This window comes from Dipteris shenzhenensis, chromosome 28 (assembly GCF_047967505.1).
Source record: "Dipteris shenzhenensis isolate YYH24624 ecotype China chromosome 28, Dip_SZ_1.0, whole genome shotgun sequence".
In the NCBI taxonomy this organism is placed as follows: Eukaryota; Viridiplantae; Streptophyta; class Polypodiopsida; order Gleicheniales; family Dipteridaceae; genus Dipteris; species Dipteris shenzhenensis.
This window is the reverse complement of record NC_141623.1, coordinates 7390347-7534525: the sequence shown is the minus strand read 5'-3', so window position 1 is coordinate 7534525 and position 144179 is coordinate 7390347. Positions and strand designations below refer to the sequence as shown.

General features: G+C 41.1%; 2 protein-coding genes across 3 annotated transcripts; both read right to left on the bottom strand.

Annotated features, from left to right (window-relative positions):
- Positions 1–55877: 55877 nt before the first annotated feature.
- Positions 55878–86014, bottom strand: LOC147883123 (tubby-like F-box protein 6). 2 transcript variants are annotated; one of them, XM_087400139.1, is made up of 5 exons: positions 85846–86014; positions 84457–85411; positions 79729–79816; positions 57193–57322; positions 55878–56996 (listed from the first exon to the last, which is right to left on the bottom strand). In XM_087400139.1, the coding sequence occupies exons 2-5, from the start codon at positions 84823–84825 to the stop codon at positions 56324–56326; spliced, it is 1260 nt and encodes a 419-aa protein (XP_087256265.1). In that variant the 5' UTR covers positions 84826–85411; positions 85846–86014; the 3' UTR covers positions 55878–56323. The 2 variants fall into 2 exon arrangements, with proteins under 2 accessions (XP_087256265.1, XP_087256266.1); XM_087400140.1 differs by lacking the exon at positions 85846–86014 and having other exon boundaries at positions 84457–85803.
- Positions 86015–116036: 30022 nt separating this feature from the next.
- Positions 116037–120060, bottom strand: LOC147883122 (pentatricopeptide repeat-containing protein At5g27110-like). Its single transcript, XM_087399250.1, has 2 exons — positions 116483–120060; positions 116037–116303 (listed from the first exon to the last, which is right to left on the bottom strand). The coding sequence occupies exon 1, from the start codon at positions 120058–120060 to the stop codon at positions 117469–117471; it is 2592 nt and encodes an 863-aa protein (XP_087255376.1). The 3' UTR covers positions 116037–116303; positions 116483–117468.
- Between the last annotated feature and the right edge of the window lie 24119 nt (positions 120061–144179).

The window sequence follows — 144179 nt, the reverse complement described above, 5'->3', positions numbered from 1 at the left end:
GAACATTTTTAACTAGAAATGGGGTAGGTATTGTACTTGTAGACTCATTAAAACTTGTTAGTTTGTAGGTTTGGTACTTGTAGACTCATTAAACCTTGTTAATTTACATTTTAAGAACTTTAGAGAACCAACTAAACAATGCATTAAAATCTATATGTATGTGTCCAACCATGATTAAGGAAAAAAATGCAAATATGTATCTTTTCTTATCCTCAAATCCATAAATTTCTAGTGAAAGCATCAACGCATTCAAAAAGTAATTAAAGGTTGGAATTTTTGGACTCATATCCTACAAGTTGTTAGCATCATCACCTTGTATATGAAGAGGCATAGTTGAAGTCGCATATTGGCTACACCACACAGTATCACTTTCTAATTCACATGCATTGCTATATGGACTTGTTTGTTGTACTTGATGTCTACTCTATAGGATATTGATATGTGCATTTCTAGATCATGTTCACTACACTTGACATTCTTATAATGACTCTTTAGATATTGATTTCCTTCTTGTTTGATCCTCTCTTCATGACCTAGCTATTGCATTCATTGTTATCTCTCTTATGTCAATAAAGGCCCCCAAAAAACCTAGCTGTTGCCACAACCTAGTTGTCATCCTTGCCTCAAGTAATGACCTGCATCAATAAAAGAATAAATTCCTTGAAAACATATATGTTTCCTTGAGCTAGTTGCCACCTTTTCATCACCTCATGACCATATGAATGAAGTCATTGCTTACTACCACTCCTACATCAAGGAAAGATCTTGAAGCCATACTTGCTACCATGACTTAGCTATCACCTTTGTATTGAGCTAGCTCTCATGTCTACTATTTCCTTTTCCTTGAGTTTTGACACCTTACCCACCTAAGGATATGTAGTCTCAAATCATACATATTTACCAAGTTCTGCAAACAAGCAAAGAAGCAAAAAAATAATTTTGGACATCTAGATTGGATTTTAGAGCATTACTGATATTAAATTTTCTAGAGAGTATGTGGTTAAGTCCCTTCAAACATTATCATGTGAAACGTTTTAACTATGACCAGTTTCCCCATTCTCTTTGGAATATATCTCTAAAATTATCATAGATATGGCCCAAAAGTTTCATTTCCGTCTTATACTAACAATTGGACTATATTCGGGCTATACTTGATGGGTATTGGGACTTAAAGAGAAGAGGTTATTTACCCATTTGAATGATTGGATAATGTTAAAAAGATAAATCGCCCTTGACCCCTAATAGGTCACATATGAATGTAGTGTCTCATGGGTATTGTATATCAATGTATGATTAGGTCTATTGAAGTCTACATTAGTTCAAGGTTTTTCATCACTCTTAATAATTTTCTTCATTGCTCTAGGATTTTCCATTTATCATTCATCCAAAATATAAAATGCCATACTATTATAAAAGAGATTATTTCATAAGAATAATTTCTATGCTGGGTCAAGGATCATATGTGACAAGATGGACCTTCTCATTCCTTTCGTCTACCAAGGTTTATTCATGAAAGACCACAAGAAAGGAACAAATATATAAACTCCCATCTAATGTGTTTTTACTACTCTATTATATCACTTTATGCGTGCGTGTGTGCATGTGTGCATGTGTATGTGTGTGTGTGTGTGTGTGTGTGTGTGTGTGCACGTGCATGTGTGCACATGCGTCTGTGTATGTGTGTGTGCATGCGTGCATGCGTGTGCGGGTGCGTGCATGCATATGTGTGTTCATACATGTCCATGCTGTGTGCATGTGTATGTGTGCACATGTGCACATGTCTGTGCATGTGTGCATGCATGGTGTGTGTGCATGTGTGCTTGTGTGCAAGCACATAAGAATATGTGCATGTATGTGCACACACACATTTTATTTAGATACTCAACATAAGGTAAGGACTAAATCGGTAAGGATCAATTTGCTTACACACCTAGTAAAGGCTTCCCTTCATTATCAAAAATGATACTCATTAAGTCCAGTTGGATGTCAAGAGAATAAATGTTATTCATGGATGCTGTAAAAATCTTTTGTAGTTGATCTTGAAAACAAGATGTAGTACCTCAAGTAGATCATGTTACTCATCGAATCCATTGCCTTGGTAATGAAATTTGACAACATCAATGATAGATAAACATATAGCAAATATAATAAGAATGCTTAAATTAAATCCAAATGGGCTTAAAAGATTATTAGCACTTGATCCTTTGATAAAAAATGCATAAATTAAATCCAAATAGGCTCAAAAGATTATTATCACTTGATCCTTTCATTTTTAAATCTTGAGTGAGCACACATGAGTATTAGATGCATGTCCCTAGATGTATCTTTGCTTGTGGTCTCATGTATGATAGAATAAGAAGAGAAGCTATATAGGGACTGCCCTAACAAACTTAACATGTAGCATTTAGGATAGAATATGAAGAGACTCTATATAGACACAACGTGTTATGCAAAGTATCTTCATTCTACTTCCACAAAATGTCTATCAGTTCTAATAGGGAGTCATAAAAAACAACAACAAAATCATGCAAACAAAAACACAACCCCATTTTTAGAAAAAAAAAGTACCATTATGGAGACAAAATACACAAAATTATATCAAACATTCTTTTAAAATAACTACTCTTATGGGAAAAAATTTACTTACATCTTACTTAAAAACCCCAATGTGTCCAACATTATGAATTGGAAAAATCGTTCTTAACCTATAATTTAGAAAACATGACAAATTATGAAGGAGAGAAAGCTCTTTTGCTCAAATATGAAAGTCCTTGGACCTTTTGCTTTAAAATATCAATTGTTTTTCTCAATGCTTAATTGCCCAATTTTTTTTAACTCAAATCCATACACAAGAATTTCTACAAATCGTAGTTTAAACATTTCTAAACATTGATGAATCCACTTTTCCCTGCAGCATGACTAGGCTGCTTTTCTCACTTTTGGCATGCGCATCTTTGAATCCTACTTTCCCTTGAGCACTTTTTTTGAAAGATTTTGTACCAATGTAAGTAACAATAGTTTTGTACTAATACATGTTTCCAAACTGCGTACTGTTGTACATAATATGCTATCCATAAACCTATAAGAAGGAATATCTTTAAAAAAGCCTTTCTTTTTATACAATGTTAATCCAATACTTTAATTTAAGCATATTTTAATACTAACATAGATAGTTATATGGAGTTCATGTCCCATAGAAGAGATTTGTTGAATGTAAAGATGCTTTTAGACTTAAATATTAACTAAATATATTAATAATTTTATATTATTTGGATCAAATGGCTTACTTTCAATCAAATGTCCAATGATCTTTTAGAAAGTAGTAAGTTTTTAAGTTTATCAATTTGCTTTATTTCAATCTAGGCAATTGTGATGATAACTTGGATGTGATATTATTTAGATCAAATGGCTTACTTTCAATCTAATGTCCAACGATCTTTTAGAAAATAGTAAGTTTTTAAGTTTATCAATTTTCTTTATTTCAATCTAGGCAATTGTGATGTTAACTTGGATTTTGGAATCCGAAATTTTGTGACGGATTGATATTTTCTTCAATGGAGGAAATCTCCATCCCAAATAAGAGGAAAAATAAGTAGTCCAAAATGAGTGAAATATCAATTTTGTACAATGAAATTTCTACTGCCGAAAATTCCCACAGATGGAAAAAAGATTTGTTAAAAATTTTCATTGACGGAAAAATTTCCATCAACAAAATTTTTTCCCATCATCAAAATTGGGATCCTAGAATCCCAACTTTCATCAACGGGAAAAAAAATCCATTGACAAACTGAGATTTTCATCTCGATAGATTGAAATTTCTGTCGATAAAAATTTTAATTCGTCGATGATTTTTTTTTTGTCATTGAATTGGGGATTCCAGGGTATTATGGGTACTTTCAAATTCATATTTGGGAGGAAGATCAAAAGAAAACATCACTTGTCACACCTTATTGGGTTCTTGAATCCTAATTTTGATTATGAAAAAGATTTTTGACAACTTTTTTTCATTGGTAGGAAGTCTCGGCACTGGAAATTTCATTGTATTAAAAAAATTTTGACTCATTTGACCGCTTGTTTTAACCCTTTCTTGGGATGGAAATTTTATCCATCAATGGAAAGATCAATCCACCACGAAATTTTGGATTCAAGAATCCAAGTTCATATCATTAGAGTGTGGTCAAAATATTTTGTTATACAACATGTACCATAAGTGACATTATGCACAGTTGTCTTGGCTTCTATGAGATCACATGCAAGGCCTTTTTCTAAATACTATGCTCACTAGTATTGTATTTCAAATATGGATGAATTAGCCATTATTTTGTAGTGTACAAAATGTAGCATAGCTCATGATAATAAGTAATCAAAGGACACTGATACTTGTAGTCCCATGGTGTAAACATTTTAAGTTCTATTATATGAATGAAGACTGTATATCTTTGTACATGATTGAAGATGCAATGTATTTAGGAGAACTGCTAGTAGGATGCAAGTTCTTTAATTTCTTACCTTCCCTATCAACTACACCTTTTAAACCAAGAAACTTACTATAAAACTCCACTGAAATTTCACCAATTTCTTTTAGGCATATACCTATAATATGATTTCTTATAGCATAAGCTAATGTAAAACTCTATTGTAATTAGAATCTTTTATAAGAAAATTTCCATTTCCTTTAGAGCTTTTATAAGCTATCTATTTGCCAAAAGGTTTCCTTCCTCAAACAAGCTCCCATGTAATACCAATAGCTAAGACCACTAGCTCTATGCGAAAATGAATGTCTATGGACTAAAACACACACATGTGTGTGCATGCATGCATCCCCACACATGCATGTATGCATTCACATTTTTTCCATCTCTTGCATCATAGAAAATAGAATGGCATGAACAATCTAAGATGCACAAAGCACTCATACACGCACACGCACACACACATGCATGTGTATGTGTATGTGTGGACATGCACATGTATGATACACACGCGTGTGTTTTCCATACACATATATCAAGCATACATCTACGCATGCACGTGCGTGCGCGTACACACATGTGTGTTCACGTATGAACACTGCATTCACGTACACCTACGCATATAGGTGCATGTGCGGTTGGGATTATGCAAGTCCAAATGTATTTTAACTGTAGTATGGTTCAAACATTTAAACTTTAGTATGGTTTAAAAAGTAAACTATGCTTAACAAAAGAGTACTATTGCTCGGGGGGTTCACTATGTGTAAACCCTCTATATCACGTGCATTCAAGGCCTATATTCAAAATCCCTTATCTGTAAATTTTTTCATTAATAAAATGTACCCCTTTTCTATACAAATCTGTAAATTTTTTCCAAAACTATTTTAAATAGTCCCTTATGTATATTTATTTCTGTAAATTTTAGGAATAAAAAACATCCTTCTGTTAAACTCACATGATAGGGTTACATATGATGAGTGACCCCCCCGAGTACTATTGTCAATATTATTGTACCTCTAAAGACCTTGACTCATGAAAGAAACGATCGTAATGTGATCTTTCTTATACTAATTATTAATGTATTCTCGCTAATCCACACATGATATGTTTATAGTGAACTTATATTTTCATTTGGTTTTCTTTATGTACTTGTAAATCTAATGAAGGATCTTCTCTATATCTTTTTTGTTTTAATCATTGTTACTTTAATATTGGTGAGTCATGCTAGATGTACTTGTGGATAAAGTAGGAAGTGTGTTCATTCAATTTCCATTCTTTGCACTAAGGTACTTCAGGACAATCAAAGAAGAAAATCAATGCAAGACCTATACTTTGACACAATGATTTATACTAATATATTGCGTCTCCACCATAGATTCATGATGTTACTAGTATGGTCATAGTGTTTTGTCCCTTGTTTTTCTATTGGGTGGTCATGAGGATAAGTTGAAATGTAAAAGGGACGAGTCGCTCATAGGACTTGGACACTTAGTTTATTGGCCTTGAAAAACGTGAGTAATATGAGTTCTTTTTCACTCTAGTAGGGTCATCTTCCATAAACCCTTTTCCTTGTGTACGAGGTCACCTGGGTGACCTTGAGACGAATATCTATGCTCCTTTATTGACATTGTTTCCTTTAGCAGTAAAGCACCACTACATATGCATTCATTGCCTAAATGTAGGGCCCTCATGAGCTATTTAGACCCATCCTTTCTTTATTGACACGAAGCTCAACTTCCTTTTCACTTTTTAGTGTTACTCGGGATACACTCAACCACACCGCCCAAGCACCCACTCTATGAGAGTGTGGGCCACACTTGGCTAAAGCCTTGGATCCTACGAAAAGTTCTCTAGCCTTCATGATATCTCCTTAAAAGGAGAGGTGCTTACTGAGGAGCCTCTTCTGCGGTTGATGATTTCAAAAGAAAAGCTACAAGTCGTGGTGTTTGGGGAACTTTGATTTTCGTTCACGGGCGCAGATATCGACCTTCGAAACAGTGAGTAATGGTTGCAACTTGCGCTGTCGGCATTGCATTTGAGCAGAAAAATCATCTGTACACGACAGGAATTCCTTCGCTGTCCTTGGCGTATCGTGATAAAGCCATAGGTTCCGGGTGATTGATTTACGGCTGCACTCAACAGGTTACCTACACCGAGCATATCCTGCAAATCCAAGGCATATCCACTGCCGAAGCTGGTGCTTTTCCACTGTCAAAACTATTTGAAGATTCACGAAACTTGCAAGCACATGATTGAAGTTGTGTTGCTATATTATATGCTCATGGGCAGGCGGGCTGCACTTCGTCTACAGTCTTAAACAATCCTTCGAGTTGCAGCGTCTCTATCCTCAAACGTAACGTTTTCTTCTACAGAATCCCAAAGGTATAGCGTATCTGTCCCTCTTATACAAAGGAAAACATTTGGCATCCAAAGAAACGTTGCAGAAAATCGTTCCAGGTTATGGGATCTTATCGTATTTCATCACCTCGCTGGGACGGAGATACGCAAGTCTGATGGCATATTGTACCACCTTGTCTCCGACGCATATTTCAACGTGCATTGCGTATATAATCTGTCATAAGGTTGGTTTCTGTTAGCCGCGTCCCGAATAGGATCCTGACAGATCCCTGATGATGGGCTGCGTCCAAAAGAGTTGAGTCCGCTCTCACATCAATGAATTCTCGTTTACTCACATTCAGTCTGAAAAGATATCCAGTCTTGCAATCACAAGAAATTTTGCAGATCTGGCCTGGTAGCTCTGTGTTATTACATGCCAAGTAGGAAAATTTGTTAACATCACAAAATATATATCAAAATTTGTATAGATCACAAAATTTGTAAAGATCACAAAATGTATATATTAAGATGTAGGAATTATTTTCAAGATAGGATCTTATATTTCCTCTTTTTGTATTTCACTCGCATTTTCAAGGTGGGCATAGCCCAAGAAGTGGGACCCCTATGGGCATTTAAGCACATGTAGCTCATGAGGGCCAATGCCCAAACCACTAGAGCTGCCTTGCTCAGGAAGGATCTTATTCCTCACTCAATTCGAAACACTATGCAAGTCTCAAGACTCACTCGAGATTACTCGAAATTAGCTAATCGAGTCAATTCCCTCACCTTTTGAAATGTCCTCCAATTTTTAAACTTCTCAAGCATGATAACTGTAGGATATGAACAAGTACCGTAGCATTCCTATCCGAATGCCTGAAGACAAAGGCCATCATTTAAAGTATATTGTGTTATCTTTTAGCAATTGATGTTGACAAGATAAGCATGGAGGCATGTCAACTAAGTTGATGCTAGAATAACATAGTAAAGTGCTAAACCAACCACTACTATAGCTATAATATGATTAAAGCTTGATTGTCATAATACTAGCATCGCCTCAAACAAGGGTTTTAGGCAAGTTCCATGGCCGTTGGGCAATATGAACGATGCGATGGTCTGATTCTCCTTAAAACCCTCAATCTACCTTACTTTTCACATGATAGAATGGCCTCCTAATGCCAAGTGTGAAACAGTTGCCTAATGCCATGAGTTCTTTCTAAATAAAAGAGCATCAAACTTGTTTTATTTTGCATACATGCTAATTTACTCATTACAAATATGCATGATATATACCATACACAAACACATGCACCATGTATGCAAGGGCACATTACATGTCATAGGATAAATTAAAAAACACATTACAAATACATATAGATATACATATACATATAGACCTAGATACATGCAAAAAGAGTAGTCTCACATGCACATACACTAACCATTCAAAGATATGTTAATGATGTAGTGATAAACTTTATATAAGCCTATGACTAAAGTATTATGGACTAGACTTATGAATGTCTTGTCAAGGCCACTTTCTTACAATATATTATGGCATGTTTGAGGGAGATAATGAAAGAATTGAAAGATAATTTTCTTCAACTTATAATAGAAATATTAACAGTTCAAGAGCATTTCAAGCTTTGTAAATTTCTTGTCAAGGCCACTTTCTTACAATTTATTATGTCATGTTTTTCATGAGGGAGATAAAGAAAGAATTAACATGAATACAAACATTAACATTTCAAGATTTCAAGCTTTGTAAATTTCTTTTATTGAGGGAGACCATACTAGCCTAAATTAGCTATTCCACCATCCTCTCTCAAGTTTTAATATATCAAAGCTACTTCTAGGCAATGATGACTGAATAGAAGTCTGTGTATCTCTACATTTATGTACTAATATTTTATAAATTACTTTTTTGAATACTTCCATATAATGTGGCATACCCTTGGGAATGAATGAAGAATGAAGACCTCTCTCTCTCTCTCTCTCTCTCTCTCTCTCTCTCTCTCTCTCTCTCTCTTTTATTTAGGGAGACCATACTAGCCTAAATTAGCTATTCCACCATCCTCTCTCAAGTTTTAATTTATCAAAGCTACTTCCAGGCAATGATGACTGAACAGAAGTCTGTGTATCTCTACATTTATGTACTAATATTTTATAAATTACTTTTTTGAATACTTCCATATAATGTGGCAATGGGCATACCCTTAATGGGAATGAATGAAGAATGAAAACCTCTCTCTCTCTCTCTCTCTCTCTCTCTCTCTAGCGTGCATCCTCCGTGCATGCATGCCAATAGTTGGGCAAATAGTCCCCCTAACCTGAAGAGTGATGGCACAAAAAAAACCAAAGAGAAAGCACTAGGTTGTGCTTTGGCCGAGGCTTGGGAATGAAGCTTGCCAGTGCCCCAAGCAATACTATTGGTACCTCTGGTTTGGGTACTTTTTCCATGTGGGAGTACATGAACTATGAAGACCTTGCTACTATTGCTACTGCTGTCTATGATGTGATGCTGGTTTTCACTTGTTAGCTCAAGATTTCTATTTTTTTGTATCTCTTGCTATGGAAAGATTTTCCAAAAAAGACATTGTATAAATCCTTTGATATAGTATAAAATCAACCTTTCCTGCCCAAAAATAGAAATTAGTGTGCACCGTATATTGGGGAGGGGGGAACATGTTATGTGTACTTTATGTGGGAAAGCAAAGACCTAATTAATTATTTATTAATTTCTTGACTAACTGCAAATTAATTTCTTTAGGAATTATTAATCTACTTCTATTGCTAGCTAATTTTTGGGGTAATTACTACTAAATTTCTTAACTATTTATTGATTAATTATTAATTGAGTAGTGAATAAATTATTGACATAAATATGATAATTTAAGGGTTGTTGATATTAACATAGAGGTTGTGTAAAACTACATCATTTGTTGAAAATAATGCATAGTATATCTTCTCAGTATGCTTCCCTCAAGCCCTATTTATTTGGAACCCATGCAAGTTTCTTTTAAGGCATAAAATAGTAGTATATTCCATTCAAAACAACCAAAAGGGGATCCCATCAAAGATGGGAGAGTATCTCCATCCTACAAACTCCACAAAGAAACCCAAAAACGAGCATAGGTGAGGAGAAATAAGCAACCTGCAGCCTATCAAGAACAACACAACCCCCCTAAAGCCTACTATAGAAGAATCTAGAGCATGCCCCAAACCCCTACAAAACCTACCTATCTCTTTCTAATGTATTACAGGAGCTCTCTAACGTCGTAGCAAGGGTTGGTCAAAAAAAGGGGGAAAGAAGGCACTTCACACCATTCCAAAACAGTGTTGATGGGAATAGGAAGTGGGGGGGAAACAACAAACAATTCAAGTAGAGGGATTTGTTGGCCCCAAACCTAAAACAAAACACCCCAACATATCATCTTAGCCATGTCTAGATCTACAGATGAGGCAAGTCAGCCTACTGCAAGAGTGACGATGGCGAAGAGGACTAATAACAACGTTCGAATATAAAGATGAAGTAGCTTGACCAGTGCAAAAGGGAGATGACCAATCTAGGACCAAGAGCTCACCCAGATGGGAAAGACAAATAGGTCGACCAGCCACCACAACGAATGATAGTAGTCAGGACCAAGGCTAAGAGGGTCAAGGACGGCGGGCTAAGGAGAGGAAGGGATTATGTGAGAGACAATGGGAGTAATGTGGCAAAAGAAAAGAAATTATACAAGTGGTGGGAGAGTAAGAACTCTATCCCTGACCTCTACAATATGGTAGAAAAGCCAAGGGGATGGTCTATACTGCCATGACATCCCAAGTTGTGTCAAATGAAAAAAGAGGGAACAATCCCAAGTACTTTTGAATGAGATCAATCTCTTGTGTCAATTTAGAGGACTCAGTACATCTCTTTCACTAACTCTTGATGGTGAAAATAAGGTCCACCCAAATAGGAGTAAATCAAAACATTGAGTGACTGCATCATTCAAAGCGAGAGTAGCATTTGAGCGGTACATTCTACAATTTTGGGATATCATGTCCTTTCTTGGATGAATCTCTAGATAGATAGAGAGATGAAAATAAGCACTCACTTTGTCATAATCATTAAGAAGGATAGTTGATAAATTAACAAATTACTCTTACATAAAGTCATATAAATTAGATACACATAAAGTCATTATTATTTAGAAGATTCATTGTTGTTCTACATGCTAGAAGACAATAAACATGAAAAATATTCTCTTTCTTAAATGAATTTTTTCATGAGTACAACATCCCAATGCACGACAACATGAAATACCATCTAGGACACCCCTAAAAGGTAAATTCTTTAAGAATGTCATGCTCGGATAGAAGCCAATGTTATTATTATGCGACCATTTGTTTCATTGTACAATTTTATCTTTCTCCAATTTCTTGTACAATGATAGCTCAAATTTGTTTTGTAGTATCTCCTCTAATGGCATCAATGGTGAGATATTCAAAGTGAATATTAATAAGTTTTCATTCTTCAATCCTCTACCAAACTCTACCAAATCCAAGATAAACTTATCCTGCCATCCATATTAAGTAGTACCTCGCACAACTAGAAGCTCTTCAAAATTAATGCTTTGTACTTTTTATGAATGAAAAGACAGGGGTTGATAGAAATGGTCATTTCCATAAGCTCTTACTCCAATTCATCACACACTTTAGCCTCATATAAGTGTAAGATCCTATAGGATAGAATAGATGCATCTTGCAAGAGGTGTGAGAACACAATGAAGTCTCTATTATGATTGAGAGAGAAAAGACTCTCTTTTATAGAAAGGGGGAGAAGGAAATACCTTCCCTACATAGTGGCTATCAGTCCCTACATCAGTGGGAATCAATCCCTACATCAGTGGGATTCTCTTTGTCTTACATCATCACTTAGGTCACACACTAGATATATCATAGCACTTGATGTGCCTTTACAACACACACAAACACACATGTGACTCCCCTAGATGCACATATGCACCATAGAGCAAGCCCTTGATCATACTTACCCCAACAAACCCCCCTCAAGGGATTGCCTCTTGCAGTGTCAAGGATTCATCTAGTCTCATAGTTTCTCATGCCATCTCATGGTGGTCAAGGATTAATCTATGGCTAGGATCTCATGCTAGCAAGGGTTCCCAAGGGTGTGAGTTTTACAGAAATGGATGTGGAGACTCTTCAAATGAAAGTAGATTGGCAGTTTCTAACTTTGTAGCTTCTTCCTTTTTGGCTCTACAATACTTTTCATGGTGATTGTTTTTTCCATAATGTTTGCATGGATTGATCTTGAAGCAATCTTTTGAGAGGTGATTTGTCTTCCGACAATGTTTGCAAGGTGAAAACTTGCCCTTTTGAATTTTTATGGCATAGGCTGTGTCATTGCCTCTCTGGTAGGTTGTGTCATTGCCTCTCTAGAGTTCCATGTGCCTTTCTTCTTCTTGAAGAGCATAAATAAGACCTTCAAGATTAGGATTAGGAAGATTTTTCAAAGTGGTAACAACATGATCATAATCTTCAGGCATACTTTTGAGCAATAGTGCCATTGCATCATCTGTAGTGATTGGAGAGTTGATAGAAGCAAGTTGAGTCATAAGACTCCGCATAAGATTGACATGGGTAGTCAGAGGAGTGCCACTAACCATCTTCAATTCAAAGAAAGCAATCTTAAGTGACAATTTTGAGATGTGAGAGCTAGCACCAAAAATAATGTCAAGCTTCTGCCAAGCTTCTGAAGGAGACTCTAAGTCAGAGATGTGATGAATACAGTCATCTCCTAAGGCAAGAGCAATGATGCCATAGGCTTTCTCCTCTCTAGCAGGATCTCTTGTCAGGCGTGTCGGAGCTAAGGATTCTCCATCATTAGAGGCTGTTGAAGAAGAAGTTGAAGCCGGTTTGACAAGCCCCCAGAGGTTTTCCCTCATCAATGCAAACTTAACCTTCATCTACCATGTGTGAAAGCCTTTACCATTGAACTTATCCATATTCAAGATGGTAGCCATGAGAGGGTCTAACCCAGAATGGGCAGCGTCTACTCTCTTACAAGGCTAGAAAGAGTTGAAGAGCTTTAAAATACAAGCATTTAGAATAGCAAAGGCTTGCAACCAAATTCCATACTACAAAACATAATGGAAATGATGTTTTCACTTGCATGCTTCATAGAGGTGGCTAAATGAAGCATTCCAAGAAAATCCAGGTGTAGCAACTTAAAGCAAAGTTGTAGCCATAGTTGTCCTAAAGCTGTTCATCACTTTAAAACATCCGAAATGCTAAAGTAGCATCAAACTCACAACATTGTCAAAACTATAGAGGCCTAAACTTAGAGGGTGCAATTCTCATAGCTCATAGCTCTATTCAAGGGGATTTTTATGCAAGAAGAAGGGCCTTATACCAGAGAAGGGCTACTAGCAAGGAGAGGTGCAATGTTGCGTTAGGTTGCCATAGCCAATAGCTTGAAAGTCGACTGGTTTTTTGTCATTTTCTCCTCCATCTATTGTCCAAATGAGCTCATATTTCAGCAACAGCTTGCCCTCAGTGTCATCCAGCATGGGCTTAGAGGAATTTGACATCATCACTTAGGTCACACACTAGACACATCATAGCACTTGATGTGCCTTTACAACACACACAAACACACATGTGACTCCCCTAGATGCACATATGCACCATAGAGCAAGCCCTTGATCATACTTACCCCAATAATAAGAGGTGCCCTTATAAAGACCCCGAGCTTTACAATAGCATCTCTTGTATCAAGCCACACCTTCATGACGAATTGCAAAAAGAGCCCATGGAAACAACCATTTTTACCTACCTCTATGTTTTCATATAGTACAATTTCGCAAAAAAATACAAAAGAGTTAACTTTGGACAACTCCATTGGTTAGAAAGATGAGGCTTAGGGTAGATTTGATAGAATTGTACAAAGGGACAAATGATAAGTTAATAATATTTGGGCAAAATATCCCACCATTTATTTCCTTGAGGAGATACTACAAAACAATTTTGAATTTGCCAAAGAGCAAAAAAACCAAAAAATGAAAACAGTGTACAATGAAGTTGATGGAAACATAAAAATAGTATCAGATTCCATTGGAGTTAGTGCTAAAGAGAATTATCTTTTGTGGATTTCTAGAATAGAAGCTCATTTTGATATGCAGTGGAATATTACACTCATGAAACAAGTAGTTGCAAAAAAGAGGATTGTATATGTTTATTGTCTTCCCATCATGTGCAATGGTGGTAAATCTCTAGGAATAATAATAATACCATGGATACATAATTTATCTGAATTCATTCATTGGATGACTAATTTATCAACTATGGTAAGCGCTCTACTAAATCATTAAGAAGAGTTGACTTTCTGCACTCATCTCTAACATGGACTGGCATGATAAGGTTTGCTATGGTTCCCTAAGAACTGACATAAAGAGAATACTAATAGAACCACAAATAAAGACATGCTATAAAATTAATGCCAACACAAAATGGATGTTAACTCAAGCTTGAACGAGAAAGAAAAAGCCACCATCTGAAGTGCTAACTTTGTAATAACAGTTTGATCTCAGACATAACGTACATGCATCTAGCAAAATGTATTATTTTACTGAAAAGCCTACTATTTCCTCTTTTACCAATCCTGAATTCCCCCAAAAAGCTTCACACATTCCTCTTCAAATATATAAAAATTGACTTTATGCATTTTATGGGTCCTATCTGTGAATACAATTACTCCTAACAAACCAAGCCCAAAGCTTATAATGGTTTTAATGAAACCTCCTCTACCATTGTTTCAGTTAATTATGGGCACCTTCATAGACCCATGATACACACACAAAAAGACAAAGAAGTCTCATTTCTCCATAATTTTGACTTTCATGTCCTCCTTCAAAGCCTTCATATGCATGGACATAATCCATGTTTTTGCATGGCTTTAGGAACTTCAATGTCCAAAACACAATGCCTACAATGGGGATTGATATAGGTCCTCTTTCTCACTTTAGTAACCTCAATAGTTTCTTTGCTTCGAGTTCCATACAAATAGATTCTTTGCTTCAAGTTCCATACAAATAGAATTGAAGGCTTATTACTTTTTATCATAGCAACCTAAGCTCACTTGAATGCCATCAGCTAAAGTCATTGGCCTTTGAGGCCTTTAAATAGATACCAATCTGGCTAGCTAAAACACGTCAAGACACGACCACAAACACATTATGATGCTACTAATCCCACATAGAACCCTCATTAACATTTAACAAACCAAAAAACTCCACTCAACTCTATACTATGATATTTAAGAACATAATTAGTGCTTTTAAATCAAGACCAAACCCTATAAGATCATATAAGCCAAACTTGATAGAACTAATCACATACGTCATTGTATCTTATGTGCATGTGTGGGAATGACCATATGCATTGAATTTTGGTATTTACATTTCCTACAACCTCTTCATCATGCATTAATATTTTACAACTCTTCCTTACACACTTCTAAGAGTAGATAGTGGGGACCTCTCGTGGCTTTGATAGAGCGGCTTAATATGTGCCACATAATGCATTGAATGTGTTGTAAAAGATTATGTTGTAGTTTCTTTTATGATTTTATTTATTTTGAAATTATTTAGTGGATGGGAATGGGAAGTCTTCACTCCTCATGATAAGGTAAGAAGGGATCACAGATTTATAATTGACCATCCATGGGGCAGCTATCACTATGAACCATGGAGTAGCTATGCCATAACTGGTCCTTTTGATTGCCAGTCAACCACTAAAGATCATAGAACATCTTCATGAAAAATTTTGGAGTCTAGTTCACATTGTTAGTAAATAGTAGAGTCTAGCCAGTAATAGTTATTATACACTAATTCACATCACTTGTAATTGTTAGCCATTGTTTGCAGGTTAGAGGTAGTTTTTTTAGAATAGTTAGAAGTACTTAGTAGCATCTATTAGTTTTCATTTAGTATTTACTAATTATCTCTAGCCCATCTCACAGTAGTTCAGTTGCTACTCTTCCTCATAGTAGTTTTTTTAGAATAGTTAGAAGTAGTTAGTAGCATCTAGCTAGTCAATAATAGTAGTAAGCTCTTAGCAGTAGCTAGTCTTTGTTTACTACCTAGGAACTAGTTAGTAAGTTACTAGTCACAAGTTTATTAGTTAGTCTTAGTTTAGTATTAATTACTTACCTCCAGCCTCCCTCCAGCCCAACTCATGGGAGTTTAGTTGTAGCTCTTCCTAATACTAGTTTGGCTTGAGCTCCTCCACATAGTACCTACATGATCCTTTCTTTGTTTTCCCTTTGTGTGGATAGCCAGAAATTTAACGAAAGTGTCTCCTAGGATGCCGCGATATCTCGATCTAAGACACCATCTATTCCTTTTTTTAGTGTGCGTGAGGCTCAACTTTTCATAGATTTGAGCCTAGTATTAGGTGCAAGATGCTAGTATACATGCCCTATGAATGGGGGGGAAATGAGCAAAGGGGGCTTCTTGGAGGAAGTGATATCACGGTCTCCAAGTAGCCCCATTTGATCATTTTTTTTCCATTTTGTTCCCCTTCAAAAGGAATTTATATGGGGCTAAAATGGCATTGGTATGGCCCTTCATTTGCTTTGTCCCTATGAAGGGAATGTGAGCGTGCATGAAGGAATACAGGCACTCATAGCACCACAATAGGATTGATGATCTAGATGGGTACTGGGATTTTCCTCTCTTATGAAAATTTTTGGAGGGAAAAAGAAATGAGTGGAGCAAGGCCGTGATATCACCGGCTTTGCAAAGCCCTCTCTACTCATTTTTTTCATGGAATAAAATAGATCAAATGCAACAAACTTTTGGCCTTTGGTCTAGATGAGGCACTCACAAATCTCTCGAGTTGGGACATGGATGAAGTTTAAGTCCCTCAAACCATCTCCTTTCCAAGTACATATGGCAGATCAACAGCCAGTTGACCCAAAAGGTGTGCTACAACATGTTGTTATATTTGTAGGTTGTATTTATTATATAGTTAGTCTTATTGTGATTTCCATGGAGCAACATGCCTATCCAATACTGTTGGGATGACCTTGGCTTAAAAGTGCAAAAGTACTCCATGATTTGGGTTCATAAGAGATCATTATAAAAATAAACAACCAAAATGTGTGCATGCCTACAAATCCTCAAAAGATTCCGCAGCCTAAGGATTTGGAAGTCATAGATCCGTTCCCTTAGGATGTCGAGTCATGACTAATGGAATTACAAATATTTCTTGTGGGTGAAATTGATATTTTCCAAGTGGCTACAAATATCAAGCAAAAATTAAAGGCCGTGTAGATTGCTAAGCAAAAATATATCTACTCGAGTCGTTTCACTGAAGACATTGAAGGGGAACAAGACCTATCTGAGACACTAGTAACCATTATATGATTTGGTACTGAACAATCAGTACGAGAGCCAATACAAGAACTCAATCTAGGAACAAAAGACAAACCTACAATGGTGGTGTTATGTGCCAATCTTTTTTCCGAAGAGCTAAGGGTCATGAAAGAGCTATTGATCATGTATAAGGATGTTGCTTGGAATTACATTGGCCTATGAGGAGTTCCTCCCAAGTTATGTAAACATAGAATACCTAAACTGCTAGGTGCTAAACCAAATTGACAACAAAGGTATAAAATGAATCCCAACAGTGCTAAATAGGTAAAAGCCGGGTTGCATCAACTTTTGCTTGCTAGCTTTTCCTATGCTATTGATCGTTGTAATTGGTTGTTTCCCATTATGTTTGTACCTAAAAAGAATGGTAAATTTGAGTGTGCATGGATTATCGGAAGTGAAATGCATAGACTATCCCTAACCCATTTCCAATACCTTTCACTGATGGAATCTTGGATCAAGTTGCAAGACATGAGCATTATGGGAGAATTGGGGTCTCCAAAGGGCCCCCAATTATTGTTTCCTAATTTCAAGGGATTAGTGAGTTATTTGAGGTGTACCAATGGGAGTGCTCCTTTTTGTGGGGCAATGCCATGTTGAGGTGGAAGGTGGGAAGACCTGCAAACCCCTATTGGCTACTCCTCTTACACTGGAGATCACCACTTAAACCACCCCCTCAACCCTTAACCCTCCTCCCATATGCACCTCCCCCAAAACAACTACAAGTCATTCAAGAGGCAGTGGGCCCTTCTGGGTGAAAATTTCCCCCCTCTCAGCTTGTTGCAGGCCTCCCTCCTCTTCTCTAGTCCATCTCCTTTCTCCCTCCATTTTTCAATTGTGGGAACTCATTTGGCAGCTTCTCTACCCCCTCTTGCTCTGGTCCACTCTCTTTCTCCCTCTCGAGCACCTCCTGTAGTAGATGCTCATTCTCTCTCCATTCCTAGCTATAGCACCTCCTACAACAGTTGCTCATCCCCCTCTACTCTTTCTCCCTCCATTCCTAGCTATAGTACCTCTTGTAGTGGTGGCTGCTCATCCCCCTTTGCTCTTTCTCCCTCCATTCCTAGATACAATACATCCTAGAGTAGATGCTCATCCCCCTCTGCCCTTTCTCCCTCCGTTCCTAGCTACAACACCTCTTGGAGATACTCTCCACCTTCAACTGCACGCTCTATACCTAAGAGTGCTCTCAACGGAAGTAAGAACGGAAGAGGGAGAGAGAGAAACAGAGAGCCACACAAGTTTTGGTGGGTGCCGAACACCCTAATCTTATTTTTCATTCATTTATATATGTGTTTGAGTATTGTACATAACCGGGGTAAAGGCACAGTGACCTTTAACCCCCACAACCTCCCACTTAAAGGATAATGTGCCTTTAAGGGAGAGCAACCAGTGAGCATACTATCCAATGCCCATCAATACATGACAATACTCAAACCATTGACTAGGTAGACTCTTCATCAGCATATCTGTAGGGTTATCATCTGTATGAACCTTGACAAGCTCTATGCGCTTGTCCTCAAATACCTCCCTGCTGATGAAATGGTACCTGACCTCAATGTGTTTGGTCTTTTCATGAAAGACTGGATTCCGTGCTAGTTGAATAGCACTTATGGAATCACTATGCAATGTCAGTACACCTGTATGAATCCCCAAATCTCCCACTAGCCGATCAAGCCATATAGCCTCCTTGCAACCCTCTGTGGCTGCAACATACTCAGCCTCTATGGTAGACAAAGCAACGCACTTCTGTGCATGAGACATCCACGACACTGCACCACCTGCAAAGGTGAACACATAACCAAAAGTGGATCTCCTACTATCCACATGCCCTGCATAGTCTAAATCTATGTACCCAAGTACGTGCATGTCTCCTTTACCAAAGCAGATGCACATCTCCTTGGTACCCTTCATGTACCTCATGATGCACTTAATTGCCTCCCAATGCCTCTTTCCTGGATTAGCCATATACCGGCTAACAATTCCCATTGCAAATGCAATGTCTGGTCTAGTAGCTATCATAGCATACATAAGACTCCCAACCGAAATAGCATCCATGTGCAAAGCGTCCATAAAAATAGCATCTCACAAGGTAATATGGGCCTATCATTGCATCCAATAAGGACCGCAATGCATCCAAATGGCCTATAAATCATCCACTAAAACCCAATGCACACCATGCATGAGCACACACTGCTCAAACTGCAACCAGAGTGATCTGCATAAGGTATGCTCAAGAAATCATAGTCCCACGATAATGACTGCTACTGAAAATAGAACCTAAGATGCCTCAAAACATGGGTGCCATTGCATAATCGGAATCAGCAAGAAAATCTGTAAATATCTCTCTTCTGCCAAAACTCCAAAATCCCAACCGATGAGAGAAATGGGAGTCAACACTTATCCACTACCATGTGGCATAAATCTAAGGTTTCAAAACCTTAGAATGAAAAATGCATAATAGAGAGACGAAATCGAATACACAGAGATCTATAACTCTGGAAATACTCCTCCAAATCGCGTAAGAGCTAACAGGTAGGGGTTTTTGGGCATCCAGAATGCAATGGGACAGACGGTTTTGGAAACCGTGGTCTCAATCACTGGGTCCAACACACAGACTGAAAAACGTTTTTGGAAACAGAGCTGTTTGTAAACTCCACCGGAGTGCGAATGATGAGCAATATAGAAGTTTTAGGACCTCCTAAGTCCACCAAAACTGACAGATCTGCAAATGGTTACTCCAAACTTCCAACTCCTAGCCGAAACTGACACAGTGAGTCAGAAATCCAATGAAATGATCCCAGATTCAAGAATGAAGGTGTTTCCAAGCTCTTGAAGTGATGTGGACACCAAAAGCAAGCAATAGTTGCCTCTACAAGTTAATACAGAGTCTCTGTCATCGAACGGAACAAGGAAAAGCTCAAAAAACGACTTTTTCTTTGAAAACACTTAATAGGCTCTCAAAGCCACTTCGAAAAACCAAAGTGACTTTTCCAAAGGTTCCTCCAAGGTCTCTACACACTCGGATGCAAGTAAAGTCACCCACAAAGCTTCCCACAGAGCTTCTCCTTCCTCCCACAGAGCTGTTGAGCTTCAAGCATTCATGCACGCTTAGCTAGATCACCTGGGCTCTGATACCAGTTGAGAGTACTCTCAACAGAAGTAAGAACAGAAGAGGGAGAGAGAGAAACAGAGAGCCACACAAGTTTTGGTGGGTGCAGAACACCCTAATCTTCTTTTTCATTCATTTATATATGTGTTTGAGTATTGTACATAACCAGGGTAAAGCCACAGTGACCTTTAACCCCCACAATACCTTCCCCCCCTCTCCCTCTCTCTCTCCCTCTATCGGCAAAGCTGCTCTCGCCCTCTAAGCTGCACTTTTAGGTCTACTCTTGCTGTTGTGACCTCTGTACAAGGATAGTCACACATAATCTTTCCAAGAGCAAGAGAGGTGATCTTTTGCATGAATGGAAGGGCCACATCATGAAGTTCAATCTTGGGAAGAAAGGATGACTTGCAAAGGTGCAACACATCGACATGGGGAAGGACATGTGCCTTCCTCCATCAAGCAATCAATCGACAATACCATTGCATTGTAAGTCTGCAGTTTGTATAAGATTTCTAAGTGTAATGAGTCAATTTGAAATTGCATTTTGAAATAGCATTTGTGCATAGCAGATGTATTTCCTTCAAACTTTGAGGAGTGGGAACTAGTCGAGTGCTTCTTATATAAGTTTACTGCCATTCATGAGGATTTAGAAAGGCAAATTCATCTTAGAGAGAAGTCCTCTACTTTGAAACATAGAAATATCTATTGGTATAATGCCAAGTACATTACTCCAAGGATGGCATCAGGCTATGGACATCTTTAATGCATTGCAACACCACAAGTTGAAGACATGGATTGTAGCATGGTGGACACAAGAACAATGCAATCATACAAGGAAAAGATTACAAAGCATGTGGGCATGGCCATGAAGTTTACATTTGGCTCTAAATGGGTAAGCTTGTCTTGGTTTATGTCTCTTCACATTTTTGCTTCTTGTTTTCAAAATATCCATATGCACAGAACAAAAACCATGTGGTCATCCAATTTCCTACATGAGAATGCCCTTGAGGAATTGCTTAGGGTGAATTGGGGAAGCAGGTTAGGTGAACAAAAGGGTGATCTGTTTCAATGCCATGTATGTAAGGACAATGTGGTTGTACCACATCTCCCACCAAATGTTATATTTCTCTTTCCAATATAGGCATTGGAAAAAAATAGGTGGCAATTGGCTCCCCCTTGACTCTAACGATGATGATAATACAAGGGTAAGTTTATGTATTGATTCTGATTTAGGAGATGTCAAGCCTTGTGATCATCACACAATGCACTCTCAGGGATGTGCGGGAACACCTATTGGTAATGGAGGATGGCATGTTTGAGTCCTTTCACTTTACCTTAAATGGTGAAAAGGTAGGAAAGCGTGCAAAGAAGCACATGCATAGTGCCACTTTTATCCCTCCTGCAATATTAAAGATGGTAAACAATGTGGGGTGGAACGATTGTAGATTTTGACATTTTCCAACTCATAGTGGTGCAATTAATTTTGATGTTTTGAATGGTGTTGTTTCATGTCAATGTTAATTTTTGGCCAAAAAAAGTATAATTCATTTTATTATTTATATTTAGAACATTTGGGTATATATAGGTTATAAAGGTACTTTAGTTTCAAAGTTTCACTATCATAGCCATAGTTCTCCTAGCTACCAAACTACCATGGATTCTACTAGGTCTACCTTCCACAATTTCATCTGCCATAATCCATTAGTTGATAGAGAGGAGGAGCTATTTTTAGTCTTTGATAAGAGCATAGATGTCCTAGGCACCTACTTGGGAGCCAGAGACAATTTTGAAGACCTTATCAACAAGTATATGCAAGACCACATCACGAGATTTGCATATCAACTTGATGAGTCTACAAAAAGATGGGTCCCAATTGATTATTTAAAGTATGTGTTCAATCAACAACCCACATTCGTGAATCATTTAAATCACTTTCGAGCACATTTCACACCCCTAGGGCTTCAGGAGATAGACACTGATGACTTCCTAGCATGTGGAGTCATCAAAAACACAAGAAATGGGTTCCTATCTTGGGAAATGACCTTTATTTTCCTTCTCCAGGAGGGACAAATGGAAGAGGGGGCCTCAACCTCAAGCCCTGACCCTTCCTCTGCCCTTGCTGATCCTCTTATTTCTATAGATGAGCCTAACATCTATAATGAAGAGCCCATTGATAAAGAAGCTGAGGAGCGGGAAGTTGTGTTGGCCCTAGAAGTGCTCCAAAGACCTCCTAAACCCCATTCTACTTCTCAAATTCCATCTACCTCGGGCACCACCTCTATTAATCCCACAACAGTGAAATCGTTTCTTGCTCCACTTCTTGTCGATGGAGAACAATACCTCTTTCTCCATGACATCGAGGTTATGTTTGGTCTGCGAGAGGATGAAGCTCTTGGTGTCCTATGTGGATACGAGGTGGACACAACTATGTAAGAACCTCGGTTTTCGGGAGTAGATGATTCAATAGAAGAGGTTCTTGCTTTCACACTGGCCAAAATCAAAGATGTAGAAAAATAGATCTACTCTAACCTACCTGATGTTCTAGAAAAGCCTCCACATCTCACTCCAAATAGTAGGAGGCCTCTGGATCCATCCTCATTAACAAATAGGAAGGGATTGATCTTGACGACTCCATAGTGGTAAGAAACTATGAGCTTTGAATTTCTTCTCTCTTGGTATAATTTTGCTTTATCGGCATTCTAATGTAATGTTGGACTATTGTAGGAGGCATTTGAGGTCGATTTCTTCTCATCTCGGCAACACCTTGTTCACAGTAGCTTCGACTAAGATCACTCATTGATACATTGCCTTGGTCAAGAAAAAGGGCGCTTTGTGGTTATCCACAAAAACTTTTTGCCACAAGGCACTGATGATGACTGATTGGTCATGCTGACATCAATCCAAATGCTGACAAGGTCATTTTGGTGAACCGCATGGCTGCCCTCAATGCTTGTGGAACCAATTTTCAAGGTATGGCATTGATAGTAGCAGCCATGTCCCTGGCCAGAAATGACAATAGCGTTGATGCTCTATTGACTAGGTTTAGAGATAGGAGTCTATTTGGAAATTTAAAGCCCGATATTCTCATTGTTTTAGAGAAGAGAGAAAGGTTGTGAAGCCTTATTGTACAAAACTTTTATTTTATATGAATAGAGATATACTTGTTCTATAGTATCCTATTTATAAAATTTATTTTGTACTGTCATTGTATTTTGTAACTTTAATTGTTGTTGGCATTAATATTTTCATTCAGTATTCTATTCAAAAGCATGCTATCAAATAACTTTTTGCACTATAATGGTCATTTCTGAGCAATCTTGCAAGAATCTCACCCTAGCGTAGAAGAGGACAATGTTCAGCATCGCACAAGGAGCCCAAAAAGGTCAAAACCCTCTATGGCACGTATGGAGTGTATTTGACCAAGTCAAATAGGCTCCATACGTGCCATAGAGGGTTTTGACCTTTTTGGGCTCCCCGGGTGATGCTGAACACTTTTCCCTTCTGCACCATGTTGAAAACACATCATTTGACCACTCAAATTCACACTGAACTTGCATAATTGATGGAAAGCATCACAAAACATGTATAATAACATGGAGATAGTAATATAACATAAAAATATCTTTTATTCATTGGCCTCAAAGGTCAGATATTTACAAAATGATTCAAATTACACCAAATCAACCTAAACAACATCTAGAATGCTTAGTAGTGCTTTGTGATTGCTTTACCACTGCTTTCTCTTTTAAAATTGCTTTCCATGTAAACAGACATTACTTTGGCACTACTTTGTGACTGCTTGCTTTTGTGAGTGCTTTTGCATTGCTTGTGAGTGGTTTGGTAGTGCTTTGGCACTGCTTAGTCACTACTTTGCATTTTTAGACTACTTTACATGGAATGTGCAAAGTACTCTACATGTGTTTTGTGGGTCTCACTGCTTTAGCAGTGCTTTGTATGTGTGCTTGTCAATGCTTAGCAGTGCTTTGTGACTAGGCTTTCTCTTTTAAAACTGCTTTCCATGTAAACAATCATTGCTTTGGTAGTACTTTGTGACTGCTTGCCTTTGTGACTGCTTGCTTTTGTGAGTGCTTTTGCAGTCCTTTAGCATTGCTTGTGAGTTGTTTAGTAGTTCCTTGGCACTGCTTTCTGACTGCTTGGTCACTACTTTGCATTTTTAGACTGCTTTACATTAATGTATATACAATGCATATTTGGTACAGTCAATCATACTTGGCTTCTTTTTTGGGGGGAGACAAATAAACAATCATAGAAAATTAAAGCAAGCGTGGGAAATAAATTAATTAGAATGTGGTTTAGAGATCATAAGGCATGCTATTGTAGACAGCCTCGTACTCTTCAAGTGATAGCAAGTACAAGTTTCTCTCTCCCTCAATGGCTTCCAGTGGAAACTTGGTTGACCTTACAAGATGGGAATGTAATATGACCTCATGTTTATGATCAAGAAGCTTGTAGCAGTGGTCACCTTGATGACCATAAATGAGACCCTTCACAATAAAGGATCTTGCAACAATTATGTTGCCCCAAGCATCCTTCACAGCCTTTTGGCTCTTCTCCTTAGCTTTGGTACACTTTAAGATGTAGAATTTAGTACCCTCTTCATTGTCTACCTCTACATTCACTGTGAAGTTGTCCCCCACATATAGAGCATTGCTAGGCAACAGCCCCATTGTGCTCGCCATTTCCTTGTCCAGATCCAAAGAAATTCCATGTCATCTTCAAATCCACCAGCTGTTCAAATCTAGAAATGAAATAGAAAGGTATTCTAGCCTTGATTTGAGAGGCTACTCCATCTGACCAAACCCAATGCCTGGTTAGCACCAACCCTTGATCTGACAACCACCTATGATGTAGCATAAAACAATGTTGGACAAAGAGGGTGTCATGCACCTTGTCATCTAAAATGAAAAAATGAAATGTCTTCTTCACCTCGGATCCAATACGGACATATGTGGATAAAAATTGTAACCTGGCTAGAGTGCTAGTGCATGGATTGTTGAATCTCATTTTGCTCCTTGAAAGAATAGTTCTCTATGAAGTCCACCTATGAAGTCCACCATTGGAACCACAACATCTTCAGGAAACCTTAGTAGACACTCTTTGAACTGTTCAGCCTGCCACCTAAAAGTGTAATTGTGCTTGATGAATATTTTGAGGTGAGCCTTCATTAATTGTATAAGTTCATTGCAATACATCTCCTTGTTTCCAACAAGGTCTTTCCTTTGCTTCACTTTCCCCTACACCATGGTTCATGTCCACATTCTGGAAGACCTTCACCATCACCTTTTTGGAAACAAAATTCATCTCGCATGGGTAGCATAACATTTTGCGTGGGCCACATTTTTTGTAGTCACCCAAAAGACACCCACGATGGTGATAGCAGGCTTCAAGAGGTTTGGGGCACAACACAGAATTCCAAAGACTAGTGACACCCATGTTAGCATGTTGAACAGCTTTGCAACCGCACTCCCCTTTGCTATTTCCACATACCTTATAGTCAAATGCCTTTAGTATCTCTCCAGCATACTTTAGCTGTGAGATGAAGATGTGTTTTGGCACTTGCCAAACTTCAATCCCCAAACAGAAATGCATCAGTCCGAGGTCTATCATTTCAAACTCTCTTCCTAGCAACTGCTTTGTCTGCGAGATCTTTTTTTCATGGTTTCTTGGTATGACAAGGTCGTCCACATAAAGGACCACGATCATACATCTGCCTCCTTCTCTGTAGATATACAAATTTGCATCAGATGGGCTCCTCCTGATCCCGTTTTGTAGAAAGTAGGCATCAATCTACTGGTAGCATGCTTGTGGGGCCTATTTCAGCCCGTAAAGTGCCTTCTTCAGTTTACAGACTTTACCTTCTGAATCGGGGATCACAAAACTTGGTGGTTGTTCCACGTATACCTCCTCCTTGAGATCTCCATTTAGAAAGGCAGATTTTACATCCATCTGAAACACGGGCCAACTTTCCTATGTTGCTAAGGCCAAAACACTGCAAATTGTGGTTAGTTGAACTATGGGAGCAAAAGTATCCTAATAATCAAAACCAAGTACCTGTGCGAATCCTTTTGCCACGAGCTGAGCCTTGTACTTATCCAACGTGTCGTTGGACTTGTACTTGGTCTTGTACACCCACTTGGTGCCAATTACCTTGCATTTTGGTGGTCAATCCACAAGGTCCCAAGTGTTGTTCTTCATTATGGAGCCATACTCCACTGACCACATAGCCTCCATCCACCTATCATCACCTTGTGCCTCTTCAAGACACTTGGGTTCGTTAGCACGGATCACATCTATCATCAAAGGATAGTTGCCCTTCTTTGCTCCTCTAATCTCTTGGACCGGTGGTGTTCGGATGGTTTCTCTGTTGAGAGTTCACGCTCAACATCAAGTGACCATGTGTGCATAGCACCATCACGTGATCATATGTGCATAGCAATAACCTTATAGAGTGCTATAAAGGAAAGGGTTAGATTCCCTAACCCTAACCCTAAAAGGGTTTGTATATATTCTATTTTTTCAACTAAATCTAGTGTACAGTTAGTCATTTGTGGTGTGCTCTCTAGCTGTGCCCTCTCTCCTCATCTCCACTCTTCTCCTCTCCCCTCTTCATATTTTGTCATGGTATCAGAGCTCCCTTGTCTTCCGCTGAGACATTGCAATTTCTGAGAGTGTGAGAGAGATTGTGAGATTGAGAGTTCTCTTGAGTGTTCTCCGTGAGAGTCCACTTCCGGTGAGAGATCTTCATCCGTCCATTTGAGAGGAATTTCCGTTCATCTCTTTTGATAGTTTGTGAGAGATCTATTGAAAGAGAGAGAGATTTAGAATGAAAGAGATAGGGAGAATCCTTTGAGTGTTCATTCTTTTGAGAGTGAAAGAAATCCATTGTGAGAATCCATTTTCTGTTTAGTTCTTTGTATTGATTAGAGAGAGAGAGAGACTATTCTCTGTTCTTGGTGAGAGGAGATCTTTGAGTGCAACACCAAAGCAAAGAGGATTCTATGACCTTTATCAACTCGGTCTTCTTCAGTGCCAATAGACAGCTTCAAGTATCCACATCGATCTGCGACAAAGACGACCTACGACCTTCAAGCAAAGCCCTTGACTCGGCTAGCCCAAAGATGGGACTCACAGATGACCTCTACAATGACTCGACTCCAAAGCTTGGCTCATGACCAAGAGCTCCTGAGGACGAGCCAAGACAAAGTCTCAGCGGCTCTCTCGACCGATGAGTATGCACAGCTAAGTGACAGACGAGCTCCATTCGGCACTCCAAACGGCTGCTGGAGACCACTGTGCATATGGGCTCCCTCGCTAGCCCAACCTTCAACAACAATAGCACAGGTAAGAAAAGCTGACGGCACCTCCACGAACTCCTTCTCGGACTGCAACGACCGCCGGCAAACAGGCTCCTTCAACAAAGCTCTCCCATCAGCGAACTCTACTAGACTGCACCTCCAACAAGCGATCTATGAAGTGTTGAGACATGACCATCTTGTGGATCTCGGCTTGTTTCATAGCAGACTGAATAGCACTGTTCGGCCCAAGATCTGCAGCGTAGCTGCTCCTTCAAATGCACCGCTGTGTGCCACAGCCCGACTCCAAGGTAAGAAGCTCTAACGACTGTCGCCTCCTACAATGGCCCTTTGCAATGCTCCAAAGTTAGCAAATAGCACTGATGGATGGTCAATAGCATACAGCGCATAGTGCCATAGCGCCAGCGAACCTGCCAGCTCGGATGGCCACTCCGCTAGCAACGAACTCTGTAGCAGCTCCCGTGAGCTCCTAGCCGCCGCCAAAACAAGCCGCGACTCCCGATGGATCTCCTTCACAAACACCGGCCAACGGCTCCTATTCATCGACCATCATCGGCGAAGACGACAGAATCTCGAGATTCCGTCGACATCTTAGAGATTCCGACAAGACACTTCCGGTCGCCCTCCTAGCGCCACGTGGTAGTGAGGGAGGATATCTTATCCTCAACCTCACCACATTGAGGTGTGGTCAGCCAAGTGACACGTGGCCTGTCTGCCACATCATCATCTTATCCTGCCTGCCACATCATCCAATTGACATGTGGCAGTCGATTGCCACATCAACAGCCCACATCAGCATTGCCATGTAGACAGACACGTCACAGGCCACCTCATCTCATCTGCCACATCACCCTACCAGCTCAGCTGCCATGTCACTTGTGCCACATCAGCATAGACACGTCATCATCGATTACCACATCATCATGATTGCCACATCATCAGCCACATCATTAGTGCCATGTCATCAGTGCCACGTCATCACCCACATCATCAGCCATGTCATCAACAACATCATCAGCCACGTCATCAGTGACATGTCATCATCGACTGCCACCTCAGTAGTGCCACCTCAGCTATCCAGTCAGCATTGACCCCTGCTAGGCACACATAGTGCTCCACAGGCACTTCATGTGAACACTCCTGCCACCTCAGCATAGAGCTTCACTGGCACACCTCTTGCTAAGCCCAGTGCCACATCATCACTGCATGTGACTCACAGTGACACATCATCATTGAGCACCATTTGCACTCCTTTTGCCCCTCCACCTAGATCAAGTCATACCTCTTGATCCAGGAAGAATTTGAGGGCATTCCAAAAAGGAAAGTCGCTCGTTTTTTCGTGCTCTACACGCTCATCACATCGCGCACACATTTCGGTGCAAGTTACACTCACATTTGAGCCTCGCCAACAAAACCACTTCCTTCACGCACATTTGCCTCTCCATCGACACATCTGACCCAACAACTAAAAAGAACAAAAGAAAAGGAATTATTTGCTGTTCTTTCATCGATCGACGGTTGGTTTAGATCTAGATCAGAGTAGAATAGATTGCCACCCCAAGTTGCCAATCTAAGCCATGCTCAAAATTCTCAACTAGTACCTACTCGGAGTCAATCCATATGCTCACATCCGATTTCACATCATTACATTACCTGAAACCTTATGTTCATCAATTCAGTGAGCAGACTTCAGAGTTCAAAGGCATTGTAGATTGATTCAGTGGGCAGATAGCATTTGATTTCACACACACATGCCACCATTGTAAAGCTTATTCGGCTATCTCACGGCATCGTGCACATCATTTTCAGCCTTGTAAAGCCTCTTGGCTATTCCCGACATCATTGCCACAAGCCTTGTAACACAGATCAGATTTTATATACTGTAGTTCTATCTTCACTGACGATACAGAGATTTCACTTGGCATCTTCAGTGTATTTGCAGTTGATTCATATGAAGATTTTCACAACACTTTTGAGTACATTTCTTGCAACATGTCGACTAGCAACCTCAATTTGGAGGCATCTGCTAAGTTAGACAACTCCAATTACGGTACATGGAAATACCGAATGGAGACCATTCTTATGCTTCAGGACAAATGGGAGTATGTCGATGGATCTACACCTAGACCATTGGCCGATCCAGCCACCAGTAGCTCTACTCCATCTGTTGTCATAGCACTAGCAACGGGATCTACTTTGGGATCTACATCTACACAAATAGTTTCCGCACCAGTAGCAGATCCTGCCATTGCCTGAGCTCAAGCAGAATGGGATAAGAAAGACAAGTATGCCTATCACCTGATCAAGCAGAATGTGCAAGATGTCATGCTAGGACAACTCAACACAGTCAAGACATCAAAAGAAGCATGGGATATGTTCGCAACTCTCTATGAGTCCAAGAACACATCCAGAATTCTCACCCTGAGAAACCAGATCAACCAAAGTTTTCACAATAGCAGTGAAACCGGTCATGCTTATGTACTCTGCATCAAAGACTACAACAATCAACTTGCAACAGCAGGAGAGACTACGAATCCCACAGAAATGGTTCAAGTAATCTTGAATGGACTAGGAGAAGGATATGAGAATCTAGTCTAGAGTATTGCCATCCAACGGCAAACTCCAACACTGGAAGAACTTCAGTCAGTTCTACTTGGTGAAGAACTCAGGACTCAAGCCATTCAAGCACATAAAGGTCATTCTAATGATCAGGCATTCACAGCTTTAGATAGAAGCAGAGGCAAAGGCAGAAACACAAGTAGATCATCATACCAGAAAAGTGGTCATCATCAACAAAATCAAAGTCAGAATCAGCATCAACATCAGCATCATCCTCAGCAACATCAGAATCAGCAAAGAGGAAATCATTCCAATCGAGGAATATTCCAAGGATGAGGGAATGCATCCACCAATGTGTTAAACATTTAGTGCAACTACTATCACAAGTTTGGACACTATGAAAGAGATTGCCGCAAGAAGCAGTACGACCAAGGCGGTCAATCCAGCAGTAATCGAGGGAATTTTCGAGGAAGAAGAAATCATCGTGGTGGACATTCTAGTCACAGTCATTTTGCAAATGAACATGGAAATATGTTTCTTGCAAGTGAGGAATTGCATCAAACTGATACAATGCACCTAGACACTGATTTTAATCCCAAAGAGGATTTCAGCTATCAACTCGGCCAAGTGGAACAGGATCCTTGGTACATAGACAGTGGTGCATCATCTCATATGACAAATCATCAGGAATGGTTCACAGAAATGAAGCCATTAGAAGGTTAAAAGAATGTCATCTACACAGTAGACAATACACCGAATCCAGTTCAAGGGACAGGTGTTATCCCTATGAACAACTTCACTAGTACAAAAGGATTAGTCAAAGATGTGCTCTATGTTCCGAAGCTCAACAAGAACCTTTTGTCAGTAGGTCAAATGATGGAACACAACTACAAAGTCATCTTCGACAGTGATGAATGCACTATTAGAGACAAATCCAAAAGAGGTCACCTGGTAGCAAAAGGTGTCAAGGAAGGACGCTTATACAGGATGCTAGCTATAGTACCAGATAAGCATGCCATGTCAGCTCAAATGCAACAGATGCCACTATCTGCAAAATGGCACAAGAGATATGGTCATGTCAATTTCAAGTATTTGTTAGATCTCAAGAATCAGAATATGGCAATTGGGATTCCGAAGCTACAGTTTCTTGGAAAGTTTTGTGAAGCATGCTGCTTCGGCAAACAAAAGCGAACCAACTTTGTCAGAAGTACCTCTCGTGCATAAGGTATTCTTGATTTGATTCATACAGATGTATGGTGTTATGCCCAGACCCGCACAGACCCGCAGCATCAATGGTTCACTTTATTACTTGACCTTCATCGATGACTACAACAGATATTGTTGGGTCTACTTTCTGAAAGAGAAATCTGAAGTGTTTTCCACATTTCAAGAATTCAAAGCCATGGTAGAAAACCAGACAGGCAGAAAGATCAAGGTCATGAGATCAGATAGAGGAGGTGAATACATGTCTCCAGCATTCATGAACTTTTGCAAAAATCACGGCATACGAAGACAATTCACATGTGCAGAGACTCCTCAGTAGAATGCAAGAGCTGAAAGGAAGAATGGGACTTTAGCAGACAGTGCTAGAGCAATGCTTAGTGAAAAGCATCTTCCGAATCAGTATTGGGTAGAAGCAATAGCTATAGCTAACTATTTGCTTAATCCGAACCGATACAAGGTATGATGACTCCTTATGAAGCATTCACTGGACACAAGCCACGCATTGGGCATCTCTGCATATTTGGTTGCATAGCATATGCCCATATACATGATGATCATCATAGGAAATTGGATGCAAAGTCATGCAAATGTATCATGGTTGGCTACAGTGAAGAAAGCAAAGCATACAAATTGTATGATCCCATCAACCGCAAGGTCATTATCTCTAGAGATGTAATCTTTGATGAGGAATCAGAATGGATAACCTCACCTACACAGGAGATAGGCGTATCGACTTCACAATCATCTACAGAACAGGTTGATGAAGAAGAGCAAAAATTGCTAGCAACACCCCAAGCAGCACCACGGCAGCTCAAACGGTCTACTAGGGAAAGCAGACCACCAGCCAGATTGACATATGCTCAAAAAGGCAAAGCAATTCAGGTGGAAACCACCAACTATGCTCTTATGACTACCATCATGGCTACAGAAGAGCCAGTGTACTTTGAAGATGCAATAGACAAGCCAGAATGGCAAACTGCTATGAATGAAGAAATGGATGCTTTGTATAAAAATAACACTTGGGAATTATGTGACCTTCCACCAAGAAAGAAGGCCATAGCCAACAAATGGGTATACAAAGTGAAGTACAATCCAGATGGCAGTATTCAGAGATACAAAACCAGATTAGTTGCAAAAGGATTTGCACAACAATATGGTCAAGATTATGATGAGACTTATGCTCCAGTAGCAAAGATGGATTCCATACGGTTCTTGATATCACTAGCGACACTCAGTAATGGAATGTGTATCAGCTTGATGTCAAGAATGCATTTCTCAATGGTTATCTAGACAAGGAAGTCTACATGCAACAACTAGCAGGTTATGTTGAACCAGGAAAGGAGAAAAAGTTTTGCCATCACCAATGTTAAGGGGTTTTTAACCCTTACGAGACCTCGTGGCTTTGTGTGCATGGTTGGATCACATCTAATCCAATGGTGGTAGATGGTTGAGGCCCACATGGGAGAGGTACCATTAATGGTGGTTGATGGTGGTTGGAATATCGCATGACCATTGGATCTAGAGAAGATATCACGACATCTAATAAATGGCACTACATGATGGTTGTGTGATGAATATTTCAATCCAATGGTGGAAAGTAGGCATGGAACGTACACTGTTGGATCAAATCTAGATGGCACATGCCCATTCAATGCCCTCAATCCATGCATGCAGATATCGCTAGACCATTGGATCTATACTAGAACTAATGGTTACCAATAGGCACTTAATGTGAGCCATTAAATGTTGAGCTAGATCTATGGTTCCAAGCATGCACTACTCGTGAGCCTTTTGATAAAGATCATGATCAAATAGTGATGCATTTGAGATTTTTCCACAAGCCCATCTACATGTTTATAATTTCAACAAGGCATTTAATATGACTTACTAGATGAGATTTCTACTAGATTAGGCTCAAGCTTAATGAGATTACCCATCTCTTAATCACGGCCTTATGAGGCCCTTTTTGAGCCCAAATTTTCAAGCTCAAATATATTTTTTCATTCTAATATATATTTTGGCTCATATTCAAATAGATGAAAATAAGATTTGACTCTTGCAAACTTCATCATGAACTCCATAGATGGTGGCAAGTTTTCCTTTCAGGGAGGGGAGGGAAGAAGGCCAAGCAAGGGCCAAGCATGGAGGGAGGAGGAGTTGAGAATGGAGAACAGTAGAAGGATTGTCCAAATATTTTTTCCAATTTTCAAAAGTTTTTGGAGGGAGAGATTGTGAGAGTGGAGTGATGACAGTGGAAGGTTTATATAAAATTTAGGGTTAGTTTTAGTTTTTTTAATTTTCCTTAAAAGCTTAACAATATCTATATGTCAAGAGCTAATTCTTCTCTTCCTCCTCATTCTTCCATGGTAGTCTCTCTCCAAGGCTTCCAACATAGGGCTTGATTTTTTAAAAAACCTGAAATAAAGGTACAATTGTGGATAAGAAGGCATATGCCACATCCTATCTTTATTTTTCACATGTAGCTCATTTTGAGTAAAATTGCAAAATAAAGCAAGATACAAATTCCTCTCCATTATATAGTGCACACCACACCTTCACATAGGGGATTTCTTATTTTTGTATGTATAGTTATAATTCTGTGGAAAATTTCAAATTTTTTATTTAAAAACAAATGGTCTATACCTTCACATATATTCATATGTAGCTGATTTCTAACAAAAACCAAGACAAAGTAATATGTTAGTTGCTCTCTAGCATATGATGTACACCACATCTAAATTTTCATGAATGTAGCTAGTTTCTTAGAAAAAACAAATAGAAGCAACAAGTTAATTATTCTCAACATATGGCGTATGCCATACCTTGAGTTTTCTAAGCCTGTCATTACATTTTGATTTTTAAATTAGACTAATACCAAAAAATAATGGTTTCTCAAATAATAGCTATTTCTTTTTTTCTAGATTTGGAAAATTTTATCAATTTTAAATCAAAAAATGGGAGCTTTTCAAAAACATGTCTTCACTTTTTGAAATTTGTAACCAAATCAATACAAAAAAATAAGGGTTTTTGAACTAGATTCTAAACATTTTCCAATTTTATACCATAGAATTAGGGTTTACGGTTTAGGATTTAGATCTTAACCAAGTTAATTAATTTAGAAGCGATTAAATTCTATTTTCTATTTCCATTTCTAATATTTCTTTCCAATACAAGATTTTGGTCTACAAGAAGGTCCAGATGTGGTGTTGTATGGGAGAAATGAAGTGGTTGCGTTTGGCCAAATACTTGATCTTAATCCCATGAGATTGTGTCATTTTCAACATTGTGGTGAGAGAAGATATGTGGTGATAAACATCATTTTCCCTAAACTAGAATTAAAATATCCACATGGAGAGTTTGAAACACTTGGTGATATGTTACAATGTGATATTATTGACATGCAAGCATGGAGGATTCTTTGGGATCATGATGAGATCATTCCAAGGAATTTTCTTCATGATATGACACAAAATCGTCTTGAGGAAGAAAAGCTAGATGTTCCTAGCTTGAAGAAGTATTAGGAGTCATCAAATCTAACTCCTATGTTCATAATATACTTTGTATGATTGAGATAATTAAGTTGACATACGAAGGCATCATTCAAAGCGAACTGGATCATACAAGTGCATACCACTATCGATTCGGGAGGTAGCTTTCTTGAAATCACATTTCCTCTAAAAAGTATATTTCAATGTGATGGATGATACAAGATTGTCTTACAAAAATAATGGTTTAAAAATTCTAGATCACAAAGGCAAGGGGTTACTAGAATAAGTGATGCACTAAAAGGGATAGATGATAAATTTAGTGATACTAGCCATGAAGTACTTGTTAGAATTGAGGTTATCAATGTTGTTTGTGGGATAAACGATGCAGTAAGAGGGATAGATGATAAATTTAGTGATATTGGCCATGAAGTACTCTCTAGAATTGAGGTTATCAATGTTTTTTGTGGGATAAGCAATGTAGTAAAAAAGATCATAAATTTAGTGATATTGGCCATGAAATACTTATTGGAAATGAGAATATCATTGTTGTTTATGGGATAAGAGTTGTAGTAACAGGGATCGATGAAACTTTTAGTGATATTGTCCATGAAGTACTTATTGGAATTGAGGATATTGATGTTGTTTATGGGATGAGCGATGCAATAACTGGGATCAATGATAATAATGAAATTGTCCATGAAGTTGTTACTAGAGTGGAGGGCATAGATGCCATTTGTGGGAGGTTGATGACATTAGTGACATTGGTCATGAGAGTATAAATGGCCCAACATCTATTTGTGATGTTGATCTTGACTTTATGCTCACAATGAAATGGAACCAATTCAATGGCATACTCAATCAAATGCTTTTGGAAAACTATTGAATTCAATGGACTTCTCTAAGCGATTGTCAATTCTAAGATATTACAAAGCACCAAATAGTTCTCAAGGCCACTCAACATTTGACTTTATAGCTGAAGATTCAAGAGACACACATTCAATGGAAAATGGTGTCACCAAAAGGGAAAATAATACTACTATGAGAAAAAATAATTTAGCTGCTAAGAAAAAATAAGACTTAACAGTCAACAAATAATGGCACCAATTCCAAATTCCAAGAGGCATGTAATGTAATGCTATCCAAACAAAATATACAAGAAACTATAATGAAAATTTGTCGTAAGAAAATTTGCATCAGAAGAGTTACAAAAGAAAATTGTGAGGCTATGTGGAGCATTTTGTAATGTGAAAGCCCTATCAAAGCAAAGGATGTCAAAGTGCAAGACATGTGATGAATTGAAAATGCCACTAAACATAGTACATCCAAGCAACATCAAGGAAGATATATAAAAATGGTGAGCAATCCATTTACATCATGTACAAGATGCTAGAATATTGTATGCTTATTGAAGGGAGGAAGATATTTCAAATATCAATAATTCTATGTGCATTACCATTGACAATATGGATTAGAATACAACAACAAACATATGCACCCCACCTCCATTAGAGGGTTAAGTGGACTAAAGACACACTTGTGTGAAGTATTAGTACATGGATGCCCACTCTTTTGTGGCATATGGATTGATATCTTGCATGAATATGATAGTAACCAAGTGGCAACATCTATCATGAAAGAAATACAAAAGATCAAGGATACATGTGGATGTTTACCTCCAATCTTGCACATACAAAGTTGATAAATGCTAAAGAGAAGATAAGAATAGAAGGTTTCTTTTTTGGCTCTATGCTACTTGGTTTGAAATATTTGAAGAAGTGGAAGTTAGTGTTGACGCTTCCATCTAACTTCAAACTGTTTGGTGCTAGTCCTTAGTGCGGTGTGTTGGCTTGATAGAACATATGCCAACATTAAACACTCAGAGTTCAAGGATAATTCTTTAAAAGGAAAACGTATGGTGATGGGAGAACTGAGTTCACATTACTTAGAAAATAACAATACAGAGTGCACAACAACATATGAACAAGAAGTCAACTTGTGTTGATAAAACTTTGAACAACCAAGCTGCCTCGGCTTGCAATGAACACTCCATTGATAGCTTCCCAACCTAGCAAGCCCAGGTGAGAGGGAGATTGCTCGTAACAACTATGAGTGGTGCTTGATCCAAAGTTTCACTACCTCTGAGCAAGGTAGCACTAGACAGCTTGGTGGTCCATTCAAACTTAGCATCTTTCTCTATCAACTCATATAATGGAGCTGCAATCTTGGAAAAATATTTAACAAAGCATCTATAGAAGCTAGTAAATACACATAAGAATGCAATTGAGTTAGATTCTCAGAATCAGGCACTTGTTGTATAGCACGAATCTTACCTAGCTCAGTATGTATACCATCTTAAGACATAACATGACTGAGCAATATTCCCACTTGGACATAGAATACACTTTTAGATAGGTTGAGTGAAATACTTGCTTGCCTACATCTCTAAAATACCTTTTCTAGATAACCAAGATGATCTTCATCTAAGGAGTAAATACAAAAATCATCCAAGTAAACACAAAAATGATCTGAGGAGTAAACACAAAAATCATCCAAGTAAATGGCGATAAATTCGGTGATGCATGGAAATTTTCTACCACAAACTTCAGGAAGGTTGATGGAGCATTTCTTAACCCAAAAGGCATCATGCGGGTTGCATAGGCACTCCATTTTGTAATAAAGGTAGTTTTAGACAAATGCCCTAGAGGTATAGTAATATGATTATAACCATTGTAACCATCCATAAATGAGTACATCATAAGGAGAGAATTGGGGTCTCAAAAGGGCCTCATAAGGAATGGATTAGGGAATGCTTAGTGGGCTAATGCAAGGGGCTTGGAGGGTCCCAAAGAGGCCTAGCTAGCCCCCAACCTAGGTGGGTTAAGCCCACAATTGAGCCCACCTCTCCCCCCATCAATGAGGGGAGGGGCCCACTTTTTAAAATTAAATTTTCAAATTTTGAATCTCCCTCCCCCTCCCCTTTCGTCCTCTCTCCACCTCCCTCCCTCTCCCTCTCCCTCTCCCTCTCCCTCTCCCTCTCTCCGTCTTGCTCCTCCTCTTCCCTCCTTCCTCTCCCCTCCTCCTCCTCCTTTTGGTTCCTCCTCCTCCCTCCTCCCTCTCCCCTCCTTCTCCAGCAGCCCTACTCCCTCTCCTCTACTCCTCCCTCCTGTAGCAGCTCTCCCCTCCTCCTCCCTTGTGTAGCAGCTCTCCCCTCCCTTTTGCAATAGCTCCTTCCCTCCCTTCTACACCAATCGCCCTCCTCTCCTCCTCCTCTTCCTCTTGCCCTGAATTGCTTCTCCTCCTCCCTCTTCCTTGCTACTCTCTCCCTCTCACTGCTCCATCTTTGCCAGCTCTCTCTACATTTCAGCCTACATCACTGATACCTCTCCTTGAGTACTCATGGTACCATTCAAGGACATATCCAACAAGATGTGAACTTACAAAATTGGAGGCTGAATATGCAAGCACATGCCGTTTGGGATATAGTGGAACTCCTCATAAAGTGCTCCACAGTCTTCAATTACAAAGGAAGAAGCATCTTGACCTTTGGGTGGATGGAGCCTTGTATCCTTTAGACCCTGCCATCCAAAACAATCCTCCTTTTCATACAGTGCATGATGTTGTTCGGTGTGTTGGCAATGGACATGCTGGATTGTTTGATTATTGTAATTGATTAAACCAGTCTCAAACATTGGCTATGCAAGCAAGCGAGGTGTAGAGAGCCCAAGCAGAAGAACTAGCACATTTAGGAAATATTACTATTATGGCAATGCATAGTAGTATGTAGGATCTCCAAGTGCAAAACAAGGAACTCAGTGACAAGGACTTGGAGCGATTGGAATTGGAAGAATCAATCCATGAGCTCATTGAAAGCAAACAAGATTTGGAAAGGTCTATCTATGGCCAAGGTCAATGTGTTGTGGAGAAGGAATGAGAGAAGTTGATAGAACGAGTACAAAAGTTGAAGGGTGTTCACCTTTAGCACTGAAGGAGAGGAAAAGACAACTACAATCTATGGATGCATTATCAGCCAATAGTGGTGCTTGAAGAGGAGAGTATGGGCTGCAAGGTTAGTTCCCCAAATTTTCAATGAAATCTACTCCAAAATATTCATGGTGTTGCATTGTTTCCACTAAGGCTCATTTGTACTCTACTTTAGGAATTTCATAGACGATGTGATGGGAACAATGGAAATGGATGATAGTGATCATTCATATGTTCTAAGAAGTTTAATAAAGCCAAGTGATGTCATTGAAGTGTTGAAGTACCCTAGATGAAAAGGGCTATGTGAACAAGTTGCTAGAGAGGTAATGAAGGACTTCAAGGGACTCATGCAAGGAAAGGAAGTAATTGGAGCTTGTGATGCTACTACTGGTGTAAGTCGTGAAGCTCACAACTCTATTTTCAAAATTTTCAAGTTTGCTATGGAGGAAAAGTATAAGATATCTACAATGCCATTCAACACCTTGGTTTGTAAGGCTTGCACATCAAGAAACAAAACAATGTGCTAGAGAAAAGCTTGGAGGATACCATTGTGTAAGTGGCACAATGACTTGGAAGAGTAAAAAGAATTTGGCATCCAAATGTTTGAGATGAATGCTTTCAATAATGTTTACGTGGATGTAGAGAATTTGCAGAGAACCATGGTCAAATTCTATGGGATGAGAGAAGAAGGTAAGAGAAATTCCCTCTTTGCATTCAACTTTACTTCTTCTCATTTCTATATCCTTACTGTATTTCTCTTTCATTGTATAGATGGCAAGCTAGTATTTGTTATAAAAATGGATGAAGCTCAGTTGGTAAATGAGCACAAAATAGAGAGGGTGAGAATTTGTATTATGAACGACGCCTTGCGTTTTTTGATGAACAACCTCATGCAGCGCTATGTCTCTAACCCTCGGTTGTAAAGATGGATGCAATGTCATGCCTCATCCAATAAGGATTGGTCCTTTCAAGGTTGTTTATGAGCTATTCTATGCTAGAGATTCTTCTCGTACAGTATTTCACAATACACCAGTCACACCCTACCCTGCCTATGTGTGCTTTGTGGATGTATCTTCACCTGATTTTCAGTTCAAGCTTCCTCTTTCTATTGTTTATCAGTAGATAAGCCTCATTTTGCCTCTCTCTTTTCCATTTTCCAAGCATGGCTGACATTCCCGTGTTCTGTGGTCGGGTTGAAGAAAATCTCTCTCAGAAATAGCCTTAGAGTAGCAGTACTTCAAATAGATGGTGGAAGAGGTGAGATCCTAAGTGGAGTGGAGTCTGCGAATTCCACTACTAGTGAGGAACAAATCAACTTGAGACCAGAGCAAAGTAGCATAACTTCAAACCAATGAAATATTTGCAAACACTTCTACTGAATTAACAACGTCCCCTAGACCATCAAAGTTCATACTCATATTTTTTATCCAAAAATGGTACGTGCCTTTGTAGGAAATGCATTTTCTTCTCTATTTCTTAAATGACATTGCAAATGAATTCAGGTGGCAATTCTTTATGCTACTTTTTATAGGTGTATCTAGTTTATTTGTCTCTGGGACCTAAGGATGTCAATGCAGAGACATTGACGCAACTGACCCATCAAGAAAAAGAGGTAGATGCTGTCAATCATGTACGAGGCTGCAACGATAGAAAGCAAGGGCAAAGCGAGATATGGCAGATCAGGAAAATGTTGTATCTAACATGAACAAGAGACGAAAGATAGCAAAAGAGGTTGTTTCATTCTTTGAAGAACAAAAAAGAGGAATGAACTTAGAAACCAAAAAGGATATCTTCATGCAAATCTTGTTTCATCCCAATATCCAGCATTTGCATAGTGCCAACAAAGAAGTTCACTTGTTGCAGGAAACAATCGTAATCAATATATGCAAAACCTTAACCCATGTCAAACAACCACAGAGCCATGATGAATTTTTCTTCAAAAGGTCTACTATGATAATGTTTATGAATTTTTGATGGGCAAGAATGCCAAGATTTCAACATTGCAAAGGCTTTCATGCTTTTGGGTGTCCACAAGAGAAAGTTCTATTCTGCAAAATCTCGCTTGCCCATCCAAGAACAGGGAATGTTGTTGCTTTATTCCTATCAAAGACAACAATAATGATGCAACCAAATTATACAGGAGGTTCAAGATATTGTGTCTGCATTTTGGACTCAGGAAACACGGGTGTCCCCCAATACCAAAGATGTTTATAGAAAGAGGATAAGCAGAAAAACCTATGTGAAGCACCCTATCCATCTTCTTGAGGAACCTCAAGTCTAGATTCCCCTCCCCATTTTTTCTCATCTGAGTCATAATCAACTATTCTAGATTGGCTTTTGCCATGATGAACCGCTTTTAGACTAGTTTTTGCCACGATGAACTGCTTCTAGGCTAGTTTTTACCATAATGAACTGCTTCTAGACTTGTTTTTGCCATAATGAACTGCTTCTAGACTCGTTTTTACCATAATGAATTGCTTCTAGATTGGTTTTTGCCATGATGAATTGATTTGAGGTTGCATTCTCACGACTATGTGACTGTTTGGAGACATGTAAACTCCAAGTTAAGGAATCACACATTCAAGTGGATCGTTTGTTGGACTACTTTGTCAATGCTGCTTAGTCCTCTTGCATGGCCGTGCCACTCATAGCTTCTCGTGTAACTACTTTGAGAATGGTTTGTGACTAGTTTTTGCTTGTGCTTTATAGTGTGCTTTGCATGTGCTTTAACAATGTTAGAAGTGTTTTCACATGTGCCTAGTGTAAGAAAATAATACAACGTTGGAAACATGGACACATGGACCTAGTTTTAAGATGTACTCACATGTTTGCACGTACAAATATGAACACATATATTATTTAACATGGACACATGCACCTAAGGCATACTCATGTTCTTGCACATGCACAATTCTGTACTAACAATCCTTTGTTCTTTGGTTTTTGCATCTTGAAGAGATGTAAGAACTTCTTACCTCCTTAAATTGCTTGTGTATGCATGTTTCTTTGTGCAGTAGAGTCTAGATCCCTACAACAGAGCCTACAAGTGGCACAACCATGGAAGGGAGCAGCAACACCTGGGTCATCCATTGGCTAAGGCTAGTTGGGTTGATTGCAGCCAGCCAACCAGGCCTGGAGATGGGTTGACCAGGGGGGCAGAACAAAGGCATAAGACAAGTTCAGTGTTCGATTAAGTTCAATAAATACCATCACATTCCATGAGATGTAGAACAAGATCTGTAAGACTACATAAAGGAGCTCCTCTAAAACAAAATAGAAGAATGTGTCCTTTTTGTTAGATTTTTCACCATCCTCAGTTGGATCAATTTCCATTTCATGGTGTACCATCAGTGTTCAAAAGATGCCACGTGGGTAGAGAAAGGAACTGTCAGGAGGGAAGATCTGTGATGGCATGTAGTATTGTCACATGGGCAGCATACAAGCTGCCATGTGAGCAACATGGACAGCTAAGGATACAGTTGGAAAACTATCATGGCTAGAGCAGAAGTCTTTGCAGAAGATAGTAGCAGATAGGCTCCTATAGGTGCATGTTAGAGCAGTCAAGTCAGCAAAACCACCACATGGCAATCAAGTGCTAGAGTGTGGGGTCATTTTGTGTCTGTAGACACGCTAAGCTACTATAGACAAGTCAATAGATTATTGTGGGTAGTTGGGTACTACTGCACCAAGTCTTGGGAGGGAGGCAAAAGGAGGCGGTCTAGTAGGCATGACTAGGGAGGCAAAAGGAGGCGGTCTAGTAGGGCCTTTTATAGGCTAAACAAGTACAAATTGGATGTCAAGAAAGGGATAGGAAATTAATTGGGCAAAAAATTTACAGAGTGGTTGGCGAGTCCATAGGGCATTCCAAGCCCTATCATTCATTCAATATATGACTTGCCCACCATGCTCAAGGCATTTTATAGGCTAAACACAAGAAAGGGACAGCAGATTGACTGGTCGACAAGTTTACAAATTGGTTGGCTATTCCAAGACCTATTAAAAGGATTGCAAGGGGGAAAGTCATTCATTCAATGTTGGAGACTCTGGTGCCTCACATTGGGCTGTGCAAACAAGAGCAAGGAGGGCGAGTCATTGAAAGATTACAACACTATTATGATTATGAGATGACATGATATTCAACAAGATGTCAAATATTGCCTACTCAAACCTTGAATGAGAATTAAGTGAATTAGATTGAATCATTTTTTAGTTCACTTAGAAGATTGCATTGATTTGTTTAGGCATGTATATAGCCCTGTCTAGCATCTCATCTAACATTTGCTAGGTCTCTCAAGCCTCAACCTTGACCCATCAATCACCACATGTGGACCATCAAAGGGAGAGAATACCGACAAATTGGTTCTAACACCGTAAATCCTCTCATTTAATGAATCTTACCAATGGAATTTTCCAAAAATCAAGAAGATTACCCATTCCTTAATTTTGATTACCCCTTTCGTAATCCTCTCCTTATGAGGCCCTTTTTTGAGTCCAATGTTCCCCTAATGATCAACTCATAAGGAGATATATGCTAGTATCATCTATTGAAGCAAAATTCCTATTAACTCAAGGCAGCCTATAGAAGGTTTTGGGTTTTCTGAATTGTCATAAAGCCACTTGTCAAAATCATAGACATTGATTTTGTAAAATCTAACGGTGTCAATTTTGCTTTATTTTAAGATTGAAAAGCATAGATGAAGTTACATAACCATAATCATGACCAATCCATCCATCTCGTAGTTGAACGATCGATTGTGGCTCTAGCCTTTGAGGCTTTTGCTACGTTTATCCTTCATCGACAGCCCGTTCACCTCTCGCTCGTTGCCTTCATTCTTGGCCATTCTGGCATACCTTTCAAGCACAACAGCACTCAAGCTCATCCTACTTCAAGGGGTTGTTTACCGATCTGCAAGCATATTTGCTTGCTCTGTTAATTCTTCTTCCTAGCCGCTGTTATCACGGACGCAATAACTGCATTGGTCAATCCATTTTTTGAGTTGCAAACGATCCAAATTCTAGATTAAAGACCACGACACGATTGAAAAATCTTAATAAGGCTGCATGGCTGACTGACGCACGGATGTTCAACGTATTGCTTTGATTTGTTAGCATTGGCTAAACGTCTGGCAGAGGTAAAGCGCAAGCGTCACCGTTGAAATATACAAAACCCAAGCTTCTTTGAAAGAGGAATTGGAATCCTTTTGGAACAAGATTTCAAACTGCACATTACCCTCTTCTCTCCTGCTGGCATTAGCAAATTGTTCTAATACTTGATGCCGCAAAACATTGCAGTATCATCTGGCAAAACATAATATGCATTCAACCAGTAATCATTGGCGGGATTGTAGTAGCAAGGAAGCAGCAGCTAAGGGACAAGTACTGTATCAGACGACAGATTAAATACTCACTGAGCGATAGTGTTCCACTGGAAATAATTCCAAGCATAGTTGTGATTGCTGATGGTCGACTTCACTGGCCAGTAGGACTGATAGTTCTGCTTCAATGCGAGTGTATTTGAACGGGGACATGTCAACAATACAATGAATAGCCAGAGCTACATCCGAAGACTAGGATCTGCAAGGGCGCAGGAGAGCACACAGGGGAGCAGCACTAGGACGAAGCCATTGATCAAGGTAGTGGTTTGCAAAGACGCGGTGGGACTATAATGAGGCCTGACTCCCCCATGAGTACCATAGCCAAACAGATCAACGTTCTTTGTGCCGATATCAAACCTCCACGGCATAGCAACAATTTGCTATTTGCCTCCTACAAAGATTCATTCCTCGAGCACGACACTGCCAAGTATTACTTCCTCGGGCGTCTCATATCTCTTGGTGCTCGTACACAAGATACCGAGTAATTAGGGACTTGTTCAAGCTCCTAATCTAGAGCGTTGCGCCGTGTAGCAACACACAACGCCTTGGTACCCTGCAAGAATGCACGAGAACATCACCTGGTTAGCTTCAAGGTCCTCCTTCATGATATGCCTTGGCTACCAGAGTGTAGCTCAACAGTAAGAACTCCAACCTGCTTCTCGATGTCGGTTAAAGGCATTCACTCATTGCCATGCTACAAATATCTCTTCCAACGTCTCCAAAGAAGTCGTGCACTACACGTGACTGACAGACACTAGGAAGGACGAGACATCACTACAAATTTGTGTTGGCAAAACAGGGCGTAAAGTATTCATCAAGAGACGCATCCCGCCACATGACAAGATCTAGCTGGACATCATCGGCCTTGTCTCACAACGTTTTGTTACAGACCCTTGCCACCTGAAAGACATTCGAAACGGTAATTTTGATCTATGTCTCACAACATTTCGTTGCCACTTCACAAACATTCGAAAAGGTAATTTTATTTCGTCAACTCTTCCTCTACTCAAAACCAATGGACCAAAGCCGATGGACCCATGGATCATTAGCCGATGGACTGATGGATCATTACACCACGAGGGAAGGGCCCGTTCCTGATTTTGATAGCGCTCTGAGAGAAAGCACTTGGCCTCTCCAACCACACTCTGTGGGTATACTTACTTTACACACACACACACATATTCATTGCTTGCAATATGAAAAAGTATATCTTTTAAATCAATTAAATTTTTATATTGAAGATGTCTCTCTTTTCATTCATGTTCTCGATGCAAGTGAACATTCTGAGTCAGCAAAGAAGATAACCAAGTTGGATGCAAGATCGAAGGACGATAACACCATTAATAAATTATAAGCTCTTGTGACTCGCGAGCATATCCTTACTCATGTTTTGTTGGGCTTCGATGACCAAAAGGCACAAATCTTTTGGCATCATCAAATCAATAACAAAGCACCACCCCTGACATTTGGAGGGAGGACCGGGTGCTAATGGACCCTCTGTTGTGTCTCATGCCTATAATTTTACTCATTCTTTAAGAATTAATAAAATCGTGGGAAACGATCATGAATAAAGGATACGACGACCTTTGGGTGATCATGAATGAAGGATACAACTACATCGTTTTTTATTGTGGGAACATTAAAATAGTCTTGTTAGATCAGAGAATTTTACAATCGCATGAATGTGAATGAATTCAATGAGTCTCAAGTACTAATTCAAATGAAGAGTCTCAAGTACTAATTCAAACGGACACATAATAGCCACCTACTAGTTCAAACCACGCCTTGAGCGATACTAGTTCTGAAATATCTTAGTCCAACCATATACTCCAGCTGCATTATCGATGGCTTTGCAAGACAATGTAAAACCATTTTCCCTGGTAGTCTCTCTCATTTTTCAAGTGAAAATCATGGAAACAAGTTGCCATGCAAAGACGGCCTAAATGGGCAATCCATACTCCCTTTTACCTTCCCAGACCAAGTGTGTATGTTGTTCGACAAGACTATAAAACCGTCGACAATGAGAAGGGCTAGCGAGCACTTTCCGGAGATCACTGTACTATCTACAGGTAATTGATAATCTCTATTGAAATCAGAGATGTGTCGATCCTGGAGAACTCACAGCGTGGCCCTAAATCAAAGCGTGGCCGTCAATCTTTTAACATCTAATCTCTTCTATACGGAAGTACCCTATGTAATAGAAGCAATACGTAATAGAATGCAGCTGCTTAGAAATTATAAAACATGAATGAATCAAAGTCCATGAAGAGATTATGAGAGGGGATCATGCAAGTTATTATTCCTCGCGTCTTGCACCCCCCCATATATGCAGTATAAATACTGGTATAAACACCATATACTTATGCATCATGACAGTGGTGGCTGCTCTTCAAGTGTGAAGTAAAGACCAACTGTAAAGTGGAAGTCAGGTGGCAACGCCAGTGCAACATAACACACACACACAACATAGACATGACATGCACACACAACATAGCCACAAACAAACACCCATACACAGGCGTGGGGCTCTGAAATATCGGAGCAAAGAATATCCAAGTAAATCAAGTATGGTTCTGCATTATTCTTTTGCAAATCTCATGTAATGGGTGTCCCAACCTTTGTATGTCTATTAAGCCTTCAATTCCAACGTTGGATACAATGATTCCAACAAGAAAATGGCAAAATTATTCCAGTATAACTCGAAGGACATTATCCCACAGTTATTGAATAGTCATGTCACCAAGCTTCAGCGTGATGTTATTTCTACGTCGCTTAGATTTGTTGTACGCAGGAGCAGCAGGCCCCAGCTTGCCAGAGTGAATTTTTCACTGACAAAGGTGCAAAAGCGCACATTCTTTCACATATGTGCGCAGAGTATAAATTAGTGTGCACGAGCGCTTAATACTGTAGTGGTAGGACTGATAACACACATAAGTGAGGTTGCACGTTCGATCACATCGATGCAGCAACCTTTTGCACACTAGTGCGATGAACTTTCCGGGAGTGTTTCCGGCAAGCACAGCATTCCACTAAAGACAAATATTCAAATATAAATAAATATCTTATAAATTCTCTCTCTCTCAAAATTAACCTCCTCTAAAAATTAAGGCACGTGATCTCCCATCAACTTACTCATGATTGCTGGGTAACTTCCCAACATGATAGGATCTAGAGACTTGCAGAGAATTCAAAGATAATGATTAGAGGCTATTTCCAAGACATCCAAACCATGTATCACAGGGCTTTACATTCAAGTTCCAACCTTATGTTGTAGCTAGGTCACCCAACATAAAAATACAGGCTTCGTTTGACATCTTTTCATCTTGTGATTTAAAATTTGATAGAGGAACAAAGAAACTGTAAACCCATTACCCAATCAAGTGGGGAACACTTGTCCAACTACATATTGTACCTAAGTTATTTCAAATCTTGCCTTATGAATCTCATGATGCTTGATGACACCAATTCTTCTTCTGTTATCACAATCAATGACCATAACAATGTTTCCAATGTTGAACATTCCAAACTCCACCACTTTCCCAGTTTTAATCATATATGTGTGTGTGTGTGTGTGTGTGTGTGTGTGTGTGTGTGTGTGTGTGTGTGTGTGTGTGTGTGTGTGTGTGTGTGTGTGTGTGTGTGTGTGTGTGTGTGTGTGTGTGTGTGTGTGTGTGTGTGTGTATGTGTGTGTGTGTGTGTGTGTGTGTGTGCGCGTGCGCGCGCACGTGTGTGTGCAATTTCAAGACAAACATTATCCATCTTAGCCCTATCAATCAAGACAATTTGTGATAAGATAATCTATACAAAGAAAGTTTATGAAAAAATCATATAATTTTGCTCAATTATAAATACCGAATGATATTTAAGGACCTCCACTCACATGCATCCATCCACAACAAGGACAAGTTAGAACAAGAATCCTTACTTGTGGGACTACAGGCTTCCAAGCACAACTGCACTTGTTATCAATGTCACAACATCATAAGCCATTTATATTGGTAAATCATATTCACCTTGGATGGTGGTGCATTGTGTGGCACCTCAACATTTGAGTCACAAGTATCCAGATGCTCCATGTATATTGTGTAGGTAGTATACTCTCTCTAAACTGCCAATTTTCAAAAATCCCTCTCTGTAAGGGGTCATAACAGACTTCACATCATATTTTAAGGAGTAACCTCTTCCAAGTGAATTGGCTAACTTGCCAATATTTGAAAAGAAAATTATGATAATCACAATATGAGATTATATTCTTACATGGAAATCCTAGTTGTCTTTCCTAAAATGCCTCTTTTTCTAGGGTAGATGTTCCCTTAACTTTATATACAACAAAGTCAACAAGACAAAGACTTGTCCAAGTTATTCATACATCATGTCACATACATATACCATCTGAAATTAAAACCATGATAGTACAAGTTTCCTCTATCCGTGGTGTTCCATAGTCTATCCTTTAATTGTGTTCATCTTTGTCTGATAATATGTGGTAGGTTGTGTGCCCACTCTTTTTTTATCACACGTAGTCTGTTAGGTTGCATTCTAATACGAGCCCCTTGATTTGACTATAGAGATCATCCCTCTATTACCAAGTATCCTCTGTAGATAGAAGAGCTATGTATATCCATAAGGTGTTAGAAAAAATGAGCCCTGTGCTTTTTAGTCATGAAAATTTGTGAACGCTAACGGATCTTCTCATTTTGATTTTGTTTTGGCTCCTGAGCAAACAGAAGACATAGAGTGGAATATAGAACATTATATCAGACCAGATATTCTCGTTCATCTATTGCAATTTCTTGGTGCGACGATCAGCACATATGCAGCATACCTTAGTCCTAGTGGCAGATCGTCGACCACCTTACTATGTTCGATAGGACATTTCATCCATGTGCAACCCACTAGACTAATAGCCAGCACATAAACCCACGTGTAGCGAGTGATTCCAGTAGGAGAATAATTGTTTGTGAACCTTGAAAGTAGTCATTTGTAAGATACTAATGGCTTGGAGGATGATTGATAGCCGAACTTAGTCTTTCACGCCTTTTGTAGGCTTCGCTCGTGTGCAATACTGGCCTATGAAGCAAAGTTATTGGTAGCAATCTTTGTTTATAACTATCATTCCGTTAATATGTCGTGTGAGAGTGTGAGCTACCTCAATTAGCAAAGAGCTATGCATACACAAGGTATATCAAAAAGCTACGTAGATAACTCTTGACCTCAAAATCTTACCACAATATTTCATGGTGCTGACCAACAACTATTAGCTTGCCTCAAGCGTGATAACAGGTAGTCACTCCTTGTTTTGTGTGCAACAACACCCCACAATCACATGCAGTTCTCCATATCGTCAATCCGCCAAGGCTTGTATATTCACCCATGATATAAAAGTGTATGCTAAAGAATTCATCGCTCAGTCCAATATCTTACCAAAGCAGTAGCTGCCACTATACTTACCAAATACGGGAGGCAGTAATGGTGAGGGAGGCTTATATGCAGTGTGCCAGTAGCTAAGCCAATCACGTAAGGGAGGCAATAGTGGTGATGGAGGTTGCACCATACACGGGAGGCAGCAAATGGCAAGGGAGGCTGCGCAGGCCAACGATGTAGCTCAAAGTGAAAGCTAGAGGCACACAAACCTTCCGAGAAGCTACAAAGCTACGGAAGCCATTTTATAACAATAATAGGAGCTCAGCTAATGTAGTCGGTTCATCATCCATGACCTTTCATTCTTTCACGAGCACTTTCATGTAAGTCACGTTATTTTTGGGCTTTGCAATTTCAAGACTTTGTGATTTTTGGGATTCCCATAAAACCTTTATAATGGCATATGATCCCATAGGCTCCTACCAAGATTTAATCATTCTAGACAAGTATACACATATGATCCCATAGGCTTCGATAGCATTGGTAAGTCCAAGTTTAATATTTCAAGATTTTAGATACCATATCAGATGTATATCAAGAGGAAAAGTAAACCTGCATTCCACTGTGGAAAAACCATCGTTATCCAAGCCACGATGACATTTGCTTATACATACAATATACATGGTGGATGCATATTCCCATGCGATAGGTTATCCATAATATACATACAATATACATGGTGGTCCAAACAACGCCTTAGGTTATCCATAATCCCAATCACTAAGGTGCAAACCACCTCTTCTCAATCACTACAGTGCAAAAAATTACAGTATAAGTGGGAGAAGTTATCCTCTATAAAAGTATCACAAGGTGCAAGATAATAGTTCATATACATTGCCACATTCTCTCACTTGGTTTCCATATTTTGTACGAGGTATACACCATCAGTAAGGCCTCATACCATAGGATACATGGAAGGCCCTTCACAATCTAAAGTATGTTAAACTATACGCACACCCAATGATCACAAGGATCCCAAGGCTGTGCGTGCGTGCGTGCATGCGTGCGTGCGTGCATGCGTGCGTGCGTGCGTGCGCGCGCGTGTGTGTGTGTGTGTGTGTGTGTGTGTGTGAAGAGAGGAGGGTGAGGGAGGGGTGGCAAGGTGAAGTACGGTAAATGTGATGGGGGGTGGTTTGTTGTCACTAGAGAAGCGAGGTGGAAATTTTAAGGGGAGGGTTGAAGGATGGGGTGCAAAACACGAGGGGAGAGGGGGGAATCGGGTGAGGGAGGAGGGGTGGGCATGGCGACATTGAAATGAGTGGAGGGGGTGGGGTGTTTGAGGGGAGAGGGGGGTGGGCAGCTAGAGTGCTACCGAGAGGCACGAAGATCAAGGGGAGAAGGGGGGTGATCATGGATGATTTTTTCAAGTTAGTTTCGTTAAGAAGCTAAACTTTTATGTTGGCATCGAAAGTTATATGCCCTAATCAAAACTAATGTTTGGAATATTCACTAGGATTTGAAACTTTTACATTAAAAAATTTAAAGTTTCACCAACATTTACATTTTTCCCTTCAAAATTCAAAAGAAAATATATAAAAAAGTACTAGATTCTACCAATATTGTGAAACATAAAAAATTAGCTTGAAAAATTTCGCCAAGATTTATAAGCATAGCTTCAATAAAAACATCCATGGGGGTGATGCAAGGGGAGGGTTTTCTTAGGCTAGAGCACCATGATGGGTGTGATAGCTAAGGGGATAAGGGGAGTTGCAATGAGGGGAGGGAATTAGAGAGATGGGGTGTTGCTAAGGTGCACAATGCACAAGGGTAAGGAGGGTGGAATGGGATAGGGTTCCACCACTGTACAATGCACAAGGAGAGAAGGGGGAGGGGTGAGGGGGGGGGGAGGGGGTTTGAGAGGGAAAGGGGGGCATCCAAGGGGAAGAGAAAGGGAAGGGGAGGGAAACAAGAGGAAAGGAGAGGAAAAGTGTGAGGCAAGAGGGGAAGAAGCAAAATGAGAAGGGAGGGGGGGAGAATAAGAATACCTTTAGGAGAGTGGATGTGGTAGAAATAGGTGGGGGTGGAGGTGTAAGAGGGAGGGGAGGTGGAGGTGGCAAAAAGATGTGGAAGGAGGAGGAGATGGAACAACAAAATTGGTCTAGGAAAAGTGGCTGGGGGGATGGGTGAGGAGAAGTGGATGTGGAAAGAACATGAGAAGTGGTAAAGATGTGAAAGAGCGGACGCGCAATGTGGGAGAGAGAAGGAGGGTGCAAAAAGCTAATGGGGAGGGATTGAGGATTAGGGGGATGGTTCTATAGAATTTTTGGGATAGTATCACAAATCCTCTTCAAGGGGTTTCAAAATGATACTCCCACATAAACAAGGAGAGTCAAAAAGGTACAAATGTCCTACATCATAAGAAAAGTAACTGCAATAGCCCCATAAAATCATGAGGTCAATCCAATTACGAGATACGAATTGGGAGCTTTATGCCAAAGCTAGCTCAAATGTCCACCTCTCATGTAAGTTACATGCCGTTTCAAGTGTTCTCAGAGCACATGTGTGAACGGCAATAGCCATTAGGTGTATCAACAATTTTGGTATATTATAATTTTCTCGTTCTTTCTAGTTTTCTACTTTGTACTTTAGTCTGGCTATTATCTTTTGCTATGTCCTATTTTCTTTCATGGTATCAAAGCACAAGTGCTTTGAGTAAGAACATAAGTGCAAGTTCAACCAGCTTTTTGTGGTAGAAAACATTTGGAGTGATTGCTAGCAAGAAGCTAGTGGCTCTACTGCAAACCCTGTGAAGTCGTTCACCTAATTTCCACAAAGGCAACATTGATGCAACCAACTTCACACTCTGGAAGTTCAGCATCATTGCCATATCGGATTCATACAAGCTCTTGGATATAGTTCTAGGATTATATCCAAAACTAAATTGCAACAAAGGACCCAAGCAACCCTAAGAACAAGATGCCTCCTGTCTACACATTTGGAGACATAGAAATGTAGATCCACTCTGCGCTATTGTTACTTGTATAACTGATTCTATCTAATGTTGTCTCAGCATACATCTAAGGAAAGTGAGGCTTGGAACACATTTAAAGGTCAGTATGAGATGCAAAATCAAACCAAGATTCAAACCTAGAAAATCAACTTGTAGCAATAGAGTTCTCAAAGGAGATTATGTGGATTAAGAATCTATGTTATCAAATGGAAGTAGTAGGCATAGTAAAGATCAACAATTAGGAGTTAGCCAAGAGATGTGTCTCAGTTCTTTCCCAAAAATATGATGCACTAGTTACAACACAACACACACAAGTACACAAGTGAGAACCACTTTTGAAGAGTTTAGTTCCATGCTTCTAGAGGAGGAGATGCAATTGAGGACCCGCAATGGTGGAAGCGATGCAACATTCTTAGCCACCACCAAAAGAAAGGGTAGTTAGAATAAGAAGGATGTGAAGGAGAGGACATTCAAAGGTACATGCCACTATTGCAAGAAGAGCGATCACATGGTCAAGGCCTGCAGAAAGAAGCAACAGGATGAGAAGAATGGTACTACGACATCTTCTTCAAAAGGCGATGAATCTGCTAACATTGTTGAAGTTAAGTAGGAGCTATGGGTTGTGATTGAAGAAGTATGCTCCTCAACCCAAAGTATCAACAAGAAAGGATTCATGCCTCCTTGACAACAGATCATCCTGTCACATGACCAACACAAAGGAATGGTATTGGTCTTTGATGCCACTCAAAGAGCCCATCAATGTGATGGTCCAGCAACAACAATGCAAAATGCCAATTTGAAGATATAGGCACTATTTCGTTTTCCATTCACGATTGTGAAGCTAAGCCGTTGTCTAATGTATTGCTAATACCTCAGCTTAAGAAGATATGATATCAGTTGCTATGATAGTTGATTGCAACTTAGAGGTGCTCTTCAAGAGAACCGGAGCAGAAATCCTAAATGCAGCTAGCTAGGTTGTGCTAAAGCAATGAGGAACAATAATTTGTATGAGCTGACTGCTCTAACAGAGCCACTACATAAGTGGGCATTAGCATTTTTGGAAATAAAAAATCGTAATTTCACTTCTTGAAGAAAAAGTAAAAATACTAAAGTGAAGAAAAAGCATTGGAAATAAAAAATACTAAAGTGAAGAAAAAGCATTGGAAATAAAAAATACTAAAGTGAAGAAAAAGCATTGGGAAATAAAAAATAAAAAAGCATTTCATTTTTGGAAATAAAAAATACTAAAGTGAAGAAAAAGCATTGGGAATTGGGAATGTATACGTTTACTTGAAAATTTTTGTGGAATTTTTTAATTCTTGATGCTACAGATGCTATCAACTTAGGTAGTTAGACACATTTTTTATATAGACACTTGCTTTTTTACATTTCTATGAAATAAATTATAATGTAAATAGATATAAATTTGCAAGAAATCATGGCAATGTCTATCCTAAGATTCAACCTCAACCTCAAGAACAATGGCATGCATTTGCATGCTTTTACAAGGTCAACAGTGAGACAAAGGAAAGAGAAACCGAAAGAGTTAAAATGAATCATTAAGAGGAGATCAAAGATCCACTAAGAAAGACACCATAGTAGCAAAAGACACACAAGCAAGACAACTAAGAGGATGAGTTGTCTTCTCTTTTGCTAAGTGAAGACGAGATGGTAAATTTTATTAAATGTGGCATGTTTACATTGTCTATACATTATGCACAAACTTCTACAAGGACTCACTTGGACCCCTTTTATGAAATTTCCAAAATATTATGACGTATTAAAAAGATCATAAACTACATGGTCTCAGTAGAAAAGTAGATATTACACACTCCCGTAGTCCAAAGAGAAATTCTGTCTGTCATTAGTATCATCCCAATTTTGTTAATTCACCACTCTGTCCTTGTCTTTTCCCTCGTCGTCATCTTCCTCTCACCTTGTATATTGGTCTAGCAAGAAACGAGCCTCTATGGCATTGTCTACAATAGAGGTTGAGTACCTCTCTCTCTCTCTCTCTCTCTCTCTCTCGTTCTCTCTACACGATTGTTACACACACACACTTAATTGCTCTATAATCCACATCACATGGATAACCACTCTACGTACTGACTCAAGCACCCACACTCCCAATTATTAAAAAACAAGTAAATGAACCTGTAAAGAATGGCTCGTGTGAAACACTCAAACCCATGAAGCTCCAAAAACGGGATCCAAGGGCAAGTCCTGAGTGGCTCCTTGTAGATTAACAAAATATACAAGTTTATCATAGCTTTCTATGAAACCCTTATTTTCACTGTGTACTATGGACGATAAAGACTCTCATTGAAGGACATTATACCATAACCAAGGCTTGGATCAAACTAGACAATCACTTATGCTATTATTGTGTAACACGTTCATTCTCTAAATCGGCTTTCGATTAAGGCAGCATGTATATTCCTTGGAATGCCATTTAGACATGTCAACACAAACTAATAACACCTGTAAACCACCAAACACAGATTCCCAAACTCATCCTCTAAAAACACAACATAGTGCAATTTCAATCTCACGATAGTCACTCATAAGATTAAAAACCATAAACTACATAACGCATAGGAGGGACTAGCTGACATCATCAACGCCCAACAGTGGGTGTAGACCATAGTATAAAAATATGCTCACACATATAAATCCACATACCCACACATACTTGAGCATCCATTTATACAAAATCTTTGTATTGAGTTTCTATTGGCACTCTAGAGGTGAAGGCAAACTCAGCCATGACGAAGGCTAGCACTAAAGGAGAAGGCTAATCAAAAAGTAGTCCAAATCTCTTCATTTAAGCTACAACTTCTTGTGAAGTCTAGACAATTTCATTTTAGTCTCTCCCAATCGAGCATCTAGATCTTGCTGATAGGGCAACCCACCATTTAATATAGAAAGAATTATCGCGATACCAATAGGCCGCAACTTGGACGAAAACTTCACAAGGTGAAATTTGCATGTCCGCTAATACAATAGAAGCATATACCTAGATAAATCCAGGAACATTCCCAAACTCATCCTCTAAAAACACAACATCGTGCAGTTTCATAACAATCCAGACTTTGTGCCATATCACTAAGCCTCTCTGATTAGAAAGCCCCCAAAAAAAAAACGATGGAAAAGCCAATAATTTGAAAAAAAGCAGGTATACATGAGTGAAATATTTCGAAACCTTATGATCCACAAATGTGCGTGCTGCACCCAATAATACAAGCCTTTCCCACAAGACATCAAAACTAGGAGCTTAGCAATTTGTCAACTTTTTGACTGATTTGCAACAAATCTTGACAGGACGCCAGGATATTTTTGTCCTCAAATGAGTACACGGCATGTCAATCCTAAACTCCATACCAACAAGCTTAAATAAGGTATTTACATCCAAGAAGTACATTCAATGTGGCCTCAAAAAATCATAACTGTGCCATGAGAGAATTTGGGTGTGGGCAAGCCAGTCCCCTGGGTCTCTGTAGCACATTTATACATCACACTGTTCCCTTGACAAATGAAAACTGATTGCTTACAAACAGATGCTAGATCATAGATTCCCTGAAAAGCATCTCTGGCAGCTTCTAGTGAGCTTGATTGATTTAAGCCTATTCAAATCTCCTCATTCACATGCAAGTTTGGTATCAAAGCTGCTCAAGCATATTGCAAATGCTTGAAATGCAGAAAGCGGGTATCGATAGTCCATTGTGAATGTATCCTTCCCAATCTTCCCAAACTGCAGCAAAACTTTGTCATGTTCCTCTGGCGAGGCAAGCTGAGAAGGTTCTAATGCTGCAACCAGCTGGAAATTCTTGACTGAGGCTACAGTGACACGTCCCCGAAAGTTCAGACACCAGCATTGCAGCTGCTCGTGCCACCTTGGAGCTTTATTCTTAAGAACCAGAGGAGCACCTTTAACATTTTTCATTCGTATCTGTTCAGATTCAACAAAACTACAGTCTGCAACAGCAGCCTTGGACCTAGGGAAAGAGATTGAAGAGAGAGAGTCCACAACAGTGCTTGACAACTCCACAGGAGTTGGAGCACTCCCTCCCTCCTCCATTGCAGAAATAGGAATGGAATGGAGTGTGCATTGCATGCGTCTCGGTCCCCTTGTACCTAAAGCATTCAGCTCATATGCAATCTGAGCAACATTATAACTCCCTGCAGGAGCTCGCGGCGGCAGGACTTGCTTTGAACCAACCCGCCTTCCTGCTCTATTAATTGAGGCAACTGCACCATTATGAGGAGGCTGACTGTCATATACTGTGAATTTGGTGCCCAGAAAATTCGAGCTGTTCAAAGCAGAGAATGTAAATTATGAGTGACAATTTCAGTTCTTACCAGAGTGCGAGTTTTGCTTAAACAAAGACTTCATGTTAGCTTTCTTTCCAGAAAAATCTGGAATATGCAACTTATACAATTAGCATCACGTGCACCACTTGAAAGGAAGGCCTACGAAAAGTTCAAAAAAAAAGTGAAGCCGATTACCGTAATTTACCAACATATGTGTTGCCTGCTCTGGACATGGCATCAGCATCAAGGGAGATGACATAGTCTGTACTGGTTGCACGCCTGACACGTCTTGCAACTAAAAGAAACTTGCCATTTTCTACCAAAGCTGCAAAATAGATAGGACAAACTACCCTCAAAAACTAAATCAACCACCTGTTTGAGTAAGATAGAATGAGGGACAAGGTACAAGCCAAAAATTGCATTCATCATAGAAGATCCACGAGGATACTAAGGAAAAAACGAGTACCAAGAAGTGCTTGCTAATGGTTGTCACACTACCAAAAATTCATACTGCTTCTAGTACCAAAATTAAAGTAATGAACAATGAGTTATCAATAAGTATGTGTCGGATGCAGTTTTTTGTTACAGCAGTACTAATGACACTTCAAATTATAAACCCTACCATTTTCAGCTCTTGAATTGGGTAATGATCTATTTTTTCTACCAAGAGGGACATCCCCAGCTTTAGGGACCAGCTTCCATTACTCGACCAGCTGTTCACTCCCGTCAGCCCCCATGTGAAGCTTTCCTCCTCAGTCCGATCTTCGTATGGAAAACCCCTTTCACTAGCTCTTGTTGTCGCTTACTTCTTACATGCATTTTCTTAGGTGCTTCTACAAGCAACCTTGCTAGTTGCATCCAAACGAGAGGAAATGCCAAGTGGCATCTCCTCTTATTTGCCTCCATTGCCCCCTCTAGTGGGGCTATTTTTAAGACCACACCAATGGCCCAACCTTGGATCCTTAAGACTTTTTGTCCCCCTCTTTGGACCCAACCACAAATTTACCCTCAAGGCATTAATTGCTAGGGTTTCTAGCACACCAAGCGACCCATGACCTTGCTCCTTGTTTTCCGAGGGTCTTGCCCACATGCAGGCCAACATGCATGTGCTAGAATTCAAGCCCTCGTCACATATTCCTCTCTTGAAACATGGCAAGCAACTTGGATTGCATCTGAGTGTGACAAAGTTATCATAAATAGAAACACATGTATATACAAACATGTATTGCCAAACCAATGCTGCATGTATGATTGTTCAGAGCCTAGGATAGCAATCCATATACACTGGAAAAAGTATCTCATAGAGAAGTACAGTGATCACAGAAGTCCCGAGGCAGATACAATCAGCCTAAAAAATCTTATCCTTATATGCAAGATAGAGGGGACTTTCCTCCCTCCTTTCACTATTTCAAATGGAGCTTTCCCGGTGGAAGTATGCACAATATTGTTGTAAGCAAACTCCACCAGGGGAAAATACTGTCCCCACGCTATCTTATGCTCACACACATAACATTTCAGCAAGTCAAGAATAGTGGAATTAGCCTCTTCGTACTGCCCATCTTTCCGAGCATGGAAAGACGATGAAAACTTCAATGTCGTGCCCATTTCTTAAAGAGCCGTCATGCGCAGATCTGTGTCACTAGGCATCCATGATATTTAAAGATGTATTGTATGAACAATCTTGCCATGGAATCCCTACCTTACCATAATGAAACGTGCCTGCTTGTTGAACCGGCATATAATAGTCTAAAGGCCATCATTCCCCGGAGATGTCCTAGGAAGATCAAATACGAAGTCCATGGCAATGCTCTCCCACGATCTATCTGGAATTGGCAATGGCTGCAACAATCCAAGTATCTTCTTTCGGTCAAACTTGACCTTTTGGCAGAGGATGCACGTTCTAACAAAGGCATCCACATCTCGTCTCAAAGCTGGCCAATAGAAAAAGTGCTCCACTGCCTTCATTGTGGCATCAATGCCTCTATGCCCTGCATATGGTGGAGCATGACTTTTTATCATAACCTTTGACCTCAATTGCTTTGTGACACAAAGGCGACCACACATCATAAGAAAGCCAACCCTGAGAGTATAATGGTCATGCCGCTGATTATTAGAAAACTGGTCATAAATCCTTGAGAATCCTCATCCTGAGCATACTGGTCCTTCATTGCATCCAACTCACTATGGTAAGCAATCGTTACTGTGAAAACCTAAGGTTTCCTTGATAATACATCGGCCACTACGTTCTTTGTACACTCCACATGCACTATCTGAAAGTGAAACATGGATAAGAAATTGGCCCAATGCATATGCTTCTCAGATAACTTCGTCTGAGTGAGCGTGAATTACAGCTAGCAATTGGCCGTTCCAAGGCCATTCTTTCCGCATGCGTTTGCTTGGACAATAAAAGCTTTCCGAAGATCTGGTAGGATCAATATTGGGTCCGAAGTAAGCTTTTCTTTAGCATCTCAAATGCTGCAATATGATTTTCATCCCATATGAAAGATGTTGCATTGCATAGAGGGGTAAAGCAATTTCAGCAAAATAGTGTATGAACCATTGGTGATACCCACTCTTGAGATGTATGCGACTGAAGATAGCTGACCCCTCCAATCTATTCAAGATATCAACTATTCTTGGAATGAAAAATCTGTTTTTGATGGTTATCTTGTTTCGTGCACGATAATCAATGCACGTTCTCCATGAACCATCATTTTTCTCTACTAACAAAACTGGTGAACAGTAAGGGGTGAACTGGGCTGAATCAGCCCCTTCTTCAAAAGATCCCTCCCCTGGCTCATGATTTCTTCTTGTTGAGCTGCACTCCCCTATAAGTTGCCCTGTTTGGTGGACTATTGCCTAGCACTGTATCAATCCCATGATCCTTAGGCTTCTCAAGTGTAAGTTGCCTTGGCAATGAGTCAAAAAAATACTCTCCAAATTGACTAAGAAATATGTCCACTTTTTATCCAGCTTAGAGATTACAAACATAGTTTTTTCCATTCGTTACCATACGCATACGTCATACGAGTACGGAAGTATGATTGGAGTATGGTTCAGCGCTTGGGGCTGAAACATACGTGACCCTAGTTTTACCCAGAAAATTTTCAGAAAAATATAGATTGATCATTGATCATTGTACACATTAAATTGACATAGAGGTATTAAACTGAAACTTGAAACTTGTATTAATTTTAAAGTCATCACTCATGAGTCATGAGTCGTGAATCGTGATTCATCATTCATGAAAGACTCCAGCCTCCAGAGACCATAGTCATCTGGATTCTAGATTGGCCTAAAAGGCACTAACAGTAAAAGTGCCTACACTTATGCCTACAAGGCACATACCATGGCCAAGAGGGCATCACTAGAACCACCAGAAGATGGCCTACAAACCCCCCTCCATGGGATGGGCTGAAGTACTCTAGAAACGTCTCAGAATACCTGGTAGTTTCTCGTCATGGTGGCACATGTTCATCCAAAAGGATATAGCCATCTATGAATGTACAAGGAATGTCAGATCATGTAACAAAGGGAACCAAGTGTAAAGCCTGTCGGAAGACTTCGAACTTGGGACGTGGAAGTGCCTTTGTAAACATATCTCCTATGTTGTCCTCTGTGGGAAGATAGGACAACTCTATGTCTCCTGCTGACAACCGCTCCCGAACATAATGATAGTGAACTTCAATATGCTTGGTACGCACATGAAACACTGGGTTACGCACAATGGCCAAAGCACTCTGGCTGTCAGTGTAGACAATAGTGGAGGATGTCTGGCAAATACCAAGATCTGTAAGTAACTGTCGAAGCCAAACACACTCTACTGTAGCGGTGAAAGCTGCCCTGTACTCAGCCTCACAGCTAGACGTGGCAATTGTCGGTTGCTTCTTGCTAAGCCAAGAAATACATGAATTGCCAAGCAAAAAACAATTGCCAGTATGTGACACTCTGGTGTTGGAACATCCTGCCCAGTCACTATCCGTGTAAGCATGCATGGTAAGTGAACCCTGATCACCATAGAAGAGGGCTAAATCCTGAGTGCCTCTGAGATATCTAAAGACTCTCTTCACTGCCTGCCAATGCTGTGAACTGGGCATGTGTATGAATCTGCTGGGCTGAGATACTGCATACTACAAGTCAGGTCTGGTGTGACATAAATAAATAAGGCATCCAACAGCCTGCTGATAAAGAGTGATGTCACATGGTGGGCTCCCATCATGAGCTGAGAATTTGAAGCCAGCGTCCACTGAGTAGAGATTGGCTTGCAATCCTCAAACTGAAAACGATACCTTATTTTCAGAATTGACATATACCTAGATGAATCCAGGAACATTCCCAAACTCATCCTCTAAAAACACAACATAGTGCAATTTCAATCTCATGATAGTCACTCACAAGCTTGAAAACCATAAACTCCATCATGCATAGCAGGGACTAGCTACTATAACATCCCCACTGACGTCATCAGCGCCCAACAGTGGGTGTAGACCATAGTATAAAAATATGCTCTCACACATACAAATCCACACACCCACACATACTTGAGCATCAATTTATACAAAGTCTTCGTACTGAGTTTCTGTCGCCACTCCGGAGGTGAAAGGCAGACTCAGCCATGATGAAGGCTAGCACTAAAGGAGAAGGCTAATCAAAAGGTAGTCCAAAATCTCTTCATTCAAGCTACAGCTGCTTGTGACTAAACATTTTCATTTTAGTCTCTCCCCAACGAGCATCTAAATCTAAATCTAGCTGATAGGGCAATGCACCATTTAAGATAGAAATAATTATCACAATACCAACAAGCCGCAACTTGGACGAAAACTTCACAAGGTGAAATTTGCATGTCCGCTAATACGGCAGAAGCATATACCTAGATGAATCCAGGAACATTCCCAAACTCATCCTCTAAAAACACCACATAGTGCAGTTTCAATGTCACGATAGTCACTCACAAGGTTGAAAACCATAAACTCCATCATGCATAGCAGGGACTAGGTACTATGACATCCCCACTGATGTCATCAACGCCCAACAGTGGGTGTAGACCATGGTATCAAAATATGCTCTCACACATACAAATCCACACACCCACACATACTTGAGCATCAATTTATACAAAGTCTTCGTACTGAGTTTCTGTCGGCACTCCAGAGGTGAAGGGCAGACTCAGCCATGATGACGGCTAGCACTAAAGGAGAAGGCTAATCAAAAGGTAGTCCAAAATCTCTTCATTCAAGCTACAACTGCTTGTGAATTCTAAACATTTTCATTTCAGACTCTCCCCAACGAGCATCTAAATCTAAATCTAGCTGATAGGGCAACGCACCATTTAAGATAGAAAGAATTATCACAACACCAGCAGGCCGCAACTTGGACGAAAACTTCACAAGGTGAAATTTGCATGTCCGCTAATACGGCAGAAGCATATACCTAGATGAATCCAGGAACATTCCCAAACTCATCCTCTAAAAACACAACATAGTGCAGTTTCAATCTCATGATAGTCACTCTCAAGGTTGAAAACCATAAACTCCATCATGCATAGCAGGGACTAGCTACTATGACATCCCCACTGATGTCATCAACACCCAACAGTGGGTGTAGACCATAGTATAAAAATATGCTCTCACACATACAAATCCATACACCCACACATACTTGAGCATCAATTTATACAAGGTCTTCGTACTGAGTTTCTGTCGGCACTCCGGAGGTGAAGGGCAGACTCAGCAATGATGAAGGCTAGCACTAAAGGAGAAGGCTAATCAAAAGGTAGTCCAAAATCTCTTCATTCAAGCTACAACTGCTTGTGAAGTCTAAACATTTTCATTTTTGTTACGTCAACTATAATACCGTGACATCGGTATAATAGGGAAACCACGAGGGCTTGACAATACTTACCTATGTGGCTAATAAGGTCTAGGGAAAAATCCTAGGCCTAGGTAATTAATGGAAGGGTGCATTAGTTGAACCTAAAGAGGGGTTTAATGGTAAGGTCCACTTGGACACATGGCACCATGAGGGATGGCCACTTGGGAGGTATTGGGCTAGGAGGGAGGATTCTAGAGGGAGCCAAAAAAACAAAGAAGGTGGAGAAGGCTCCAAGAGAAAAGAATCCGTGGTCGAGTGGAACATTATGAAGAGAAGCCCTCGAGGATTCAGGTTCCTTAACATTTGGAACATTTGCAAAAAGTGTTCCAACTGCTTAGAGATAATTCACTATTTGCAAAAGAATCCAAGTGTGAATTCTTTGCAAAAGAAGTGAAATACTTGGGACATATAATATCCCAAGAAGAGGTTCGTATGGACCCTGATAAAGTAAGGGCCATATTGAAATGGCCACATCCTACAAATCTAGAAGAATTACAGATATTCTTAGATTTGTCAGGATTTTATAGGAAATTCATCCAAGATTATGCTAAGATTGATGTTCCGATGATGGACCAGCTTAAGGGGAAGGGAAGCACCTTCATATGGGATGAACCTCAAAAGAGAAGTCTTGAAAAATTAAAGGTAGCTATAGCGGCAGCTCCTGTCTTAAAAGTAGTGGATCCCAATGAACCATTCGTGGTTGAGACAAATGCCAGTGATTTTGCTGTTGGGGCAGTACTTATACAAAAAGGTCCACCAATAGCTTTTGAAAGCAAAAAGCTAGATCGTGCCCAACAGAATTACTCGGCATATGAAAAAGAACTATATGCTATAGTCTATGCTTTAAAGAAGTGGAGGAACTATTTATATGGTGCAAAATTTGAGATCATCTTTGATCAAGAAAGCATTAAATGGATTTGTAATCAGCCAGAGCTTAAAGGTAGAAAAGCTAGATGGGCTGAGGTAATGCAAGAGTTTGATATACAATTGACATATAGGAAAGGGAAGTTTAATGTGGTAGCAGACGCTCTTAGCCGAATGCCGATTGTTAATGAATTGAGTTTTACTCAATTTCAGAATGATTTCCTAGAGTCCTTAAAAGGGAAATGTGGATTTGATCCTCACTTCTCTGAAATATGGAAAGCAATTAAGATGGCTCATTTTGTTCCTGTAAGTAAGATGTTAAAACTCCAGAATTAGCTAGGCTATTTGTGGAGCATATCTATAGACTGTATGGGCTACCTGCCAGTATTGTTAGTGACCGGGATAGCAAATTTAACAGCCATTTTTAGAGGGCTGTTTTTAAGAGGTTGGAAACTTCATTGAATATGAGCACTGCGGATCATCCACAGAGTGATGGTCAAACTGAAAGGGTCAATCAAATCATTGAGGATATGCTTCGAGCATATGTAAATAAACGGCAAACTAATTGGGAAAAATATTTGCCCATATTAGAATTTGCATATAGCAGTGCCAAACATTCAGCTACAGGTTTTAGTCCATTCATGACCATGTATGGATTTCAACCTAGAGCCCCAATGACACTGGGACTTGAAAAAGAAAAGGTTCAAGCGGCCAAAGACTTTCTTGAGGATATGAATCAAATGCTTAAGTTAGCTAAAGATAGCATAAGAAGAGCTCAAGATAGAGCATAAAGTTATGCAAACCCCCACCGTAGAAAGTTGGAGTTTGAAGTAAATGAGAAAGTCTACCTTAAGGTACCTGAATCTTCAGAATCTCTAAAAACATGTAAATGTCCAAAGTTATCTCCTAGGTATTGTGAACCATTCACAATACTTAAGAGGATTGAAGAACTTGCTTACAAATTAGCCTTACCTGAGGGATGTAGAGTACATCCAGTTTTTCATGTTAGTAGGCTAAAAAGAAAATTAGGAGATGATGATAATCTCATTGGAAATGAAGTCCTAGTTGAACTTATTGAACCCGCATCTCTACAACATGAACCAGAAAGAATTTTAGATACACAAGAAAAAAGAACGCGACATACTATATGGAAAGAATGTCTGATTAAGTGGAAAGATAGATCTGAAGAGAGTTCAACATGGAAAAAGGTAAGCAATCTCCAAAGGAGGTTTTCCAATTTTGTTTTTGAGGACGTAAACAATTCTTAAGGGGGAGGGAATGTTACATCAACTATAATACCGTGACATCGGTGTAACGGGGAAACCACGAGGGCTTGACAATACTTACCTATGTGGCTAATAGGGTCTAGGGGAAAATCCTAGGCCTAGGTAATTAATGGAAGGGTGCATTAGTTGAACCTAAAGAGGGGTTTAATGGTAAGGTCCACTTGGACACATGGCACCATGAGGGATGGCCACTTGGGAGATATTGGGCTAGGAGGGAGGATTCTAGAGGGAGCCAAAAAAAGAAAGAAGGTGGAGGAGGCTCCAAGAGAAAGGAATCCGTGGTCGGGTGGAACATTATGAAGCAAAGCCCTCGAGGATTCAAGTTCCTTAACAATTTTAGTCTCTCCCCAACGAGCATCTAAATCTAAATCTAGCTGATAGAGCAACGCACCATTTCAGAATTAACAACCTCAAAGCCAGGAGGTTGTGTGACATAGACCTCTTCCTGCAGATCCCCATGAAGAAAAGCGGTCTTGATGTCAAGTTGGTGCACTTGCCAATGATGATCGGCTGCAATGGCAATGACACATCGAATGGTAGTAATCATGGAAGTGGGAGCAAATGTCTCCTCAAAGTCAATGCCTTGTTGTTCGGCATACCCTTTTGCAACAAGACGGGCTTTGTATCGATCTATGCTGCCATCAGATTTCCTTTTTAATTTGTAGACCCACCGCGTTCCAATGGCATGCTTGCCAGGTGGGAGATGTACTAATTCCCATGTGTCATTTTTGGCAATAGATTGTAACTCAGCTTTCATTGCATCCATCCACTCTTTGCTGTTAAAAGCATCTTTATGGCACAGAGGCTCTTCATTGCAAGATGTAGCAAGGAGTCGAAACTCAAGAAAGTGACCATGCTATGTATTCCCTGATCTTGTCCGGGCAGCAAAAGGCTGATCTTGTTTGCTGTCCCTCAATGTATCAAGAAGCCATCTGGGAACTTGCCTTTGTTGTCTATTGACAGCTCTTTCTTCAATGACTGCATCATGAGTAGTGAGATCATTTTGTGCCGGAAGAGAAACCTGCAAATCAGCATGAGGTTGTGGCTGATTATTGCTTAGTGGAGGGCCTGCAGGAGGCTCATGTTGCTGCTCAAAATCCTCTTCTGATTATGGCAGAGATAACCAAGATTCAAAGGCATCAAACATGTCAACATCTGGCTTTGCTTTGCAGTCCGCAAGAGGAGAAGCTGAATGTTCAGCAAAGATCACATCTCTACTGACAATAATCTTCCCAGTATTTGGTTGATATAACCGATACCCTCTGCTCTCCTGGCTGTAACCAATGAATATGCATTTGATTGCCTTGTCATCAGGCTTATGTCTCAGCTGAGATGGTACATGAACATATGCAAGAGACCCAAAAACTTTCATGTATGAAAGTGAAGGCTTCCTGCCTTTCCATGCTTCATAAGGTGTAATAGTCTTCAATGCCCGTGTAGGTGATCTATTCAGCACATAGTTGGCACACATTACTGCATCAAGCCAAAATTTATTGGGCAAAGACTTGGCCTTAAGCATGCATCTGGCCATCTCCATTGCGGACCTGTTTTTTCTTTCAGAAACAGGATTCTGCTGAGGAGTGTAAGGAGTAGTGCATGAGTGAATAATGCCCCGTGAAGACAGAAATGCATCAAACTCCTTTGACATATACTCACCCCCCCTATCTGTGTTGAGGGTGACAAGCTTGCTTCCTGATTCATTCTCAACCATATTCAGCCATCTCTGAAAGCATAAGAAAACTTCAGATTTGGCCTTTAAAGGATATACCCAGCGATATCTTGTGAAATCATCAATGAGAGTCATGAAATACTTATACCCCCCAATGGCATTTGTCCTCATTGGGCCACAGACATCACTGTGTACTAGCTGCAATTTCCTTTGTGAGAGTTTTGGACAATTCTTTTGAAAAGGAAATCGATGCATCTTACCCAAAAGACAACCCTCACACACATGTTTAGAAACTATGTGAGTCTGAGGTACATCATTTGCCATCTGCTGTGAATGTAGCTTTGCAAGAGCTCTATAATTGAGATGGCCCATTCTCTCATGCCAAAGATGAGTTTCAGCAAGCTGTGAATCTGAAATAGTCAATGCTTCAATAGAAAGTGCAGCTGAATGATGATCAAGGTGATAAAGCCCCTTTTGCAAAGTGCCAGTGAGAACTGTGGCATTGTCATCACGAAGATCATAAACTAGACATCTGTAGCCATCAAAAATTACTCTGAAACCTGAAGTAGCAATTGCTGAAATTGAAATCAAGTTGACTTCAATGCCAAATACAAAAAGAACATTTGTCAGAGTGACAGGATGGCTGGAAATGAATGTGAGCTGCACATCTCCAACTCCTTTTACAGCATATGAAGCATTATTAGCACATGTAACAGTCCCCCCTCGAGGTGCATCAGCTAGAGAATGAAACAGCTGTCTGCAAGATGTGACATGCTTGGAAGCACCACTATCAAAGTACCAGGACTGAGCATCATCAGCAATAAAGAGTGCATCAGCTTTGGAGGGATCAAATGAGCAATGGACAGCCCATGCCCAATCATCCTGAAGAGCAGGTGCATGTGAAGCATCTGCTGGCTCATGGGATTCAATAGCATGTGAGGCATTAGCTGTCGATCCTGCTTTCTTCTTCTCCGAAGCAATGCGCTTCCTGCATTCTAAAATGTCATGTCCAGGCTTGCGACAATAGTTGCACCTTTTCTTCTTTGCCTTATTTGCTGTATTTTTAGATGCATGGGAGGAATTGCAGCTGCTACGCGCAGAGGAATTGCAGCTGCTATGCGCAGATTTTGGCTTGCCCATAGGCTTGGAAGCCTTGCCTCTTCATGTCTGCTGTGAAGCAAATGCATGATCAAGAATAATGGCTTGTCTGTTAGTTCTACTTTGCTCTTCCTGCAAAAGCAAAGTAACTAGCTGATCAAAAGAATACTGGTCTGGATTACCCATGGCCACTAATCGAAGGGTTGTAGCAAACCCTTGATATGTATCTGGCAATCCATTCAATGTGGTACTGACAAGCTGTGAATTTGGCACCACCTCAGCAATGTTGGCAAGCTGTTCCATGAGGTCCTTGACCTTTGTCAAAGATGCATCCATTGACTCACCTTCATTCATATTCACTTCCTGTAATTGCCTTCTCAAATATGCAACACGAGCTTCATTGTGAATCTGATAGAGAGAAGCCAATTTATCCCAAGCATCCTTTGCTGTCCTGCAAGACCGAATGTGTGGAATAATGATTCTCTTGCATGATAAAGCAATGCATGAATGTGCATTTGCATCTCTTGCATCCCATCTTGAATGTTCTTGAGTTGGAAGCGCAGCAGCAGGAGTGCTAGAGGAAGAGGCATCAGGAGGAGTACCCCTGCAGAAGGACCAACAGTAGAAACAACCACTGTAGCATTGGTTGGCCTCAGATCAGCCCCAGAAACAATATTCCACAAATGCTTTGCAACAAGATTATGTTTCATGAGATAAAACCACATCGGATAGTTGGTGCCATCCAACTTATCATCTTCACGAAGAACTCCAAATAAATCTTGATTGTTTCCAGCCATAGCAAATGTGATACCCTGAAAAAGACCTGAAAACCCAAAAGCCTCAAGGCTATCACTGCAAAAAACTGGCTGTCCCAAAAAATGACAGCAAATATCTGCAAACTTCAGACCCAAATCAAAGGGCAAATGCAGATCTGACCCAAATGTGACTGTGACAGGCAATGTTCACTGCAAAAACAGCAAATTTGGCAAAAGCCCCAAATTTATTGAGAGCAAATAGGCCAAAAAGAGGGCAAATGTAGAAAAGCCCCAAATTTTGCTGAAATTTTGCAAATGTGACCCAATGTATGATAATCTGGCCCAATGTCCTGCAAATCTGACTCAATATCCTGCAATCTCTGTAGATCTTGTACGTAAGAAAGTAAAACTGCACTGGTGTACGGCTGTATGGGTGTACGGCACCCAATGTACACTGTACGGCGATGCAGGTACTGTTGTACAGTGTAGGAAGTACATGACACGCTGTACCTGAGTGTACGATTGCAGGTACGCTGTACGGATGCATGTGACTGTATCAACGTACAGCTGTACGGATGCAGTTACGAGCCAGGTACAAGTGACGGTTGTACGATGCATGTACAAGTGACGTGGATGTACGACGCAGGTACAAGTGACGTGGATGTACGGCAACCCGCAATGCAGAGGTACGACGATGCACGATTCAGTACGGCGATGCAATGTACGACGACGCGCAGGTACATTGAAGGTACGGTACAGTATCCGTACTTGGTTGTACGGGCGTCCGTACTGTTGTACGGGCAATACGGACAAGAGGCACAGGAAGCGAGGCTGGGCTCTGATACCACTGAAGGTGCGTTGAGAAGAAAGAGAGAGTGCAGGTACGTAACGAGTCGATAGATCAGTAGTCACGTCAAAACTTTAGATAATGAAAGGATACAAGTACAAAGTACTTGTACCTAAACCTAGGACTAAGTGTCCTAGGTGTCACATAGGACGAAGTGTCCTATGTGGCCTAAAAGGCACTAACAGTAAAAGTGCCTACACTTATGCCTACAAGGCACATACCATGGCCAACAGGGCACCACTAGAACCACCAGAAGATGGCCTAAATAAGTGTCCTTGCATGTGATGAGAAGCTGCTCGTGCGGGCAGAGAAAGGCTCCCCTTGTTTGCTGTCCTTTAATGTATCAACAGCCATCTAGGGACTGTTTTGGTTGCGTTATAACAGCTCTATCTTTGGTCACTGCTTCAAGCTTGTTTTGTGGTAGCCTGATCAATGTGGTGCTTCAGGCTGAAAATCAGAATCTTTTTGTGGCTGAGTTGAAGCCTCTATAGACTCATCAAAGTCTGAATCAGACTTCAACAATAGCAGCAATGTATCAAAAACATCAGAAGCAATAATAGTTGGCTATTTTTGACAGTCCAACAATGGAATAACAGAATTTTCAGCAAAGGCATCATCTCTACGGATATTAGTCTTCCTAGTACTTAGCTGGTATAAGCGATGGCCTTTACTTTCTAAACTGTAACCAATGAAGATGCATTTAAGCGCCTTGTCCTCAAGTTTGTGCCGCATTTGAGAACATGTGCATAAACAAGGCATCTTGACATCCTCGTGTATGAAATGATTGGCTTACAATGTTTCCAAGCCTCATAGGGAGTAATAGTGTTCAATGCCTTGGTGTCTGACCTGTTCAAGACATAATGGCATCCAACCAGAATTTGTTGGGCAAAGACTTACCTGTTATCATGCGTCGTGCCATCTCTATCAAAGTTCTATTTTTGTGCTCTGCAACACCATTTTGTTGTGGTGTGTATGGCACAAAACATTGATGATTTATACACAAGATGCAAGGAAATCAATCCCAATCATGATAAGGAATATTTCCTAATTCATCCTTCTCACGTGAAGATGAAGCATCAGTAACTGCAATTCTAGACTCTTCTTCTTCTTTTATGATTCAACGGTCTTCCTGCCTTCAAAAATGTCATGTCCTAGCTTTCTGTATCTTTTCTTTTCTAATTTGCATTTTTATTGGCATCTGAAGGGTTAACAGAATTATTATTGGGTTTCCCACATGATTTCGTTGTCTTTCCATTACCCTTATGATGGGTAGCAAATGCTTGATCAGATAGAGGCATTCCAATTTGCATGGCTTTCCTCTTCTTGCAACTACAAAGTGACAAGCCGATTCAAGGTATAGTGGTTGACATTGCCCATTGGTTTGCAACCAACCTTAAAGTGGTTGCAAACCCTTGATAGGAGTCAAGAGAGTCTACTAAGTGTAGAGGACACACTTTGACTATCTGTTACAACTTCATCAATGTTGGCCAACTGTTCCTTAAAGTCCTTGACTTTGGTCAAATATGCATCCATGCTTTCTCCTTACTTGGATAGAGATTCAAATGATCATATCTCACACTCCAGGAAGCAGATTCCTAAGCTTTTTGAACCAAATCGAAGGGTGAAAGGAGCTCTACAAAATGGAGCTACTGAAATGAAGAAGATGCCTCAAATGGTGGGCTTATTGCCTCGATGGAGCGAGGTCTTGTGCGTCTTTGGGCTTATACTCTCTCTCTAACGAAAACTCTCTCAATGGAAGATGCCTCACGTAAGGAGGTCTTGACACTCATGAAGGGAGTGGGAGCACAATCGGTTCTGATAACATGATAGCGAAAATGAGAGAGAGAGAGAGAGAGCCTAGGAGACAAGTGGACACAAGATTCTAACTATACACACTGACTTCTTGTATTCCAACTTATCCCAAGCAACCTTTCTTGTTTTGCAAGATTTGATGTGAAAATTATAACTCTTTTGATTGCAAATCCAATTAAAGCATGATCATGTGCATCTCTGCTATCCCATCATGCATGTTCCTAAGTTGGGAGGCAAAAGAGCGGTAGTGTTGGAAGATGAAGAATCAATAGCATGGCCACCAACCGTAGTGATAGGTGCAGTTGCAAGTACCTTGATGAAGGTCTAACTTCAAGCATACAATAATATTCCACAAGCTCTTGGTTATCAACACATGGATGCATCGATGATGTAGGACCACGTGGGATAGTTGGTGCCATCTAACTTATTTGCTTGTGCAAGCATTCCAAATAGATCAGTGTTTGCCATTGCGAATGAGGCAAAATGCACAAATCCCAAAAAAATCCACTGAGCCAAGTGACTGCACTAACACCGAGAGCAAATGTCTGATTCTGACAACCCAATTCCAACTACCTACACCTGAAAAACAACCTTAAGGCACAAGGGCCTAATGTGAGTAAAAATGGAGCAAAGGCCCCAAATTTTCAAAGGCTAATATGCTAAAACAAGGTAGAACAGGCTCAATACTTAGCAAGAAAGCCTACACAACAGTGTGCAGTAAATGCCATCAAAAGAGAAGCTCAGATTCCATACAACCTATACAGAATGACTTGTCTAAGCAACGGTAAATTGACACCTGAATCTGATGCCTCAATTAAGTCGAGAGCACTATAACCAGCTGTTGTAGCTGAGCAGCCTGCACCGCACAGAATGGGCGGCCTGTACAGAATGACTTGTCTAAGCGACGGCGAAGTGACACCTGAATCTGATGCCTCAATTAAGACGAGAGCCCTCTTTGGGAAGATAGAGGCGACGACTAAAGCAGTCACTCCAAGAGTAGAGGCGGCAACTAGCTCTATGCAAGACCGCAAGTCTGTCAATGGAGATGGCCAGTAGCAACAGCAATGCCATGAACAATAGCAGCGACACGATAAGTCAATCTGACTGAGGCGAAAGCCTCCTCCAAGAAAATGATAACGGCTACAGCAGTAGCTTCGAAGAAATGATGACCTGCAGCAAGCTCTCTTTGAAAATGGCGACTAGAGCGTAGGAGCAAGTACTGCCTAGATTTTTATATACCTAGATGAATCCAGGAACATTCCCAAACTCATCCTCTAAAAACACAACATAGTGCAGATTCAATCTCACGATAGACAATCATAAGGTTGAAAACCATAAACTCCATCATGCATAGCAGGGACTAGCTACTATGACATCCCCACTAACCTCATCAATGCCCAACAATGGGTGTAGACCATAGTATAAAAACATGCTCTCACATACAAATCCACACCCACGCATACTTGAGCATCCATTTATACAAAGTCTTCTTACTGAGTTTCTGTCAGCACTCCAGAGGTGAGGTGCAAACTCAGCCATGATGACGGCTAGCACTAAAGGAGAAGGCTAATCAAAAAGTATTCCAAAATCTCTTCATTCAAGCTACAACTGCTTGTGAAGTCTAAACAATTTCATTTTAGTCTCTCCCAAACGAACATTGCCTAGATTTGTAGAAAAATTGTGATAATATGGCAGTCAGCAAGCTTCAAAAGAGAGCTTGAAAGGACAAGGCTGGATCAAGGAATTTGTTCTGATACCACTATTGGGATGCAATGAACAGGAGACAACAACAGACACGAACAGTACGTAGATTGCAGATAGAATGCACTAAAAGTACAAGCCACTTAAGGGCTAACCCTAGGGTAGGACTAATAGTCTTAAGTGTCATATGCCACTCACCGAGCTAACTATCCCACATTAGCTAGAACTAAATGTACTAACCCCACCAACGTCTCTAGATCAAAGGCACTTGTGTGCCTCTCATGAATCTTGTTTGAGATGCAGGTCAACTTTGAAGATCTAAATTAGCATTGACTCATGCCCCAGTGTTGGTATGCCCCCTAACGTTTCAAAGTAATTCATTGTCCTGGCTGATTGGACAAGATAGATACTCTTTTACAATTGGCCAAAAAGAACATACAAGATGCTCATACAAAGTAAAAGAAGTATGGCTATGGACGTAGGAAGCATCTAGAGTGTAAAGAAGCAGAGTTGGTTCACTTATGACTTTGCAAGAAAAGATATGCCTCCTTAAAGGGCAACATCAACACCAACACCAAACACATTATCGCCCCTTACAAGATTATCCACAGAGTTGGGGAAGTAGCCTTTCATTTGGCTCTACCACCTCTTTAACAATCCATGACATGTTTAATGTTTCATTGTCAAGTGTGTGTTGAGGACAGAGGAGTCTCACATACACTAAGGATTGCCATTGGACAAATGTGGGTTTCATCCCATCAGTTGAGGATCAAGGTGGGGAGAGCTGCAAATACAAGCAGAGAGCAGAGGATCTGCATACTATGTACGTTCGGGCAGTTGAGACAAAGGAGCATTTTCTTTGCACTTGCCCAGCCTACTATGAGATCCGAGGACGCTACCACTCGCTCTACCTGGAAGGATGTGGCTTTGGTCCACCATCACGACTTACCCATTTCCATGACCAGGTCTGTATTGGGCCTTATCTGATGGAGATGCGCCAACACAGGGAGATGCTATTGCGATTGATCATAAAGCAAGAGGAGGCGGCTAGACCACTGGACATAAAGGCCAACCGAGCACAGTGACACGTCACAAGGACATTAATCTCTCTCTCTCTCTCTCTCTCTCTCTCTCTCTCTCTCTCTCACACACGCAGCTTTGTTGAGGTAAGCCGTGAAATGACATCATGCCTCCCCTCCTAGAGGTATCATACCTGGATCAGCCAGCAGGATAGCACAAAAGGTGATTGGAAGCTACGCAAATCACGGGACAGCACGGTAATTGGATGAAGTGGATGGAATCATGAGCTATAACAGCTGCTGATATACCCAAAGATGCATGTGAAATCAGGGAGATCATCATGCAGAAAATGCTACAGAAACTATGGCAAAACCCAGGGACAAAAGTGCAATTCTATAAACAGGAAATTAACTCAACAGACAGCTACGAAATGCAGAAATACTTCGAGGAAGACATATCAATATTTAAAAGGCATATAATCTGCAAATCAGAACCAGTTCACATGATCTAGAGGTGTAGAGGGACAGGTGGCCAAGACCCAAAATCCCCAGAGAAGAAAGGATCTGCAAAATGAGCAGCATGTACTCCTAAGATGTAGAGCCTACGCACACATCAGAGAAGGTTATGGGGACAGGAGAGATAGCTTGAAGAATCTGTTGGAGCAGCAAGCCAACAATCTAGGAAGCTACTTTAAAAAAGGTTTTGGAACACAGCAACAAGGTACTAGGGCCAGCACGCAAGCTAGCTCAACAGTACTCACTACATAGAAAGTCTGTACTATTTTCTTTAACTAGATGTAAGGGATCACTAATACTTCATAGTGATTGCCAGTCCCTATCATCCCTCTCTCTCTTTCTCTCTCTCTCTCTCTCTCTCTCTCTCTCTCTCTCTCTCCCCCCCCCCCCACCAGCGAGCTTCTTGTGAAGCTCAGCTTCTACGGGGACCACTGCTTACAAGTATCAGAGCAAGGTCCTGCCAAGATACACACGGATCCACATCCCTCACTCTGAGGATATCAATCATGCAGTTCCGTGTCTGATCACACCTACTACGCATTGGAAGTGGGTGGGCTATAAGGGCATACCTAGAAAGGGGCACATCTGCACTCTATGTGATCAGCAAAGATTGAGACGGAGCACTTTGCTTTCAAATGCCCTATATACTATGAGATTTGAGGTCGTTACCATTGTCTTTTCGGGGATGGTTTCAAACTCCTCTCAAGTCTCCTATTTTATTTGGATCAGAGATGCTTAGCCACTTCCACTCATGAGACCATCTAACACAGAGACCACCTGCTCAGGGCACATAAACAAGATCAAAAACCACATGCTCGAGGCACATAAACGAGATCAGGATGCACAGCCAGATAGCACGCACCAGTAGTCCCTAGGGAGATGGAATAGCTAAGGCTCGAAGCTAGAGACATGATAGACTCGCTAGCGGGCCGATGCACAGATCAAGCTCACGGATCTTCCCTCCATGATTTCACCAGACCAAAAACACGCCACGATGGCACTTCTCCGATGCGGGTCCATAGCTAGGAGACCACAGCAGACCAACCTTGTACATTATCAGGAACTCCCATAGGCCTGACCCCTCCGCCAACGTCAAAAGGACCTATCGTAGTGACGCCACACTAGAGCGTTCATTCTCTTCTCAGACTCAAATATTTTATGTACTCGTGTTTATATGTTCATGTTGCACTTGTCTTGGGTGTAGATGCCCACTTAGAGGCTCCACCCAATGAGCTCATTGTATCTGGTTTTTTCAGTCTCATAGACCCTTTGGTCCTTTGAAGACCTTTAATAAACTTCTCTCTCTCCTCTTTCTTTCCCTTTTTTCTCTTCTAGTACCCTCTTCCTTACATTAAGGGCCAAATAAAGATACGTTAATTAGCTAGAGGGCTATTAAAGAGATCCTATGTGATTAGACATTTGGTGAATCTTCACATAGTGCCACCAAGGTGGCATAGTCTAGGAAATGCATCCTACCATCAACGATCCTATTCTCATCACCCTCGGATAGAAGTGGCAATAGTCCTCCGACTTTGTGATCCACTACTCAAGCTTATTCAAGGTATGTGTTTCTCTCTTGCTTTATGTTCTCCGTATGCATTGTAATTTTGCCTTGCACATCTGTTGAAGAGTGGATCCTCCATGCCCACGTGCATCCTCTATAGAGAAACGATAGGGTTTGCAGTGGAGCGATCAGAAAATAGACAATACTCAGCCACAACTGAAGAACGGAACTCATAAAACATAGTGCCTGTCGGTAATATGAAAAACTGAATACAAGAACCTCAAGCCGGTGTGTCTCAAGGACCGTGGCTGAGGTGAATCACAAAGATGATTCTATGTAGAGAAACAGTAGAAAAGATAGCAGCAGAGGGAGCGAAGCACAGTCCTCCATGTAGCTCGATGATGACGAAGAAGATGAAGGACTAGAGCTGCCCTAGGAAATGGCTGAAAACCAGCATACTCTGAGGAAGGAACCTTCAGGCTATCTGGAATAGCAACATGATGAAGAAAAGGAGCAGATCTGGAGCAGGAGGGGCCGATCTGGAGCAGAAGGAGCAAAGGGGCAGATCTGGAGCAGGATGGGGCAGATCTGGAGCAGAAGGAGCAGAGGAGCAGATCTGGAACAGGATGGGGGCAGATCTGGAGGAGAAGATGGAGCAGCCAGGAGGCAGGAAGGAGAGGCAGAGAGAAGGCAGAGAGGAGGCAGCCAGGAGAGGCAGAGAGAAGGCAGATCTGAAGAGGAGAGGTAGATGGAGCAGGCGGGGCTGCAGCAAAGGATGGCGGAGATGAGGAGCAGTTGCAGGTCCTGTCCTGTATGGAGGAGTGTGGGGGCTTGTGCCTTTATAGGCCAGACCTAGCTGGTCGACCAGCTGATCGGTGGGCCTGCTAGCTGGTCGGCCAGCTGGTCAGCCAGCTGGTTGGCCAGTTCTGGTCGGCCAGACCAGCTGGTTTTTCTGGCCACTTGTTTGGCTGAGGTGGTTGGCCTTTTGGCTGGCCTGTAAGCTGTACTGGCTAGCCTGTAAGCTGTATTGGCTGGCCAGTAAGCTGGTAGATTGCCCCAGAAATTGGGGATTGTTAGTTGCTTAACACCCCCTCTCAATTGCTAATTTGGAGGGGCAGACATTGTGTGCTTGGAGCTTCGTGTAGGGATGTCGACGGTGGTGGTGGCTATCCCTGCGAAATGCCCTAGAGATGAAATGCAAAAAATGCAGAGAAGGTCACGAGAGGAGTGCCCTTGCAAGGGAATTGTTCACATCCTCAAGTGCCTTAGTTACACATATGATACCATATAGAAATAAGAGCACTGTGAAGTTTGAGAGAATAAGCCACCCCCTCTCAACGCCGAAAGGTGGAGGGAAAAGCAAATATGTCGTAGCAGCACTGATAATCCAGAGAGGATAGGATTCTTAGGGAGAACTTGTAGATCCTAGAAGTCGATGCCGATGGAGATCTGGTAGAGGTAAAGGATCATGACCTCCTTGTTCGAAGGAATGGGGAGTGTCAAGCTTGAAACCGAAAAAGGTAGGAAGGGATGGAGTAGAAGATGGAGTTCTGAAAGGGAGGGAGGGATGGTAGTAGAAGATGGAGTTCTGAAAGGGAGGGAGGGATGGTAGTAGAAGATGGAGTTCTCTCCCGTAGTGCGCAGCGGAATGAAGAGGAAACTGATATGTTCATAGGAGTGATGCTCCCCGTACCTATGGCCACCTTGAAGAAGGAGGATCTTTAGATCACCAGAGATCTGGGGTCTTTGAATCACCATGGCTCTGATACCATATAGAGAAACGATAGGGTTTGCAGTGGAGCGATCAGAAAATAGACAATACTCAGACACAACTAAAGAACGGAACTCAGAAAACATAGTGCCTGTCGGTAATATGAAAAACTGAATACAAAAACCTCAAGCCGGTGTGTCTCAAGGACCGTGGCTGAGGTGAATCACAAAGATGATTCTATGTAGAGAAATAGTAGAAAAGATAGCAGCAGAGAGAGCGAAGCACAGTCCTCCGTGTAGCTCGATGATGACGAAGAAGATGAAGGGCTAGAGCTGCCCTAGGAAATGGCTGAAAACCAGCATGCTCTGAGGAAGGAGCCTTCAGGCTATCTGGAATAGCAACATGATGAAGAAAAGGAGCAGATCTGGAGCAGGAGGGGCCGATCTGGAGCAGAAGGAGCAAAGGGGCAGATCTGGAGCAGGATGGGGCAGATCTGGAGCAGAAGGAGCAGAGGAGCAGATCTGGAGCAGGATGGGGGCAGATCTGGAGGAGAAGATGGAGCACCCAGGAGGCAGGAAGCAGAGGCAGAGAGAAGGCAGAGAGGAGGCAGCCAGAAGAGGCAAAGAGAAGGCAGATCTGAAGAGGAGAGGTAGATGGAGCAGGCAGGGCTGCAGCAAAGGATGGCGGAGATGAGGAGCAGCTGCAGGTCCTGTCCTGTATGGAGGAGTGTGGGGGCTTGTGCCTTTATAGGCCAGACCTAGCTGGTCGGCCAGCTGGTCGGTGGGCCTGCCAGCTGGTCGGCCAGCTGGTCGGCCAGTTCTGGTCGGCCAGACCAGCTGGTCTTTCTGGCCACTTGTTTGGCTGAGGTGGCTGGCCTTTTGGCTGGCCTGTAAGCTGTATTGGCTGGCCTGTAAGCTGGTAGATTGCCCAGAAATTGGGGATTGTTAGTTGCTTTACATCCTCTTGCTTAAGGCTGACATAATAATGAAAAGGCATTGCATGCATGGTATCCTCGAATAGGACACAATATGATCAAAGTGTGTCCAAGAATACATCATCCATGGGCTACTTCCTACGTGCAGCACTACCCATGTGAGCATGGTGCAAACCCATGTGAGGCATCTATTGGCACAATAGGACAAAACATAAGAAACTCTACATAAAAAGCTGAAGACACCTAGAAGGCTTTCGCAAAACTTGAAAGATGTAACTGCATATGAGATGCTTGAATCTAGTGTGGCAAGTTGAGTCAAACGATCCATAAGAAAAAAGAAAATGCCTCAACGATTACAAGCAAACATTGCATTGATGACACAACACCTAGATTTGCATGAGGCGAAGTACAAGTCAAATGGGAGTATCAACAAGTACAAAGCTAGATTGATTACAAGAGGGCTTGAACAACAAGAAGGTGTGGATTATAATGAGACTTTTTTTTGGGAGCAAAAAATATTTCTTTTATTATGTATTCACAAGAGTATAATGAGACATTTGCTCCTCTTGCCAAATGGACAACCATAAGGACTGTAGTTGCATTGGTTGCTCATTATGGATGGAAACTACATCAAATGGATGTCAAAGTTGGCATTCTTAATGGTGTAGGAAATGGATTGGAGGGGAAAGGAAACCAACTTATGTAAACTCAAGATGACACTTTATGGTCTCAAACAAGCAAAGAGAGCTTAGTATTCACAGGCTGAAAAACGTTTTCAATCTAGGGTTTCATTACAAAACCCCTAATTTATTGTGGTTGTTTTGTATTGTTGTGTGTGTAGGAAATTCACTCTTGGAATTTTCCAGCAATTGCACTATCTCCTCCCTCGAACCCTTTCACTATTGCATACCAAAGTAAATTCCCTGATCTAACTTATGATTGTATGACATTATTTTAAAATAGCCATCCTTGTTGCTTATTAGACAATAAACAAAAATTCACAATCACGCTCCACATATTTGAAAAGGTGCTTGTACTTCACTTGTCATGATATACTTGATGAATGAATGAAAACCTTTGTCATGCCTTCATTTGAGCATCATTTCCTTAATCACCATCCACACAATCACATGAGAGAACTTACTTGGAGTTAGGCCGAGATACAGCCGGTATGTTGATGTAGTCCTATCCCGCTTGATGAAACATTGTACAGCAACATTGCGAGGCCCAGGCTGATAAAACAATAAACATTAATCAACAACTACACACTCCAAGACATGGGGGCCAGCAAACATCAAGTGCACCTCTATAAGGTGAAAACTAGCCTTCTGAAATACATGCACTTGTAAATTTTAGCATCAATTTTCTCTTTTCTTTTTTTCAAAAGCATCAAACAACACATAAAATCTCTACAAATGGAAGCACTCACAGGTAAGCAAAAAGAGCATACATTGACCCCATGATCTTGCCCATGGGAATTTTCAGCTAGGGGCTTCCACCAGTGACTCTTCAAAGGGGTGATATCCTTGAGTTATGTGCAAGGGATAGAGGCCAGTCTTCACTATTGCCTCGCATAGATGCTTTGGGAAAGCATGTACCTCTAGCATGTATTTCTCAGCTCCATTTCAGCACAATGCCTATGGGAGGAGTTGGCAACCAGACAGGAGGCTCTACATAGAGTATAGACCACCTCAAGTGCAGCTTGAGCAGCAAATGCAGCCTAGACAGATTTATGTGGAAGGACACCATATGCCAAATACTCACATGAGTTTGTGGGGACATTGATGTTGCCTTGTCAAATCAGCACCATGCCTACCTGGGCGTACCATTTGAGGTCAAGGATAACTTGTCTTTCTTACATTATGGCAGGAGCCTGGTTGGACAAGTGTGACAGACACTTAACAGATATTTTGAAGACCATAGATTCGAAGGAAAAACAAAGAATCCTCATATTTGGGAAGAATGGCTATCAGCTTTGGAAGGATATTTCAGATTATATCCAATGGATGATGAGGGCAAGATTCTTTATGATGGCATGCACCATGCCAACACCTGGCTGAAGACTAAATTTTCATCTTGGAAGCCCTACACATGGGAAGATTTCAAAGACCTCATGGATACCATGGTTAGAAGGAAATTACAGCAGTACAGCCCAGGGTTGAAGGCCTTACATGTGAGGACTAAAGATCCCTTGAATGTTCAGGAAGCACAAGAATTTCCGGAACTGTTTGAGCCTGAATATAGCATCTATAATGAAGATGATTTTCAGTTTATTGCATTTGGGCAAGACAACATAGCCAGAGATGCAGTGGATATAAGGAAAAGCAATGAATGCTCCCAATCTAGGCAAAAGGGGATAGCAAAGCATAAAGAGGTGTGCAAAATAGACTCCATGAAGATAACTAATGCCCATGTAAGTGTGGAGTGTCTTGATGAGGAGCATGCTAGGAGGGATCAATGCTGACATCACCAAGGAGGTGCCACAACATCTAGGGCAAAGACCTATCCTACTTTTCCTTTTGACCCAGGTGGCCTGCATGTTGGAGCATGTTTATTCTACAGCAGGGAGTCATGGAGTTTAACCATCACAGACAAAATTATATAGAGCGGGGATGGTTGTAATGAAGGCCAAAAGCTGGTAAAGTTAGTGGGGGGTAGGATTATTAGTACTTAGGGGTATTTGGAAGATAGAAGGTCAAAGGGGATAAGGAGCTACTATGTAAGTAGCCTCCCCTCATTGCAATGTACTTTTAATGTGGCATCTAATCCTATCTACTCTCCCTCCTCCTTCCTCCTGCAGCCTATTCTCTCTCTCTCTCTCTCTCTCTCTCTCTCTCTCTCTCTCTCTCTCTCTCTCTCAGAGTCAGCCCCAGGGCACAGTGAGGAGCTAGCTGACACGAGGGCAGCTTGGATCAGCAGAGAGAGCCAACATAGTGCCATTGAGAGAGGGACGCAGAGACCACACACGAGACAGAGAGTACACAGAGCACATTCCATTGAGGTGCGACCTATCACAGCGTTCCTCGGGGGGGACCGGCAGAGATGAGGGGTCACTCTGGACATAGCCCAAAGGGTTCAGAGATTGAGGAGACCAAGTCCCCTGCCACAGCGTGAGACAGCCCAACAGATGCAGATACAAGATATCTTCGCAGCTCACCAAAGAGCCATCATTGTGCCGAGCGTCGGCCTCTGAGTCCTAGTGTCCGAGATTGACCTGATTCAGCTTGTACTTGATGGAATGATTTGATTCAGTTGTTTCAGTTGACATTTGGTTGACTATTGATTATGACTTTGCTAATATAGATTAGTACTCAGCAAGGGCCTTAGCGCGCCCTTTGCTCCAGCCCTTTGAGGCTTGTATGAGTTTCCCTTTTTTTGTGTTCTCTCTCTCTCTCTCTCTCTCTCTCTCTCCCACCTCTTCCTTGCTCTCCTACCCTTTCTCCTTCCTTCTATCCCTTCCTCTCTTTCCCTTCATCTCCTCAACCCCACTTTCTCTAATCTGTCCTCTACCACTTTTCTACACTTGAAATCATGGCCAGGTCGCGCACACAGACAGGACTTCACTTGGGGCATGGCATCTTCATTGACACAGGTGACGTGCTTCTCTCTTGCCAGAGACATGATTTCTCTCTGGAAGATGGAGTCTAGGACACGGTGGCCAGTATTACTGCCAGGAATATCTCAGTAGCACGCTGCAGTTTAGAGATGGGGAGGCAGCAAATTCGGACTTCAGCCACCCTCATCAACATATGGTATGATATCATCTACACCCTGCAAGCAACTTGGAAGCAAGGCACAGAGGATTTAGGAAGAACGCCGAAAGGCGGAAGCTTCTCTACAAGGCATGGCCTGCAGGCAATTTTTTTCCTAAGGATGAAGCAACATAAATCTAATGAAAGCAATCGATTCCTTCAACTCTCGATGCCTTGATCATGTGGAGCACCACTCGTACACTCACTCTCTGCAGCAATCAATGCAGATTGTGAATTCTCAAGTTCCCTGCATTTTGAACTTTTTTTGTGAGAATAGCCCTCAGATGGTTGAATGTTGGCTTCAATCTCTTGGGAAGGCTTGTTCATTGTACCCAATCGTGCAAAAATCGAAAGGCAGCTCATGCCTCCTTATTTCTCAGGATTATACTATGGAATATATTTGAAAGAGACTCAAACTGATCAAAGGTTGGGCTTGACAGACTAATGTATTCCGATCTCATTTAAGGTAGAAGAGAAAGGGAGGTTATAGAATCAACCCTCCTGGGCAAACCTCCTTAAGTGATAATTCATTTTATCGGAAGAGTGATCAGAGTTCGACTAGGCCCCCACACTCTGGTCATCCTTCTAAGTCTCATTCAACTCTAAAATTACTTTGAAGCATAATGCCATGTGAAATTTGTAACTTTTACTTCTCTAGGAAAACTTTCTATATTTGGCAGCAATAACCTCACTTCTGTAGACTCTGAATACTTATCGAGACACATCCAGTGGTACCCTTGGTTGCCAGATCTGATAAGTATATACCTAGATGAATCCAGGAACATTCCCAAACTCATCCTCTAAAAACACAACATAGTACAGTTTCGATCTCACAATAGTCACTCATAAGATTGAAAACCATAAACTCCATCACGCATAGCAGGGACTAGCTACTATGACATCCCCACTGACGTCATCAGCGCCCAACAGTGGGTGTAGACCATAGTATAAAAATATGCTCTCACAAATACAAATCCACACACCCACACATACTTGAGCATCCATTTATACAAAGTCTTCGTACTGAGTTTCTATCGGCACTCCGGAGGTGAAAGGCAAACTCAGCCATGATGAAGGCTAGCACTAAAGGAGAAGGCTAATCAAAAAGTAGTCCAAATCTCTTCATTCAAGCTACAACTGCTTGTGAAGCCTAAACGATTTCATTTTAGTCTCTCCCAAACGAGCATCTAAATCTAGCTAATAGGGCAACGCACCATTTAAGATAGAAAGAATTATCGCAATACCAGCAGGCCGCAACTTGGACGAAAACTTCACAAGGTGAAATTTGCATGTCCGCTAATACGGCAGAAGCATATACCTAGATGAATCCAGGAACATTCCCAAACTCATCCTCTCAAAACAAAACATAGTGCAATTTCAATCTCACGATAGTCACTCATAAGATTGAAAACCATAAACTCCATCACGCAGAGCAAGGACTAGCTACTATGACATCCCCATTGACATCATCAGCGCCTAAGGTGTCAAAAGCCTCTCAAAAAGTTTGCTTCCCACCTAAACCCTTTTGAAAATTCTAAGGGGCTAGGTGGCTGCATTAGGTCAGCCCCACCGTCCACATCTCTCCTTGCCAAACCAAGTAGGCCAGGCAATTCAAGAAGTGAGAGCAACTGCTCCTAACACAAGCATAGATAATAAGTTTATAATGACAGAAGTTACATCTGCTAGCTGTGACGATGACATACTCCTTAGCACTCATCAGCAACAGAGACAAGTCTTCCACTACACCCAAAGTGTAACCAACTGCAGGTTTCTTAACTAGTTATCTGACATTCTTTGCGTCGTGTGTAAGTCAAGCAGTACGATCGATCAATATGAGTGCAAAAATGACAGTCACATAATTTCCTAAATATAAAGACCCGGAAACCTCCAAAAAAAATAGTAAGAGAGGATATCATCTCTTCGTTAACTAGCAATGGGCAACGGCTTAACCATACATACACATGATTACTAAAAAGCATGAGAATGCATACTATAAAGAATTTTCATTTTGGAGTATGCTCGTGCACCCAATACATTCGATACCTGGGTGCACATCAATCGCCGAGCTTCAACAATCCCAAAAATAATCATTAAACTGCACGTTTAATTCAAACACCTACCTGTTTTAATGATATCGGGAAAGTGATTTTTCCTGATTGTTCAGGAGTCTTTACAATCTCCTTTGTTATCTCTCTCCAAGTGTTGCAAACTGCCGCACATGCAACAATATGCTTCCGATTGGGCCAAACACACTCACTTTCCTCGACTCTCTGTATGACATCCCTAAGAAGCTCGGGAGGCATGTTAGCCCAGCAACTTTGCGGTTCAATCTGCAAAGCACCTTTTCTGTATGAGCTCTCGTCCAATACTGCACTGTGAGACCGGGCTCGTTGAAGGGGAGAAATTTTGACCTCAAAGCTCCTCCTAGAAAGACTGCCAATCCCATCCCTTATGTCTTGAAGTTCCCGGATTAGACCCTTGAGGGGCATTTGGACAAGCCTGTAATCAGAGACCAATAGAGGCAACTTCTGCAGTCGACCGCGTCGCACCCAACAAGAAAATCCTGGAATTCTCTCTTCGTAGGCTAGCAAAAGCTCGAGCTTGGCAAGTAGACAGACAAAGCCCGACGTTCTCCAGTGTCATTAATGACTTAACGGTCAGAAATTAGCAAATCCTGTAAGTGTATCAGCCAGCAAACCTCCTTCCAATGGTAGCCCAATTGGGTGTTAGCCCCTTATCTTTTCATATTTTCCCATTGTTAAGGCCGCTTGTGCTGAGGAAAGGTTCCCACATGGCATAAAAGATAGCTCGTCCGCCGTCACAATATGTACAAGGAGCATGACTCCACACGCCTGACTGGAACCGTCTCTTTTGAACAATCCAGTCTAAGACGATGTGCCTCACTAACCGCGCAGACCCTGACACATGAATTCCAATTCCAGTAGAAGCGCTGATTTTCTAAGATGCTGCAAAGGGGGCTCCGTATGAAATGCCAGGAAGGCTGTAGGTGCACACTCTGCAAAGGAGATATATTGAATTCGCAATGTCCTGCAGACTGCTCAACTCCCTAAACTCCTGCACTTCCAGTAGGAGGGGAACGAAAGAACGAGTGGACATATAAGAGAAGCCACCAGATTGAAACCTCGCAAAAACAAGCTCGAATAAAGGAATCTTCAGCCGCAAGGTTACGAAAAGAAATCCAAAGAAGAGACAGATTATAGTCTTACAAATTGCACAGGAACAGGGGAAACAAAGAGATCGAGGCGGGGAGGGAAGCTAGGGAAAGGCCAGAGGGGAACCAGCTTGGTATGGGAAGCTAAAAGGGGGGGGGGGGGGGCTAAAGGGAAGAGAGGTGCGGGAGAAAAGGGAAAGGCAAGGCAGGGAAGGGGGGGGAGAGGAAAAGATCGATGAGAGGGGGGCAAAAAGGGGAACAGGAAGGAGCATTATGGAAGGGGAGGAGGTAAGGGGGGGGGGGGGGGGGGGGGCGAGAGAGAAAAAAATGCGCTGACCTCGATGGAAAGGGATGGGGGAGGAAATGCGGAACACTGAAAGCAACTGCTGCTGCTGAGAAGAAATGTGTGCTGCAGAAGCTGCTGGTGCTGCTCGGGGGATGGAAATGGAAGACGGAGGGATCGAGGATTGGCTATGGCGATGAAGATGAAGCTGAAGATGAAGCTAAAGCTATGGCGATGAAGATGAAGAAGAAGACCATAAAGATGAGGGGTCCCTTTGCTCGGACTTCAAAACCCTCCAATCCACTTTACCCCCCTTTTTCATGTCCGCCTTTTCTCGTTACCTTTCCCCCCCCCCTTTTTTTCCTCCTCCCTTCGATCTTCCACCTCCCCAATCTCCACCGTCCATCCCTCTCACCGTCCGATCCCCCCCCCTTCCATCCCCGCCGTTCCCCTCCCCCCAAGCTCCTCCGCCGCCCGATCTCCCTCCGCTTCGATCCCCGCCGTCCGTATCCCCTTTCCTTGTAGCATTTTTGGTAGCCGCCCGATCTCCCCTGGGCCCATCGTAACCGTCCAAAATCCCCGCAGCGTAATTATACAAACTATTCCCGATCTATCCCACCGTCCACGTGTCACTGGTCGTTATCTAACCTTTTAAGTCCCACCAAATTTTATGTTAATAAATCCTCTTCTATAAATACACTCTCTCGCATATGGGGTCATGCCATTTTAGCCCTTATCTAAACACTACATCATAGGTTGACTGATACCTTTTATGGCCTTTTTATCCATAAACTACATATTTTCCTTAATAATTGAAGCCCATCTACTTTTTCCATGCAGCTTTTCCTTATGAGAAAGAAAGAGAGAGAGTGTCACCTACACAAAAAATTTAGACAGAAAGAGAGACTCACTTCGTCACCATGACCACTCTTAATATTTTTATCAAATCACAGAGTAATTAATAAGCTCACCAAGCAGAATGTGATTGCTCTCTTGAACTCATCGCTTACACACCATCTAATCCCAAATTTTTCGAAACTATTCTTTAGTATTTTTCCCTGCAAGTTACTACTTTAAGAACACTTTTTACAATATGAAATGCATGGTGGTTGTAATGCTAGTACCAAATAAGGTTATAATGGTCGCATTACCATTTTGATAATGTAAGTTGTGATTCTCAAAAACTTTTGTTTTAATAACAAATACAAAATACAATTTTGTGGAAGTCACTCACCTAAATGCAACATAGATATGCAATATCATCTTCTATGTTTACTTTATCGCAACTATGTCAATGGTTCACTTTCATGATGTGCCAACTTCTCCCCTACGCTTCTTTTTCTTTGAGAAAGTATGCAACACTACAAGATGCTAGAACAAAAAGGATTCGCTTTGTACTTTGATGATCATCAAAAAAGCTTTAAGCGGTTGAAGCCACCACATCTAACATTGAGGCATTGCATGCCCATTATGAGCACCCATCATGAGTGCTTTTATTATGCCTCTTGAAAAGTTAGTATTCTATCAAAGTTGATTAAAAAGAGCTATTAAGAACCCTTCCCACAAACCACTATTATACAAGGAATATATGATACTAATTCTTGACTTGTGCATAACTCACATTCAAGTGGACAAATTCTAGATACACTTTCCTAAAAGCCCAGAGGAAGAATGCTATAGAAAGTCTGGGGCCATACTTGCTTACAAAATTATTACACCAGCATCACTAGAAACATCCATCACCTTCAACCACATGGATATTACAATATCGGTGAAGGTTGATTATAACTTTTCAAGCATGAGACAATCGTTGTCTTCTTAAGCACGAACATAGTAATAGAATGAGGGAAGGCTAGGAAAACAAAATATTCACTTACAAAGCACAAAGGGAGATGAGAGAGAGAGAGAGAGAGAGAGAGAGCAGGGCCATTCTACTAAGAGTTGAAATCCTTCCTTGTTTTAGACCTATTTGTGTATTCAAACTATCAAGGGGTGGACTAACGTGTAGACAGGAGGCATCTTGTTCCTAGGGTTGCTTGGGTCCTTTGTTGCAATTTAGTTTTGGATACAATCCTAGAATTATATCCAAGAGCTTGTATGAATCCAATATGGCAATGATGATGAACTTCCAGAGTGTGAAGTTGGTTGCATCAATGTTGCGTTTGTGGAAATTAGGTGAACGACTTCACAGGGTTTGCACTAGAGCCACTAGATTGTTGCGAGCAATCACTCCAAATGTTTTCTACCACAAAAAGCTGGTTGAACTTGCACTTATGTTCTTACTCAAAGCACTTGTGCTTTGATACCATGAAAGAAAATAGGACATAGCAAAAGATAATAGCTAGAAAGAACAAGAAAATTATGATATGCCAAAATTGTTGATACACCTAATGGCTATTGCTGTTCACACATGCGCTCTGAAGAGAGAGCTTAGATGGTGATTTGGATAGATGTTGGATGGAGGACTGTCAACACTAAAGATCAGATTCATCTCAAGGCGAGGAACGACTACTATCTAGTGTGGCACCCTCTAGTGTCTAAATTGGGGACCCTCCCAATATCCATTGCCTAGCATGACTTCTCCTCAAATGAGGCCTTACGATAGTGACCATCATGGATTCTCCTCAAATGAGGGCCTTACAGCATTGGACACTTGAAACGGCGTGTAACTTCCATGAGAGGTGGACATTTGAGCTAGCTTTGGCATAAAGCTCCCAATTCTCATCTCGTAATTGGATTGACCTCATGATTTTATGGGGCTATTGCAGTTACTTTTCTTATGATGTAGGACATTTGTACATTTTTGACTCTCCTTGTTTATGTGGGAGTATCATTTTGAACACCCCTTGAAGGGGATTTGTGATACTATCCCCAAAATTCTATAGAACCATCCCCCTAATCCTCAATCCCTCCCCATTAGCTTTTTGCACCCTCCTTCTCTCTCCCACAGTGCGCGTCCCCTCTTTCACATCTTCACCACTTCTCATGCTCTTTCCACATCCACTTCTCCTCAACCATCCCCAACCACTTTTCCTAGACCAATTTTGTTGTTCCATCTCCTCCTCCTTCCATGTCTTTTTGCCACCTCCACCTCCCCTCCCTCTAACACCGCTACCCCCACTTGTTTCTACCACATCCACTCTCCTAAAGGTATTCTTATTCTCCGCCCCACGTCCCCTCTTTATTTCCCACCTCCCTCCCTTCTCATTTCGCTTCTTCCCCTCTTGCCTCACACTTTCCCTCTCCTTTCCTCTTGTTTCCTGTAATAAATCCTAGATTTACTATATTTAGAAATGTGCTAAGGAACAGAAAGGAGACTGAAATAGCAGAGAACAAGGAATAATTATATTGCTTGAGTGTCTGTAGTATCTGTAGTGTGTCATCCATACAATTGGGCCTCTTTTATATAGAGAGTGAAGAGTCACACATGAAAAGGTGTGTACTCCAAAGTGTATGTGCATGAAGAGGTGTGTACCCCTTGTGAAGGGTGTGACACTTGATGAGAGGGTACATTACAATAGAAGTGTCTCTTCAATAGAATGTCTCTTGTGAAGGGTTGTGCCTCATAGGAAGTGTCCCGTCGAAAGGGCATATCCTTCCACAAGTGTCCATTCATCAAACCATCCATAAGTCTAGAAATAGAGAAAGGAATTCGTCACAGATCGTGACATCCCCTCCCACTCAAAATAAGACCCTGGTGGAGATAATGAACTGATGTAGAAAATATCACGGTTATTTTCTGAAAATACTACTGTAAAATGTCAGGGTACTGCTGTAAGTCTTCATCAGATTGCCAAGTAGCGTCGGAGTCGTCCAGATCTCACCAAAGAACAAGGAATTCTGTGATAACTCGATGTCGAGTCTCTCGCTGTCAATGGTCCAGAATACGCTCACGAATAAGGAGAACATAATCGTCTTCGATTTCTGGGACATAATCACCTGCAGGAGGAACTGCTTCATCACCTGGAATGTACGTCTTTAGCCAAGAAATATGAAATGTCGGATGGATTTTACCCCATGATGGTGGTAATTCCAATTTGTAACTTAAAGATAAATTTTTCTTGATGATCCAGAAAGGTCCATAGTATCTTGGTCGCAACTTAGGAAACACAGACTTAACCGTCTTATAGCAATGTGGGGCTACAAATAATAGCACCATGTCACCAGTGTTAAATTCTAGGTGACGTCTATGTTTGTTGGCAGACCGTTGATACCGCTCTTGCACTTTTCGCATATGATCCCTGACTTGGAGTAAAATGTCTTGCATTTCTTGAACCAGTTGATCAGCTAGGGCCACTCGATGTTGAAGTACAAAATTCGTTGGTACAATCGGAGTGTGTCCATAAGCTGCTTGAAATGGAGTCATGCTGATGGCACTATGGAAAGAGTTATTATAAGCAAACTCAAGGAGTGGTAGATACTCTTCCCAAGCTGCTAGGCGTGACTGAATATAATGTCGAAGCATTTCTTCCAGAACTTGGTTGACTCTTTCAGTCTGGCCATCTGATTTTGGGTGGTAGGCTGAACTGAACAGTAGAGTTGTACCCAAAGATTCGAACAGTGAAATCCAAAAGTGACTGGTAAACTTAGGATCTCTGTCGGATATGATATTCTTGGGCAATCCATGGTGTTAGAAGATGTGTTGTATGACGAGTTTGGCGATGTCCGGAGCCTGTGCACTGCTTTTGCAAGCAACAAAGTGTGCCATTTTGGACAATCAATTAACAATTACCATAATCTGAGTGTTACCTTTGGAGGATCGTGATAGTGTTGTAATTAAATCCATGGAAATACTTTCCCACCTTTCAGTTGAAACTGGAAGAGGCTGAAGAAGTCTTGTTGGAAGTCGTCGGCTTGCTTTCATTTATTGACAAGATAAGCATGATGTAACCATTTTGATGACGTCGCTTTTCATCTCAGGCCAGTAGTATGTTGCACTGAGTAACCTATAAGTCTTGTTGATGCCTGGATGGGCAACATAAGGAACTACATGATGCTTTTTTAACAAAAGACGTCGAACATCCTTGTCATGTGGTACACAGACGCGATCTTGATAATACAGAAGGTCGTTCGTATAAGAATAGGATGAGAAAATCTTCTGTTCTGAAGTCGAAGGTTGATCTTTTGAAAGAACTTGTACTGCTGTGCCGAAGTCTTTATCATTGAAATACTTCCCTTTGAATGAATTCGGAACATCCACTAATAATGTAGAGATTACCATAGCTGATGCTAGAGTTAACCTGCTGAGAGCATTTGCAACTACATTGTGTAGTCCTGGAATGTACTCAATGGCCATGTGAAAGTTGGCTAGAAACTCAACCCAGCGTGCTTGTCGAGCGTTCATGACTGGCTGAGTAAAGATATACTTTAGAGAGTGATGGTCTGTCTTGACCACAGAGTCGGCTCCCATGAGATAATGTTTCCAAGAGCGATAAGCATGTACAACGGCAAGAAAGTCCTTATCATAAACCGGGTATCGGGTTTGGATATCAGAATGTTTATGGCTGTCAAAAGCAATAACTCTGCCTTCTTACATCAAGACTGCTCCTGTAGCGATGTTGGAAGCATCGGTCATGACCTCAAATGGAAGGTTTGGGTCAACAATAGCCATAACTGGTGTGGTAGTGAGTGCTTGCTTGAGTTGTTGGAAACTATACTCTGTTTCGGGAAGCCACTGAAAAACTGCTATGCTTTTCAATAATTCGGACATAGGAGCTGCGATTTCGGAAAACTGATAGACCTTTGTATGGTAGAAGTTTGCCAATCTGAGAAAAGAGCGGACATCATGAACATTCTCAGGAGTAGGCCAGTTTTGGATTACCTCGACCTTCTTGGGATCCACAGAGATGCCTTGAGCGGAAATAACATGTCCCAAATATTCGAGTTGGGTCTTGAAGAACTCACTCTTCTCAATGTTGATGTAGAGAGAATTTGCACGGAGAACTTCAAAGACTTGGTGAAGATGTTGTTTGTGCTCATGTAGGGATCTGCTGAAAACGAGGATGTCATCGAGGTAAACGATGACGAACTTATCGAGGAAAGGCCTGAAGATGTCGTTCATGAGTATCATGAATGTGGCCGGGGCATTGTTTAACCCAAAAGGCATGACCAAACATTCATAGTGTCCATTGTTCGAAAAGTTGTCTTGTACTCATCGCCTTCTCGTATGCGAATTTGATGATAACCTGAACGAAGATCAATCTTTGAGAATTGTGTTGTGTGTAGAAGTTGATCGAAGAGGTCATCGATGCGAGGCAATGGATACTTGTTTTTTATAGTGAGCTTGTTGAGGGCTCGGTAGTCGATGCAGAGGCGCATTGACTTATTCTTTTTTTCCACAAGTAGTACAAGAGATCCGAAAGAGCTGCGACTAGGCCGAATGTGACCTTTGTCGAGTAATTCGGTCACCTGTCTTTGGATTTCTTCATTTTGAGTGTAAGAAACCCGATAAGGAGGTTTCGACGGTGGATTACTGCCGGGAATAAGTTCGATTGGGTGATCCACTGGTCGTTGAGGTGGTAACTGCATTGGCAATTCCTGTGGAAAAATATCTAGGTAGGGCTGGAAAAAAGGTTGGTTGAGGTATTCAGGAGGATCCTTTGTTGATGTCTCCTCTACTACCGTAACCAACAGAAGTGAAGTCTTTACTTGACGTTTACGAACCCACTTCTTTACTTGTAGGGCAGAGGCAACTGGGGTTGAAGGAGGGTCCCTAGAACCAATTAGCTCAATAAGTTTTCCCTAGTGGACAAACTGGATAGTATGGCTGCGAAAATTGATTGATGGATCGTAGTCGTAGAGCCACTGTTGTCCAAGTATGACATCATACCGAGAAAGAGGCATGATGTCGAAGTTAAACTTGTCCGTATAATGTTGGATGCGAAAAGACAAGTTTTTGATCTTGGTGTTGCACAAGAAGGTAGTTCCATTTGCGAGTTCAATCTGATAGTCCATGAGACTAGGACTAGTGGTCAATCGAAGTTTGTCGACCATAGAACTAGCTAGGAAGTTATGAGAGCAGCCACTGTCGATGAGGATAGTGACCATTGTTCCACGAATCGATCCTTGAACACAAAGTACTTGAGTGGCCAAGGAAGGTTCGGGGTTGCTGGCAAGGCTCAGGTGGATGGTATTTGCCTTTCTTGTCTGGTGCTGGGGTAGCATCTTCTATTTGGGAAGTGCTAGGTTCCACATTGGAATTTTGCTTTGGTCGCTTGGGACAATTGAACCATCTATGGTTGCCTGTATAGATGGTACAAAGTCCTTTTGTGCTGGATTTGTTCTTCTTGTCAGTGGCCTCACCTTTATGTTGGGGATGTCAGTGATGACTTTGTGAAGAAGAAGAGGCGCGATCCTTGAAGGAGTGCTTCTATTGGAATCCAGCATACGATTTCTAAGACTTCTGGGGATCTTGAGACTGTCGCTGACCTTGATTATTGGACTTTTTTTGAAACCTGGTGTTATCTTGAGGGCGAGCACCTTTGGCCATAGTAGAGTTCTGTGTGCGATTAGCACTCTGCTTCCCTGTGTTTTGGAAATCTGTAATGCGCTTCTGCATAAGCAATAGCGCCAGCCGTGGTGGTGATGTTACTTTAAGGATATCAATGCATAACGAGGGATTTAGGCCTGAGATGAAAGCATGAAGGCGATCATCCTCAGTTGAACCATCAATCTCCAACATCAATGTGGTGAATTGAGAGATGTAGAAAGATAGGGAGCCTGTTTGCTCCAACTTTCGGAGTTTTGATCGTGCTTGGAAGTCTGCATTGGCAAGTATGAACTGCTTACGAAGCACGTGTTCAAAACGTTCCCATGTTAACACACTTTGGCCATCCTTTAAGCATCTTTGCCACACCATAGAAAAGCTGTATCCTTGAGGAGGGAGGCTGCCAAGGTGATCTTTTTGCCTTCAGTGAGGTCAACAGTATCAAAATACATGCGCATTTTTGCGAGCCATTAGTCAACTGCTCGGCGATTGCGTTGACCAGTGTAGGCTTCCGGAAGTTTGATGTCAAGTCTTTTAGTTTTGGAAGCGAAGTAAATGGTAGAGGGCATGTAGTTCAGTGTTTTCTACCTCAGGTGGGAATGAATCCGCATAGTCGTCTGGTTGCATCACGTCATCCTCTGTATGTGTGGTACTATGAGAATCTTGGAGTTGTTGGACTTTCTGGACCAAGTCGGAGATGCTATCCTGAAGCTGGGAAATTTGAAGTTGCAGTATTGTTTCGCCTTGTATGTTGACTTCAGGGGTCTTTTTTGGACTTGAGTCTTTGATCTCTGGAGAGGCTGCACGCGAGCGTTGCGATATATCTGAGGTCCCCGTGAGAAAAGCACGAACCTACGCTCTAGTTTGTACCATTCCTGGAAGAATATTTGGGCTGCTCCCTGAGGTTGCTCATGTTGGAGGGGGCAGGCGAGGCATGATGGAACCACCCGTGGAAATTTGGTAACGGAGGTCCTGTCAGAGGTAACACTAGTGATGCCGAAATGGGTGTTACTACTCGTGAGAGTACAGGAGTAGGTTGCAAAGTCCACGGATCTGAGAAGGGATAAGGAGCTGCTGTCAGAAGTGGAGGATATCCAAGAGAAGGAGTGCCTTTAGAGTGTAAATACTATCTTGGGGAAGGTACAACCTGTAAAGGAGGATATTTGGGAGCTGAAGGAGGTGGAGAGTACCCTGGAGATGCTGAAGCTGAGGGGTAAAATTCTCTCCAAAGATGGACAGCAAACTCGTGAGGAATATCCGGTTCTGGGTATCTTCGTGTCTCGTGGAACACAACCTGGACTGTGCTGAGGAAGTAATGTAACTGAGGTCTCACGCAGAAGGTATAGGATGTGGTCCAAATCACTAGGAGGGCACGTGACACAGAAGACCCAGGATGCCAAAGCTCCGAAATGGGTTGGTTGTGCAATCTGAACACGATATTATGTGGTAGATGATGCCTAAGGTGTCCTTGAAATGCCGGGTGAATTACCAAGGGTTTCCATGCTTTAAGGAAGGGTCTTTCATTTGCTGTAATTTGATAATGACAAGAGAATCCTTAGAAGTAGAATGGAAAGAATCCACCTGGCATTGATTTAATCTGCCAATTTGTTGCGTAGAAAAGGCCTGTAGATTTCTGTCCGGAGGTCCATGTTGCAGTGGGTTGAGAGGAGCAGATCGGGGCCTGGCTGGTCTGGATTGGAAAACAGGAACAGGGTGCTTTTAACAGGCTATCTTCATCACGAGAGGAGGGCTGAACTGCTGCTGATCTGGCAGATAATGTAGCGCAACAAAGGGGGGGGCAGGCTGTCTATGACGAAACAGGCTGCAGATGTCCAATGCTGGATCACAATAAAGATTGGCGAAACAAAAGGGGGGAGGGCAAGCTGTCAATGGCAAAACAGGCTACAGGCTAGATTGCGATAAAAGGCGTCAAAGGTTGCAGGTTGGATCACGATGGAGGCTGGCAAAACCAGGCTGCAAGCTTTGCAGGGACTGGTGCTGATCTGGTACTGCAGACTGGCAGGGAACAAGGCCGAAAACCTAGCAAGGGCAGGGGCTGCATATGGCGAGGGGGCAGGGCAACGAAATGGCAAGGGCAGGGGCTGCGCAAGGAGGCCAACCTGTTTGACGAAAAAAACTGTACGGGCATGGAAATCGGATCGTCCCTTTTGTCTTTTCGTTTGTGCTACCTTAGGTTGGGTGGTTGCCCAAAAAATTAAAGGGTGGGTTTATTTAACCCTTGGGTATCTAGGGTAGACCTAAGTTTTGGGGCTAGTTTTTCCTTTTTAACCCCTCTAGGTACCCTTTTTATAAGTGCTTGGTGCCAAAAGGTGTGCCTATTCGAAGGGGTGTGACCCTTGGAATAGGTGCACCTTTTCATGAAGGGGTGTGTCCCTGTTTGTAAAAGGGGTGTCCCCACATGAATAGGTGTGTCCTTTTTGCCACGATGGGGTGTGTCCCTTGGGTGAGGAGTCAAGACTCTTCATCAAAACGTGTGTCCGATGGTGGAAACGGTGCGTCCCTTGGTTTTGGGACAGCCCAAGCACATGAAAAGACACGATTTTTGTCATGTCCATTCACATCAACTCGTGATGTGTGGGAGATGGAGAGGCCATTGATGACTTTAGGCAGGGTTGGCGCTAAAAATTTTTACGCTCATTCTCTCTATCTCTTCCATGCAGAATGTACATGGATATCCTTCTAGCAGAAAAAGATGTATCCGATAGGCGCTAGAAGGTGGGGGGCATTTCCTACAGGCAGGAGCGAAATTAGCTCTGATAACTGTAAGAAATCCTAGATTTACTATATTTAGAAATGTGCTAAGGAACAGAAAGGAGACTAAAATAGCAGAGAACAAGGAATAATTGTATTGCTTGAGTGTCTGTAGTATCTGTAGTGTGTCATCCATACAATTGGGCCTTTCTTATATAGAGAGTGGAGTCTTACATGAAAAGGTGTGTACTCCAAAGTGTATGTGCATGAAGAGTTGTGTACCCCTTGTGAAGGGTGTGACCCTTGATGAGAGGGTACATTACAATAGAAGTGTCTCTTCAATATAATGTCTCCTAAAGGGTTGTGCCTCATAGGAAGTGTCCCGTCGAAAGGGCATACCCTTCCACAAGTGTCCATTCATCAAACCATCCATAAGTCTAGAAATAGAGAAAGGAATTCGTCACAGATCATGACATTTCCCTCCCCTTCCCTTTCTCTTCCCCTTGGATGCCCCCCTTTCCCTCTCAAACCCACCTGCCCCCCCCTCCCCCCTCCCCCTTCTCTCCTTGTGCATTGTATAGTGGTGGCACCCTATCCCATTCCCCCCTCCCTAACCTTGTGCATTGTGCGCCTTTGCAACACGCCATCTTTCTAATTCCCTCCCCTCATTGCAACTCCCCTTTGGATTATGGATAACCTAAGGCATTGTTTGGACCACCATAGCTATCGCATGGGAATATGGGTCCAAAGGACCACCATATATATTGTATGTATAAGCAAATGTTATCGTGGCTTGGATAACGATGGTTTTTCCACAATGGAATGCAGGTTTACTAGGCCATGGATGATTATAGATTTTTTACTTATAACCTATATATACTTGCACCTTGTGGTACATCCATAGAGGAAAGATCCTCCCTCTTACACCATATTTCTCTATGGTTGAGAAGAGAGGTACATAGATGCTATATGATTCATCTATGTTTACAGATACATGTTTATGAAGTTGGACCACTCAGTAACAAGGACTTGAATTTTGGACCACCTTATCGAGTATTTATGAGTTGTACTTAGATATGGTGGGACGATAAGTAAAGATGCACACTAAAGGTAGAAAAGCATGGACAATTCACCGCCTTGGAAGCATCTAAGAATGACTTTTCAAAGAAGACAAAGGAGATGGTAGCGAGCATCCAATGCTCAAGGATGATACCAACACATTCAGTTCCTTGGTCTCAATGCCCTCACAGGTCTCTCATCTTGCACAACTAATGTGGACGCTAATCCCATACGGGCAAGAATGGAGGTTCGCCAGAGGCTCGGCAATGGATTATGGACTAGAGGTTTGAGGGAGGCTTGGCAAGACGAGAGGAGGTTTGGGGGAGAGGAAGGAGGTTCGGGGAGAGAGGAGGAGCTCTAGAGAGCCACATGGTAGTGCACGGGCAAAGCATGCAAATTGCGTAAGGCAGAGGCAGCAGTCCCAGATGAGGTGGCACGAGAGAGAGAGAGAGAGAGAGAGAGAGAGGTCTCTACACACACACACTTTTTTTTTTTGGTGGGTAATTCTTCTACACACACACACACACACACACACTCTTATGCCGGTGTATACAGGATATGGGTTGGCAAGCTTATATTATCTTATCTTTGCTAGACCTCAATGTTTTTTCCTCTTGATATACATCTGATATGGGATCTAAAATCTTGAAATATTAATCCTGGACTTACCAATGCTATCAGAGCCTATGGGATTACAGTATACTTGTTTAGAATTGTTAAATCTTGGTAGGAGCCTATGGGATCATATGCCATTATAAAGGTTTTATGGGAATCCCAAAAATCACAAAGTCTTGAAATTGCAAAGCCCAAAAATAACGTGACTTACATGAAAGTTTTCATGAAAGAATGAAAGGTCATGGATGATGAACCGACTGCATCGGTTGAGCTCCTATTCTTGCTATAAAATGGCTTCCGTAGCTTTGTAGCTTCTCATAAGGCTTGTGCGCCTCTAGCTTTCACTTTGAGCTACATCCCTGGCTTGCGCAACCTCCCTCGCCATTTGCTGCCTCCCGTGTATGGTGCAACCTCCATCGCTACTATTGTCTCCCTTACGTGATTGGCTTAGCTACTGGCACACTACATATAAGCCTCCCTCACCATTGCTACCTCCCATATTTGGTCAGTATAGTGGCAGCTACTGCTTTGGTGAGATATTGAACTAAGCGACGGATTTTTTAGCATACACTATTACATCACGGGTGAATATACAAGCCTTGGCAGACTAACGATATGGAGAACTGCATGTGATCGTGGGGTGTTGTTGCACACAAAACAAGGAGCGACTACCTGTTATCATGCTTGAGGCAAGCTAATAGTTGTTGCTTAGCACCAGAAATATTTTGGTAAGATTTTAAGGTCAAGAGATATCTTCTACGTAGCTTTTGATATACCTTGTGTATGCATAGCTCTTTGCTAATTGAGGTAGCTCACACTCTCACATGACATATTAACGGAATGATAGTTATAGACAAAGGTTACTGCTAGTAACTTCACTTCATAGGCTAGTATTGCACAGGAGCGAAGCCTACAAAAGGCGTGAAAGACTAAGTTCGGCTATCGATCATCCTGCAAGCCACTAGTATCTTACAAATGACTACTTTCAAGGTTCACAAACAATTATTCTCCCACTGGAATCACTCACTACACGTGGGTTTATGTGATGGCTATCAGTCTAGTGGGTTGTACATGGATGAAAAGTGGTGTCGAATGTAGTAAGGTGGTCAACCATCTGCTACTAGGACAAAGGTAAGCTACATATGTGCTGATCGTCGCACTAAGAAACTGCAATAGATGAACGGGAATATATGGTCTGATATGATGTTCTATATTCCACTCTATGTCTTCTGTTTGCTTGGGAGCCAAAACAAAATCAAAATGAGAAGATCCATTAGCGTTCACATTTTTCATGACTAAAAAGCACAGGGCTCATTTTTTCTAACACCTTATGGATATATGTAGCTCTTCTATCTACAGAGGATACTTGGTAATAGAGGGATGATCTCTACAGTCAAATCATGCGCTCGTATTAGAATGCAACCTAACAGACTACGTGATCAAAAAAGAGTGGGCACACAACCTACCACATATTATCAGACAAAGATGAACACAATTAAAGGATAGACTATGGAACACCATAGATAGAGGAAACTTGTACTATCATGGTTTTAATTTCAGATGGTATATGTGTGTGACATGATGTACGAATAACTTGGACAAGTCTTTGTCTTGTTGACTTTGTTGTATATAAAGTTAAGGGAACAATTACCCTAGCAAAAGAGGCATGTTAGGAAAGACAACTAGGATTTCCATGTAAGAATATAATCCCATATTGTGATTAGCATAATTTTCTTTTCAATATATTGGCAAGTTAGCCAATTCACTTGGAAGAGGTTGCTCCTTAAAATATGATGTGAAGTCTCTTATGACCCCTTACATAGGGATTTTTGAAAATTGGCAGTTTAGAGAGAGTATACTACCTATAGAATATACATGGAGCATCTGGATACTTGTGACTCAAATGTTGAGGTGCCACACAATGCACCACCATCCAAGGTCAATATGATTTACCATTATAAATGGCTTATGATGTTGTGACATCGATAACAAGTGCAGCTGTGCTTTGAAGCCTATAGTCCCACAAGTAAGGATTTGTATTCTAACTTGTCCTTGTTGTGGATGGATACAGGTGAGTGGAGCTCCTTCAATATCATTCGGTATTTATAATTGAGCAAAATTACATGATTTTTTCATAAACTTTCTTTGTAGGGATTACCTTATCACAAATTGTCTTGATCGATAAGGCTAAGATGGATAATGTTTGTCTTGAAATTGCACACACACACACACACACACATATTGATTAAAATTGGGAAAGTGGTGGAGTTTGGAATGTTCAACATTGGAAACATTTGTATGGTCACTAATCGTGATAACAAAAGAAGAATTGGTGTCATCAAGCATCATGAGAATCATAAGGCAAGATTTGAAATGACTTAGGTGCAATGTGTAGTTGGACAAGTGTTCCCCACTTGATTGGGTAATGAATTTATAGTTTCTTTGTTCCTCTATAAAATTTTAAATCACAAGATGAAAAGATGTCAAATGAAGCCTATATTTTTATGTTGGGTGACCTAGCTACAAATAAGGTTGGAACTTGAATGTAAAGCCCTGTGATACATGGTTTGGATGTCATGGCAATAGCCTCCGATCATTATCTTTGAAATCTCTGCAAGTCTCTAGATCCTATCATGTTGGCAAGTTACCCAGCAATCGTGAATAAGTTGATGGGAGATCACATGCCTTAATTTTCAGAGGAGATTAATTTTGAGAGAGAGAGAATTTATAAGATATTTATTTATATTTGAATATTTTTCTTTAGTGGAATGCTGTGCTTGCTGAAAACACTCTTGAAAAGTTCATCACAGTAGTAAAGGTTGTTGCACTGATGTGATCAAACCAGCAACCTCACTTATGTGTGTTATTAGTCCTACCACTGCAGTATTGAGCGCTCATGCACACTAATTCATACTCTGCATACATATGTGAAACAATGTGTGCTTTTGCACCTTTGCCTTTTGAAGAAGACGTCATAGTACCATTCTTCTCATCCCGTTGCTTCTTTCTACAGGCCTTGACCATGTGATCGCTCTTCTTGCAATAGTGGCATGTACCTTTGAATGTCCTCTCCTTCACATCCTTCTTATTGTAACTACCCTTTCTTTTGGTGGTGGCTAAGAATGTTGCATTGCTTCCACCATTGCGGGTCCTCAATTGCATCTCCTCCTCTAGAAGCAAGGAACTAAACTCTTCAAAAGTGGTTCTCACTTGTGTACTTGTGTGTGTTGTGTTGTAACTAGTGCATCATATTTTTGGGAAAGAACTCAGACACATCTCTTGGCTAACTCCTAATTGTTGATCCTTACTATGCCTACTACTACCATTTGATAACACAGATTCTTAATCCACATAATCTCCTTTGAGAACTCTATTGCTACAAGTTGATTCTCTAGGTTTGAATCTTGGTTTGATTTTGCATCTCATACTGACCTTTAAATATGTTCCAAGCCTCACTTTCCTTAGATGTATGCTGAGTCAACATTAGATAGAATCAGTTATACTGGTAACAATAGCGCAGAGTGGATCTACATTTCTATGTCTCCAAATGTATAGACAGGAGGCATCTTGTTCTCAGGGTTGCTTGGGTCCGTCGACCTTTTAACATCTAATCTCTTCTATACGGAAGTACCCTGTGTAATAGAATGCAACTGCTTAGAAATTATAAAACATGAATGAATCAAAGTCCATGAAGAGATCATGAGAGGGGATCATGCAAGCTATTATTCCTCTTTTATGGAGGAACAAAGAAACTGTAAACCCATTACCCAATCAAGTGGGGAACACTTGTCCAACTACACATTGCACCTCTGTTATTTCAAATCTTGCCTTATGATTCTCATGATGGTTGATGACTCCAATTCTTCTTCTGTTATCACGATCAATGACCATAACAATGTTTCCAATGTTGAACATTCCAAACTCCACCACTTTCCCAATTTTAATCAATATCTATGTGTGTGTGTGTGTGTGTGTGTGTGTGTGTGTGTGTGTGTGTGTATGTGTGTGCACATGTGTGTGTGCAATTTCAAGACAAACATTATCCATCTTAGCCTTATCAATCAAGACAATTTGTGATAAGATAATCTCTACAAGAAAGTTTATGAAAAAATCATGTAATTTTGCTCAATTATAAATACCGAATGATATTGAAGGAGCTCCACTCACCTGCATCCATCCACAACAAGGAGAAGTTAGAACAAGAATCCTTACTTGTGGGACTACAGGCTTCAAAGCACAACTGCACTTGTTATCGATGTCACAACATTATAAGCCATTTATAATGGTAAATCATATTGACCTTGGATGGTGGTGCATTGTGTGGCACCTCAACATTTGAGTCACAAGTATCCAGATGCTCCATGTATATTGTGTAGGTAGTATACTCACTCTAAACTGCTAATTTTCTAAAATCCCTGTGTAAGGGGTCATAAGAGACTTCACATCATATTTTAAGGAGTAACCTCTTCCAAGTGAATTGGCTAACTTGCAAATATTTGAAAAGAAAATTATGATAATCACAATATGGGATTATATTCTTACATGGAAATCCTACTTGTCTTTCCTAACATGCCTCTTTTGCTAGGGTAATTGTTCCCTTAACTTTATATACAACAAAGTCAACAAGACAAAGACTTGTCCAAGTTATTCATACATCATGTCACACACATATACCATCTGAAATTAAAACCATGATAGTACAAGTTTCCTCTATCCGTGGTGTTCCATAGTCTATCCTTTAATTGTGTTCATCTTTGTCTGATAATATGTGGTAGGTTGTGTGCCCACTCTTTTTTTATCACACGTAGTCTGTTAGGTTGCATTCTAATATGAGCCCCTTGATTTGACTATAGAGATCATCCCTCTATTACCAAGTATCCTTTGTAGATAGAAGAGCTATGTATATCCATAAGCTGTTAGAAAATGTGAATGCTAACGGATCTTCTCATTTTGATTTTGTTTTGGCTCTGGAGCAAACGGAAGACATAGAGTGGAATATAGAACATCATATCAGACCAGATATTCCCGTTCATCTATTGCAATTTCTTAGTGCAACGATCGGCACATATGCAGCTTACCTTAGTCCTAGTGGCAGATGGTCGACCACCTTACTATGTTCGACACCACTTTTCATCCATGTGCAACCCACTAGACTTATAGCCAGCACATAAACCCATGTGTAGCGAGTGATTCCAGTGGGAGAATAATTGTTTGTGAACCTTGAAAGTATTCATTTGTAAGATACTAATGGCTTGGAGGATGATCGATAGCCGAACTTAGTCTTTCATGCCTTTTGTAGGCTTCGCTCCTATGCAATACTGGCCTATGAAGCAAAGTTACTGGCAGCAATCTTTGTCTATAAGTATCATTCCGTTAATATGTCGTGTGAGAGTGTGAGCTACCTCAATTAGCAAAGAGCTATGCATACAAAAGGTAATATCAAAAAGCTACATAGATAACTCTTGACCTCAAAATCTTACCAAAATATTTCATGGTGCTGACCAACAACTATTAGCTTGCCTCAAGCGTGATAACAGGTAGTCACTCCTTGTTTTGTGTACAACAACACCCCATGATCACATGCAATTCTCCATATCATCAGTTCGCCAAGGCTTGTATATTCACCCATGATGTAATAGTGTATGCTAAAGAATTCATCACTCAGTCCATTATCTTACCAAAGCAGTAGCTGCTAGTATACTTACCAAATACGAGAGGCAGTGACGGTGAGGGAGGCTTATATGCAGTGTGCCAGTAGCTAAGCCAATCACGTAAGGGAGGCAATAGTGGCGATGGAGGTTGCACCATACATGGGAGGTAGCAAATGGTGAGGGAGGCTACACAGGCCAGGGATGTAGCTCAAAGTGAAAGCTAGAGGTGCACAAACCTTACGAGAAGCTACAAGGCTACGGAAGCCATTTTATAACAAGAATAGGAGCTCAGCTGACGCAGTCAGTTCATCATCCATGACCTTTCGTTCTTTCACGAGCACTTTCATGTAAATCACGTTATTTTTGGGCTTTGCAATTTCAAGACTTTGTGATTTTCGGGATTCCCATAAAACCTTTATAATGGCATATGATCCCATAGCTCCTACCAAGATTTAATCATTCTAAACAAGTATACACATAATATGATCCCATAGGCTTCGATAGCAGTGGTAAGTTCAAGATTAATATTTCAAGATTTTAGATCCCATATCAGATGTATATCAAGAGGAAAAGTAAACCTACATTCCATTGTGGAAAAACCATCGTTATCCAAGCCACGATGACATTTGCTTATACATACAATATACATGGTGGTCCTTTGGACGCATATTCCCATGCGATAGCTATGATGCTCCAAACAATGCCTTAGGTTATCCATAATCCCAATCACTAAGGTGCAAACCACCTCTTCTCAATCACTACGGTGCAAAAAATTACAGTATACGTGGGAGAAGATATCCTCTATAAAAGTATCACAAGGTGCAAGATAATAGTTCATATACATTGCCACATTCTCTCACTTGGTTTCCATATTTTGTACGAGGTATACACCATCAATAAGGCCTCATACCATAGGATACATGGAAGGCCCTTCACAATCTAAAGTATGTTAAACTATACGCACACCCAATGATCACAAGGATCCCAAGGCTGTGCGTGCATGTGTGCATGCATGCGTGCATGCGTGCATGTGTGTGTGTGTGTGTGTGTGTGTGTGTGTGTGTGTGTGTGTGTGAAGAGAGGAGGGTGAGGGAGGGGTGGCAAGGTGAAGTACGAGAAATGTGATGGGGGGTGGTTTGTTGTCACTAGAGAAGCGAGGTGGAAATTTTCAGGGGAGGGTTGAAGGATGGGGTGCAAAACACGAGGGGAGAGGGGGGAATCGGGTGAGGGAGGAGGGGTGGGCATGGCGACGTTGAAATGAGTGGAGGGGGTGGGGTGTTTGAGGGGAGAGGGGGGTGGGTAGCTAGAGTGCTACCTAGAGGCACGAAGATCAAGGGGAGAAGGGGGGTGATCATGGATGATTTTTTCAAGTTAGTTTCATTAAGAAGCTAAACTTTTATGTTGGCATCGAAAGTTATACGCCCTAATCAAAACTAATGTTTGGAACATTCACTAGGATTTGAAACTTTTACATAAAAAAATTTAAAGTTTCACCAACATTTACATTTTTCCCTTCAAAATTCAAAAGAAAATATATAAAAAAGTACTAGATTCTACCAATATTGTGAAACATAAAAAATTAGCTTGAAAAATTTCGCCAAGATTTTATATTAATATATAAGCATAGCTTCAATAAAAACATCCCTGGGGGTGATGCAAGGGGAGGGGTTTCTTAGGCTAGAGCACCATGATGGGTGTGATAGCTAAGGGGATAAGGGGAGTTGCAATGAGGACAGGGAATTAGAGAGATGGGGTGTTGCTAAGGCGCACAATGCACAAGGGTAAGGAGGGTGGAATGGGATAGCGTGCCACCACTATACAATGCACAAGGAGAGAAGGGGGAGGGGGGAGGGGGGAGAATAAGAATACCTTTAGGAGAGTGGATGTGGTAGAAATAGGTGAGGGTGAAGGTGTAAGAGGGAGGGGAGGTGGAGGTGGCAAAAAGACGTGGAAGGAGGAGGAGATGGAACAACAAAATTGGTCTAGGAAAAGTGGTTGGGGGGATGGGTGAGGAGAAGTGGATGTGGAAAGAGCATGAGAAGTGGTGAAGATGTGAAAGAGGGGACGCACAATGTGGGAGAGAGAAGGAGGGTGCAAAAAGCTAATGGGGAGGGATTGAGGATTAGGGGGATGGTTCTATAGAATTTTGGGGATAGTATCACAAATCCTCTTCAAGGGGTTTCAAAATGATACTCCCACATAAACAAGGAGAGTCAAAAAGGTACAAATGTCCTACATCATAAGAAAAGTAACTGCAATAGCCCCATAAAATCATGAGGTCAATCCAATTACGAGATGAGAATTGGGAGCTTTATGCCAAAGCTAGCTCAAATGTCCACCTCTCATGTAAGTTGCATGCCGTTTCAATTGTTCTCAGAGTGCATGTGTGAACGGCAATAGCCATTAGGTGTATCAACAATTTTGGTATATCATAATTTTCTTGTTCTTTCTAGTTTTCTACTATGTACTTTAGTCTGGCTATTATCTTTTGCTATGTCCTATTTTCTTTCATGGTATCAAAGCACAAATGCTTTGAGTAAGAACATAAGTGCAAGTTCAATCAGCTTTTTGTGGTAGAAAACATTTGGAGTGATTGCTAGCAACAATCTAGTGGCTCTACTGCAAACCGTGTGAAGTCGTTCACCTAATTTCCACAAAGGCATCATTGATGCAACCAACTTCACACTCTGGAAGTTCAGCATCATTGCCATATTGGATTCATACAAGCTCTTGGATATAGTTCTAGGATTGTATCCAAAACTAAATTGCAACAAAGGGCCCCACGCTTTGATTCAAGGCCACGCTGTGAGTTCTCGAGGAGTGACACATCTTTGATTTGAATAGAGATTATCAACTACCTGTAGACAGTACAGTGATCTCCGGAAAGTGCTCGCTAGCCCTTCTCATTGTCGACGGTTGTATAGTCTTGTCGAACAACATACACACTTGGTCTGGGAAGGTAAAAGGGAGTGTGGATTGCCCATTTAGGCCATCTTTGCATGGCAACTTGTTTCCATGATTTGCACTTGAAAAATGAGATAGACTGCGAGAGAAAGATGGTTTTACATTGTTCTGCAAAGCCATCGATAATGCAGCTGGAGTATATGGTTAGACTAAGATATTACTAGTATCGCTCAAGGCGTGGTTTGAACTAGTAGGTGGCTATTATGTGTCCGTTTGAATTAGTACTTAAGACTCGTTCATTTGAATTAGTACTTGAGACTCATTGAATTCATTCACATTCATGCGATTGTAAAATTCTCTGATCTAACAACACTATTTTAATGTTCCCACAATAAAAAACGATGTAGTTGTATCCTTCATTCATGATCACCTGAAGGTCATCGTATCTTTTATTCATGATCGCTTCCCACGATTTTATTAATTCTTAAAGAATGAGTAAAATTATGGACATGAGACATGACAGAGGGTCCATTAGCACCCGGTCCTCCCTCCAAATGTCAGGGGCAGTGCTTTGTTATTGATTTGATGATGCCAAAAGATTTGTGCCTTTTGGTCATTGAAGCCCAACAAAACATGAGTAAGGATATGCTCGCGAGTCACAAGAGCTTATAATTTATTAATGGTGTTATCATCCTTCGATCTACTTGGTTATCTTCTTTGCTGACTCAGAATGTTCACTTGCATCGAGAACATGAATGAAAAGAGAGACATCGTCAATATAAAAATTTAATTGATTTAAAAGATATACTTTTTCATATTGCAAGCAATAAATATGTGTGTGTGTGTGTGTGTAAAGTAAGTATACCCACATATTGTGGTTGGAGAGGCAGAGTGCTTTCTCTCCGAGAGCTATCAAAATCAGGAACGAGCCCTTCCCTCGTGGTGTAATGATCCATCGGTCCATCGGCTTTGGTCCATTGGTTTTGAGTAGAGGAAGAGTTGATGAAATAAAATTACCTTTTAGAATGTTTGTGAAGTGGCAAGGGTCTCTAACGAAATGTTGTGAGACAAGGCAGATGATGTCCAGCTAAATCAAAATTACCATTTGGAATGTCTTTCACGTGGCAAGGGTTTGTAGCAAAACGTTGTGAGATAGGGCGATCTTGTAATGTGGCGGGATGCGTCTCTTGGTGAATACTTTACACCCTGTTTTGCCAACACAAATTTGTAGTGAGGTCTCGTCCTTCCTAGTGTCTGTCAGTCACGTGTAGTGCACGACTTCTTTGGAGACGTTGGAAGAGATATTTGTAGCATGGCAATGAGTGAATGCCTTCAACTGACATCAAGAAGCGGTAGCCACGGCATATCATGAAGGAGGACCTTGAAGCTAACCAGGTGATGTTCTTGATTTCGATTCATCCCATAATCATAATAGTGTTGTAATCTTTCAATGTCTCGCCCTCCTTGCTCTTATGTGCATAGCCCAATGTGAGACACCAGAGTCTCCAACATTGAATGAATGACTTTCCCCCTTGTTATCCTTTTAATAGGTCTTGGAATAGCCAATCAATCTGTAAACTCGTCGACCAGTCAATCTGCTGTCCCTTTCTTGTGTTTAGCCTACAAAATGACCTAAGCCTAGTGGGCAAGTCATTCATTGAATGAATGATAGGGCTTGGAATGCCCTAGGGACTCCCCAACCACTCTGTAAATTTTCTGCCCAATTAATTTCCTATCCCTTTCTTGACATCCAATCTGTACTTGTTTAGCCTATAAAAGGCCCTAGTCCTGGTCGTGCCTACTAGACCACCTCCTTTGCCTCCCTCTACAGCAGTACCCAACTATCCACAACAGTCTATTGACTTGTCTGTAGCACCTCAGCGTGCCTACAGACACAAAATGACCCCACACTCTAGCACTTGATTGCCATGTGGTGGTTTTGCTGACTTGACTACTCTGACATGTACCTATAGGAGCCTATCTGTTGCTATCTTCTGCAAAGACTTCTGCTCTAGCCATGATAGTTTTCCAACTATATCCTTAGCTGTCCATGTTGCCCACATGGCAGCTTGTATGCTGCCCATGTGATGTACTACATGCCATCATAGATCTTCCCTCCTGACAGTTCCTTTCTCTACCCACGTGGCATCTTTTGAACGCTAATGGTACACCATGAAATGGAAATTGATCCAACTGAGGATGGTGAAAAATCTAACAATAAGGACACATTCTCTTATTTTGTTTTGGAGGAGCTCCTTTATGTAGTCTTCTAGATCTTGTTCGACATCTCATGGAATGTGATGGTATTTATTGAACTTAATCGAACACTGAACTTGTCTTACGCCTTTGTTCTGCCCCCCTAGTCAGCCCATCTCTAGGCCTGGTTGGCTGGCTCCAATCAACCCAACTAGCCTTAGCCAATGGATGACCCAGGTGTTGCTACTCCCTTCCATGGTTGTGCCACTTGTAGGCTCTGTTGTAGGGATCTAGACTCTACTACATAAAGAAACATGCATTCACAAGCAATTTAAGGAGGTAAGAAGTTCTTACATCTCTTCAAGATGCAAAAACCAAAGAACAAAGGATTGTTAGTACAGAATTGCACATGTGCAAGAACATGAGTATGCCTTAGGTGCATGTGTCCATGTTAAAGAATATGTGTTCATATTTGTACATGTGCAAACATGTGAGTACATCTTAAAACTAGGTCGATGTGTCCATGTTTCCACAAAAAACTATAGAAATATGGGATTTTAAGGGGGGAAATTAGTTCATAGGATGTACAATAGTAGAGAAAAAACCAAAAAAGCATAGAAATTTATATGCAAAACACATATTAAAAATCATAGAACAAGAAACAACAAATTCCAAGGAAAACAACCATTCAAAAAAGGTAAAATCCTAAACAAATTGATTGTCACCTTTGGTGCTATAGCCCCACCTCTAGCATGCCTTTTATGGTGGGTAAAGGTGGTCTGGCCTCTAAGGCCACCCTTGGGGCTGCATACCCACAAGTCTCCAAGCCCTAGGAGGCTATATACTGGCTAAGGTGGTCCGACCTACTGGTCGGCCACTAGGTTGTATGTTCAAAGCCCATATGGCAGAGGGGGCGGCCCCTTTTATGGCTATGTGACAACCCATTGTGGGGCAGACCTAGTCAGCCCATATAGGGTAGGAGTCGGTGCTTTAGGGGTAGGGTGTCAGCCTCTTATAGGGATGCATGGTAGCCCCCTATTCACTGCTATAGGGGGCCGGCCCTAGGAGCAACAGGGTCGGCCCACCTGGGCTTGTTGGTCGACGTATTTGAGAAGCTGATTGCAAAAGGGAGGGGGGGTGAATTGCCTATATATAGGCCCCCTCCCTCACTTGTTCAGCATCTCTTGTAGCAACGCTTGTGCATCATTTAGTGAAGGTTTTCCCTAGTAGTTCAGAGGTTCTGGCTGAGACCCCTTGCAATCTCTTGTCTCTTTCTCTCCTTTTTGTTTGGTGTGTGTGTGTGTCTCTCTCTCTCTCCCCCCTTGTCTATTCAATTCCATTGCACGTCTCATATACAGACGGGGAAGTGACTAGACCACGCCCAAAAATTTGACCCTACTTAACAACATGGCATCATGAGTTGTAGAGAAGAGAAATTTTGTGTGGGCTAGGTTGCCTTAAGGTAAAAAGTTTAGATTTAGGAATAGTGATAGTGTATGAAGCAAGGTTACGTTAGAAATCAACCAATAGAGGGTACGCACAACAAAAGACTAATAGAATAGCCCAAGAGCTCACACAATGTGTGGTGGGGGATGTGGAATCACAAACTTTTTAACTTCACGTGCTTAAAATAGGTGTGCAGACTAGTAAATAGAAAATGATTCATCTGGTTATAGAAACCTCCAAGACAATATATTTTCATCCAAAGCTATGGACACAATACAAAAGAGATAGATCCAGAGTCCAACCAAGATGCGGTGCTCTGATCTTACCTCACAAGGTACTTCTACTATCTGCCAGATATCTCTAGATCATTGAGCCTACGTGCTCCACCTCGACTTATGTAAACTCTCCATCCAAAGTCCTCAGCAGCTTGCTGCCCTAGAAGACAGCCAAACCTCTAGCCCTCTATGAGATTAGCCTGTAGCAACACTTGATGTTGCCTTGCCTCTTGGATGTAGGACCAAAGGTGGGGCTAGTGCTGCCCCTTTCACTCCTTGACTTGTTGACCTACTGGGTGCAAAATGACCTGCAAAGGATCCCTTTTATAGGCCCTAAGAAGCCCCAAAAATTGACTGACCTGACCTTTTTCCTTGCCAACTGAGGCTATCCCCAACCGACTCCATAGCTCCCCATAAATGGGACTATGGGCTACCATTTTTGGGATGTGGGTTGATCGACTCTATTGGCCATCCAACCAGCTTGTAGGCCCTATATAAGGGTAGGGTGCTACCACACTTGTAGCCCCTCATCTAGGCCCATAGCCTATACCAGATGATCTAGTAGATTCCCTACTCTAGGGCTATAGTTTTTCCCTAATTGTGACACTTCTAGGGCCCTATTGTAGGTCACTTTCTTGCCCACACACTCCGCTTGGAACTAGATTGCGACACAGGAACCTATTTCCTAGGAACGTCTCGCCACATTGTGTTGCTCTAGATATGCCTCTACTAGGACAGATCCTTGCTGACTACATCACCATCTTCTCCTAGCTTTCAGCTCCATCTCTCATAGCCACCATGATGCCTTTAGGTACATTTTTCTTTTCTTTGTATTTTCTCTAGGCAAATACCCACTCTCCTCATTTGGAAGCTTATAGATCTAGTGGCCAGCCCTAGTGGGCCAAACCTATAAATTGACCCATAGCCCTATGCGTGGGTCTATGAGGACCCTATATGGGTTTGTGTGCTAGCTGATCTAGTTGGTTAGCCAACCAACCAGTCCAAGCCCTACATAAGGGCAAGGGAATTGCCCATCATAGTCCCTTCCCTAGTGTACTTGTACCAGATCTTCCAAGCAAATTCCTATAGCCTTCTTGCATTTCTCTAGGGTAATTTCTTGTCCTAGATATGGTCCATGTGCTGCTCCTTATAGGCACCTACTGCACCATCCGTTTTGCCCTCCAACTGGTCTCCTATGAACCCCATATTTGGTCTTTTAATTGCTACAAAACTCGCACATTACTTGCAACCACCTCACCTCTGACACATTACTTGCAACCACCTCACCTTTGATCCATACTATTTTAGGCATCTGGAGGGCCTTTGACTTGCTAGGTAAGTCCTAAGGTGTACTGCCCACATTGCATCCTATGTGTTGCCCATGTGGCAGCCCCCTCTCTTTGTTTTTCTCTATGGGTATGCCACCACATGGTAGCCACTATGTTGCCCATGTGGTAGCCATAACCTTAAGCCTCTGGGGGTTCTATTATGTCTCAACTTTAGGAAGTTGGATGGCTTGGCAAGAGGAAAATGCTAACTCTAGAAGGGGGCAAATGGAGTTAGAAAGTTCTCCTGAGAGGAGGGATTTTTAGTAGATGCCTAGAATCTTGTTGGACTTTGTCATCCATGACTAGGTAAGTTACCTTTTCTAGCTAGGTGCCCCAAAGCACTCTCCCCAAATAATAAAGGAGCCTATATGATTAGTCACCTTCGGACACTCTAATGAGGTTAATACTCTGAAGAAAGCTCGAATGTGACTAGCATACCAAATTGTCATGTGTGATTAGAGGATGAATAACCAATGTGATTGGCACATTGAAACACGCCCAAATGGACGAGATGAGTGAGTAAGTTCCATCAAGGATGAACAAGGAATTAGGAATTGGGAGGTACAATGAGGACTGTAATTAATTAGTAGAATTCGCAAAGCATGTGGGGAGAATGCTTTAGGGCTATAATTAATGAGTGGAATTTGCAAAGTAGATTCTTTGGGTGCTAATCATATTAGCTCCTCTAATCATATTAGAGTTCTTTCACGCTAATCATATTATCTCATCTAATTGTGGTAGAGTTCCTACGTGATTAGAGTTCATGAATGCTAAGAATATCATATTAGAGTTCCCTGACAGCATATGGTTCTGAAAAGGCCGCTTAAGTTGGAATAAAAACCACCTTTAATCTTAAGTCTCCAACTAGCATGGTGACATGCAAAGCTGCTACGCTGCATAAACCATATTACAGTAAAATGTTCACCCTTAGTAAGGTGAAATGTTGCAAAGGGGATTTGGGTGGAGGGCTTCATTTTTATGGATCTTACACATATACTTGGAAGGCACTAGAATGGTAGGAGTAAAGCAATGCGTAAATGAAGTTAAAGGAAGAAGCTAGATCAAATAGAGTTGTTATCAATGCAACTTGAACACATACCTCTATCTCATCCGTACTAAAAGGTATGGACTTTAGAACCTATACAAAATGATGCAATTAGCTTGAATATAATAAGTGAGAATTTACCTAATATTTAGGTAAAATAGTGATTCTTTCTCACAATAACAAATTGAGTTGGTAGACAATATACTATGAGGTGCACAAGAGTGTAAAAGTTGCGCAGCTGAATATATTTGGGATTTATGTCAGATTTCAATAGTATCATCATGTCATCACCACAAGATAAGTGAAAAAATTTGTCCAAAATTTAGACTTCCCAAACATTCAAATCTATGTTTCTCATAAGAAAATGCTAGATTGAAGCATCATCTAAAGGCAGTGGAGGATAATCACCACAAAGACCTTCATGACCTTAATTGTCAGCTAGAGAAAGCTCTACAATCTAATTCTTTGAAAGAAAAGGAAATGTATGAACTTGTAAGTGACTTGCAAAGAATGCAAGTTGCATTGAACATAGTGCAGGCTACATGGAACAAGATTGAAGTTGAAGCCATGAAACTGAAGTATAATCTTGTGTAGGATTAGGAGGAAAGATTGACCTTACAATAGACTATGCATTCTCACACACGCAATAGCAAAGAGGAGATCAAAGGGTTTAGAAATTCTATTGCGAATAAGGAAACGTAAATTCAAGGATTAAGATTACAAGTAGAATTGCTACAATCCACACTATCCCATACCAAGGAACAAGAACAAAAGTGGCTAGATCATCAAGCTCAGTGCAAATTCCTCTTCGGTAATCAGATGAAAGAAAGATTGCTTATGGTAAAATGTTTGATCTTCACCAAAAAACAATGCTACAGTCATCAAAGAGAGAGAACATCTACTTGAAGAGAAGGAAAACATAATCACTCAAATTTAGCAGACTTAGAAAGAAATCGGGTTACGTTCCTAGTTGGGACTTGCAACCATCGTCATGTTCAAAACCTTACCTCTCCAGAGCGGCAAAATGAAGTCGAATAGAGTTAGCACGAGCACCAAATTTAGAGAGTAACTATTGGTTGATGTGAGGTGTGTCTTGCCGCTACTAGTGGACTGGCGCCTTGTTTGCATATACTTGGCCACAAAGAGAAGCAATCAACCTAAAATTGCCCATCAACAGATCATACCAAAAAATGAGTAGATCACAAAAAAGCATTTGCTGGATGAAATCAAAACAAGATGTAAAAGCAATGATAGCAACTTATTCTCGAGGGATGGCGGGTGAAATTGAAACCAGCATGCATATCCTCTCAAGAAGGGGAGGGCGAAATCTAGCTTGTGAATGTGAGTGAAATGGTTTTTTTGGGGCTAAAAATGACTTATAAAATCCTATTAGAGCAGCCCTTACATATCAAATGGAGCCTTAAATTCACCTTTGGGCTAAAATTTGCTCTTAATTTTTGCCCTGAACCTAAGAAGTGTATATTTAGCCTCCCCCCCCAATCCTTCAACACCCTAGGAGTTCACTAGCTAATATGTAAGATAACAATAGAAGGGGTCTTGTTTTCTTGTGGAGTTACACATACATACTTCAAAAGGGGTACTCGATGCCCCTTTTGTTGAACACATGGGATGTAGGGGTTTTTATATATAGTGAATTTCTCAATTCCAAGATGCTTAGCTTGATTTTGATTAAATTTGGATGGCAATACTACATACTATATGCCAAATTTAGCTAATCTATTAACAACCATAGTAGATCTAGCTGATCTAGAGTATTAATAGTATAACCATCTTTGAGCATCCTAGTGTTGAGATATGGGGCCATGAGCACATATTAGAAGCTAAGGTATGGTATAGGAAAGAATTAAAGTAGCCACCCTATGATGTGGACTACATGATGTGGAGATGCATCCAACTATAGATCCTCAAGAGGATCAACCCTGAGCTAGATGTCACTCAAACCCTGACCAGTGATCTGCAAGTAAGTCTCATACCGCACAGCCCAATCAGCGCACTCATGTCATTGGGAATCATAGGCCTGAACGGGCGGACTGGGTACTCTGAAGAGGCCCCAAGTCCAAAAACGTCCCAATGAGCCTAGGCTGATACTTATATAGGCATAGGGCGCGCCTTAGGTGACTCAACCCTGAGACTCCCCAACTCCACCAAAGGTATGTCATGTCCGAACTGTCCTAGGGTTAGGTTACATGACCCTAGGTTATGGTGTGCCAACATTTCTAGGCATGGTATGTCCAAATGTGAACATAACAATAATTACCTATGATGTACCATAAAGCCAAAGTGAATACTTGCTAAATTCTACAACCAGTCAAGAGGAAGGTGTCATCTGCTCTGATACCATTGAGACATCTCCGTCGCCAAGTCAGCAATCACGATCATCCTCACCGAATCACAGACTAAGAGCCGAATCATTGAGTGCATAATAAAAGGTCACTGCACAACTCACCCCCGAGCATTGGAGGTCTTGGGAATGGTACAAGGCCTGGCTCTAGCTCAATATCCTTGTGTCTCAATACCACGGAAGCCCTATCCATGAGGGATGCATGTAACTAGATTGCTAGCCGCTGCCATGCCACTAGCAAGATCCACTATCAAGATACTGATCCCCCATGCCAATATATAGCCTCGGGCAAGGCTAAATATAGTATACAGGCTCAGACCTAAGAGTTCGGCGCAACAAGGGAGAAGCGAATGGAAGGGCAGAAGGGAGGTGACCTGTGTGTTACACTACCTGCTCTTGCTGCATTTGCCGCCCTCCATAAACACCAGAGGCACCCAATTGACACACTCACACACAAAACCGGCTAAGCCTGATAGCCAACAGCTGCATTTACTTGTCGCTTCAAACCTCTCAGAACTACTTGGTTCAGACGTCAACAAACCGTCATTAAAAATCACCTTCACCATCTGCTTCCTGGAAATGTTGGCACACCTAAAACTTATCCCTGTTGATGGACTACTTGCATAAGACGCTATGTTGATCTCCTTCATTGACGATTAAATTTGCTATATTGGGCACGGCTGCATAGGTGAGCGGTAACTTTAGGACAAAGGTGAGCAGTAACTTTAGGACAAAACTCAAACCTCAACTCCTATTCACAACCAGTGAAGGACCCACTGGAGCCCCCCCTAGACCATAAATATTTCCCCATTTGGCATCTTGCCAAATGGCAACTCTCTATGAATTCACTTCACATACCAATATGGCCGTCTAATAAGACCCTTCCTTTCACACTGCCAACTCTTGCGCCTAGGCAATGGCCACATAAGAATTATGACACATGTCTGCTCAGGAATATCTAGTCCTCTCGCATCCCACACCAAGAATCACCACCACCAATCTTTGACCGCATAAAAACAAACTTTGGTTCACACAACTAAATACATTTATGTAAATTAAAATATTTTTGAAGTCTCGAAAGACTGTTGTCGACCGATTCATCTCACATTCTAACTGGAATGCACAACCTTGAATTAAGAGCAAGCATGCTGAGATGATGGGCCTCTGTCATGAAACGTACTTTACTCATCATTGATTAACTGCAGCGCTTAGATCCTTGTTCAAGGGTGATTCTAAAACTTCCTGAGCCTGGTTCTGTTTCAGTGAAATTCATCAAAGGCAGTTTCCTGCTCTTCTAGCATTCTTTGAGGGCAGAGAGCTTCTGTAAAACCTCTATCTGACAAAGCCATGAAGGCTTAAAAGAGTCTCCAGCTTGATCATGCATGCTGTTCACCATCATCTGCTTCATCTGTCCATAGACAAACCTGGGATAGCTGCAAGAAAGTTGCAGGGAGCACCAGCTAGATATAAGATAGTGAACAGATGTCTAGGTAGAGACCAACAACAAATGTTGGAACATAGAAACCCTCCCCTAAACCTCACACTGATTTCCATGCAAACGTGGCAAAGACAGCAAAATTGAAACAGAAACGGGAAAACCATTGCAAGATACCTCAGAGTTGGTCAGGTATGGGTTCTGATATTAATATCTAACCACGTCTGCCTCGGAGCAGGCCTTCATTTGGTCACATGCAACAAGAGGATACAGCTGCAGTCTGGAAAGGCAATAATGAGGCAAGCGCATGCAGATGCCCTACTATTCCAACAGTATTGTGGCCGCCTTGGTGCTGTCCCCAATGAGCCTAATCGGTCTGGCTCACCAGTTGGTGGTGAACTATTTGAGTGGGCTAGTTTGTCCATTGAACAAAGCTTAGGTGGCCATCTACTCCTCACATCAGTCCGAGTCGATTGACATCCAGCCTCTACTGAAAGACTTAATCTCAGTATCACAGATTTGTCCTCATTATAGGCAAGCTTAAATTGCCTGAGTAAGCTATCTTAAGAAAAGTCTCCTTCCCCACCAATGGCATTCAGTAAATGAACTGGAACAACAGAGGCCATGGCATACAGAGATGCCTGTAATAGACACTACTTAAAAGTCAATGATAGCTGCAAAAACCTGATAGAGAGACACGCATCTCCAGTCTCAAGTGTGCCAAAGTCTTGAAGTTATGTCCAATGGACCATTGAAGCTCGAACCTCTGCTTTGAATTTGTAGAGTCAAGCGGCAGGGAACTGAATTCCATATTAGCTGCATCCATTTTTATTCTAAGAAGCTGTTTCACAAGTCCACTCATGGACTCCCAACTAAAGACCTGTTGATTCAGTAAGCATCTTGAAATTGCCCCGTTCATGGGACATCTCTGACTATTCAGAACACTTAGGGGTAAGAGTGCAACCTCGGTGACAAATATCAATCTGGCTTCTTTTCAGTACGTACCCCATTGTCAAGATCAGGTATGCACGCACCAGGAATCATTCTCACAAATATTAACCTCTTAAAATTAGCGAGCACAGTAAGCATCACTTAGTAGAATTTTTTGACTGCAATTTCTGACAATCATCCCTGGCAACATCAGAGGATGTTTGCATATTTCGCTATGCTGAATTATTCCTGGCAACATCAGAGCATGTTTGCATATTTCGCTGTACTGAATTACCCAAAAAATGTATTACTTCGTCATTATGTCCAGAAAAAGATTCTTCCTTGTACCTATCTGAAATTAGCTCTAAAGCCAAGTCTAATTGTGGAGAATATCCTTCCTTGTCCATGAGCCTTCTCAATCTATTTAATTTAATATGAATCTTCTCACTCTGCAGATGGCTTTTGTCTCCCACAGTGAACTCATAAGCTTCATGTTGAATGTCAAGCCAGGCCTTCCCAGGTTTCTTACCTGCCGTGACACATTTTCTCACCTGCTGTGTTCTCAGGACATCGTCCCACATGTGAGCATCAGCATAAATGTTTGACATGATCAAATAAGCAGAAGTAAAGTTAGGATCCAGCTGGACAACCTGATCAAAACATTGTCTCCCTAATTCCAAATTCCCATATGTCCTGCAGGCAGTAAGCAAAGATGTCCAACCAGTGATATCAGCCAAGATATGCATAGTTTGGAGTAACTTTTTTGCCTCATTTAAATGTCCTGCACGCCCAAGAAGGTCAACCATGCAATTCAAATGTTCAATATTTGGCATAATGCCATTGGCTTCTATCATACACTTGAAATAGGAGTCACCTTCTTTCACTTGACCTGCATGGCTGCAGGCTGTGAGAAGGCTAGTATAAATCATATGATTTGGCTGTACACCTTCTTGTTGCATCACTTCAAAACATTGTTTGGCCAGCCTGAAGTTGCCCTGTTGAGCATATCCTGCAAGTAATGCACCCCAAGATACAACATCCCTATTGGTCAGTTCGTCAAAAACTTTACATGCTTCATCTAGACTGCCACATTTGGCATACATATCAACAAGGGTGTTACTAACTTCACTATCTGAGTAGAGTCCCCTATTGATGATCTGATCATGTATAAGCTTGCCCTGCTCTAAAGCTCCCATGCTCCCACAAGCTTTCAAGGTGCACAAAAATGTTACCTTGTTTGGCTCTACACCCTCCTGTTTCATCTTATTCAGCAGCTCAAGAGCAGGAAGGCCTTGCCCATGTTGCACATAGCCTGCAATCATGGAACCCCATAATATCACATTTCTATTTGGCAATGAGTCAAACACTTTGTATGCCTCCACAAGGCTCCCACATTTAGCGTACATATCAATAAGAGAGCTCCCAATGACCACATCTGACTGAACTCCACTTCTGACAATCAATCCATGTATCAATTGACCCTGTCCTACCTCTCCTATGCAGGCACATGCTTTCAAAATGCAAGAGTAAGTGAAAGTGTCTGGTTCAATCCCCTCTTGTTGCATTTTATCAAAAAGTTCAAGTGCAGGAAGACTCTTCCCATGCTGGGCATACCCTGAAATCATTACACCCCATGACACCACATCTCGATTCAATATTTTGTGAAACAATTTCCGTCCCTCCTCCAAGCAACCACATTTGGCATACATGTCTACCAGAGTGTTTGCAAGATCTAAATCTGATTCAAGCCCTTGTTTCATAATCTGATCGTGTACTAGCCTGCCCTGATTTAAAAATCCTGTGTCGGAGCAAGATTTCAAAACGCACAAAAATGTCACTTTATTGGGCTTTATGCCCTCAGCTTGCATCCTCTCAAAAAGCTCAAGAGCAAAAATACCATGTCCATGCAGGGAATATCCAGAAATCATTACACTCCATGTAACAACATCTCGATTCATCAAATCATCAAATACTTTGCGTGCCTGCTTAAGCCTCCCACACTTCGCATACATATCAATAAGAGTGCTTCCAACCATCACATCTGACTGAAATCCACTATAGATGACCTGTTCATGCAGGATCTGTCCCTGCTCTACGGCTCCCATACAGCTACATGCTTTCAAGACGCATGAAAAAGTAACCTCATCCGGTTTTATGCCCTCTCGTAGCATGTGTTCAAAGAGTTCAAGCGCAGAATAACTATTTTCATGCTGGACATAACCCGAAATCATTGTACACCATGACACCTTATCTCGATTTTGCAATTCATCAAATACTAAGCGAGCTTTATCTAGGCTTCCACATTTAGCATACATGTCGACAAGGGTGTTCCCAATAAGCACATCTGACATAAGTCCCTTTCTGATTATACTCTCATGTATTTGCCTACCCTGCTGTAGAGCTCGTAGCTTGCCGCATGCTTTCAAAATGCACAGGAATATGAACTTGTTTGGTTTGATACCTTCATATTGCATTATATCATATAATTCAAGAGCCCTGTCACTTTTTCCAAATATATCATGTGCAGAGATGATTGCATGCCACGTATGAACACTTGGTTTTGCAACTTTGCAAAATACCAAGTTTGCTTCTAGCAAGTTCCCACAAGAGCTGAACAGACGGATCAAGTGATCTCCTAGTACAGCTACCGAGTCAAGTCCACTGCTAATCATGAGGACATGTACTCCCCTGCTAGCTGACAAGCCTCCATCCTTACCGCATCCCTGCAGAAGGGAGTAAATAATATCCCGTGATATGGGCATCGTTTGCCTCTGAGGAGCATCCACAGCTCGAAAAGTCTCATCCGAGCCTTCTATTCTACACATTTTCGAGTCTTCAAAAGATCTAAAAATTCCACGAGTACTAGACAAATGGAAGAATCAGTGCAAAACATACTAGTTAATGAATGCAAGCAAGATGAAGAACCATCGCCCTTGCCCAAGACTTTAATCTAGACGAAATACTGCATAGCGCAAAACAAGTAGTAAAGAATTTTCTTTGTTCATAACTCGATTTTCTTTGTAGCCGAAAGAAGCAAATTTAGGATGTTCCGATGTCGTAGTTTCACACACAACTCATCCGGTAAGATTTTTAGGAGTAAGGAAAATCTGCTGCAAATGCTTATGTCTAGTTTGTAATGTTGCATTTTTTCTTTGGGATTTCTTTTGCCGGCTGTTCGTTTTTAACGGTAGATCCTTTGAACTCAAATTTCCTATTGATCATCTTGCCCCTACTACAATTAATTCAGAGCAAGTTTTAAACATATTGCCACATTACGACAACACCATGAGTTTCTACAGAGGAGGCCCACGTACCTAGCCAGGTGCGGCTAGGGGTAGGGGATTGTCGGCCCGGGGTAAGTGCGACCCCGGGCCGACAATCCCCTACCCCTAGCCGCACCTGGCTAGGTACGTGGGCCTCCTCTGTAGAAACTGATGATGTTGAATACTACATGGAATAGGGCCTCTTTCCCACATGGCAAAACTTCCAAAATGTTTTGTGCAAGGAAATTTGAACCAGAATGTTTCCTCCCCCCCCTGTCCCCCAACTCCTAAGTCAAGTCTACCAAAATGTTTCTTGAGGCCTAGTTTTTGGGTAATGTTTTTTAAATACCAAGTGATTCACCCACAAAGGTGACCTTCATAAAAGTGGCTAAAATATGCCCACCATTAGCCCTTGCTCACACCTGGGGTCAATTTATCATGTACGAAGCAAGCTTAGCCCCCCAAATGATCACAAAGGAAAATGACTTGTTGCGTTCCAAGGTCACTCATTTTTTAGGGTGGTGGTTGGTCACCATCAAAGGTATCACCTCAACACATAGTAGATTATGGGTTCATACATCTCTTCACTTACGGCCACTTAACAAGTAGACTTTTACACCTTTTTAAGAAGTTACACCTTTTTAAGAAGTCATACCCTAGGCATGCCATGATGGGAGATTAGCATGCATTAGAATAGCTCCCTCCTTTTCTTGTATAGCGATTTAGTGAAATTTTAAACTACCATAGGGATACCATTTTATAGGAGCTTGCTTAAGGCCATAGATACTTTTTTTCAGCTTGCAAACCAAATGCTCTTTGCCCTTTTCTTCAAAGCCTTTAGGCTATATTATGTAAATTCCTCATGCAAATCTCCATGTAAGAAAGCTGTCTTGACATCCATTTGCATAAGCTCCATATCCTCTTCTGCCACAAGTCTAAGTACACATCTAAGTGTGGTCATCTTCACAACCAGAGAGAAGATCTCATCAAAGTCCACACCCTTTTCTTGCTTGAATCCTTTAGCAACCAAACAAGCCTTGTACTTAGGCACATCATCACCTGTGACCTTCATCTTGTAGACCCATTTACATGGCAATGCTTTCTTTCCATGTGGCAAAGAAACCAAGTCCCAAGTCTTATACCTTGCATGCTCGCCCAATTGGCCATCAGTGTGTGAACGATGTTAGCCCAAATACTGGCCAGGGTGTGCGAGGGATGGAATTGAGATTCGTCCAAGGCCTCTGTCCATTTGGCCCCCAAATATGCCAAGTAGTGATGCTAGCCAGTATCTCCCAAACGGTATCCCCATCAGCATGTACTAGTCTATAGCAAGAGATAGGCACATCCTCCAGAGAGCAAGCCTTGACTAGGTGTGACGTCGAATCAATATGGCTCCTACCACTCATAGAAGATTTGAGACCCTAATAGGGAGAGCCAAGCCACTGATCCCCACGTCATGAAGAAATAAGAAGGAGCAAAAGTACTGAGGACCCTCACAATCACCATACAAAGGGCTCTCACATGCCTATAGCCCCATAGACAATAATGAATCGACTCATCAACAGACGAGCACCTAGGACAAGTGGGGTCTGCCCTAAATCTAGACCTCCACCTATTCACTACAATCCCTCCATGAATAGAAAGCCAAAAAAATAGAGTGACCTTTCTATTTCTTCGGGATCTCCAAAGCCTCCGCCAGAAGACTCTCTGCAAATCATGGTCTTGATTTGATAGAATATACCCCTCATATCATGGGGGTCACCTCTTGGCATCAATCAAAATAGAGAATAGTATACGGCATGTAGACTTGCAAATAAAGAAATTGTCCCCATTGTTAGCAAATAGAATATTAAGGAACAATCCTTAAACCATCAAGGATAATGGTAGGGGTACTTTACAAACTTACTTTAAGCCAAGTCGCCCTCATTCTTGTAGCCTTGTCTTGTCTTTGAGTTATATTCTTTAGGGAATGGAAGGGTTCCCCCTTTTTCTTAGAGACTACAATAGGGTTGAGGTGGCACTTTCAGCCTCAACCCAGCTCATTTTGAGTTTTCTATTCCATATTTCAAGGGGGTTTCCTCATGCACAATAATGCCATGATGTATTTCCGCTTTGAGCTTGCCCATGTAGGTATTTCTCATACTTCATAGAAGTCTTTTCCTTGGAAAATTTTTTTTCAAGACCATGTTAATAAAGACTAATGCAATCTATAGAGCCTTGTTTCAAACTTTTTGTAATATATTAAAGTATTTTTGTACATCCAATTTCTTGCTTCTTTGTGGTGGACATGGCATCACTACTTGTATGGGAGCCAAATCAAAGTAAAAACAAACTATAAGGCTACAGTACAAAGGACATTGATATATTGCTTATATTAAGTTGATTTTATATACAAAGATTCTTATAGCTCATAAACTTATTGGATTAACATTCTACGATTCTCATTGGCTTCTTTCATATACCTTCAAATTTTTTTCTATTGATAATACTAGCATTCTACGTTATATTAAACTATAAATAATGTTGGAACTTTCTTAGTGGCTATCTAAGCTTTTCATATTATTATTGATGGATTTTTGTAAACCCTTTTGCCAAGTATAATATACAAATATCGGTTTGAGTTTGTTGTCATGTAGTTCGTGTAGCCAAGGGATGCACCTAGAAACCATGTAACCATAGGACGTGGGCGGACAATGCTCCTATCTCGTGTGGTCCTCCATCTCTCTCCTCCCTCGTGAGCTTTCCTCTCCATTGTGTGATCACATTTGCAACATGGTATCAGAGCTTTGGAGTTCTCCTCCCATTTTATGTCTTGCCATTCTGGCATTTTGTCATCCACCGGCCTTATCTTTTCTTTGCAGGATTTAGGGATTCTTTGGTTCTTGAATTTCTATCCACTTTTGTCATGTTTTATTTTATGAGAGGTAGTTTGAGTCTGCTCATACAATGGAACTATTGATTCATCCTCAGAAGTTTCATTCTTCTTTATTTTTTCAGTGGAGGTTTCATATCTCAACATATTACTGCAATGTATATATTACTAACAAATTGGGTTTATTTTGCTGAAAGTGAAGGATATGTGATTTCCCTACTGCCTATGCTACTCTAAAGGCTATGGAGAATGATTTATAGCTTCAGGGTGTCATGGTTTTGTGTGCTAGGCTATTGTTTGTGCATTTCTTTTTCACATGATATTTTTCAATAGGACTGATCTATTTCAAGTGATGATGTTGTTCATTCTATGCTTTTTGGCTCCCATTGGTGTTCAAAAAGCATAGAAGGACTGATCTATTGAGCTTAGTAATAATAGAAGCCCTTGCCAAGATGCTTAGTAATAATAGAAGAAATCCACAAGAGACACCAATTGTGAGACTATTTTTGAACAACAAAAAAGCATAGAACAACTATGCTCATTCTATGCAATAAAAGGACTTATCTATTTCAAGTGATGATGTTGTTCATTTTATGATGTTAATGCTTCTTTGTTGTTCAAAATAGTCTCACCATTGGTGTCTCTTATGGATTTCTTCTATTATTACTAAGCAGCTTGGCAAGGGCTTAGCTTTGCTTCTCGACAGTCATGAAAGCATAGTTCAAGTATTGAGGAAGGTTCTTCTAGAGATTCTTAAATTCATTTTCCTTAGTGTGATCACTGAGGTCATCAAAGCAAAATTGGCCTTTTTTTTATTTTTCTGAGTGTTGCTGGCCCTGGTTTTCCCACATCTTTAGTGGCCTTACGACATTGATAATGCCTCCAAACATGAGGCTGTCTATTCTCATTAATTGGCTCCAAATCTAAAACATTTGAGGGAGAGCCATCCTCAACATGTGGCAAGCCATCTGAACTATGAGAAGTAGAATGGGAAGCATCAAGAGACTCCATCTCATCATCCTCAAATTGGATGATGTCCAAAGGGGTGTAATTGTATGGTGGCAAGTCTGCACTAGCGGGCTGTGTGCACTCATTCTCAATAAAGAGAACATCTCTACTGATTATTACCTTCCTGGTAGCGGGATTATAAAGCCTAAATCCCCTGCTTTCAGTGCTATACCCCATGAAAATGCATTTGACACTCTTGTCATCAAGCTTTGTCCGATGTGCATCTGGAACTGGAGCATATGCCACTGAGCAAAAACTTTGAAATGACTAACCTTTGGCTTAAAGCCATACAAAGCCTCAAATGGAGTCACATTAACCAAAGATTTGGTAGGGCATCTGTTCTGAATGTAAGTGGCTGTCACAACTGCTTCTCCCCAAAAAGCCTTTGAGACTCTCTTGAATTTCAGCATGCATCTCGTCATCTCCATGAGAGTACGATTCTTCCTCTTAGAGAGTGGATTATGATGTGGTGTGTAAGGGCATGTCAAGTGATGTTTAATCCCATGCTACTTCAAAAATCCCTGGAATGCATGTGACATGTACTCTCCCCCTCTATCTGAGTTGAGTGTTCCAATTCTAGAATTGGTTTGGTTCTCAGCCATAGCTTTGAACTACTGAAACCAATAGAACACCTCATATTTTTCCTTCATGAGAAAAAGCCATGTGAACCTAGAGAAGTCATCTATAAAGGTCACAAACTACCTAGCTCCTCTATGCGTGGGAATAGTCATGGGGCCACATACATCACTGTGCACTATCTACAACACTCTGGTTGCCTTGACCCAAATTTTGCCTTGTTTACTGAATGGTAAGTGATGCGATTTGCCAAGTACATACCCCTCACACACTTCATTCGCTGGTTGCTGCAATTTCGGCATTCCCTGAGTCATATTATTGTTGTACAAGTAAGACAATGCCCTGTGATGGACATGTCCAAACCTGGCATGCCATAAATAAGCCTGGGAAGTGTTTGCTACAGCCAATACATCCTGATCATAAGGATGAGCATCAAGCTTGTATAAGCCTCTATCATATGTGCCTGTTGCTACAACCTCATACCCTTTCTTTGGATCCTTGATCCTGCATTGGTTATCCTGAAATTCGACCAACATATGTTGATCATGGGCAATGTTTGAAACTGAAATCAAATTTTGCCTCAAATCTGGAACATACCAAACATCTCAGATATACTTAACTTTCGGACCATTATCAAGATGAATAGGAATGTGCCCAACTCCGATGATGTCTTGAGAAGCATCATTGGCACACATAACCTATCTGCCATGAACAGGTGTGACGCTCTCAAACCACTCCTGGCCAGGAGTCGCCAGGAGTCATGTGCTTATTAGTAGCACCGCTATCGATATACCATGTATCACTTGCAACAAGGGAAGCATCCTTTGATTGATTTTCAGCATTCAAATCCCCCCTGGCATCCATCTTCTTATTAAATGCAGCAAACACAAAATCTCTATCACCTTGGGCAAGATGAGCTTCACCATGTGTATCTGAAGCACGAGTTTTAGTGGGGGCAACAAAATTACTGCTAGAGATATCCCTTTGCCTTTTCTTTTCATTGACAATCCTTTTCTGACACTCTGCAATGTAATGTCCTGGCTTCTTGCAATAGTTGCATTTGCCCTTTTTTTAATTTTTTCTTGAACTGCTTGCATTCCCCTCCTTGGACTGAGTTGTATGGCTGTGTTTTGGATCAATCTTTTTTTGAAATTTGCCCTTTCCACCCATGGCAAGTGCTTGCTCACCCTGACGATAGGCTTGGGAGAAATTTGAGCATCTCTCCTCTTCCTGCAACAAAAGCCCAACTAACTCATCGAACGAGAAGGGGGTTGCCCTGAGAACAATGGTCAATGAAGTAACGCATGTGCCATATGAGGGCGCTAAGCTATTGAGAGTGATAGAGAGGAGCTTCTTGTCTTCTATTTCCTCATCAATACTTGTGAGCTGATCACGTAGATCCGTGATCCTGGAAATATGATCAGTGATGGCCTGGCCTTCCTGCATGTTGAGATCCTTGAGCTGATTTGTCAAGGTAGTGGCCCTTGCCTCATTCTTAACATGATACATGTTTGCCAATCTTTCCCATGCTACTACCTTTGCATCCTTGCATGACTTGATAGTCGTCATAATGTGCCTCTTCACATTTGTAGCAATCAAAAACATTGCTTGGGCACTATGGTGGTCAAACTTCTTATGCTCCTCCATCGATGCTATGAGACTAGCAGGAGGGGCTATAGCAGACTGCTGTCTACCTGTAATTGTCTACCTGTAATCTGACCCGAAGAAGATGTGCTGGATGTAGATGAGCTTGCTGGCCTCACCTCATCCCCACTGACAATATCCCACAAGCCCTTACCAACCAAGATGTTCTTAAGCATGAGTGACCACAAGGCATAGTTTGGTCCATCCAGCTTGTCACCCTCGGACAAATTGCCAAAACTGTATGAAAAGTTGACATGATGCAAAATGGGATACCCACAGGCTGCAAATGTACCTGCAAAAAGAACTGCAAGTCCCAAAAGTGCAACTGGCTGCAAATGTGCCTACAAATCCCAAACTAATACTGGCTGCAAATACAAAGTACGACTAGTTGCTCTGAAATGCCACTGACTGTGCAATGCAATCACTACAAAAATGGCATCAACCAATTACTGCACTGAAGTGCAATCCCAAACTGAAAATGCACAACCCAAATCTGAAATAGCGCACCCACAAGTGCTCAAATGCATCCAACAGAGCCAAAGGCATCCACAACTATAAAGTAATTGCAAATGCACCCAACAATGCAGAGTATCTGTGAATGCACATGAGAGTGCAAGAGTATGGGCTGCAAAAATAGTCCCGAAACAAAATACACAGCTCAAAACACTTATTGAAAGTGCACCTTGGCTGGAACCACCTGCAAAATAGTCCACTGACTGTGTTAACAAGCTGAAGATGACAAAGGAGCTAAAGTGAGCTGCTTGGAGCTGAATGAAGCTGTCGGGAGTAGTTTTGAACACATACATGTATAGGGAAGAGCTTGGAGAAGTATACAGATGCCTAGAGCTACTAGAACACACCCGGGAGAGGCTGGAGCTTCTGACAAGTTGTACGGACTTCGAGCATTGTCATGCAATTGTACGAATAGATCCATACAAATGTACGGACATCCATACAACTCAAATGAAAGCTGGAGAGCTGAATGTGAGAACCATGAACACGCACTAGAGCACCAAGCTTGCGGGTGTCTAGAAGCAAGCGCGAGAATGGGCTCTAGAGACGAAAGCGCTCTGATACCAAATGTAGGAACAAAGTGGAGACAGGTTGTGAACACAAGTGAGCAAGAGTGCACACACAAGAAAGCTCCAATAGAAATGTTCAAATGAAACAATACAAGTACTTGGTATATATGGTACCCAAGTACTACTGGTCAACCATAGGGTTGACTTTATGCTTATAACACCATATGTTTGTAATGTCCTACAACATCCCTGCCACTCCTATAGCAATTGACCCCAATGGCTAGGTCTTAGCATTTGTCACCTAAGTAGATATCTATAGTTAATTCTTAACCCTAGAGACTCCATTCTAGGCTTTCCATACCACTAAGGCACACGTTCTTATCTATTTTGGTATCCCATACCACCAAGGAATATTTCAAAATAGCATCACTATTAACACCGATTTTTGGTAGTTTCTTTAGGACATCTTCAACCCTTGGGTTCATATGTTTTGGCACTAAGACATTTGTTACAAAGGGTTAACCTATGAATCTCCTTTTGGAATTCATCTCAACAAGTTGCTTAGGTGAGTTGGCCTAGACTCTTCCACAACTTGAGCTTGTTTGAACATAAGCAATGGATCCTAATAGGTTAGTGGCTTCCCATGACACCAAACACATCCTCCCCTTTTCTTTAACTATATCATCATGGTTGCAAATTGGCTCCCTTGTCTTGCTTAAAATCTTAAGTCGCTCATTGCTTATCAATCTCCTTCATTAGTTCTTTAGGCCAACATTACTTCTCTAAGTATCTTACTTACTACCATCGAGTTTCTCATAGTCGTGCACATCCTATGTGGGGGTTTTTACATAGTGGATGATCCCTATAGGAGTGCAAAACTAATTAGTCTAGAGATTGCAACATCTTGTGAATGTTTCACATCTTAGAGGCTATAGTAATGTTGAGGAATTAGGTTGCTTTACCAAAGTGCAATTACTCCATACTTGAGATACAATTGCTTCCTTCACAAAAGCTTTATTGTTTCCCTCCTTATCTTGCAAAGTTGTCATTAATGGGTCAAGAACTAAGTGATTCAATATGTGTCATTGGTTCAATAGCTGATGTCTTTGAGCAAAGATACTTAGCTACATCATTACATATTTTAAAATTCTTTAAATCTTCACAATCAAAATTGCCTTCTTTCTATATTGATGCCCTTAGTTTGGATCATTACATGGCTCCCTTCTTGAAGTACACTGACATTTTGTTTAGAGAGCAAAAAGAGAGACATATGAATGATAGAGAGAGAAAGAGAGACATGTGTGTGTGTGTGTGTGTGTGTGTGAGAGAGAGAGAGAGAGAGAGAGAGAGAGAGAGAGAGAGAGAGAGAGCTAGCTAGATAATGTTGAGATTGGGTAGACAAGAAGCTAGGCTATGCCCATGTTTCGATGTATCAATTGCCAAGAGGACCATGTTCATTATAGCTCAAAATAGAAACTACTCCCCTATATTCCTTAACTAAATCTATCATCAACAATGTTACTATCAAGTCTCAAAGTGGAAGCTTTGCTATTTAAACTTTATTTTGCCAGTTGGAAGATTTTCTTTTAACAAATGAAGGTAGGGGTACTCGGTAATTCGTGGCTTACATTGTTAAGAATGAACCATTGCATGGTCATACCATAAACATGATTCTTGCAATTTAATTTTTCATCAAGGCACCTACTTTTCAGATAAGTTCTTCCCATATTAAGGATAATTCATCTATTGAGGATATGCCACATCTTCTTGTAGTGAAAGAAAGTATGGGAAGAAGTTTGACAAAATTTATAAGTATTGCCGACATTAGCTATTGCTTTGCCTAGATCTTGATTTGCTCGGCTAAGTCATTTAAGCTAGCAAAGAAAATCCATGTGTCCTACTACTAATGAGACTACTGAATTCGTGCCTCCAAGATCGTACACTTCAAGTGCTCTTGAGGGGAATAATGGATTATTACATGTCAAATAGGTCCTCTTATAGGTTTAAAAGGGAAGTATGTAGAAAGATCCAAGAAAATCCTTTAGCATTTCTAGTGAAATCCCTTCCAAAGAATATGTGTTAAGAAAAATTTTTTCTAGATCTCCATGAAGTGTAAAAAAGTAGCCTAACCACACAACACTAGTTGTTAGAAACAGTGAGTGACAACCAAGGGGTTTAGTTTATATTCCAAGAAAAGGCTTTTCATTACATTAGCTAATCTTTTTTGCAAATTCCATCAAGGCAGGATTATCCTTTTCCACTTTGCTTTGAAGATTGTTTCTACCTGAGTTATTGATTTCTAACTCTACCTCTTTAAAAACGTTTTTCCTTTAGTAGAGAATGCCTGCTCTCATGATTCTTTCAATACATAGCCATCTCTCCTCATTTACTGTAAAAAATTTAGATGTGGCCTTTGGACACCATGCAGCATGGGATCCCATGGCCCTAACATTAGGAGTATTTCTTCACCCTTTTAATACAAGAATTAAACATGTTATTTACTAGATTCCACCAATCATTAATGCTAGGCCAAATTAGTTGTTTCTAGTCTACTTCTAGCCTTTCAAAGACCTTGAGTTATTTTACAAAAATTTTATATACCAACCTTTGTTTCTTCCTATTGTAAGAATGTCAAGATTTTATTGATCCAAATTTAGATAGAAAGACATGGATAACAGCTATGTGATGGCTTTGAGGCCTGGCTTCCATAGCTTGAATGAATTGTTCTTTCATTTGGTTGTGATGGTGCCAGGTGAGTTGGCACACCTCTCCATCAAATTTGCAAGGTAAAATCTTGGGCATGGCATTGCATAGAAGGATGTTAGCAACTTAGAACAGTACACTTGCATACCTTATGATGAAAGATATAGTACTCTTGACTTTTATTGTATACGTTTACATAAATGAATTGGATTGAAATGAGAATTGTACGATGTTTTACTAGGATAGCTTGATTACTACAGAAGTTATCTTTTGAATGTTTATCATCTAAAAAATCTTCAAGAAATGGCTTCCTTGTATTTTTAACTTAAAAATGTAGCTAGGATAATCAATTGAATTTAAACAATGAAACAAGGAAAGCTTAAGATATGAAATATCCTTGATGAATCACCTTGATGCACCTTCAAGCATTTATTCAATTGTGAACATAGTCTGGATGAAGCAATGGCTGCTGAGGGCCTTTCAAAGTTTTGAATAAGAATGTGGAATGGTGGAGATGTAGAGTTTTTGAAATAGTAGGTAACAAACACCCTTGCAAGTTCATTGGATTTCAAAGATCCTAACTTGTCAAATTTGCTTGCTTCTCTCATAAGTCCCTTCTTGGTTGGGTCCATTGGCGGCCCCCCCACTAGCATGATAGGCTATCACAACAATGATGTTCAATGGAAATTTCCACAAAACCATAATAAAGTGTGGACTCACAAGAAATCCAGGACCATCCAAAGTCATTTTTACTCATAACCTCAACCAAGTGGTCGTAGGAACTTCACTTGATACACTCTATGGATGTCCTAGACAAATTGGTCAAACATGCTTTTTCATGGTTATGAAAGCTTTTCCACCCTTTGTCGACTGGTGGGAGAGGCTTATTACTTCTACTTACCTTAAAAATGCTGATTCTTATCCACTGCCATGTGTAATTGGGCCCTTGAGAAATCATGATCTTACTCTAAACGTACTTCCAACACCCATTCATACTCATCACAACATTAATGGGATATGGATTTCAGTAGTAAGTTACCTTTACTTTTTATATAATTGATGTGATTTTATATAGGGCAGTAGTCCAAACCAATCCATTTTGATGGACTGATTGCTACCCTCACTTGGGTTGTGTATCAGACCTGCAAGAATGTGGTTGGTGGAACACACACACACACACACTTGAAGCTCAGTAGCTCTGTGGAAGGAAGGAGAAGCTCTGTGGGAAGCTTTGTGGGTGACTTTACTTGCATCCGAGTGTGTAGAGACCTTGGAGGAACCTTTGGAAAAGTCACTTTGGTTTTGCGAAGTGGTTTTGAGAGCCTGTTAAGTGTTTTCAAAGAAAAAGTCGTTTTTTGAGCTTTTCCCTGTTCCATTCGATGACAGAGACTCCGTATTGACTTGTAGAGGCAACTATTGCTTGCTTTTGGTGTCCACTTCACTTCAAGAGCTTGGAAACACCTCCATTCTTGAATCTGGGATCATTTCATTGGATTTTTGACTCATTGTGTCAGTTCTGCGTTTCTTGCCCGGGTGTTGGAACTCAAGTTTGGAGCAACCATTTGCAGATCTGTCAGTTCCGGTGGACTCAGGAGGTCCTAAAACTTCTATGTTGCTCATCATTCGCACTCCGGTGGAGTTTACAAACAGCTCTGTTTCCAAAAACGTTTTTCAGTCCGTGTGTTGGACCCAATGATTGAGACCACGGTTTCCAAAACCGTCTATCCCATTGCGTTCCGGATGCCCAAAAACCCCTACCTGTCAGTTCTTGTGTGATTCGGTGGAGGATTTTTAGAGTTATAGATCTCTGTGTATTCGATTTCGCCTCTCTGTTATGCATTTTTCATTCTAAGGTTTTGAAACCTTAGATTTATAACACATGGCAGTGGATAAGTATTGACTCCCATTTCTCACTCATCGGTTGGGATTTTGGAGTTCTGGCAGAAGAGAGATATTTGCAAATTTTCTTGCTGAGTCCGATAATGCAATGGCGCCCATGTTTGAGGCATCTCAGGTTCTATTTTCAGTAGCGGTCATTACCGTGGGACTATGATTTCTTGAGCATACCTTATGCAGATCAATCTGGTTACAATTTGAGCAGTGTGCGCCCATTCGTGGTATGCATTGGGTTGCAGTGGATGACTTATAGGCCATTTGGATGCATTGCGGTCCTTATTGGATGCGCTGATAGGCCCAAAATGCCTTGTGGGATGCTATTTTTATGGATGCTTTGCACATGGATGCTATTTTATGCTGAGGGACAGCTTTGACACATTGCCGGTGATGCACTAATAGTGCTATGCTCTCTTGGATGAGATATTATTAATCCATATGCCAGTGGACGGTGTTTATGCTTGAGTCATTTGGCACTTATTGGCATTTTGGATTGCCATTGCAGTTGGCATTTTCTTTTGGGCCAGATTTGCTCATATGGATGCATAGTATATGCACATGAGTCAGATGCTTTGAGCTTTGAGTTTTGGTGATATTTCAATCTATTGTGGCATACACATTTGGGTGCACCTGGTATTTGGTGTGATTCTCTCTTGCAGGCACTAGCATTTGAGATTTTGTTTCATTTGCATCATGGCATCCTCTTCCATGTCTGAAAAGGAGTTTTTCAGCATTAAAAAGTTTGATGGGACAAACTTTTCTTTGTGGAAAGAACAAATAAGGGATGTGCTTATTCAAAAGAAGCAGATAAACCCTTGGCAGGTATTGAAGCTAAGCCTGCAAATATGTCTGAGGATGATTGGAATGAGTTGGATGCATTAGCAAAGTCTACTATTAGACTTCATCTTGCAGAGTCAGTTTATTTCACAGTAGTAAATGAGCAGACTATGGAAGATTTGTGGAAGAAACTGTGTGCCACTTATGAGAAGGAAACTGCCTCTAATAAAGTTTACCTCATGAAGAGGTTGTTTGAGCTGCAGATGAAAGAAGGGGTCTCCATTGCTTCTCACTTGAATGAATTCAATATTATTTTCAGCCAGCTTTAGGCTCAGAAGATGAATTTTGATGTGGAGACTAAGGCAATATTTCTCTTATGTTCATTGCCATCGTCATGGGATACCTTCCGTACAACTGTCAGTAACTCTGCACCTGGTGGAGTACTGAAATTTGATGATGTTGTGGGTAGCTTGTTGGCTGAGGAGATTAGACGGAAGTCTATGGATGGCAACAAGCAGGATGCAGCCTTAAATGTGCAAAGGGGTAGATCACAGTTCCAGGGGAAGTCCCAAGAAAGTAAAAGGATTGCTACAAGCTGAAAAGAGAGCAAAAGGATAAGAAAAAGAATGCGAATCGGGGTGCAAATCAAAAGGAAGAGAGTCCAAGGGAGGACAAAGGAAAAGTGAAAATTGAGGAGATCAATGCAGTCACACATGATAGTGACAATGACGTTCTCTTCATGTCTAGTTTATCTGTAGAGTTGCTTACCACTTCAGATGATGCATATTCCCAGGATTGGATTTTGGATTCTGGTGCTTCATTCCATGTTACTCTCCATAAGGAATGGTTCTGCACTTATGACAGTGGAAAGACAGGTTGTGTGCATCTTGGAAATGACTATGCATGTGACATAGTGGGAGCAGGTGACATAAAGTTTTCTTTTGCAAATGGGTCAGCATTTATTTTGAAACATGTGAGACATGTGCCTAAGTTGACCAAGAGTCTTATTTCAGTGGGTCAGCTAGATGATGCTGGTTTTCACACCACTTTTGGCTTTCAGAGTTGGAAAATTCAGAAGGGCTCTATGCTTTTGGCCAGGGGTGCCAAGTGTGGGACTTTGTATCCCTTACATGTATCAAGGGTATTTGATCATGTTGTTGCAATAACCGAGCAGCCAAGCACTTCTTTGTGGCATTGCAAGTTGGGGCACATGAGCCAGAATGGAATGAAACTCTTATGCCATTTGGGTTATGTACTGCATTTGAGTTTCTTTGATTTTGAATTTTGTGAGCACTATCTTTATGGGAAGCAGACTAAATCAGCCCATAAAAGAAGGGGAAAGAAAGATTTTGAAAAGCTTGATTTGGTGCATTCAGACATATGTGGTCCCATGCCTACACGGTCATTAGGTGGGACTGAATACTATGTGACATTCATTGATGATGCAACTAGGAAAGTGTGGGCTTATGCTATAGCTCAGAAGAGTGATGTGTTCCAGGTATTTTAGAAATGGCTGGCCTTGGTTGAGAATCAGTCAAGTAGAACGCTTAAATGCCTACGGACTGGCAATGGTGGAGAGTATCTCTCTCATGACTTTCAACATTTCTGTGATACACGTGGGATTAAGAGGGGGCTCACATCCCCTCGTACTCCAGAGCAAAATCCAGTTGCAGAAAAGATGAACCGTACCATTCAAGAAAGGTTGCAATGCATGCTTTCCAATGCAAGTCTTTCTGGTGGTTTTTGCGCTGAGGCAATGAAGATTGCAGTGCATGTGATCAATAGATCACCTAGTAAGAGTTTGGATGGTGGTATTCCTGAAGAGGCATGGAGTGGCAAGAAGCCCTCTTACTCTCATTTGCATATATTTGGGTGTGAGGCATATGCACATGTGCCAAAAGAGCTTCGAAAGAAGCTAGATCCTAAGTCTAGGAAATGCATCTTTCTGGGTTATGGTGAAAGTGGAGAGATGGGCTATCGTCTCTGGGATCCAGAAGCAAAAAAGACCATACATAGCCATGATGTGGTCTTCAATGAGAAGAAGATGCATAAGGCACCCATGAGGGATGTGGAAATGAGGAGAATCACTTTCCAGGATGTGAATCCACCTGCATATGTTGATAGACAGCAAGTTGTCCATGCACCAAATGTGCAAGAAATGGTACCACCAAGTACTCCCACAGGTATACAATCAAGGGTAGATGATGGATCATCTATTAATGGAAATGATGAGCCAAATGTGGCTGATATGTAGGTGGGACACCAAGCTGAAATGCCTTTGAGAAGATCATCTAGAGTGTCTAGACTGCCTGATAAGTTTGTTCCAGGGGTAGACTATGTGATGCTTACTGATTGCGGGGAGCCTTCTTGCTATAGAGAGGCTATGATGCGTGAAGATCAATGCAAGTGGGAGTATGCTATATGCAATCAGAGATGAGTTCACTTATGAAGAATAAGACTTGGGACTTGGTTTCTTTGCCACATGGAAAGAAGACATTGCCATGTAAATGGGTCTACAAAATGAAGGTCACAGGTGACGATGTGCCTAGGTACAAGGCCCATTTGGTTGCTAAAGGGTTCAAGCAAGAGAAGGGTGTGGACTTTGATGAGATATTCTCTCCAATTGTGAAGATGACCACACTTAGATGCATGCTTGGACTAGTGGCAGCAGAGGATATGGAGCTTATGCAAATGGATGTCAAGACAGCTTTCTTGCATGGGGATTTGCATGAGGAAATTTACATGGTGCAGCCAGAAGGCTTTGAAGAAAAGGGCAAAGAGCATTTAGTTTGCAAGCTGAAGAAGAGTCTCTATGGTCTTAAGCAAGCGCCTAGAGAATGGTATCAGAAGTTTGATGCTTTCATTTGGTCCCATTGTTTTAGAAGGAGTGAAATTGATCACTGCCTCTACACTAAAAGGGCTAAGGATAATAGCCTGATAATCTTGGCACTATATGTGGATGATATGCTATTGGCTAGCAAGAATACTAATGAGCTAGATGCATTAAAGGCCAAGTTGCATGAGGCCTTTGATATAAAGGATTTGGGATTTGCAGGTCATATTCTTGGTATGCGCATCACGCGTGATCGGAGTAGGAAACTCCTTTGGCTTTCACAAAAAGAGTATGTTACAAAAATATTGCAGCGTTTCAATATGGAGGGGGGGAAGGCAGTGAGTACTCCATTGCCTCCATATGTGAAACTGAGTCATACAGATAGTCCCAAATCAGATGAGGAAAGGGCCATGATGGCCAAGGTTCCTTATGCATCAGCAGTTGGGAGTCTTATGTATGCTATGATAGCTACTAGACCAGACATTGCATTTGTAGTGGGAGTTGTTAGCCGGTATATGGCTAATCCAAGAAAGAGGCATTGGGAGGCAGTTAAGTGCATCATGAGGTACATGAAGGGTACCAAGGAGATGTGCATCTACTTTGGTAAAGGAGACATGCATGTACTTGGGTACACAGATTCAGACTATGCAGGGCATGTGGATAGGAGGAGATCCCACTTCTAGTTATGTGTTCACCTTTGCAGAGGTGGTGCAGTGTTGTGGATGTCTCGCGCACAGAAGTGTGTTGCTTTGTCTACCACAGAGGCTGAGTATGTTGCAGCCACAGAGGGTTGCAAGGAGGCTATATGGCTTGATCGGCTAGTGGGAGATTTGGGGATTCATACAGGTGTACCGACATTGCATAGTGATTCCACGAGTGCTATTCCACTAGCACAGAATCTGGTCTTTCATGCAAAGACAAAACACATTGAGGTTAGGTACCATTTCATCAGGGAGGTACTTGAGGACAAGCGCATAGAGCTTGTCAAGGTTCATACAAATGATAACCCTGCAGATATGCTGACGAAGAGTCTACCTAGTCAGTGGTTTGAGTATTGTCATGTATTGATGGGCATTGGATAGCATGCTCACTGGTTGTTCTCCCTTAAAGGCACATTGTCCTTTAAGTGGGAGGTTGTGGGGGTTAAAGGTCACTGTGCCTTTACCCCAGTTATGTACAATACTCAAACACATATATAAATGAATGAAAAAGAAGATTAGGGTGGTTTTGCACCCACCAAAACTTGTGTGGCTCTCTGTCTGTCTCTCTCCTTCTTCCGTTCTTGCTTCCGTTGAGAGCACTCTCATTACCCCCCTCTTTCCTTACCTAAATTAGTTAACTTAATGTCCTATTTATTTATGTATCCCCTCCCCTCTCAACATCTTTTCCCCTCCTCGCCCCTCTCTATTTACACTTAAGTACTCCTTTCCCCCCCCTCTCTATCTATATCTATTCCCTCCCATCTATCAATATCTATATCTAAGTATTCCCTCTCCTCTCTCTATATATATCTATATTTAAGTTTCTTTCGTCCCCTCTCCATTTAATTATCCCCTCTCTATATATATCTATATTTAAGGTTCCTTCCTCCCCTCTCTTTTTAATTATCCCCTCCCATCCCCTCCTATCTATATTCCCTCCCCTCTCTATCAATATCTAGTAAAAGAAAAATGAATCTAGTGCACCTTATTTCTCTTTATTTTCTTTGGTTCTTGCTATGATCCTTTATAAGACTCCTTGCAATAACCCCCCTCTCTCCCTCTCTCTCACTCTCTCCCCTTCTTAATTTAAACCCTTTGCCCCCCCCCCTCACTTATTCCATTAAACCCCTCTTTTTTCACTACAAATGTGCCATATTGTCACTTCTTAACCTTTAGATTGATCGTGCTAAACATTACTCTGCATTAAACCAACCTTTTCATTATTTTTGCTACCTTTTCTTGTGAAGTGTATGGCAAAAGCATCAATTTTATTATGACTTCGATAACAAGGGAGGGGCGTTGATGACACCTGTCTTCCCAACCAAAGTTGAAACTGGTTCTCACTATTTTTCTTGTTGGATGGTGGCAAGTAGATAGACTCCCCTCTTCAATAAAAGTGATCTACCAACAACTTTCAAAGCATTACTACTTGCTTTATCTCTTTTGGAAAAGGAAAAAAATTATTCTTCCTCTAATGATGTCAATTTCTTTTGGCGGATATTTATTGCAAAATATTTCTATTGAAACATTTTCCTTTTTTCACTCCAAATTTGTCTACTTTTCACTATGAAAGGGGTGTTGTTAATGTCTACTACACATAACACTTTCCCCTGCAACTCTGGTCGGTTGCACATAGTTCCTTTAAGTCATCAAGGCCACTTTTTTTGTTTTTGATTCCTTTATCTAACTTGGTTTTTCCCTTTTCCCCCTCCTTTACAGAAACATTCCTGCGATGTCTTGCTCCAGGCAAAGACTCTCAACAAACCACTGCCTGCTCCCTCTCGCGCTTCTCAAGCAATACTCTCTTGCTTTCAAGTGTTTGAGTTCTTTTCGTTTATCAGGACTCATGATCTTAATGCTTTGGTGAAAAACTCCCCTCTACTCATCAAAATCCTCTCCTTCAATGATTGGGTTAAACTTCTAAAATTTTCTCGCTCTGAAACTAATGGCGCTTTAGCAAGAATTCAAAGAGTTGCTATTAATCTCTCTGCAATTGATCTTGGTGATACCACTGCTCTTAATGAGTATCACTCCATTATCCCTGGCCTCGCCAATGATATATACTCATTCTCTCAATGGTGCTTTTCCGCTCCACATCCCCGCCGACCTTGCTCCTCCCAACAGCACCTTTCATTCCTTCATCAACCTTGACCTCCTCTCCCCCGAGGACAGCTTCTTTTGAGACCCTATCCCAGTCTCACTCCCAGCCTCCTCAACCTCTGGAAGGAAAAGAGCTGAAGAGCAAAGGGGCTTTCATTTCGATGTGTTTGGAGGGGAGTAATGGAACAAAAGAGGCGAAATCCTCAAAGTTGACGGGCGGATTTTTGTTCTGCATATTCAGTGCCATAACAAGACCATCGTACTTGCCCCTTTCACCATCTAATCTCTAGCCTTCCTTTGCAACCTCTCTTCCAAAGAGGTCAAACAATGCAAAAATGATGCCTACCATGGTCGGCAACACTTGAATTCTAATTATTTCCTCAACATCCCCTTCTTTCTTAAAACTGTTGATCACTCCAAGTGTGGTCTCACTAAGAAGATCTTTTTTCACTCCAAAGGCTCCAACCGATAGGACTCTGGCTTCTCAAACAAAGATGACAATTACAATGTCAAAAACTGTTAGAATGTGTTTCATCCTTACATTAAATGTACCTGCGTTATCAAGAAGACCAATCTCTCTTGTAAATCCTCCATCTTATGGCTTGACCATGTTTTATGGTACATGATTAATCACTTAGACATCTTCTTTCCTCTTGGCTCCCTTCAAGCTAAGTTCTTTGCCTTTCTCAATTGGACCTCTTAGTTACCAAAAGAAGTCATTTTTTTCCTTATCACCTTTCTTCATTTTTGAGTCATACTTATTGAAATTGCCAAATCTCTTGCTCCCTCCATTGACTTTACCTTCCCCTCCTCCTTCCAAAATCTTCCTGGACCTTCTCTTGCTCTCATTATTCTCTCCCTGTGAAGAGAGTGGGAGAGAAGGAAGGAGTCTCACTTGTAGCTTTCTCACATACACAATGGGGGAATATACATAAAGGTGGAGGTTGAAAACAGTTTTCCTCTTCTTAGTTGTGAAAGCCAAAAGAACTCTAAGTACAAAAGAATAGGTGAACCCTATATGTGGGTCTCAAACCAAACTCAGCTAACTAAGGTGGCATACTAACTGAGCCACTAACTAGAGTACATAAAGATAGCTGTCATCCAGCTATTCCCCCTCGAGCTTAATGCCAATTCCTGCACACTAAGCAGGTCTCTAAACTTGCGCAACTTCACTGCACCCAATGCCTTCGTGAATATGTCAACTACTTGATCCTTTGTGCTAACATAAACTAGATCAATAAAACCTACTAGAACCTTCTCCCACACATAGTGATAATGCACCTCAATGTGCTTTGTTCTAGCATGATAGACTGGGTTATTTGCCAAGTGTATACTACTCATCATGTTGTCACAATAAATGACAACTGGCCCATCTGTAGATTGATGCATATCTTAAAGTAGCTTATGCAACCAAGCTGCCTCACATGCAGCCATTGCTACACCCCTGTACTCATCCTCTGTGCTTGACAAGGCAATTGTGCTCCAAGTGACTGCAGCACTTCCAAAAGAGAACACATATCCATTGGTAGATCGTCTATCAGAAATAATACCAGCCCAATCAGCATTAGTATATCCATGCAACTGTATCTGAACCCCAGTCTCATAAAATAGTCCATACTACAATGTGGACTTCACATACCTCAGTATGCATCTAGCCACATCTAAATGCGGTTTCCTTGGAGCCTGCATAAACTGACTTACCAACCCAACAGCATAGCTCAAATCCAGCCTGGTAATAGTCATATAAATCAAACTTCCTACTATGCGTCTATACATAGTAGGGTCTTCCAGAAGCTCACCTACATCTGCACTCAACTTCACATTCTACTCCAAAGGAACTGAAATAGGCTTACAGCCTATCATCCCATATTTGGACAGCATGTCCAATCCATAGTGCCTCTGAAAGAGCCATATCCCACTTGTGGATCTAATCACCTCAATGCCCAAGAAGTAACGCAGCTCTCCCAAATCCTTCATCTCAAACTTATCCTTCAATAGTATTTTCACATGAAGGATATCTTCATCACTATCACCTGTGATGATCAAATCATCAACATAAATGACAAGCAGCATAATACCTTTCTCTGTTTTTCTCACATAAAGTGAGAAATCTGCCTTGGAAATCTGAAAGCCAAAAGTGACAAGATACTGTCCTATCTTGTCAGACCATGCTCTGGGTGCTTGCTTCAAGCCATACAAGGCTTTCTTCAACTTGTAAACAAACTCAGGATGAACAACATGAACATAACCTAGTGGCTTCTCCATATAGACCTCTTCTTGCAAATCACCATGCAAGAAAGCATTCTTTATATCCATCTGATGTAAAGACCATCGCTTTGATGCGGCCATAGCAATGACTACTCTTACGGTTGCCATCCTTGCAATTGGACTGAATGTTTCTTCATAATCAATGCCATATGTCTATGCATACCCCTTGACAACTAATCTTGCCTTGTATCTGTTCACAGAACCATCTGCATTGTGCTTCACCTTATAAACCCACTTGCAGCCAATTGCATTCTTGTCTTTAGGCAAAGGCACCAATTCCCATGTAGCATTTGCTTCCAAGGCATCCATTTCTTCATCCATGGCTTTCTCCCATTTTTCTTTTCTCATGGCTTGCCCAAAAGAAGTGGGTTCTGGTTCTAGGTTCTGGTTCATGCATCACTTCGACCATATAGGCATAGTGAATGGCTATAAATCCATCATATTTCAGCCTATCCATAGGATACCTAGCTCTAGTAGACCTGTACAAAATAGGCTCACTACTAGGTGCTCTCAAAACATCCCTTGTCTTCCTTACTCCAGTGTAACAACAAAAGGAATACCCAACTCATCATCAAGGCTTTGTTCTGTCTGAGCCACTGGATTCACCATCCACATAAGAGTGACATGCATTCACATCAACCATGGGCTGATCTACTTTCTCTTTTCCTTTTGGTGATACTTGCATACCACTATCTGCATTGCTTTGAGGAGATCCTCCTGATCTCAATCTGCTTGTCCATGGTGAAGTATGTGAACCACTGCTAGAGGACACTACAAGTCCATTAATATTTTGTGATTGCTGCTATGAATTCTATGCAGCATTACCATTTTGTGCATCTACATCATCAATCACATTTACTGGTTTATACCAGCTGCTCATCTCATAAAAAACAACATCTTTGCTCACTATAAACTTACGAGTAGAAGGGTTATAGCATCTATACCCTTTTTGCTGCACAGAATAACTAATAAAGATGCCCTTCTCAGCTTTTGGATCCAACTTGGATCTCAACTCATCTGGCACATGAACATAGGCAATGCAACCAAAAACTTTCAAATGAGAAATATCTGGTTTCCTACCAGTAAACCTCTCCTCTGGCATCATGCCATGTATTGCTGCAGTGGGAGTCCTATTCATTATGTAGACTGCTATAGCAACTGCTTCAGCCCAATAATAATTTGGCAAGTCTTTTTCGTTAAGCATGGCATGAGATACCTCTCCAATATGCCTATTTTTCCTATCTGCAAGTCCATTTTGCTGTGGGGTATGACTGCATGAATATTGCTACTTTATGCCATGCTCCTGTAGGAAACTTGCAAACTCATTTGAGAGGTACTCTCCCCCTCCATCTGACCTTAGGCATTTTATTTGCAAGCCTGTTTCTTTTCCAACCATAGCTTTAAAAGCTTTAAAATGCTCAAATACTTCACTTTTCTTTTTCATAAAATACACCCAAACTTTTCTGCTGTAGTCATCAATAAAAGTGACAAAATAATGATAGCCTCAATAGATGTAGCTTTACTAGTCCACACATTAGAGTGAATTAATTCTAATGGCGTCTTACTCTCTTGAACATGTCTAGGAAATGGTTTCCTTACCTGTTTTCCAAATTGACAGGCTTCACATAACTTATGCATTTCTGCAACCTTGAACTTAGGCAATCCTGCAACAATATTTTGGGCCTGCATTAATTTAAGTCACTGTACATTAACATGACCAATGCGTTTATGCCAGATATCAATATCTGCAACTACACTAGTGGTCCCATATGCAAACATTGCTGCACTCAATTCAAGCATGTCTGCATCCAACGTAAACATCATGCCTTTCTTCTTCCCTTTTGCTATCAAGCGACCTTTATTTTTCATATTCTCAACAAAGCATCCATGAGGATTACATCTGACATGCAAGCCTTGCTCAACCATTTGACCAACAGAATTAAAAAATGTCATCTCCCTAGAGGGAGAAAAATGACATTCCACTTATAAAAACTTTCTCAATGTTTCCACAAACATGCTTTGGGGCATTGATTCTAACTTACAATTCCTTGTTAATTTACCCCTTGAGATTCACTCCTTATATTCTGCTGACATAGGTAATTGCTAGGAAGCCATCCCCCACTTTGGCCCTTTTAGCCTTATGGAATCCCTCACCTATTTTTGCGATCTTTCTTGAAAAGTAGGCTACAAAGGCTTCTATCTCAAATTTGGTAGTTTCCACCTCACAAAAAGAGCCAATGTAAAAACTCTCTTTAGCTTTGATACATTTCTAAGCTACAACCACCTTCTTCTTGCTTCATGTGTTATCCAAGCTGGCTCTCTTTGCTGGACCTAATCTAAAGGCATCCCTATGGGCTTCTCTTGTTCGCCGCTTTGGTGCCACCTGTATCTCACTTCTTTCGAGTTCAAGTTCATAAAGAAGTTAGCACATCTTAGCCTTTTCAACTTTCTCTCTCTCTTTCACCTTACCTTTAGGTATGTTGACGACATCCTCTTCATTAATAATCCCCTCATCACCAATTTCTACAACCCCTCCAGACCTCTAAATGTGGATGAACCTCTTACCATCTACCCTCTTCACATCATCTCCCTCAAGTGCAACTTAACCTCCTCCTTTATCAACACCAACCAAAATCTCATTGGACTCTTGCACCTTTTTAAACACTTATATCTCCCTTTCCCCTCCTTTTCTTGGAGATTTTTCTTCCACATTTGTTTGGAAGAAAAAACTCCTCAATTTTCCCACCGTCTCCCTTATTTGCTGCCATAGCAATTGACCTTTTTCATCATCTTACAAAGTATGCCTAGCCTTTATTCTCCCTATCCTCCTTTACTCATGTTCTGACAAATTTGATGCCTTTTTTCATTTATCTTTACTTATTGACATTTGCAAGGACAACGGCTTCCTTCCCCATAGAATCAGTAAATTATCCACAACTACATTGCCTCAAACTCATTTCCACATCTTAAACTTAATTTACACACACTTCTTTCCCTTTTCGGGTAGACAGTAGGTCATCACACTCGGTGAGATAACCTACTATCTCACCTTGCGTGATATACTCTACTTGGGCAAAGGTGGGTACACACACACACACACACACACACACACTTCCTATTCCTTTTTTCCTTAACATTTACTTTACATTTTTCCCTCTCCTCCCCCCCCCCCCCCAACCTTCTTTTTCCTTCTCCTACTCTAAACTCCTTTCCCCCCCTTACATCTACACTCTCTCCTTTCTCTCTCATTTACACTCCCTAATCCTTTTTTCCCCTAAATATTT

Excerpts from the sequence above, each read along its gene's own strand:
- LOC147883122 (XM_087399250.1), bottom strand. The coding sequence starts at position 120,060 with ATGTGTAGAATAGAAGGCTCGGATGAGACTTTTCGAGCTGTGGATGCT.
- LOC147883123 (XM_087400139.1), bottom strand. The coding sequence starts at position 84,825 with ATGCCCCTCAAGGGTCTAATCCGGGAACTTCAAGACATAAGGGATGGG. Across the intron at positions 57,323-79,728 it reads GTATCTCGGCCTAACTCCAA|CTTTGGTAGAAAATGGCAAG; the intron begins GTAAGTTCTCTC and ends TCTATTTTGCAG. Across the intron at positions 56,997-57,192 it reads ACATATGTTGGTAAATTACG|CTCGAATTTTCTGGGCACCA; the intron begins GTAATCGGCTTC and ends TGCTTTGAACAG.